Consider the following 134795-nt stretch of genomic DNA (forward strand, 5'->3'; position numbering starts at 1 on the left):
TTGTGATTTGTGATATTGGGCTATACAAATAAAATTGACTTGACAAGACAAGATATCGAAAAAACTACGTTCAACCACATTTTAACCTCAATTTACCCTCGCAAAAACACATTGTTCTGACTGCTTAGATTAAATTTAATCCCTTGTTAAAGTGGAAATCCAGACAGGGATGTGCTGTGTTGTCCAAAAGTGGCAGCTGGCAACATAAATATGTTTTATTACAATGAGTTTGATTGGATGGACTGATTTTCCCGGACACCATGACAACAGAGATCAAGAGTGGTCAACAAACCACTGTGTTTCACTCAGCTGCACACATTGAAGTGCATTTATTATATAGTAGTTAACTGTTTATTTCATACGTTTCCGTTATCCTCGTGTCATCAGGTTATTATGTGTCATGTAAGTTATGTTTCTCTGCACCAAAGCTACACAGACAAATTCCAGTATTATTTGTAACAGAGACAATAAACACTGGATGTGAAACTTATTCAGATGTTGATTGTTGTAGACAATGACACATAGTCAGCAGGTCTCTGGTGTGTGAGATGATTCATCATCAGATACAGATGTGTTTGCAGCGTTCAGCCATTTTCACATCAGTTGCTTTTAAGTTGTTAGCCTGAACTATGAACGTTTCTATTTATGTGTCAAGTGGAGGAGGAGTTGTGTTATGGAGATCAGGTTGATCACCAAGGAAACAGTGATGTTGCCAGATTCATCAGCATCATATTGATGGAAATGAAGAGTTTGTGTGCATCTTTCCTGAGACTGTATTCAGATCAAACAGCCACTTAATACTCTTACCATTTAACAAGACTTCAAATAATTAAATGCTGAGATTATATCAGCTCAGATCCATGCAGCCACACACACACCTTGACATTGTCTCTCCATGAACATCTCTACAGGTGGGTTTCCTGTTGCATATCCCCGTTTGATGTGGCAGAGCTGAGCTTTCCTGCTCTTCTCTCCACAGGTAGGCATCAGTGGGCTGCTCCAGCTGCTGCATGCGCTTTGTTATGATCTCCACCCATTTTAAAATGCCAACCAGAATCCACAGGCAGGAAGGGATAGGACAGCAGGTAGAGGTCTCATCTGTAGGCGGAGAGTTTGTGACTGGTACCGTCTGAAAGGGCACAAAGAGGGAACAAAGACGAAATACTGACCGTATCGTCTAAATGCCATTTCAACAGCTTGTTATGACTCTGAAGGTCTGCTGGAATTTCACAGCTAGGTATGCATTATTCAGAGGCCACCAAGTCTGAGGGGGAACTGAAACAGCATTGACTTAATATAATATAAATATATGTAGGGAGTCAGTATGAAACATATTACTTTGATCTGAAACACTTTATCCAATATATGTGACAACTTTCCCACAGGTAGAAGACAGAGACGAATGCTGATGTGTCAGGAGCACATTCACTGAACTTGTTTGAGTATTTTGATTTCAATTTTCTTTAGTTTTGCCACACTGGACGTATGAAAATAGAGAAATGTGTCAGTGGAAGTCAGATCTCCTGTTGGTGTCCATCAACAGATACTTTATTTGGTTGCTTTGCGCCCCATCTAGTGGTTGTTTGTCCACAATGCAACACAGGAGCAAATAAAATATCTATAAACTGCGTACTTTTTATTTTTTACTTTTAGTACATACTGCAGCTGCCCTTACTGTTGCATGCAGTAATTATGTCATTGTATGCATAATAAAATTAGGACGTACTACTTTGAAATAACATAGTGCCTTGAACTTTGACCCTCTTGCTCACATATCTGCTGCTCAGAGGATTGTGGGTCAGAATAGACAGAAAAGCAATGTGACCGGATGTACTGGGACATCCTGCTATTTTTGGCATACTGCATTTGACATACTGTGTATTGGGACTTACTAAATAGTATAGTAGTATGGGTATTGGAACGCACATATGATGATTTCCACTGGTTCTTCTATAATTCTGTTGACATTCAGGGTCTATATCCTATAAGATCATGAGGGTTGGTGGTGTATGTCTTTAGTTTCTGTGCAAAATTTCTTCTTTTTGCATTTTTTTCTCTCAAGCAAATAGTGGAAGATAAAACAAAAATCCAACAAAAACATTTTTTAATTAAAAAACATCCCTAGAGTAAAATAAAGAAGACAAACTTGAACCTTAATTAAGACTAAAGATAATTAATGACTTGCAACAAAGAAAACGTTGATGGCTTTGGAGGAAGTTTTCAAGCTTGTCCCACCAGGGGGCATGTTGGGTATTAACACCATTAGAGAGATTAACCTGAGTGGTGCTGCCCTTCATCATCAAGTTAGACCACATACTGAGTGTTACCCTGCAAAAACTGACAATAAATGTTCTGCATATATTTCTCTGAATTATCCAACTATCATTTATTTTTTTGTCCAATAAAGATTTTAAACACGTGGGCTAATAATGTTGATGGAATATTAATTTGCCTCCATCTACTGAAAATGGAGTATATTATATTGTTTGTCAGGGAGAGGTAATTGAACTGTTTTAGGTGTTGTAGTGTTTAATATGACATTAAAAAAGAAATACTCCTTGGAAAGTCACTAAGTACATTTCAATTATCTGCTTCTTCATACTTCTACTCTACAACATCTCAGAGGCAAATATTGTACTTTTACTTCACTAAATTTTTTGATAACTTTAGTTACTTTACAGATTCAGATTGAAAAAACTAAATATAAATCAACTGATAAATGATTATGTATTATTATAGATTAAACTACCCAGCAGTATATAAAATCATTAAAATGAGCTCCAGCTTTACCAGCCCTAACATTAAAGAGATGAACACATTAAATCATCAATAATTATAATACAATAATAGAATATAGAATATTCTGCAGAATGAGTACTTTTGCTTTTGGTACTTTAAGTATATTTTGATGCGGATACTGTTGTACTTTTACTTAAGTGAAGATTTGAGTACTTCTTTCATAATTGGCAGTTATACACAGTTCATGTCTTCATAATCCTGTCTGGTTCATTAAATTCAATTTTCAATTAAATTTATTTATATAGCGTCAAATCATAACAGAATTTATCTGGAGACACTTTTCATATAGTGAATGTGAGTCTGGTTTAGATTGACGGTGCTCACTGACAGATTAGATCCTGTTTCTTCCTGTTAAAGGGGAGTTTTTTCTTGCAACTGTCGTTGTAGTACTTGCGTTTCGTGTTGGTTTCTGTAAATTACATATATGTGGTCTCGACTTGCTCTATATGAAAAGTGTCTCGACATAACTGCTGTTATGATTTATAAAAATAAATTGAATTGAATTACAAACTGTGCATAATCCAGCAGCTCGCTGCACTCATCGACACAAAACTTCAGAAAGTTACATCATACAGCAGCTGAAACACTTCTCAGGTCTTGCGTCATGGTCTACTTGGCAGCTGCTCTGCTTCCTTCAGTGGAGTCTTTGTGTCCAACATTTCCTCAGTGCAGGGCGACTCTAGGATCAGACCTTTAGGGGGGCTCAGCCCCTAATGACAATATGACGTGTACAGACAAGGGCGTAGGTTTTGTTTCAACACTGGGGGGGGGACACACATTAAGTGGGGTCCGGGGGTCTGCCCTTAGGACATTTTGGGCATCAAACACTTAATTTCTTGCATTCTTTATGTCTTGAGGTCAGAGGTCAAGGGACCAAAATTTAGCCAAACTTTGGAGCGTTATTTACCCTCCTTCCCGACAAGCTAACATGACCTGGTTGGTACCAATGGATTCCTTATTTAGGTGTGCTTGAGCACCCCTAAAAAGAGTCCAGTTGTGATTGTGGAAGTTTGTTACAAAATGGCAAGCTACAAGCAACCAACAAAGACAGATATATAACATATATATAATCTATAAAACTGTTAGAAACCTTTTGTCTTTTGGAAACTTTGAATGAAACTTTTCCACCTCAAGGTTAATACATTTTCTAAGAGAATACTTCAGACTGTCTCCTTGACATCTGGGGAGAGTCTAGCATTGGAATCAGTAAACAACAACATTGCAGCCCATCTGGAAAGTATATCAGAGAGGAAACCAAACACCAATCCGTCTGGAAGAGATGAGCAGAAAGAAAGGTGTTTAGAAACCCCCTAAAGAGTTGCAACGGGCTGCCAAAATCCTGTTTGTCTTTTTGTTTGAAGGACTAACACAGATGGTAAAACAGGAGAGTGACTTTGTTTGTTCACAACCCCCAAATACGACTGTCGTCTTCTACAGAAGCCACATTAACTACAATGCTGTATGACAACTGTTTGAATATGACTTCTTTCCATTCCTTATCTACTTTATAACTTGATAGATAGCAAAGAGGTACAACTTATAAAAATAATAATGATTACCTAACTTTCCTCAGTATGATCCTGTTTGTAAAAGTGTTGGTATTCTGTCAACCATACACATTATTTATCATTAAAATGCAAATGTATGGACTGGAAGTTAAAACCCGCAAGCAAAAACCTTATTGATAGATTGTCTTTTAGCAACACTAGGATGCAGCTGACGTAGACTGGAGGTTGGTGTAACGATATCCAGATGTTGAATCTGGTCCTTAAATAGCAATTTGTTGCTGCAGTTGTGTGAGAATCGCTCCGCCCTCTGAGGCCTCTTATTCCTGCTGTTGCATCAGATTCAGCCTGTCAAAAAAAATAAAAACAGGCTTTACATACTGTCATTTAAAGCAGTCTTCTCGCTATCTTGGTTGACGGTGAAATATTGCATCATTTAGTGTTGTGCCTATAGCTTTTAAATCCTTCTCTTTCCACATGTTAAAGGTAAAAGTCTCACAGCATTTAAAATGTTTGCATGTGGTGGTTCAGAAAAGTGCTGAAAGCTTATTTTTTGCTCACACAGAGCCTTCCAGGTCGTTGCCACTCAAGGGAGACAATGACAGGATTGCTATTTTAATGGGGATTATGTGTATTAGGAGATTTGACCAGACTTGCTTGACCCAGAAGTCACCCTCATCACTCTGCAGCACGCTGCTGAGGAATTTCAGTGTAAACTGTTGCTCCAGGATGACAAACACCCCCTGAGGGGAGGAAAGAGCCGGCAATCATGCTCTGGTGTCAAACCTTTCAAAGGAGGAATTGTTGGGTGGGTTCACTATCCCCCAACATGTGAATAAATTGGGATTTGGGGGACTTTATTTTCATAGAAGTTTCTGGATGCCTGCCCCAACAAGTCACTCAAATACAAAGAATACAAACCACTCAACATGTCAGGGCAATTAGAAGAGAGCTGCAGAAGAGGAGGAGTTTGAGGGATTAAGAGATTGATGGAATTCCTCTGGTTGGAAAGTAGTTTGTGCAACAGACACCATGATCAATATTTAAACTGTATGTAATGCAGAGTGATCACAAATCTATAAAATGTCTTGCTCTGTCCTTCTATAGTGGAGTTGATTGGGGCAAATGTGTCATTGATTTCTGTAGATTGTTTACTCAGATTATACAGGAAAGAAGTGGGGTTGTATGAGGTACTTATCCATAGTCAGCGTATTACCTCCAGTAGATGACGGTCAGCACGCCCCTAGTTTGGAGAAACAGACAGGAGTTACCGGTGTTACATCAAAATCTGTGACCACAGAGAGCCGGCAACACCTGAGGTCACCATTTCTGACGGCTGTCGTCAGAAAATGTGAACCCACTGTACCTATCTTTTGCTTTTCTTTTAGAGTTTGGTGAATATATCTTTAAAATAAATATATTAAAATACATTTTAACAATTTAGTTTTGTGTGTTTTCTGTCACATATTCTGATCTATTGTTTGGTGTTTGCCTCATTTATTACACAGGTAAAGTGGAGTCACTCATTTTCTGACGACAGCCATCAGAAACTGACCTCGAAACATGTTGCTCATGTGTTGCTGATTCGACACATTAAAACCTTTGTGTAAATAAATGTGAGGCGCTCTGCAGTCCCAGATTTTGGTGTAACACCGGTACCCTGGGGGTGTGCCGACCATCATCTACTGTAGGTAATACACTGACTATGGATAAGTACCTCATAAAACCTCACTTCAAAACACCCAAACTATCCCTTTATCATTATGACTAACATTGTTCAGCTTTGATATGATAATGCAGACATTAAAGACTGAGCAGGTTCACACAAGTATTTATAACTGTTTTGTTTGTTCTGGTCAGGACACGGCAGTTTTTACGACAGTGTTTCTCCTTAACACCCACATCCGTCTGTCCTTCCAGCACCCTGCAATCAGCAGCTGAGACAGACGTGGCACTGTCTGGGTGGGGGCAGGGCTGGAGGTCTACTGTGGAGCAGGAACACCACCGAGTTAAGCTTTTACAGTTCTGGAGTGAGACATCTGTGTAACAAGGTTAGCAAGAGTAAAAATGACTGCTTTTCTTCTGGGAACATTTGCAAACGATGAGCCCATTCACTGATGTCTTTGTGCCCCAAAGAGGCTGAAACAAAAGAGGCTGCAAAAACAGTGTTTACATCCCACATACTTTCATGCATAAGAATCATTCAGTATATATTGAAACATATATTTTACATGTGATGAAACCAGTGTTGGAGATTGAGTCAGAACCTAGAGGCTGAGGAGGTATTTCTGTTCATAAGACTGACCCAGAATCAGATGTTCTCTGTGTTTCTGTCTGCAGCCACAGGAAAGGAAAGTTTCCAATCTGAGCCCAGACCAGCCTGTGGCTTCAAGGGGGGGACGTCCCAGCTCCCAGCCTCCTGAGGAAATACATACACCCTCATTTGAATATCCCATTCCCACTTCTAGAAAGTTCTCTCTCAAGGATATAAAGAGCAGGAGAGTCTATAACACTACACAGGACACAACTCAGAAGAGAAACCCTGCGAATCTACGCTAGGTAAGGATTAGAAACTGTCTTTATTTTCAGGAAAGGAATGCAGAGGCTGAATGGGGTGCTTTGTTTTTATGGTTTAAAGTTACAGTGCAGCATTTTAACTCTTCAAATCTCTTCTATCTCTCTGGCTGTTTGTCCTACACACAGAATATTATAGTTCATCGAAAGATCAAATCTTTGGCACTGCTTAAAGTGTTCATACGGCATGATGATACTGAAGCTTTTTGCCTCTTGCATGTCACTTCTTTGCAGTCTATTTAATGCATTAGTGCTGTGTATGCACCCAATCTGTCTTTTTCACATGAATCCATCACTTTTTTGATGAAGAGAGGTTCAAGTTTGTCCTCTAGAAATTAGTGCTGCTCGTTTGTGGCACAGCTGACAGGATGAAAGTTTTTATCTGGGTCACAAACAGACCGAACAGACTGAAAACATGATTGCGAATGAGTGATGACTAACTTGTATAATAAACTTAAATGTTTATAGTCTGAAAGTTGGAAACTAGGATAGAAAATTATCCAACGCAGCATATGCCTCCACCAGAGCCTGTATAATGTGTAACTGTCTGCTCTATGGAGATTATTACGTACACTTCTTGTCTTTCAGAATGAAAATCACAGATATGAAAACATCTCAAGGTATCCGAATACGATGCAAAGTTATTTCTACTGTAACACAAATATACAAATACAGATAGGCGGACAAAACATTATCTCTGCACTCAGAATGGTTGATGAGGATCAGAAACGTGTTGGATTAAACTCAGCCGAATGTATTTGGTCCTTTGTTTGAACAAGTTATGGGACGAGTTAGATGTAGCCTGCAGGCACACGCCCTGTCTCTGAGACAAAAGATGGCTCAGAGAGCATGTGGAAGTAGGCCTGCTGCAGGTCTACACAGTTAAACGCCGTGATTTCTGCTCTGCTGGCTCAAGAAGAAGTCAATAAAGTGCAGACGTGCAACAGTTTGAATCAATTAGAATAAATGTAGGGAACAGTGAGGCATCGTATTTCAGTGTCTGAGTGGACGGCAGCTCCAGCTGTACAGCTAAGCCTCAGTTGCTGCTGACGTGGCGAGGAACATGTCTGTCTGAAACTGGAGGCGTTTCCAAGCTTCGTTGTGGGCTGAGCCAACCCTGCCCCGCCACTAACAGCTCCACATCCCAGCCATAGTCCTGGCATTTTGTTTCTGACGTATATAATTTTATGAAATCAAAATCATTAAACAACTCACTCTGCGGAGATATTCTGACTTGTGCCTTCTTCCATCTCAAACTCAGTACACATTTATTAGATTTTAGGAAACCGACCCCGGTTAAAGAGATGTTAACCCCGTCTTTGTCTTCTTTTTGCACAGGCTGCTACAGCTGCTTTTGGAGACAGACAGGATGTGGATGACAAACGTCGTAGTTCTTTGTCTGCTGGCCCTCGTGGTCTCTGCAGAGGAAAAGAAATTGAGCAGCCACGCCACCACTCTGGCTGATAACAGCGCCAATCTGGCGTTCAGGTCTGACTTTTATGCATTATAATGAAGTGTATAATGGTGCACTTGGTTTTGCTTAAGCAACTAATGTTTCTTGTGATCTTGATTCAGCCTCTACCACAACATAGCGAAGGAGAAAGACACAGAGAACATCCTCATCTCTCCCGTGGTAGTGGCCTCCTCCCTGGGGATGGTGGCTCTCGGTGGCAAGGCCGCCACCGCCTCCCAGGTCAAAACCGTCCTCAGCGCTGACAAACTGAAGGATGAGCATCTGCATGCAGGCCTGTCCGAGCTGCTCTCTGAGGTAAGAATAACGATATAAAACACTGTATATGAGACCGTATTCTTATAAGAAGACGCAGCCTCAAACTACGTTGCTCCTTCGTAGGTGAGCGATGCCAAAACGCGCAACACCACCTGGAAGATCAACAACCGCCTCTACGGCCCCAGCTCCGTCTCCTTCGCTGATGAGTTTGTGAAAAGCAGCAAGAAGCACTACAACTACGACCACTCGAAGATAAACTTCAGAGACAAGAGGAGTGCGGTGAACTCCATCAACGAGTGGGCAGCCAAGTCCACAGATGGCAAGCTGGCGGAGGTCACCAAGGATGTTCAGAACCCAGATGGAGCCATGATCGTGAACGCCATGTTCTTCAAGCGTGAGTATAAATAGTGTCTTTTAATCAAATGGAGATGGCGGAGGATTGTGCAGATGTGTAACTGAGTTTGATATGTTTTGTCCATCAGCTCACTGGGATGAGACATTCAATGATAAAATGGTGGACGACCGTGTTTTCCTGGTCACCCGCTCATTAACCGTTGCAGTTCCCATGATGCATCGCACAGGTGAGTTTCTCCATCGTCTCTACTTCTGATCTCATTATGTCTTCAAACCTGATTCTGCCAACAAGAATGCAAGCAAGTCAAGATAATTGGTTTGTCTGCAGGTCTGTATGACTTCTACGAGGACAAAGAGAACAATGTCCTTGTGCTGAACATGCCTCTGGGCCAGAAGCAGGCCTCTATGATCTATATCATGCCCCGCTACCTGGAGCCCCTGAAGCGCCTGGAGAAACTCCTGACCAGGAAGCAGGTGGACACCTGGATCAGCAAGTTGGAAAACAAGGCTGTGGCCATTTCCATCCCCAGAATCGCAGTGGAAGTCAGCCACAACCTGCAGGTAAATACAGGGCCGGCTTAAGACATAGGCCATATAGGCGGTCGCCTAGGGCGCCACCTTCTGGAGTTGGTTCAGCTGGTTTAAAAAAACTCAATGTTAACTGAAATTTGTTTTAACGCCACTAATTTCTTTAATGTATTAACGCAATTGATCTTTCGGAGGTTGTAGCGGGCTCCGTTTTAAAGCTAGAGTGAACATACTGGTGGCATCATATGAAACTAGAAAACCCCAAAAATGCATTGGTACCAATTCCAAGACCATGTCATACTAGTTTGTTGGGAAGGAGGTTAAATAGCGCTCCAAACTTACACTATATTTTGGCGAGGAAAAACTGTCATGGTCATTTTCAAAGGGGTCCCTTGACCTCTGACCTCAAGATATGTGGATGAAAATGGGTTCTATGGGTACCCACGAGTCTCCCCTTTACAGACATGCCCACTTTATGATAATCACACGGAGTTTGGGGCAAGTCATAGTCAAGTCAGCACACTGACAGCTGCTCCAAATCCGAATTTCGCCTAGGGCACCAAAAGGGCTAGAGCTGACCCTGGGGTAAATAAGATGGTTGTAACAATTGAAAGTTAAAGTATAGTCATCTAAAAATCTTTGAATTGAATTGAGCATTTCTCCATCTTTTTCAGAAACATCTGGCAGATCTTGGCCTGACCGATGCTGTGGACAAAGCCAAGGCCGACTTGTCCAACATCTCCGGAAAGAAGGACCTCTACCTGTCCAACTTCTTCCACGCGTCAGCCCTGGAGATGGACGTGAAAGGAAACCCGTTCAACGCCAGCATCTATGGCTCCGGCAAGCTGAGCGACCCAAGACTATTCTACGTAGATCACCCCTTCATTTTCCTGGTGAAGGACAACAAGACCAACTCCATCCTGTACATCGGCCGAGTGGTTAGACCTAAAGGAGACAAGATGCGTGACGAGCTGTGATGTCGGTGTTGTGAATTGTGTCGGGTAGCTTTGTTATTTCTGAAACGATGGCAGGAAACTGTGTGTGTTTTTGGTTTGACTGTTACCTCATGAGCACATTCCAATAGGCAACCTGTGGACCGGAGCTGACACTAAACTTTCCCAGGGAACAATTCTGTCATGTCTCAGCCTTATTAAGCCCCCTTTGCAGTGAATATGTTGTCAGTTACAAATATTATGTGCCTCATTTGAGATCTCCACAAACAAACGGCAGACAACATGCTTATATTAAGTAAGTTTTCTTTACACCCTGTTTTTGCCAGTGCAGTATCGCTTCGGCTATGTGTGTTTTCTTGCATCATCTTTAATGTTTAAAGACAAAAAGATCTTTGCAACAATCTCTTTCCTGTCACGCACCTCCCTCCAGTCTGCACTGAATTGTTCCCCTGCACGAGCTGAGCCTGCAGAGGAAAGCTGGCAAAAGTCTGGTGTTTTTAATTCATGTTCACTTGCCAACTGTGTCATTGTGTTGCTGTAGCAGGTATATCCCACAAAAAAAGCTGTTGGAATTGTGTGATTAAACAAAAATGTGTTGATTTTTCAATAAAAATAACAAAGTAGATCTTTGTGTCATGTCTGAATATTTCTGCAGCGTTGAACAGAGGAATGTGAGCTCGAAGGAAAAGGATAACAATCTTTCCAGTCGGCTGGAGGTCTAACAATCCTCCCAGGTCTGGAATGTAGGGGCTATTGCTAGTCTGCTGTAGACAACTATCGGGAGAATTTTGTGGTTAATTTCCCTTCGTACCACTGGCCTAAATAATAAAGTCAGTGGGATCTTTGTTTGGACGTCCCAAACAGAGGAAAAGCAGACTTGCAAAAACTGGAGTGCAGGGTTCTCATGGTGAGTGGGAATCTCCTGCAATTAATTTGATCTATATAGCCTAGCACATTTCAAGAAACCCAAAGGCACTGTTAAAATTATCATAAATAATTAAATAATTTATTATTAATAATAATAATAATAATAATAATAATAATAATAATATATTTTATTTATATAGCACTTTTGAAGAAACTCAAAGACACTTTACATTGTTAAAATGATCATAAATAATTAAATATATATATATATTTTTTATTATTATTATTATTATTATTATTAGTAATAACAATAATACATTTTATTTATATAGCACTTTTAAAGAAACTCAAAGACACTTCACACAATTAAAATGATCATAAATAATAATAATAATAATAATAATAAGTCAAAGAATGCAAAAACAATTAAAGTCTTGAATACTTCTCTCTTACAAAATGATAAAAAAATAAATAAAAAAAACCTTTGTGAGAAATAAATGCCTCATGGTTTTGTGTGTAAGAGCTGTAGCGCCCTCCTCTGATGGCAGAGAGGAAAAGTACTGGTTCAGAGGTGGAAGAAGCACTCAGTTCTCCAGAGATGATATTAGCATCACTCTGGGTTCCCTCAACAAAAAGCCAATGGGATTTTTCCATTGAGTTTTGAATTATTGCAGAAAATGAACTGTGTCAAAATTGTAGTACTTGAGTAAATGTACTTAGTTACATTTTACCACTGGACTGGTTACACTAGTAAGGAAGGCCAAACAATGAAGGTGTTACAAATTAATGATTTAATTACTTATTGACGTCTTATTTACACGCACTTTATACTTTGCATTGCAGTTATAATATACATGACAAATTACACCATATAAATTACACAATATACATGTTTCTGACTGACTCTGCTGTTTTTTTGCGCACCAAGCATGAAATAAGCTGCTCCTATAGTCAACATTCAGATGATGAGATTCAGGGGATTATTTCCAAATGTTATTAAAAAATATATATTTAAAAAATTCATATTTGGAGTTAAAACAATTCTTTCACAAATACACGTCTATCAAGTAGAATATTTCAATATTATTATCTATTTAGTTTCATATTATCTTTAGTGTGTGCTCTCAGGTATTCCCTTATGCCTTCATACATTGTTTAATAAATTGCAGATGTTGATTATAATTTTGTTTACGATTTTTTCGATGTTCTTTAGAAAATATCTTAATTTGAACACTAGATGTGCCTCTTCAGCTCTCAGACACATCTGTCTTTAAATGCACCATAGTGGAACATTAATAGTGCAACATCAGCTGTAACACTTCCACATGTGATTAACATTGTACACGCAGTTTGCTATCCTGAACAAAGAAATACATCTTTATGGATTTGTGCACTACAGCTACAAAGTGACATTTAATTTAGAGGACATTTTGGTTGGTGTAATGAATAAAACTGCTGTTTGAGCATCAATGCAGAGTCTCACAAATCATTTTCCTGATGAACAGTGGAATAAATGCATCACTGAGCTCTTTGGAAACTGCAACACGTTTCACTAACTCAGTGGTTCCCAACCTTTTTCCATAAGGGACCCCTTTTCTATCATTGAGCAAACTGACGATCCCTGACTAAGTGACATATTTTATGAATATTTCACATTATATTCATCGCATAAGAATGACAGTATAGAACAACTGATAAACTGTACAATTAACCCAAATAGTGAACACAATAACTGCAGGAAGTTTGTGTAAAACAAGCGATTTGGAGGCATTTCGAGCAGATTATTTCCTATTGTAACAGTTTTCCTGTTATTTTTAGGAACTTTTAATGGAGTTCTATTGTTTTGTTAATTTTAACAATCATACATACTTAATAGGCTTCTTTTTTTGACAAATTTAGAGTTTTCTTCTCCCTGACGCTTGTTAATTGTTCTATTAGCTCTTGAAGAAATGTTGCGGTGGCTTTCATGACCCCTAATGGGGGTCGTAACCTCCAGGTTGGGAACCAGTGCACTAAAGGACTTTAAAGCTCTATTGACTTGTCATGACTCTCCAAGTGCTGTCACCCTTTCATTTGTGTATATAAAAAAGTGACAGCTCAAAAAACATGTAATAATTTGTAGGACCAGCTCTTCCTTGTCGTTCTGCCCTTATAGAGTAGAAATAAAAGTGGCAAATGTCTCTTTCTCTCTCTGTTGATAATTATATACAATAGCAGCCTTTGCCCCAGACTTCAGAAGCTCATAATATATAATATTCAGCCATAGCTAAGTAACATCCTTGCCCCCTCAACTCTATCATCAGCTCTCAAGGCAAACTAAAAAACAGACACCAGAAATATGTAACATTTCATTTTGAAATAGGCGTTTGGGGCGTTCAATCGTCCGATTGGTGAACCTCTGGTTGCCCTGAAATAGGTGACCACTCAGTGGCCGGTGAGCGCAGAGAGGAGTGAATGAATGCATCCTTGGTTAAAGGAGCGGTACACCTTCCCTGCTGCGTTGCTGGCTGCAGGTTCGCAGGCAGGTACGTAGGCAGGTAACTCTCATTACATTAGCACCGTCGTGTTCTGCTGCGCTGGCTGCAGGCAGATTAGCCAGTCGATGGACAATCCTCTTAAACAAGTCTGCATTAAGCCACAGTGAGAGGCTGGGTGGGGCTCTCTGTCCTCTGCCTGCTCCCCCACCCCAGCTCTTTGTCTCTCTGGATGTGTCCTCCTCTCTTCCTCTCCTCTGGTTTTACTTCTTTCCTCCTCTTCCTCTCATTCAGTTGTTTTTGTCCACCTGTCTGTTGGCTTTGCGAAAATGCATCTTGATCTCCTCTGTCACCATCAGCTGCCAGTTGTCCCTATAAACACAGAGGGTAGAGTTACCATGGTGACAAGTGATAATAACCATCATTTATAAATAGTACATTGATAGTTAATTAAACTAAGTTAATAGTTATTTTACCATTAATAAACAATGAAATAATAATTAATAATGTTTACTAGTTGTTAGTAATGATATAATTTCTGTTATTTTATCATTAGTTTGTGTAATATGAAACAATTAGTTTAACAATAAGTATTTATTAACCATTTAACAAGGTATTATAATCATCAGTTGCAACTTTATAAAAGCCATCCAAATAATGTTTATAGACGGTTATATATATTTATATGTATATATTTAACGCAATAATTCGTGAAATTACAACAATTAAATACAATTAAATTTGTTTTCATGCCACCAATTTCTTTAATGCCTTAATGCAATGCAATGGGATTTTTAAGTTGTAGTGGGCTCAGTTTTAAAGCTAGAGTGAAGATATTGGTGGACTGAATTGGTACCAACCATGTCATAATACACTCCAAACTTGCGCTAAATTTTGGCAAGGAAAAACTAGCATGGCCATTTTCAAAGGGGTCCCTTGACCTCTGACCTCAAGATATGTGAATGAAAATGGGATCTATGGGTACCCACGAGTATCCCCTTTACAGACATGCCCACTTTATGATAATCACATGCAGTTTGGGGCAAGTCATAGTCAAGTCAGCACACTGACACACTGACAGCTGTTGTTGCCTGTTGGGCTTCAGTTTGCCATGTTATGATTTGAGCATTTATTTTTATGCTAAGTGCAGTACCTGTGAGGGTTTCTGGACAATACTTATAATTTCTGTGTTGGTAATTGATTTCCAATAATAAATATATACATACATTTGCAAAAAGCAGCATATTTGACCACTCCCATGTTGATAAGAGTATTAAATACTTGACAAATCTCCCTTTAAGGTACATTTTGAACTGATGACAAATGTGATTAATTTGAGATTAATCGCAATTAACTATGAACAATCATGCAATTAATCGCAGCCCCCCCCGCGACCCGGAATAGGATAAGCGGTTACAGATAATGGATGGATACATATAATGTTATAATGTGTGCAACAATAAACTGTTAAAATAACATAAATTATAGCATTACTAATAATTAGTAACTCTGGGATTCAAAAGCAAGAAAATACCACGAAAGCAAGCCACAAAGCAGACAGAAAGCACAACAAATGCTGCTAAAAACACAACAAAATAAATGAGAGTTAAATATGAAAATGTGCCACAATAAAAGGGAACTAAACAAAGAGGGGCTTTCCCCAATCTGCTTAAGAAGATGTAGAAAGTGATAAGATCAAGAGATTAATGAAACCATAGATTCAGGAATCACTCAGAGGTCATTCGGTCACATCGAGCTGACAGCCACAGTAACATTTCCACAACACAACACCAGCTGGCATGCAGGTCTCTACCTCCTGTGTTTGGACTAAGAGGGTCAAGCCTTTTTCTCAGCTTTCTTTCTCCTGTACGCAGCTATATCCTCCGGGTTCAGCCCATGATTGTCTCCCCTGAAGTAACATGCACATAGTTGTGATATGCATGAATCGAGAGTGAATCAGTGGCAGCAGGAGGGAGTTACATGTTGTAATTTACATGTAACTTACACGTCATTTATATTCCAACTCCAACCAAGAGAGATTTTTTAATCACTATATATCAAACAATATGAACACATTTAGTAAGGGCCCTCCATTTAGTTATTCTTTTAAGATTCAGCCATACAAAAGGTGCAGATTGGAGCTCTTACCCTGGTTTGATCTCTGGCGGTTTTGGCAAAGGCTTTGAAAAGTCTGATTTCCCGACAAGCCAGTATGTCTCTTCAATACCTTTACCCTGGAAAACAAAACAAGGCATGGATTAATACAACCTGAGACTGTCTCAATACCAAATACTGATGTTAAGTGACAGCAGTCTGTTATGTTACCTTCAGCTCTGTCTTGCCTCTGACATCTATTTTATAACCCTCATTAAGAGAACGGAGGATCTTCACAGTGGTCATATTTACATGGATTCTATAAGCTGAGAGACAAAGAGGACAGAAGAAGACATCAGACCAAACATGAAACAACAACAAAATGTGGCGGGTATGTGTGCAGGAAACTCACGCAGCCCTGTGGATTCCATACGAGAGGCCGTGTTGACGGTGTCTCCAAAAAGGCAGTACCGAGGCATCGTCAAACCCACCACCCCAGCAACACAGGGCCCTGAAGACACAGCAGAAAGAATCTGATATACGGGGACTGCATCAGACAAATATAGACTTCACCGTCTGCTGTGTTGTAGCTATGCACAGGTGTAAACAAGACCACCTAAACAAGTCAAGCCCAAAGCCAGAGTTTATCCAGTTTAATGGTGGATTCAACAGTAAGACTCTGACTGAGAACATTACAAAGTCCAATTTAACCAATGCTATAACTGTGATGTTTTGTCATCAATGTCTATTGGTTCCTGTAGTGCAATATACTTAGCGTTATCACTGAGCTTAGTCGCCTCAGCAATGACTCCCAGCCAGGGTTATTTGAGTAAACTAAACTGAAACTAAAACAAATATAAGCAGTGAAAAATAGTGTTAGTAAACAGAAACTAACTAAGAAACATATCTTTTCTGAAAAACTAAACAGAAAAAATATTGCCTGGCTAAAAAAATCACAATATCACTACTGAAAGGAGACCGCATGAATTTCTTTCAACTCACGTGACATTGAACCACAGAAACTGAATGGACTTGATGTTCCAGGAGACGGCGCTAGGCCACAATTGCTTAACTACTTAATTAAACATTAAGGCCATTCCTACACAGTTCTCCAACCATATTTTCTGTATATGTATAAATTATGTAGCTACATACTTCTGAGATATACTTATACCTGGCCCTAACAAAAACAAACTATTGTAAAACTAAAAAAAATAAATATATAAAAACTGAAACTAAACTAAAACTAACAAATACACTCTGAAAACGAACTAAAACTAAACTAAAATGAAATCGAAAAGTCAAAACACTACATCAGTACAATCTCAACATGTACAAGCTAAAAGTCACTTCTGGTTACATTAAAAACACCAGAAAAATAGGAGTGACCACCTGTTCCAGACAGCTGGTGCAGCCTCACAACACTGTCTTTGTTCTGTTTGTCTGATATATGGGACAGAATGTCTCCTCTGTGGTGGACCATTATAAGCCAAAACATGCAGTCGAAATAAGCCCCACAGTCCCTCAAGAGCTGTGCACCTGCTCAACTGGAGTTAAAATAATGTAATCAGTGTGATGGGGAGACTTTGTCCCGTCTCACCTGAGTGGATTCCTATGCGTATCCTGACGGGCACGTCTGGCATGTGCCGCATATGGAAGGTTCCTACTGAGCTGAGGATGTTCAGAGACATGTTGGCGATCTCAGCGGCGTGCTTGTTGCCGTTTCTCTTTGGCAGACCCGACGCTACCATATAGGCATCACCAATAGTCTCCACCTATAGATAATGTCCACACAAGTATTCAGTTATGTTTGAATGACATCTTAAAATATTGATGACACTTATAAATATTGAGCATGTTCTCTGACCTTGTAGACATCGTGGTTACTGAGCACGGCGTCAAACAGAGTGTAGAGGTCATTGAGGAGGTCGACCACCTCGATGGGATCACTAAGTGAGGAGATGGTAGTGAAACCTACGATGTCGCTGAAGTAGATCGTCACCTGGTCAAAGTACTCCGGCTCCACTGTGGCACCAGTCTTCAGGGCATCGGCCACAGAGCTGAAGACGGAGAGGCAGAAACGTTACAAGAACCAGACGGTCAGGCTTTTTATCAGGTAAACGTAACTGAATGGTAACTCACGGTGGTAGCATCTCTGACAGCAGCTTTTCTGTCCTCTGTTTCTCCACCTCCAGCTCCTCTGTTCTCTCTCTGATGAGGTCCTCCAGGTTGGAGCTGTACTGCTCCAGCATCCTCAGCATGGAGTCAATGATGTTAGTCTTCTTACCCTTGTTGATTATCTTGAACTACTCATAAAAAACAAACAAAATGACGTTAAACAATATGTATAATATTCTTTAAAGTGGTTTATGTGGGTGTCTCCAAAAACATACCCTGTCAAAGATCTCATCAAATGAAGGTCTGCGGTCAGGCAGCTCGCTCCAGCACTGCTTCATCAACTGGATACACTCCAGAGGAGCCTGGTCCGGCGCCACGGTGGGGCGGCACATCGGAGGAGGCTTCTTCACCTTACGGATGATCTCTGAAGAGGAGGCGGAGAACATGGAACAATCAAGTTTCAAATCAAAATGTTGTAAATATGTTCCTGAAATCGACACCTCGGTTGTCTCAAACTTTTAATGAAATCCATCTCAAATTTGTCTGCTACTCTTTATCTCCTCTTCCATGACGGATACGCACCCTCGGGCGGTATACCCAGCATGCAGTACGGCGGCCCTCTGACCACCACCTCTTGAAGGATGATAGAAAAGCTGTACACGTCTCCCTTGTAGGTGCCTTTACGTGAGCTTGCAAGGTCCCTCAAGAACTCTGGAGCTGTCCAAAATAAATCTGAGGGAAAAAGAGAAAAGATTAATTATTTCTGAGAATAAATGTATGGCTTTGCATACGTTAAAACCTTCAACCTCATCTTAAGTCAAGAATAGTAATGAGGCATGTTTTACCTTCAGGTGCAGGTTCTTCTATAACAGCTTTCTGAGACTCCAGCAGCTCATTGAAGCCGTGGTCGGTAATCTTGAGGACAAAACGCCCGTCTACCACACAGTTACGAGATTTTAGTCTGCCGTGAGGGAAATCTCTGTGGTGGAGGTATTTAATACCCTGAAAGCAGTTTAACAGTGTAGTTAATCATAAAGGAAATATCAACAAGCCAACGGGGATAATGGTAACAGTATTCAGTATGTCAGAGTTTACCTTGATGAGGTCGAGCAATAGCGAAGATTTGAACATCCAGTCTAATTTGACGTCCTCGTTCCTCAGCAGGTCCTGCAGGCTGCCCCGAGAGCAGTGCTCCGTCACCACCGCAAACATGGAGCAGTCCAAGAAGAAGCCGAGGAACGGATTCACGTTCTCGTTTCTCAGGTCTTTCATCTGAGGAAGCAGGGATACGTATGTTTAGATAATCATAATACCGTATTAAGCTACAGTATTTATTAATACTGGAACTCCAGGTGCAGTTTTTTGTTTTTTAACTGTCTTTCTACAGGTGGAAGATATGTTGCTCTACCTTTGTGAAAATCTTGGTGGTGCTCTGCTTTACTTCTTTGAACTGTCCCTCCTCAAATTTCTTCAGCCAAACCCAGTCGCCCTGGAAGAGAAGCCATGTTGTTACAGTGGGATCAACCTTTGTTTTCCACTTGCAGTTTTTGGACATATGGTTTTACTTCCTTAAAGAAGGTATTACTATTATAGATCAATCAATCAAACTGTATTTGTACTGAATAGCACCTTTCATACAGGTTAGTGCAGTTCAAAGTGCTTCACACTTGACTGACAAGCCAAAAATGAGACAGAACACAACAACAGAAAAGACAAAAAACAATTCAGCAATTTAACGATTTGACAATTGGAGACCAATTCGAGACAATAAAATGATAAAAATTAAATGTAATAGAATTAAAAGCTATAATAACAGTAATAGTAGTAAAACAGCATTGAATAAAAACTAAATTAATAAAATAACAATAAAATAAAATAAAAGTGTACAACTTAAATACAATAAAATAAGGGACTAATAAAACAAACAATAAAATATAATACAATTTTAAATCTTAAATACAATAAAATAAGTGATTAAAATAACGTAAAATTGTTAATTGTTTGTAAAAGTTATTAAAGTCATTATTGAATTAGGGATAAAAAAGTTTTGGCCCACATAGAATCAATGGATATTGGAGAATACAAAACATATATAAAACCTCACTTTAACTTTAGCCGAATAAACTGAACACTACCCTTAAACAAAAGGTTTAACCTTAACCGCCAGAAAAACTGAATTTAAACACAACCATGCAAATAACACATTTAAACCAGTGTGGACACTTTGTGGAAGATATGACAAGAATATGTACAATTAGAGTAGCTAAGGGCCCAGACGTAATTAAGGACACCCTTCCCTGCATTTGTAAATATTGCGTTCACATACAGACTGAAGCAACAATGCAATGCCTGTTTCAGAGTAACGTACCTCGTACACAGCTACATTGGTGGTCTCATGAGTTGCCGTTTGCATGCTGGAGTGGTCTCCAGATTTCTCCTCTAGAGCGCTCTTGGACTCGCTCAGATCCTCTAAAGTAATTTTCTGTAGGTCATAAAAACACCAGGGGTAAGATTCGATTTAGTAAATGTGCACAATTTCTCATATTCTGAACTAATATTCAAAGTGTTGTGTCCAAGGAATGAGGAAAAGACATGGACAATAGATTAATGTGCTCATGTTTTTCATGTTGATGACTGAGACAGCGACGCTGCTTACCTTTTTGCTAAGCTGAGGATTGATAAAAGTGAGATCCTCTAAGGTCAGGAGGATCCGATTGGGACCTTTGACCAGCTGGATTTGTTGGAGTCTCCTCCTGCCAACGAGATTCAGATAAAGATAAGTTCAACCAATGGAAGTGGGTTTCCTAAAACTAACTCGGAGATCATCGTTGGACCAAAGACAGATGATGAACAAGAAAGGCCTGTCCTTATAAGGTAGTCAAATGGGAAGATATTAAATAAGGGTGAGGATTTTTGATTTCAGTAATCAAGTCTCTGCTTTTGGAAGATACATTCATATGTACTTGCTTAAAGTACTTTTAAATTAAAGGTTACTTTGACTTATTGCTTTCCTTTGTTTAATGCTCTTTACTCCAGATATGATGTCTGTGCTAACTCATGCTTTGGAGGACTATTCACTCAATCTTCCTTTCTCATTCTGTATTTACACAAAACATCCATTATTACATCAAACCTTAGAGATACAAAAATCTGTCTGCTTAAAATTGGTTGGAAAGACAGAGAAGGGGGGGGGGGGGAGCACACGAGAGAAACACAATTTGTTTGACTGAAAAGATGAATCTGTTTGTATTTACAGGCTGTACCTGATATAAAGACTTATAAGGAGCCCTCCTACAGCCAGAACGAAGATGACAGCAATCGCCACTATGATGTAGGTGATCTCCACACCTGAGGATGACAACAGGTAACATGATGTTGTGGGAAATGTATGGAGAGCATGCCATAAAACTGTGAGGAAACACATCCATATATATCCATGTGCACCGATATTCACACACAAGCATGAATATACCAGCCATTTAGCCTGTTGTCAGGCTATTAAATAGACGTTATCAGTTGCTATAAGCACTATAGATGTGCGTCAATAGGGGCCTACTACACCCATTAGTGGGGTTTATCATCTATTCACATGGTAGATCAATGAAAGAAGGTATAAAAGAACACGACAGCAACCTCTAGCATCAGTTATAATTATGACAGTCGCGGAAGCGGAAGTCAGGCGTTGTAGTATAGACAGTGTGAAAGTTGATACAACTTGACAAAACACAGTATTTTCACACAGGAGGCTGGGGTTTACATCCTGTGTGAAACACATATGAAACAGTGTGTAGTTGTCTTTGTGTTCACAAGCGTAAAGTTTCGTTTTCACTTTTGAAACTTAGTTATTTTAAGCCAAAACATGATGTTTTCCCCTAAACTTAACTAACCCTAACCCGAACTGTTTTTGTTGCCTAAACCTAAAGAAGCCTTTTTATTTGTGTTCAAAATATAACATTTGATTCAGTTTTACGTTGCTTTTAAGTTTCACTTTCACTTTTACAGCATAATAGGCGTAGTAGGGCCCTACTGACCCACATCTATGGGGCTTATAGTGACCGATAACGTCTATTTAATGGCCTGATAACAGTCAAATACACACATGCCAAAGCGAAGCCTCTTACCTCCGGTGCAGATGGCATTCTTGTCAAACCAGCAGCTGGAATCAGACGGCGGAGGAGATCCTCCTGGAAAGTTAATGGACCTCCCAGCAAAACGAAGCACTCCGGACGTCAGGTCCACCAGATAGGTCTGGTAGAGCTGGCTCCCCCTGCTGTCAGAGTCCAGGACGACAAAGGTGGTCTTAACGTCCCCACCAGTGTCCACTCTGACATTCTGGTTGAAGCCAGTGAAGGTCGTGTTCTTTGTGAAATACGCCAGGTTTGAGCCTGACAGCCGCATGCCTGCTCTCCTGACGTTGTGGATGGACTTAGCCAGCAGGTAGATGCTGTTGTAGATGGTCCCAAATAGTGGGTTAACCTGCAAGGGCGACAAGAAAAGATGGGTTGGTATAATATTTCAAGTACTTTAAATCATCATCTCCAGAAATGTTGAGCAACAAATCGTCACAAAGGTCACTTTTTGGTAATTACATTTGAATAAACTCTTTGTATTTTCTCTTTCCTTGTGGAGCCGTGGTGGAAGGATAGAAACAGAATGAGTGAATCTTATTGTAATAATGACTGTACATGGATCTTATTACACCGGACATTGGAGTCACGATAGGATATAATCACTTACAGCAATGTACATATGGACATGTGAGTTTTAAGTCAGACTTGGTTTCTACCTCCTCTGGCTGCACGGCTAGCGTAATTTCCTCACTCCTCTTGGCGGCAGCGAACGCCTCGTTGAAGGACAGAATCTCAGAGGCCATAGTGATGGTGAGCACGGCGTCGTAGGCCTCCCTCAGCCTGCTGTTGTTCTGCAGGGGGAAGTAGGAGACGTTGGCGTAGGGCATGCTGTAGTGGAGGGTGTCGTAGGGCATGAACACGTACTTCCCCGACGTCAGGCCCATTTTCTGTGCTTTGAGAAGAAACGTAGCCTGCTGCTCCCCTCCGACCAGGACTGAGTGCATGCACATGATGATAACTGAAATAGACAAGGACAAACAAACAGGGGTTTTGCTCAAATATTTGTTTTATGGACATATGTACAGTGATAACATGACTGAACTAAGTATCAATGATTAATGTGTCAGTAGGTGCAGCATTGGAAAGAGTGCTCTAAAGTCTTCCTCAAGTGGAGTGACTGTAATGTACTCCAAAATGTAACAACAGTTTAGAGGAATAATTGTATTTAGTTGCAGTTCTTTAATCATTGGACAGATGCTTCTGATGTGACAAAGCATTACCGTCCATCACGCGGTCACAAAGTCTGATTTCATATCTTGGTGGTTATAAATCAGTTCAATGGAAACTGTCTGAATGTCTGAAACTAAACCACTGATTAAGAATTAGTCAAGCATGAGAAGTCAAGGTGCCCTGTAATTTAACCTTTCCCACTCTCTACGCTCTAGTAAAGGCACAAAAATGACTAACAAAAATGCCAGTAAATGTAATTGATTACTGTTTAAAACAAACAAATTAAGTTGCTGCCCCAGTTCACTTCAACCACAAGGTGACATCTGCAATGTCAAAATGGCTTCCAGGTCAGACGGAGGAGTAATAAGCTTATGAGGAGGATATGTACAGCTCATGGTTTGATATTTTGCAGCTCTGCAAGTTGTTCACCTTTGATGTCATATCAGCTCGACATGTTGTTGTTTTTATCACAGACTGTATATAAAGACAGACAACGCGTCTCCACTTCCTCCCACTGTAAAAAAGTGAAGCCAAAATATGACATAATTTGGAGTCAGTCTGCGCAGTCGTGATCGGAGGGTTGGAGCCGCGATATCGAGGTCCCGCCCACACACACACACCCAAGCCAATCACAAGCCGAGCACACTCACAGCTTGCTAGCGTGAGCAACCTAGCTGGTACGTTAACGTTTGGCTAAAAAGACACAACAACTAACCTTAATATCTCTCTAAATACATTTATGATCAAATTGACACATGTTCTATTACACAGACTTGTGATTTTATGGAAAGCTAAAGTTACATCTCCTCTCTTGTACAATTCCCGCCTCAGGCTCCGCGACTACTTCACTCAAGAGCAGCTGACAATCACAGCTGTCAATCATGACGTCTCACATCGTTTTTATAGCATCAAATAACTCATTAAAACCAAACTTATAAGAAAAGTGAACACTTGAACAAACATCCGCTTTATAAGAACTACCTAAAATGACAGAAACCATCTTTGGGAAAATTTTATTTGACGTGTACTTTGACTTTTTAGTTTGGTCCATATCGCATCCGCTAACATGGAGAGGGTGGGATTTAATGACTTATACTACAGCCAGCCACCAGGGGGCGATCCAGATGTTTTGGCTTCACTTATGGGGAGCTGTCATGTCGTCCATCTTTATATACACTATGATTTTTATATTAGGTGTTATATCATCTATACTTATAATAATATAATAAATGATCTTATTCTACTTTGTGATTATCTCCTCTAATGTACATATAATAATCTTACATTTTATCACTGTAATGTAGCTCCTGTATTAATATCAGCACAGACTCACCCCTGACGTCTCCTGCATCCTGGATTTTCCTCAGCGTGCTCTCCACCTCCGTCTCATTCAAACCAATAGATGCAACCAGCCCAACAGGAAGCCCCTCATGCCTGAGAGCAGTAGCAACTCTCCCAGCTGTATCTCTCCACATATCCTCATTGGATGAGACCACCACGACACTGGCCCACCTGAAGTGCTTCAACACGGTGAACAACACCTCAGTGGGAAACGGCACTGTCCTGGCAAAGGTCGGGTATCCTATGGCCCGGTCCAGCTCATAGTTAACACAGCCGTAGGAGAAGATGGCCTTGTCCCAGTTCTTGGCAAGCAGAGAAGCTGCCACACAGTAGCCCGGGTTGGTGGGGCCCACAAACGCGTCCGCCATCTTCTCATAGTAAATAAACGCAGTGAGGGCTCTGGAGGTTTCACAAGGCTCCTGGAGGATGATGAAGTCCATTTTCAGGCCCAGATCCAGATTCAGGTCTCCGTTTATCCTGCTCACAGCGAGCCTGGCGGCCGCAGCTGGCAGGGCCCGGTAGTGTACCGGGTCGCAGTTCCAAGGCCCCAGGACCCCCACTTTGAATATTAGACAGCGGACACAACAAGGGAACGTCAACACTCCGAGGAGGACCCATAACAGAAAGTTATAAAAGGGCAGGGTCGTTAAAGTTCTGCTTTTATTAATTATAGGCACACATGGATGGTTGGACTCCCACAGCGCCCCTCTGAAATTAGGATAGATATGTTGCATTGTCCTTTCAGGGTTTCCAAGATAGTGAATCTCTGTGTTCACTATTGGATTATCAATTAGACCAGTGACACCTGTAAAAAAAAATAGAAGTATTAGTTTATATATTAAAGTTAATTTATTTATTTTTTTAAGTAAATGAGGCATAATGAATTTAAACAAATGAAGCACCTACCTTGTATTTGGTGCCATCAGGACAGCTCCAGGGTCCGATAAGACACTCTTACAGTCTCAGATCTGCTTTATCCAAACAAACCGACACCTAACCATCCCCAGTCCTTACCTAATCACCCGGAGGATCCAAGGTGAAGACGCAGCCAAGTCATTGTGTTTGGATTATGGGCTGAAAGTGACAGGCAGGGAGCTCTAGGGCGCTGCGTCTGTCGCGTTTGGAGACAACTTCAGCACCCTGGAGAGCTACTTACATCCCGCAGCCAGCGCCTCTGAAGGCTCCTGTGCGTTTGCACAAACACCTCTGATCACAAGAAGCATGTGTGAAGAAAGGACAAAAAAAAAAAATCACATCTGGTCCCCGGGGTTCCTTTCTTTCATAATGTATCCGAAATACAAAATAGATCACATAATTCAAAATTAAAATAGCAAATCCGGTCCAAAAATGAGCAACTGTGTCCAAAAAATATATAATATTTGAAATTGGAAGAGCTGTTTAATGTATTATTATAGGAGGTCAGTGTCAGCTACAGGCCCATTCAATCAAATCCCTCCAAAGTGACCCGGGGCCAAACGTAGGTGTTACCTTCTAATCCATTTTCAGTGAGGCACAATGTAAGAGGATTGACAGCAGGCCTGAGCCTACTCTAAAAGCCTTGTTATCATGTAGACATCTCCCCACCAGCTCCTCTGGAGGTGCAGTTACACATTTTATTATTGAATTTCCAATAATAAACAAATGTTCCCACAGCCTAGACCTCCACATGCATATTTAGTAAACAAACATTTCATGATGTGCAGAGTCATTTTTCTCGCCATGGAGACACCTCACAGCCATGTTGCACGAAGACACCTGCACCGTGCTTTATAATTGGTCTAATATGCCCTCAGTACAGCAGGTTCCACAGGTTAAATGAATCTGAACCCTGGTGGAGTGGTAGTAATTAAAGATAACGAAGGGCTCTCCCTGTGGGTCCCCTGCTGCCTGTTTCGCCTGCGTCAGTCTTTTCAGCTCTTTTTCAAAAGACTCCACACAGGTGAAGCAAATGAGTACAAGAACAGCTGGTTGCCACAACATCAACCAGTGGATGACAGTGCTAAATGCCAAATATGGGCTGAATGGATGATTTAACAGAACCATATCATCATAACCATGCAGTGGTAGTGATCCAATGCAAAGGTGGAAGAAGTATTCAGATCCTTTACTATAAAGTAAAAGTACTAATAGGGTATCACACTGTCTAATACTCCACTACAAGTAAAAGTCCTGCATTCAAAACTTACAATCAGCTAAATGTAGTAAAAGTACTTAAAGTAACTGTATTGATAGAGCAGTAAAATGTTCCCTGGACAGGAAGGGGTTGAAAAACTGTAATCTGAAAAGTAACTACAGCTTTCAGATAAATGTAGTGGAGTAAAAAGTACAGTATTCACCTCTGAGATGTAGTGGAGTAGAAGTAGAAAGTAGCAGAAAATGGAAATACTCAAGTAAAGTACAAGTACCTCGACTTTGTACTTAAGTACAGTACTTGAATAAAAGTACTTAGTTACTTTCCACCACTGTTAAACTGCAGCTCATATCAGTGATCATTGTAAAGCAAAAACAGTTGTTTATTATAGGAAAGCAATCATTTATCTGACAAATACTTTTATGTATTTAGGAACACAATGGTGCTGGAGCCTGTGGCCTGCTGATGAAATTATTGCAATAATTATATATTTGCAGTATTACAAATAAGTCTGTGGTGACATTACTGGGAAAAAAATGCTGTAATATTGCAGTTTTTCTCCATTTAATACACAAAAAATGGAACAATGTACACAATTCTGAAAACTTGAAAGACATGTATGAACAAATAGACATGTTTTGTGTGTATACAATGTAAAAAAATGTTATACAGACACTCATTTCTTAAAACTGCAAATGCATATAAATATTGCAATACATTCATCAGTGAGATTGCCGCTTTAAGAACACTGCAAAGAGTTATAGCTTTTAGCCTAAACCAGTAATGTTGCATGTTTATTGGCTGTTAAAAAGCTTTTAAGTAACCAAGGTGAATACTTTAGCTAACATCAGGCTGCAGCAACCTGAGAGTGAGTGTGAGAGAGAGAGACTCATCCACCCCCTTGTGTTTGCCTATCTCATCCTCTAACTGTGTGTTTGGAGGACATGGCAATGTCACAAACATCCCTTCAATCTGACTCCTGACTAGTAAATACAACTATCCAGTAAATAAACATGATGGAAATGTTGCAGGAATATTATATTATATTGTGCACGTGGGGCTGGAGAATGATTCCACCTTTGTTGACCCATATCCCACATAAGCTGATGAGCCTCTTAAACGTAACACCTTTGACACCGCTGTCCTGCATCCAGGAATAGAGGACAGAAATGACGACTCAGCGCTAGATGTCCACCCAGTGAGCAGTGAACAGAACACGTCTGACACGGCTACTGAGACCAGCTCTGTGCTCTGTGTCCGACTCTGAAGGATGAAACATAAGACTGCACAAGCACTAATAATAATACAAATAAAAAAGTAGAATAAGGAGGTTAATATGACCAAGCAAAGTGTATCAGACTCCACTTAGCTGAGACTCATCTCTCTCATTATACAGTATGGAGCAAGGAGGATGCTGCAGTGGGGGTAAAAAAAGATGTCCTTGGACTAATAAAATAGGATGAATGAGGATATGGGTGGAGGAAAAATGCAAGTGAAAGGTCAATGGAGACACCAGGGAACAAAAGGTCTTTACATTCATATTTAAAAGTCATTCACACTTTGCATATTAATATTAAGCGTGGGTTTTCTCCGGGTTCTCCGGTTTCCTCCCACAGTCCAAAGACACGCAGGTTCATTGTTGACTCTAAATGTCCCGTAGGTGTGAAGGTGAGTGTGAATGGTTGTCTGTCTATATGTGTCAGCCCTGTGACAGTCTGGCGTCCTGTCCAGGGTGTACTGTACCCCGCCTTCGCCCAGTGTCAGCTGGGATCGGCTCCAGCCCCCTCCATGACCCTGAATAGGATAATGTTAATGAATGAATGAATGAAGTCTAGGCCATCCTTGAATGTTGCTATACTACAAAAGTATACTACACTATTAAAGACTGAGATGAAAATTGACAGTTGACTTGTATATAGAAATTTTATTGTATTTTAGTATTTTATTCTTATTTTATTGTAAGTCATTGGTGCTTTTAATATATATTTATATCATATTTATATATACACCTAGTGTTTTTCTAATTGTGTATACAACAGTCCTGTCTATTCCTTACCCATTTGCCAGCTTTGTTGTCCTTGTTATTTCTATCTCTGTAAGCACATTGAGAGAGATGCATAAAACTGGAGTCAAATTCCTTGTTTGTATGTACTTGGCAAAATAAATCTGATTCTGATTCTGATAACATTTCCTAATACTAGAAATATAGCTCAAAATGAGTTTTGCCAGCTATTTTTGATATCTCTTTTTTTTTGAAAAGCCTAAATATTACATCTTATTTCAAGAAAACTTACCAAGCGAATTTTCACTTGGTCCATTGGCAGATTTTTTTTACTTATTACAATAAAAACACCTTGTATTCATTGTAGTTTTCTGTCTGTGTCCATTCTTATGTTTGAAGTGGCCTTTTTCCCCAGTGAATATACAATAACTTGCTTGGTAGTGATGTTATTAACTAATAATATAGCACTATTAACTGTAATATGGAACCTGCAATGACCTCTTGTGCCTGCCAACAGTTTTTATCTTCTGTAACTTTCAGTGGAAGCTCTCATGTGTTTAAAAGTGATTTGGTTTCTCTCAGCTGCTTCCTGAGCCGTCTTCACTGTACAGACAGTGTATTTATTAGAGGATGTCTGTAACTCTGGTGCCATCTAGTGGAAAAGACTAACTGTATTCTGCACTGGGATAAAGAGAGTGGAACTCTATTAGGTCTGGGTGATATAGCCAAAATCCTCTATCACAATATAGGTTATTTCATATCTCGATAACGATATAAAGTATATCACAATATAACATGTTTTCTGGTAATTCAATAAAAAATAGTCTATATGAAATAATCACATGGTAAAGCCTATTTTTGTATATTCCTGTGTGAATTAAATACTTGACAAATAAAAAGCACTAAGTATTTTGTCATTTTAAGAACTTGAGTGCAAACTGAACATTTTAAAGTGAAATTATAGAGAAAAAAGATGTAAATATAGGCCTAGCCTAGATCACAATAGAAACGATTTAGAAAAATGTATAAGATAGACATTTTTATATCGTTTTGACGATATTGTTATATTGCCCATCCCTAACCTCTATATATTTAATCTATATCTAAACCTCTATGGATGCTAAAAAAATGGAATAACTTTTGCTTTCAACCGAGATTAAACAGGAATATTTTCCATAACACTCTTCCTATAAGAAGAGCTGAGACGTTCTGTGTAATAGGCACATTTATTGTAAGTTTCTTAAGCACAAAACATCCATTATATGGTCATCATTAAAAAAATAAAAAAATAAAAAAATATCTGCAAAACTGTACTTCCACTATTAAAACTCTTTAGTCCCTATTCTCTGTACATAAAACAACATAGGATAGGTTGTACACTCTAGTAGGCCCTTGGTGCAGGATTAACAGTAACTTTTACTTTCGGTTTAATCAACACGTGGCGTCAGTGTGCTGTGAATGATTGTGGCTAAAGTGACAATAAAAACTATACATAAAGAATAAAAATACAGTTCAATCTACGTTCTGGAAGAATTTAATGCAAGTGATAAAGTGTTGCAATGTAATATATGAAGATACATGTCCACTTTGGTCATGTTTAAGACACTTATCATATATTGTGTTTTTCTTTCACCGGTTCCTTTGTCAGACTCATACTGTGCTCTGCTTTGTGTTATGTCTGCCTGACTGTGTCCCTATCTTATCTTTACAGCCTTGAAGAATCCCAGACCCTACAACATGCAAGAGGCGTGTGTGCGCGTGTGTGTGTGTGTGCGCGCGGGTGTGTGTGTGCGCGCGTGTGTGTGTATACAAGTAGCTACATGCGTAACACCAAAATGACATGTCAAAATAGGTTCCCCTTTCCATCACAGCTTGATGTATGACATGACAATTTTGATAAAAACTATGCATGTACCCCTGAGAGTTCAAGTGTGAGGGAGTTTGGATGAAGTGCTGGGTGTGTGCTGTGATGCTGTCATGCTCTCATGAGGAAAGCAGTGGCCGAGGGAGATGAAGAGCAGAGCCCCCTCAGTGTTGTGTGAGCAGCAACAGATGTTCACCATAATTCATCATACTTGACCTCTGGCCTTTCTGCTGGAGAACTTGTTACAATACCTCATGTAACAGGATGCAGCCTCATGTCTCCACAGATTCATGCATTCCTGTTAGGAAATATTTTTTATCAAATAAGTGTCACTGTAAAAAAAAAAGTGTAAAATAACGGAAATTTTCCGGCAGCAGGGGCGTCAGAAAATGTCTGTTAAAAAACGGAAAAATACTGTCCGTTAATTAACATAAATAAACTGTAAAAAAATAAATAATAATAATTATCTTTATATAATTAGCCTTTATTACTGTAATTTTACAAGAAATATTTTACTTTTAACATATATTTATTGTTAGAATAGAATAATACACCGTAAATCTAAGACCATTTACATATAAATCACAAATGAAACATGTAATTTTACGTTGCAAAAGCCCAAATTTACATTACCTCTCAGAAGTTTTGCAATATTTTTAGAATTTCATGAAGTCCTTTTCTTCTAACATAAATTTATTATTAAAATAGAGTCATAAACCTCTAAAAAACCCCCAGAATAATTATCTTTAAAAATGATAAAGAAAAGCTTCAGATAATTATGATTGTGATTACAAAAAATACTGTAAATCTAAGTCATGTAATTTTTACTTTTTTTCTGTAATTTTGAAATACAGACAAAAAATGTAAAATTTCTTGAAAAAAAACTGTAAAAAAACTGTTTTTTATTTACAGTGTAAACCTGTTCTCCTCCTACATTAAAAAGGCTCATCTTTCTAGGCCAGATATGCTGCGTGGGTTGCAAACAGGAAAAGTCTGGCTTTCCGTTCACACACTTTATCATTTTAATCAGTTTCATCAAGATGTGTTCAGGCCAAATTAAACAAACCGCCGCCTTGTTGCGCAACGCTGTAGTTCAGCTTTCTTTTTCATGTGGGTTTGTTTTGCGGCGTCTCCACCAGAGTGCGTCAAAACTAACCTAAACAGTAGTCACAGACCGGAAGTTACACGTGTGGGCCTTCAAAAATAAAAGCATAACATTGGTCAAGCTAGCAAATCGTAATATTTAGAGAAGTCATAACTACGAGAAAAAAAAGAAAATAACACGTAAAATTACTACTTTATAATAATATGACTTTATTCTCATAATATTACAACTTTTTTCCAATAAACCTATGACTTTATTCTCGTAATATTATGATTTTATTCTCATAATATTATGACTTTATTCTCGTAATTTTATGACTTTATTCTCGTAATATTATGACTTTATTCTCGTAATTTTATGACTTTATTCTCGTAATATTATGATTTTATTCTCATAATATTATGACTTTATTCTCGTAATATTATGACTTTATTCTCGTTATATTATGATTTTATTCTCATAATATTATGACTTTATTCTCGTAATTTTATGACTTTATTCTCATAATATTATGACTTTATTCTCATAATATTACAACTTTTTCTCATAAACCTATGACTTTATTCTCGTAATATTATGATTTTATTCTCAAAATCTCTGATTTATTTTTTTTGCCTCAATGTGGCCCCTAATACTCCGTTGTACATTAGACCTACAACAATGATAAATAAAAATGAAAATGTAAACAAAAAAACAGTTATTCATTTCCATTTTTATAAATCCACAGGGAGCCACTGGAGAGGAGCTAAAGAGCACCATGTGGCTCCACAGCTGCAGGTTGCTGACCCCTGGTATATGTAGTCAAGAAAATTGCCTTTTTGAGACTATATTTGTTGAGACAGTTTCAGTCCTTGTTCTTTCAAATTCTGAGTGTGTTGTGTGTAAAATTAAAAAAGAAAAAAAGAGGAAAAACCTGAACCATGTGTGGTAAAAATGCAAGTTTGTGATGTAAAGTTGTAATTTAGCTAGCTAGGCTACTTACCAGTTAAATGCTTCTTTCGAAATCCCTAACTGTGCATTACATACCCAATATGTGTACTATTGTTCAACATACTTTTGTGTGAATAAACAGTAGTGTAGTTATATCTTTTCGGACGCACTGAGCAGTAATTGATGTAATCACTTCCTGAGAGCCTCCATGCTGATTGATTTGTTGCTTGGAGACGTGTAACCATGGTAACCCGTGCCAACCTCATTATGTGACCAAAACGAACATTTTTTGTGAGAATCAAAGTCTGAATTAATTCAAAATATATATTAAGCCCCAGCAAAGTGAAATTTTATACTTACTTAAAGTTAAATTGAAGCGTTATAGAAGCATTACAGAGCTGTCAGTCAACGTCTGTTATGAACTTTTTTGTCACTACCGCATTGCATTGTGGGGTATGTATGCCGCCGTAGTGTCTAGTTCAGGGGTCAGCAACCTTTACTATCAAAAGAGACATTTAGGCAAACAAAAAATTAAAAAGAATCTGTCTGGAACCGCAAAACATATGATCAATGTCATGAAGGTAACACAGTTTATAGTGTAAGTATATAGTATATAAGTCTAATGCAGTGAGGGCCCAAGTGCAAATGTACTACGGAGTATTAGGGAATAAAGTCATAACTTTACGAGAAAAAAAGTCGTAATATTACGAGAATAAAGTCATAAATTTACAAGAAAAAAAGTCGTAATATTATGAAAATAAAGTCATAATATTATGAGAAAAAAGTCTTAATATTACGAGAATAGTCATAACTTTACGAGAAAAAAGTCTTAATATTACAAGAATAAAGTCATAACTTTATGAGAATAAAGTTGTAATATTACGAGAATAAAGTCATAACTTTACGAGAAAAAAGAAAATAATATGTAAAATTACTATTTTATAATATTATGACTTTATTCTGATTCTGATTTATTGGATTTTGTACAGAATACCAATAAAAAAAGACAGCAAAAAAAAAAAAAAAAAATGGCATTTGAAGCATTTTATTTTGGAAAGTAGCAACAGGAAGTGCTCTTATTGTGGCCGTTGGTCGTCTTGACGGTTGGTAAAACGAGCCGAAGAATCCAGGCAGGACTTTATGGGGATGAGGAGCAGACGAAGTGTCCCACAGTGTTTCCACAGCTCCTGGTTAGTGTACTGTGGGGCGGAGGACGCAGACAGAAACACGGAGAGGGACCCGCAGATGTAGACCACCGGGCAGACTAAACTATAACCTACCGGGGACAACCGGAGCGCTGCGGGGGTCTGGTGGGAACATGGGAGCGGTGAAGTGAAGAAAAACGGCCGAGAAACGGCTGACTTGTCCGGATGAAAGACACCAAAGTAAGTTCCTCGGTCCGCTGTGGTCAGATCAGGTTTCACCTCTCTGTGTTTAAGAAACCGCCCCGTCTGGACTGACTGACCAGACTCTCTCTAGTGAGGCTTTACCGCAAATTAATCACTAACTTTATGGAGTTTGTTGAATGATGCTTACAGAGGTGACATGCGGAGCTGTGATTGACAGCTGTAAAAGGGGGCGGGGTTTGTCATCCTGAACGCGACACACATGTGATAGATAGACAACTTTTTTTGGGGGGGGGGGTGTTGGGTTTTTTTATCCCGAAAAAAGTCTCCAGTGGTGGAGTCCTCATCTCTCTCCGTAGGTCTGCTGCCACGTACAGCTGCAAGAAATCTGATCTGCGGAGGTGCCCATGCAGTGTGAGTGTATATATACCGCCTCCTCCTCCTGTGTTAACTAACTAACCCAGTGGCATGATGGCTGTGGTTCACTGAGGTAATGCACAGAGTTGCACACAAGTTGGTCAGACTTTTATGGGAGAAAAAAACTTAGACTGCAAAACTGGCATTAAAAAGCCAAAAAGAAGAGCCCAATAATTGCTTGGTATAGGATAAGTGCTGGTTGTATGAAAGAAACAGAGGTGGAAGAGGTGTTTTAATGAAGACAGAGGAGGTTTTATTTTGTTAAATAAAAATGAGGCCAATATAAGGCGGTAGAATTAATTCAAAGTAAATTTCTGTACGTTTGTGTTGTGTTTTTCTGTCATTTATGGGAGTCAAACTACTATATTTCTATTTCTTTTTACCATTAGGTCAGTTTCTAACAGTGTTTGGTTACAGTATCAAATGTCTTTCAACTTGATTGTCTGTGTTGACTTCAAAGCAAACATCTTGTGTCATTTTACAGTAGCTCCTCATGTTTTCATCTGATTTAATGACCTATTTTAATGAGGTCATACTGTAAGTCCAGCTTCAGGGGGAAAGGATAGTGTCTACAGTCTATTTTTCCATACTGCAAAATGTTATTTATCAAAGTTTTGCTAAATATGAACAGCAAAATGTGCTCTTTTTGCAGATTATTTGATTATATTATATTTTATATTATTGAATTATTATTATTATGTTGTAACTATTTTCATTGTTGATTATTTTCTTGATTAATCGAGTAGTTGTTTGGTCTACAAAATGTCAGAAAATGGTGAGTGTATACCGCCTCCTCCTGTGTTAACTAACCCAGTGGCATGATGGCAGTGGTTCACTGAGGTAATGCAACAGAGGAGACAGTTGGTCAGACTTTTATAGGAAAAAAAAACTTGTGGAAACAGGGTCAGTGAGTTTTGTATAAAAGAAGACATTTGAGGACGTCATCTTGGGCTCTGATTGACATTTTTCTCCATTTTCTGACATTTTATAGACCAAACAACTTATCAATTAATCGATTGGTTGTCAACTATTAAATTAATCGGCAACTATTTTGATAATCAATTTTTTTTTTTTTTTCTTTCTGATTCCAGCTTCTTAAATGTGAATATTTTCTGGTTTCTTTTCTCCTCTATTACAGTAAACTGAATATCTTTTGAGTTGTGGACAAAACAAGACATTTGAGGACGTCATCTTGGGCTCCGATTGACATTTTTCTCCATTTTCTGACATTTTATTGACAAAACAACTTATCGATTAATCGAGAAAATAATCAACAATGAAAATAATCGTTAGTTGCAGCCTTACTAGTTACAACATAATAATAATAATTCAATAATATAAAATATAATGATACATAACCCAGACACAGAGCCTTTCTGCAAATAATCTGCAAAAAGAGCACTTATACTTTTGAAACTTAAGAAGGCCTACATTTTGCTGTTCATATTTAGCAATACTTTGATAAATAATATTTGCAGTATTGCTTTTACTTCATTAAAATACTTCTTCCACCTCTGTTTATATCATACAACCAGCACCTATCCTACCAAGCCATTATTGGGCTCTTCTTTTTGGCTTATATGCCAGTTTTGCAGTCTGTTTGGTCAGTGTATCTTTTGGTCATTCGATTTTCCTTTCACAAACGGATATTAAAAAAAACAAAAAAATTGTATATTTAAACTTTAAAAATAAAAAGTAAAATTTTTGTATTTTAAAACAAAAATCAAATAACCACTTTTCTTTTGTTTTTAATATACTGTTGGGTAGTTTAATCTATAACAATGCATCTTATTCTATAAACTGATCACCGGTTTTATTATTTAAAATCTAAATCCCCCCTAACTTACTTGAACTAAAGCTGTCAGATAAATGTAGTGGGGTAAAAAGTAGAAGAATAAAATAGCATAAAATGGAAATACTCAAGTAAAGTAGCACTACCTCAAATTGTACTGAAGTACAGTATAGTACTAGAGTAAACATATAGACTAGATTGACTGATAGTGGATTTTTAAAGGCCGATATAATAACGATAGTTTGGAGAAGGAAAAAGCCGATAGCCGAATAATTTACCGATATCTCCTTTACTTCTGCATTAGCCTAGTCGGCTACTTTTGCATATACTTCCTCATTGGAAAATGTTCTATTTATTTGTAATGGCAGTGGCTTACAGTATAACTATAAGAGAATATCCTGAAGTGTCATTTGGTAGATTGCATCATTGGAAAATGTTCTATTTATTTGTAATAGGCGATGCGCCCTTCTGTGGCTTACAGTATGACTGACCAGAATAACTTCTGTTGGGCGTCTCGTACATTTTAAATGCCACTCTTGCATTAATGTTCTTGCATATTCCCGGGGTAAGGAGAATCCTTAAGTGTGTGATTATATTTCATGAATGGATGGTTAAGTGGCCGGCGTATTTGGAAAAGAGAACGCCAAATTGGTACAGTAAGCAAGTGAAAGTGACAGTGAATGATTTCTTTCAGCGTTTTGTTGTGTCAAATAATAGAAACATACATACATACACACCAGTATGTTGACATAACTGATAAATATGGAAAATATCGAGACAACCAAAAAGTCACAGGCCTATCTTAAACACACAGCATAACAAAATTCATGCACCTTTTTTGCCAAAGAAAGCCCAGCCTACAGTAAAGTTAACTATTACGTTAGACTGCCTCATCATTGACAGAAGTGGTCGTTATATTCATGCAGTTAGCTACACCTCCAGTGAATCGTTCAGCACTTTTGTCTGTAATACTGTCTCTTCTAGCTTTGCTAAACTGCACTCTGATGAATTTGATCAGTCTCCTCGCTTGTGAGTTTATTTATTCACTGTTACTGTAAGCGTTCCCAGTGCCGCTTAATTGTTTTAAACCACTTAAGCACCATCAATTTAATTTAAAACTCACTGCCTCCTCCTCGGTGTCGTGCATTCATTTGGCTTAAAAGGATTAGCGTGGCATCCATCTTCTAATTACACAGTTTTCAGCCTTCAACTTGAAGATTAAATTAGGACAGAGCGGTCTCAATGACATGAGGAGTACATCAGAAACACTGGAGGATAGTGAAAAAATTTATGTTTGACATAGATGCAAATGAATGTGTTGAATGGGAGAACTAAGTAGATATTATGTTTGGTAAGTTCACTCTGTATTCTGCTTAAATGTGAACTTTTTTGCATGAATTTAGATAACAAAAAACTATAAAAGCTAAAAAAAAAAACATCTTGAAAAGACTTTAGATAAGTATATTGCTTGTGGGCAATAAAAGTGGTGCTTTTGACACATTGAATGATTGTGTTTACACTGATAACACACTATGGTAATTGGATTATCACAGTAAGAGAGTTTGGCAAAAGTCTGCATGTAGTTTCGAGGCTGTAGGACGGTAAATAAATAAACAACTAATGGCTGATGGTCCTCAGAGGACAGCAGGTTCCCAGGATATAACGCTGTGAAAAGTCCTCTGAAAGTGAGAAGGTGTTGGGGCGTGATTTCACAGGCCTTTGCCAATTGTCCACTCAGGGGGTTCGCCGCTCTAACTGCCGCTGCCTTTTGAGTAATTGCAGTAGTTAGAATGTGTCTGATTTGAAGGCAGCGCCGGCAGCAGTTTGCCGTTAGCCGAGATTTATTGGTGAGAGGTCGAGATGAACACCTGGTGCAGAAAGTTCACAGTCCTCTTCTGAAGCAACAGATGGAGCAGAGGATGCAGGAAAGGAAGGAGGGACTAATAGATGTGGCCACAAAACCACACAGAGGTGACGAGCTGCTGAAGACCAGTGAAAACATCTTGGTTTTACTGGCAGTTTCCCATGTTTAGTCTGCTGTATGGCTTCTCTGTGGTTTCCCAATAAGGCTGATCTCTTTGAGGCACTTGAGGTGAAACTTGTAATTGCAGAAAGGCTGGAGAAGGACCATATTATTATTTTTTATGACAGCTAATGATGTGATATACACAAAAAATAAACGGTTAGGCAGTTGCTGTAGAAACATCTTGTTACGAAGTTTTCCACCCTGTCCTTAACAGTACGTGCGGTTTGTTCCATGGGCGGACTATTAAGCTTCTGAAGAGCTCAACCAGAAAAAAGATTTGTGTATTCAGCTCAATTTGACAGTCGTAAAAACCTGCCCGTTCCTGTTTGGTCAAAACGTGTTTCCACCCTGCACGGCAAATTGGCTCATTAACGTTACAGTTCTCTTATAGCATTGGGTTTAAATCTGAAATATTGCCAAATAGGTGCTTTTGCTCCCCCCCTCCCCCAGGTAAACACGTATCTCTGTCCGCACTTTTGCCATTGTTTGCACTGTTAGCTCTGTTAGCTGCGTGCTGCTGGCTCGCCGTCGCCATGTTGAGAGGCAATAGAAATGCTCACAATCCCGTATTTAGCACCTTTAGAAGAAGAAAATAGTAATCATATATTCATAAAGATTAAAACAATACATGGCATTAAACATAAAACCATGTGAAATTGTGTTCTCAACGCAGGTAACAGAGTTCAGGTGATTACATTATACAACTCATTCACAGTCAGCATTACGAGCAGCCAGTAGTAGTCGGAGAGTTCAGGGGTCAAAACAAAAGAAACGCTGCACAGAGGTGATCCGCTCTGTCCAAGTAGACTTTGAGCCACGATAATCAGCCTGCCTACGTTGACCCACGAGTACTTGTATGCAGCTATGTAACCTCATCCTCTTACATAAGTCAAGATAAATAAGCATAACTCCTGTTAGATATACCTGATAACAGCCGTAACCCGAGTCCCTTATTTCACATAATTTAAAACAGGTGAGGATCAGAGAGCATTATTATTTGACTTTTTCTTGCAAGAACATACACAGCAAAATCGACAGTGTTAATCCAACACTTAAAGAGTCAATTTTAACACTAAGTCAGTGAACATATGGTCCCTATCTACAGAGTGTTAAAATAACACTGGACATAGTGTTGAATTTTCAGAGTCAATTCAACTCTAGAAAGAGTTAATATTTTACACTACACTACACTGAGAAGTGTTACTCAAGTTTTACACTATGACGAAAATAACACTCATAGTGTTATTTATAGTTGACACTGAATTTGTAAGTGTTAATCAGAATTAACTCTTATTAATTTACTCTTCATGAGTGTTAAACCAACTTAACACTAAGTGTTGATTAAGAAATTACTCCAAACAGTGTTGATTTTTGAATGACTCCTGCCAGTGTTAAAACATATTTACTCGTGTACTTACTCCCTTTAAGTGTTATTCTTACCCAACACCAAGTATTACTTGTTCTTTCACAATAAGAGTCCTGATTTTACAAAATACTGGCATCTCATCAGCTACCTCAACACATACAATAAGCTCTTTTCTAATAAAATGCATTCTTCAACAGAATTAGTTTTGAGTGTTTTGCATTTTCTACTTTACCATGTCCACCTGATACTTAAAACAGGTAAAACTAAAAATGTTTGCAGGGGGGAAACAATAAACACCATTATATCCATGTCTTAATACAAATTTATTAAAAATAAAGACATTAATCCTCAGGTCAAATGTAGTTTGAGACGTGCTCACACCAACACGAGCTACATAACAATAAAACTTCACTTTCAGTTTAAGAGATGAAAAGAAAAACAGGGTTCTTAGAAGACATGGTATATTTCAAATTGTAAAATCTTAACTATTTTCTCTTAACAATGAAAAATATTGTTTAAAGTGCATTTCAGAGGATACACATAGAGGATAATTCCAGCTATTTTCAACCCAGAACAAACTTCACTATCATCTGGAATCTACCAACCGATTCATACCAAAATATTATCGAATTGACCACTGAATGAGTTGTGATGTGAGAGTGCACCTGCCTTCATGTGTGTTTGTGTTGATTTTAGTAATTGGCCAAATTCAGAATTTTTTTTTCCAGTGGTGAGACATATTTGGCTTTAGAAGATTTGACTATATGTTCATACATTATACTGCTGCTGCCAACTCAAGTGCCAAAAAATAAATACATTTTTCATTTGAAACACTATTCAAACATGCTAAAATGGCTTTAAAATATTCCATCTATAACACTATGTGGAGTGCAGTTAGATTTACTATTGGACTTTCAACTTCCCAGAGATTAGTGGGTTTTCTATTCCAGCAGGTGTTCAAATTAAATTTTTAAAAGGAGAGATTTGCCGATTTACAACCTTATCTCAATCTATCCGCATATAGTGTGAAAAACGCCAAACGATGTCGCTGTGCCCCAGAGAATGTCTACAACAAATGCGGGCATTTTTCATACTATATGCAGATAGACTGAGATAGGTTAAAAATTAGCAAATCTCTCAATGACGTGCATCATCAAGGGTGTGACTGATGGCTTACCAGCATTCAAGAATTCCTCCAAGCTCGGTTCACTGATCCTGACATATTTCTGTTCGTTATTGATTTTGTTTTTAATCAACATGATGGTATCTGTAAAAGCAAAACTGAATTTGTGTTATGATCTACAACACAAAGTTACTCTGACAGTAGCATCAGCTCCTGTTGGCATAATCGTATTGTTCGATTTGGGCTTTAAAAATCACAATCAGAATTTGTCTAATTTCAAATTCAAAGTAAGTGTCTGGACTGAGTGGAGTCTCTGAGACGTGCAAGCAGAAACCATTTTGACATGTGTGTAAACATAGACTAATGTTAATATTAACTTATCTAAAATGATACTTACCATCACTGGACCACAGCACATAACGGGGATATCTGAAAAAACAAGTAGAACAATTTCATGTAACATTAAAAGGAATACAGGGGAAATAAAGTCAGTTAGCTTATATCAGGGAATTACAGAAGACTTTTTGACAATTAAGAACTAGCACAATGCGTTGCCATCAGCCTCACAGCAATCTGCCATTCTACCTCTTCTACAGTTCTGCTGTGCGAGACATGATGATATAGCAGGGTTTTTCCAGCATGGAAGATGTTTTAGTGGTGATCAAAGACAAACCAGGAACACCAAAATGTGTAAAAACAGCCATTTCAATTCTTGATAAACAGTCTCTCAATTCTGATCACAAAATATTGCGTTAATATTAATATCATGCTCCTAAGTAGCAATAAGTAAAGTTCTTTTTAAATGACATTCTTTGCTTGTGTTCTCTTATATTATGATGAAATCAATCAGCAATCACAACTTTGTGTTTCCCCGCCACGTGTTAGCTGTTAGCCCCGGATAGCTTGTTAGCTAGTTAGCTAGTTCAGCCAACTCCCTACACATGCAGTCTTTGTGTTTTACTGTAATCTATGGACATTAATAAGAACACAACTGTCACTGCTCCACATTGCGACTTGCCGACATTACAAGTATAGTTTGACATTAGCTGGTCAGTGTTAATTGGCTTAATGTTGCTGACACATTTTAGCTAGCCTTCCACATGGTCACGTTAGCTCTGTGTAACTCAGTATTTTAAGACACAAAACCAGCTGGAGTGTTGAACAACAATATAAAGTTATCCTTAAATGCTGCTTCTGCTGAAATGCTCAAATTTGGTTTAATAAGTGATTAAGAGAAACTTACCTCAGTCTTTCAAGTGTCTTTGAGAATATTATAAAGCGCTATATAAATCTAATATTATTATTATATTATTATTATTTCAAGGAGTGCTAAATGGCGCTGAGAACATCTTGGTCCGTTTTGAAATGAGGAGGAGGAGAGGAGCTCTCCAGAGTACAGAGCACTCTGTACTCTGGAGAGTACAGAGCGCTCTGTACTCTGGAGAGTACAAAGTGCTCTGTACTCTGTACTCTGGAGAGCACTCTGTACTCTGGAGAGCACTCTGTACTCTCCAGAGTACAGAGTGCTCTCCAGAGTACAGAGTGCAGAGCGCTCTGTACTCTGGAGAGTACTCTCCAGAATACACCAGTCTTGTAACTCTGAACACTTTCACCAACACTGGGGTGTATCTTACTCTAGCTGTTGTTGTAATAACTCTGAAAGAGTCCATGGACTTTGACAATGTATATTTTACACCGAACATTTTTAACTCTGAATATTTTCACCTACACTGGAGGGTATGTTACTCCGGCTGTTGTTGTAATGACTCTTGCTGTTGTTGTAATAACTCTGAGGGAGTTAATATACTTTGACAAGGCATATTTAACTCTGGAGAATTTGCAGTGTACCAGCATGTATTTCTTTGAGAGGCTGGATTTGCTCATGAAAAACTTACCCTCCCTTTCCTTTAAGTTTTGAGCATTTTGGGGGAATTTTGAACAAACATTACCCACAGTAATGTCCAGTTTATTGCATTCAAGGACATAATGCTGTAAAACTCTGGGTTGTATCTTTAACGCACGCTATGCTGTGTCATGCCAGGGCCACTTGACTGTGACTGTTCTTTTCTACCTGTTACGCAACTCTTAACCTCTGTCCAATAGTTCTCATACTTACTCTGGTGTTATGGGTGTATGTGTGTATGTGTGTGTGTGTACACGTTACTTAAGTTGAACTGGGCGAGCTCTATTCAGCTCTCATTTACACACAGAGGAACAACAGCAACAGTCACGGCAAAACCTGAAGAAAGGTATGATAGGTTTTTCTCTGGTTTGAAATGAGTTGGCTTTTTTTTAATGATTATTTTAATTATTTTATATTGTTTTATTTTACTGTTTCTCACATGTAGCTCTTTTACTCAATGTTGCATATCTTTTAAACTATTTAAAAAAAATGTCTTTATCATTGTTTGTCTGCCATTTCTATCATGCAAAGCACTTTGTTTTGAAAAGTACTGTAAAAATAAAGATTATTATTATTATTGTGGATTTTACAATTATTTTTATTCACTTATTATATATGCACATACTGCATGTTACTCACTACTTTATGGATTTTTAATTCATTTTATACTTTGAATTATTAATCCATATTTTTTTGAATGGGCAGGCTTTGTTTCCTTTTGTTTCTTTTGTTATATTTTTTCATTTTGAGGCTTGGTTGCTGTTATTTCAGATGCAGTATAATTATCACAATGAGGCTCAGAGGATGTGCTCAGAAAGTGTGCACATCTCATTTTTTCCTAATTTTAAGACAGGACAGAGATATTTTAAGGGCCTTGATTTACAGTCCTTCATTTTTACAACCATGCACACTCATTCTAGTGCCTAAACTAAGAAAGTGTAAATGAACTCTTTGATCAAAGAAATTAGGTCACACCCGTTGGGAAGCCAAGAGGGAGGCAAATTGGGGCTACTCAAGTTGCACGAATAAAAGCTTAAAGTCTTATCACAAAGCTTAACAAATACCTTGAAGATGGCTTGATTTGAGCAGGAACAGCTCCTCCAATTTCTAAAATCACAAACAAGGTGTTCTGGGAGGGAGTTTTGGACGAGGTGTACTGGCCTGATCTGGTAATTGAGGTCGTGCATTTTTCTCAAACCATTGATTTGCACGTGATAAAGAGAAACTTTTCTAACATTAATGGGTATGGCACGTTAAAAATGTTTGAAATGTAAATGATTAATTTTTTGTTCTCTCTCCAGAGCATAATGGCGCTCCTCCTGTGGCTCGGCCTGTCGCTGCTGGTCTCTGTCCATTCCGGCGGCGTCAAGAACTGCCACCATGGTTGCCACTGTGAGGTGGAAAGCTTTGGCCTGTTCGACAGCTTCAGCCTGACCAGGGTGGACTGCCGAGGGTTGGGACCCGGCACCAGCATGCCCATCCCCATCCCACTGGACACGGCTCACCTGGACCTGTCCTCCAACGCCATGGGCCCGCTCACCGACGCCATGTTAGCTGGTCCAGGCTACACCACCCTCGTTAGCTTGGACCTCAGCAGCAATCTTATAACAAAGGTCAGTGGTTAGAGGAGCTCAAGTGTTGACCTTTTGGTCTGTAATGAGGTTATGTAACCTTTGAACGTAGAACTGCAAAGATTAATTGATTAGTTGTCAACTATTAAATAATTTAGCAACTATTTTGATGATTGGTTTGAGTCATTTTTAAGAAAACAAGTAAAAATTCTCTGATTCCAGCTTCTTAAATGTCAATATTTTCTGGTTTCTTTACTCCTCTGTGGCAGTAAACAGAATATCTTTGATTGTGGACAAAACAAGACATTAGAGGACGTCATCTTGGGCTTTGGGAAACATTGATCGACATTTTTTGCCATTTTCGGAATTTTTTTTGACCAAACAACTAATCGATTAGTCGAGAAAATAATCAACAGATTAATCAACAATGAAAATAATCGTTAGTTGCAGCCCTATTTGAATGAAAAAGTTACACATTCTTCATACAAATGAAAAGAAATACAATTTATAATCAATAAAATGTGTCCACCCTTAATTCAATAAACTCAGGGGGGTTTTGGTGCTACAGTGTTACATATATGCACATCATTTGTAGCCAATGTTAGCTAACTTTAGATAGATATTGTGTAACCAGCTTTACTGGAAAACATTTTTTTTTTGTTTTAGTTCCCTCTAACCGCTCATGTTTACAGTGTTTTTAGATGTAGAAAGCAGCTGTTTTCAGGAGAAAAAGCTGTACAACACCATGTGATATAACTCCCCCGCACCAAATGGCAGAAAGACAAAGCTAGCAGCTCCATAGTGGAGGATATGGCAGCCAAAGAGAGACATTTCGTCAGCAGTTGGTGGAGACCAAAACAGAGCTAAAAAAGAATGAATATTAGATTCACATTTTCAAAGATTTACAGACATACATACTTAAAAGATTGTTTTAAATATATTTGACATTTATTGAGAGACATATGTAAAAAGTCACTGTATAGTTATATTTCACTGTATCTTCAACTCTGAAAATATTATCATGCCACTGCTTAACTCTGAAAATGTTTTCCTTCTCTCTTTATCTCTCCCTTGCCTTCACATTTCCAGGTAACACCCAATGCTTTGTCCAAGCTGCGTTACCTGGAGACTCTGGATCTGAGCCACAACAACCTGGAGAGCCTCTCCCCGAGCTGCTTCTCCGGCCTCCCTCTGGCTGAAGTTGACCTCAGCCACAACGGCTTCCAAGAGTTCGACATGGACGTGTTCGCTACTAAAGTTAACGGCGAACCTGTCAGCGTGGATCTGTCTCATAACAAGCTCGTGTCAGTCTCCACGACTCTGCGAGGGAGAGTGTTACACATTCAGAGCTTAAATCTGTTAGCGAACCGGCTGTCGAGCGTACCGAGGCTGGCGGGACTCCCGCTGAGGTACCTCAATCTGGATGGTAACCCCATCACACGGATCAAGGAGGGAGCTTTTGCTCAGCTGAAAGATCTGGTTTATTTATCCATCAGTGGCCTCCACGAGCTTCAGGAGATCGAGCCGCATAGCTTCAAGGGCCTCCAGAGCCTGCAAGTTCTTGATCTCTCCAAAAACCCTGAGCTCAAGACTCTGAACCCTGTGGTCTTCAGCGGACTAGACTCCCTGCAAGAGCTTAATTTATCTGGCTCTGGTGTGGCGTCCTTGCCAAATAACATGCTGACCCACCTGCCCAGTATTAAGAGTATCACACTGGGACGAAGCGTCAACTGCTGGAGGACCCAGAAACAGGGACAGTTCCACCGGCAGCTGGGTCAGGTCCAGCACAACGAGGTGCTGACCTGTAATGTGGAGGGCATCGTGTTGTGAAACAGTGCCTGTGGAAATGGACCACACCTTAAGGGGCCATTATACTGCCTCCACCCAAACCTTCGCAGCGTTGGATACAACTATAAACACTTTTGATTTCCAACACGTTGTACAGCCACGTTCTGAGTATTCCCCGGCCTTTACAGTCCTGATGCCAGAGCTGTGCCTTATCTGATTTGATATGCAAAACACTTTTTTGTGTGTTACTTTCACTCAATTACCTCTGTTCTAAGGTGAGCCTTTGGAATATGTCTTAAAGGTTTAAAGTAGCCTTCATCAACTCTTGACAGAAGTATCATAAATGATGTACCTTTCAGAAAATGAATGTACAGCATTCTACATCTTAACACGTAGCTTAAACTGGTGGAAAACCTTTCATGAATCCAAAACTTTAAGTAATGTTCGTACATTATGTACTTCATTTAAAGTGGGACCATATTAAGAGCTATTTGCACTTATTCCAGTTGCGACTTTTTTTTTTTTAAATAATGCACTTACACATGGCCTAAGTGTCATCCAGTGTAATACAAAACCTGTGCATTTCTCATAATATCCACACTGAAAAATATTTTTACGACTGTTGACCACTAAGATTTTTTATTTGACTTTGAATGTGATGCTTTATTGAAATGATTATAAGGGATAGTTAGACATTTTGGGAAATGCGCTTATTTGTTTTCTAGCTGCGAGTCAGATGAGAAGATTCTCATATTTGTTTGTTAGCTTAGCTTAGCACAAAGACTGGAAACAGGGGGAAACAGCTAGCCTGACTCTGTCCAAACACAAGTCATAGTCCGTTTGGCAAGTCCGTATCAGAGTGAAATTTATACTTTTGGTTCGTTTTCTATTTAGTCTGGTTTGGTTTCACAATGCACAGATGAAAGCAGACCAAATAAACAAACGCTGGCGCAGGCAGCCCGTAATCCCCTGCGGTTTAGTTCACTTCCTGCAATATGGTCGGATTAGGTTCTCACTGCAATCGAACCGCACTAGAGTTTGCTTGGAAACGGTTCGAGACCACCTCTCGCAAACGGTCTCGGACCGGTTGTTTTGGTCCGCGCCAAAGTACGATTACTGCGTACGCAACTGCCCAAACGAACCACACCAGAGTAAGATGAAAACAGACTAAATGTTGGCTTGTGAAAGAGGGAAAGCTCACTAATAACTTGTTGTATCTGGTTTGTTAAATCCGTACAAAAAACGAAATGTAAAAACAACGGTTGTGGTTGTACGGGGGGGACTATTTCTCAGCCTTGCAGTGACTTCCTGGAGTCTTATCGTTGTCCCCATATAACCACAACCTGTTGTTTTCACACTTCAGTTTTTGTACAGATAAAATAAATGAGATATAAGCTTTTTATTAAGTGGATGTTTTTACTTCCAGACAGAACCAGGTCAGCCAGTCTTAATGCTAAATTAAGCTACTGGCTGTAGCTTTACCATACAGACATTAGAATATCAATCTTCTTATCTAACTCTTGCCAAGAAAGCTAACGTGCGTATTATATATTATTGTATTATATATATATATATATATATACTGTATGTATCCCATAAATGTCGATCTGTACAATCCAAGAACCAGAATTATTTAGCGCGGTCTGGGTGAGAAACTTACAGTAAAGTCTGTAAGATCTTTTCTCGTTAAACCCACAAAACGACCATTTCATTACTTGAATGTTTTTTCTATGACCACCAGCCCAAACCTGACACCTTGTTCATTATGTTCGGATAAGTTATCTTCATAATGACACTAAGTTTGGTGTCCAGCCTTTTTCAAATTAAGTCGATGCAGACAGTCTTTGACATGTTGTTCACTGATCTGTTTGTTTTTGACATTTCACAACAGGAGTCAACGCGTCCTGAACACGTTGATCTGGAGTTTATTTTGACCTGCTGTCAAATCAATCTCCAGTTGGAACAACTTTCATATAATAGTTAATGAAGTGAAGCCGGTATCTGTTGATGTTTAAACACGGAGCTGCACTGTGCTGTCATGTGTAACTTCACCTTCCTGTGGTATTTCTAAGAGGACGATCAGCCTCAAGACTGCATGTATTAAGAGGATTTTGAATGTGAGCAATCTGTGAAGGCTTGGGGCCTTTTTGGTTTAGAGATTTTAAAGGAAATCCACCTTTTTTTCAGTTGGTTAATTGAAAGTCAGATGAGCCCAGTCTTGATGTAGAAGTTTATATTTGTATGTATGTAACTATATTGTATATAACTTTATATATATATGAATCAAATGTGTAATAAATTGACCCTTCTGACACTTGTGGTTTAAATGACGTCTGTTCATCCTAAAAGCAGCGATGATTATTAGGTGAGTCAGCGAAGGAGCGCATTAAAAACGAAGCCTACATGAGGAAAGATTGTGTCAGACTCGACACTGTATATTTAACATTTTGTTAGAGATCCTGTTTTTCAAAGCAGCGTGTGATTCGTCTCCGTGCACGCAACTGACTCATGGCAGGGTGTGTCGCTCTGCAGGACAAGAGGAGCGCTTTAGATCTCAGTGGTTTACTCTCACAGCACTTTCTCCACTGTGTATAAAACTTTATTTACTTGGTAGTGTCTGGATACACAAACACATACACACACTTGTGGTCTTAAATGGTCCTTTAAAACACACTGAAGTGGACAGACGCGCCAGGGTTTGGCTGGATACCGTGCTACACTGGGCTGGTAACCTGCCAAGGAGGTGACTGGGAAGAGAAAGAGGGAGAGAGAGCCGGGCTTCAGTCATGGCAGCTTACAGATCTCTTGTGTGTCGTCTGGCAATGAGTGTTTTTATCCTGTGAGACAGAGGAGACATTATGCCCTCCTTTCTGTGACACATCTTTTAAACTCTGAGACACCAGGAACAGCCCAAAATAAGGCTGACTAAACCAAGGGGGTTTCACAGATTGCACCATACTGTACACGTACAGTTCAGTTCAGTATTTTAGCCTATTTATGCTGATGTGTGTGTGAATGCAACTCTATTCTCTTCATGTTGGTAGCTGCGTGAGAGCCCTCAGCAGATTGACCCCATTGCAGAAAACACTTCCAGATGTTTGTGCATTTTTGTCCATCTCCTGAAGCGCTGGCATGTTGACACCCCAGCAACCATCCATCCATCAGAAACTGTCCCGGATACATTCAGTAGCGAAGACATAAACGCTCACTGACAACACTGTGAAATCGCAAAGACATTCGGGGAATGCAGCAGCACAACAAATCAGGTTACAGATCAAAGGATCAAGGGATTTTTTTTTTCACTTTGGTGCCGCTATTGTAGCTCTTCATGTCTGAACATATGGAACGTAATCACAAAGCTACACCGAATGAAGATCATAGGTCACACATTTACCTTCCAGTTTGCTCCTAACAGTGTCCCTCTGTCTAGTCTGGGACATTTCCAGATGTGTTGTAAAGCAGCACAAATGTGTTCACATGAAAACTGCGTGTTTAGAGAAAGCACCACTAGATGATGAAACACAATTTGTAAGAGTACCTCTAACGATGTTTTACAGCTGAGAGGAGGTGAAAAAGTTTCTCTCAGAGCTGGAATGCTGCGACTGACATCTACGGTGCTTATAGCGACTGATAACACCTATTTAATAGTCTGACAACAGTCCAATCGGCTAAATCAATAAAGATCTCGACAGTAATGTTGACATTTCTGTTTGACACTGAAAAACAAACGCTGCAGAGATATTTAATTGGAATATGCTCATCTAACTGTTGACTCTGACAGAAAGTTAATTTCCCATGAAAGTAAAGAAACAGACGTGTTCAAATACAACCGCAGAGCACTGACAACATGGAAACTTTGTGTGTTATCTCCTCATGAAATCTTACTTTCGTGGTGTGAAGTAATGTCATCACCTAAATACAGTACAGTCACAGGAAGAGGGGCGGTGATAAGGAGAACAAGAGGCCCTTTTCAGGTGGCTAACGTTCAATAGAGACCTTGCCAGCTGACGTCTAAAAAAATAATTTGCATGTTCATCTTATGCGCACATATTTGTGTGGTGTAATCGCTACAAACAAACAGCAGTTCACTTTTATGCAAGTTAGAACAAGCTTTGACAAGATGCATTTCTTGCCTCAGCTTTTACTGAATAAAAACTGACCTTTTCCTCCTGTTTTTCTTGTTCTTGTGTTGTTTTCCAACAGCGGAAAGTGGATTTTAAACATCATAATTAGTTTCATTCTCCAAAAAAACAACTTAATTTGGCCGTGCTGTTGGTGTTACGGCAGTGTGGGACATGTGAGTAAAGAAATCAAAAGGTAATCTCTGCAGTGGTCTGGCTCTGAGATGTGATTACTTCAAAGCAGTCGGGAAGCTTTGAACTGTGTATAATTAATTCAGGCAAGCCGAACCAGGGTGTCTTTATTAAGTGCTCTGTTCTTGCATGAACAACTATCAAACAAATGTAATTTGACCTTCCCCGGGTAGATCCTCTGGAGGATCAAGCTATCCAAGCAGCTAATTCACTTTGCTTCAACAATGCTGCTCCGAACACTGCAAGGTTTTACTTTTCAGTCCCGCAGGAGGCCGAAACCCAAGAATACTTTTTACAAGCAAGTTTCAAAAGCGTCTGTTTGGAAAGAGTGAATAATTATTTCTTAACTTGATGTTAACCTGATTTTCGTATCTTTCCAGAGGCACTGAAGCACATTTTTTTCATTTGACAGCAGTGATATTGACGTATTGATGCTCCGAACGCCCTCTGGCTCGTCGTGCTGCCGTGACAACAGACACCAAGGCACTGTGTCAGCGCGCTGCAGCTCAGCACAGAGGTTTTGTTTTTCAGACAAACAAAAGATCAGCTCAACTTGTCACAGGCCACAAAGATTTGCTTGTTTTTCTAGAGAGCCACGAAAGCTGTTGAGGTTTGTACCACTGTGTGGCATTACTGTGCATTAAGTAAATCCTAAAGACAAAGGTTAATGTAGGTTTTACACCATACTGTATTTCTTTGAGTTCGGTCCTCGACATCTGCAACGGTTCATGCACATGACTGAATTTGATGACCATGTTAAAAAAGCCTTGATGCCACATTGTAGTTAAAAGCAGTAGTTCCCAACTTAGGCGGGCCTCACAAGGGGTCGCGAGATGATCAAAGTGGACCTCTTAAGCGTATTTCCAGGTGCATACTTGTACCCCCGAAAAGACCAGTCTGTTCTCTTTGGTCAGCTGGCCCATACTGTTCTGATTGGTCAACCGAGCCTAACTTTTCAGACTCCGCTCCAGCTCCGCTCTGACCAGCTTTGTTTGAGAGCGTACCAAACGAGCCGCTTGGGTGGTATTATGCAAATGTGTTACATGGTGACATCACCACGTTACAGAAGAAAAGGCGGGATTAAATCAAGACGTTTCAGTCAGTTCAGGAGCAGTGTTTCTGTGGGGGAGAGTAACTCCCTTTGGCGTGGACTTTGGGCTTTGTAACTTTGCAGACCTTTTACAAACACAGAGTACTATATAACATACTAAAGGAAAGAGAAAAAGAACAAAAAATAATAAATCCTCTTTGAAAGCGAAGGAAAGCCAAAAAAGATAATTTGCTACACAAAAACATAATTCTTTTTCCAGACTTAACTCTGTAAGATTAAATGAAAATAGGTTGAAAATCACTCTTTGTCACAACCTGAAGACATATGTAACCTGTAACAGCAGGTCAAACACTTTTGTTTTAAGGGTTCATGATTTTAGGAACCATTGATTTGCAAAAATGCTGCTGTGGCTTAAAAATCTGCAAAAAAGTCAAACTTTTCAGGAAGAATAAACCTCTCTTTAGAGGAAGTCCATGATGTTGTTTGGCAGTCTGAAAAGCATCCGAGGCTCTGATTGCAAGTTTAAAATCTTTTATTAAAGCCTCCGAACACCGACAGGTGTTTTCAGTTATTCTGGGTGAGTAGACCTCTGCTCAGGTTGAAGCTTTGATGGGAATTTATGAGGTCACAAATCTTCATCTACCAATAAAAAATGATCGAGGTGTAGTTTGTCCCGCCCCTAACAAGTTCAACAAAGCTAACAGGAGAACTCAGGAAGATATCACTCAGCCTGTACACATCTACACAGTCCTGAGAAGAGGTCTAATCAGACAGATTAACTGAAAAGCCTCTGCCATCAGTGTATGAATGTGTGTGTGAATGGGTGAATGCTGACATGTAGTGTAAAGCACTTTGAGTGGCTGGAAGATTAGAAAGGCTCTATATAAATGCAAGTCCATTTACAATAATAAATAAATAAACAAAGGACCATCTAGCAATGAGATACAATAGTGTGAATAGAGAGCAACCTCATAGGGCCCTAAAATGTCAACATAAAAATGTCACCCTTTTTATTATCATTTTTTTATTATTTAACCTTTATTTAACCAGGCAAGTCCATTAAGAACAGACCAAGGAGTGTTTTGTAGATAAGCATGAGCCAATAAATATATCCTCACTAATAGAACTTGTCCAAAGGCATGCCAACACCAATAAAATACTTTGAGGAAGGTATAATGATATACAGAGACACACAGTTGAAAACTGTATAGTGTAACCATCACAATATAACATGTATAACAGCTCAGTGCTCCTCAATGAAGAAAAATCCCATAAATACTCTCATCACATCATGAAAGAGTTATAGAGTTAAAGGGGAAGAAGTCAATTTCCTCGTAGAGAAAATACACCAGAGTCAGATCCTCAGACAGAAAGCAGAGCGTTCGACATCTGCTGGAAATTGAGGTCATGTTTTGTGAAGTAGAGAAAGCACAATTGTTTGCAGGTATATACACATTACAAATTATGCCGACTTCCATGTTGAGCCAAAGTCAACTTCAGGTATTTTCATACATGTATTTTTGTGTCACAGATGGTGGCAAATTCACCCGAGATCAAAGCATTTCTATAATGTGGCCGACCTGCTACACATCAAAATGCTCATGTGAATCTTACTCAGAAAAACTGTTAAAAATAATGCTTTATTTTTACAAATCTCTCTAAATATCAGAGACAGTGGGATTCTTCCACATGTCAGTAGCTCAGGTTTATGCTGCAAATGAGCATTATTTTCCTCAATGTAGCTCTGTTGTTATACCACCAGATATAACACTAACTACACCTTGTTCCTTTAAGGAGGTCTTGAAACAGTTTCAGGTGCTCTGTTATGTATCTGCAGCATGTGACATGAGGTATGTGAGAGAAACACATGACTTTACTTGACAGGGAACATTTCCATTTTCTACTTAAACTGTGTTTTCTTCATTGACACAATTGATTTCAAGCATTCCAGGTGCAATTTTTTAATGTTGAATAAACCAGATTTAAATGAACCAGCACTTATTTTACACTAATCTGACTCAATCCTTTAGGATATGCAAAAGATTTTGCTTTTTACACTATATAAATCTAGATGTTTAACCATGGGGTCTGAGGTCCTTGCATTGCCTTGCCTTGTCTGTTAACCAACTGATCTTTTCCTAACTTGTGTATATTAAAGTGGCAATCGAAGATTTTAATTTAAATAAATGTCTGTTAAGTCACTATCTATAGCTAAATGAGTTAAATTTAGTTACATTTAGGTACAAACATGAAATTTGACCTCTGCATTTAACCCATCCTAAGTATTTTAGGAGCAGTGGGTTGCTGTAAAGCAGCCTGGGGAGCAACTTGGGATTCAGTATCTCGCTCAAGGACACTTTGACATCTCGCTTAAGGACACTTGGACATGCAGACAGGAGCCAGGGATTGAACCGCCAGCCTTGGAAGACTCTACGCACTGAGCTACAGGCGCCGCATAGATTTTTACAGTATTACAAACTGCGAGTCTGTGGCGACATTCCCGGAAAAAAATTGCTGTATTACAGACTTTCTTCTTGGTATAAACACACAGATTGAAACTATGCACACAAAACTGAAAACTTGAAGCTCATATATCAACAAAAAGACTCCAGGCTGCTCAACTATGAGCACATTTCCATTGTTTTCACTCAAATACAAATGTGACCACGACTGAAATCTGAAGGATTGCCAGAAAGACTTAAGTGTTCTCGGCTTCTTCACAAAATACCAATATTGTTAATCTTGTGCAATGAACGCCTTGACTTGCAGCTTTTTCTTTTTTTTTTAACATTACAGCAACTAATCCTAAAAGCCTGCTGCGAGGTCTGCTGTCGCACCAGAGAGTTTCAAACACTTTTCCTGGATTTACTGGTCACTTTTACAACACAGCTGTATCTGCCCCGGGGTCATATCTGGTCAGAATTACCTTGTTAATGGGTCAACACAGAGCAGAGACTGAACTTTCTCCACATTCCTGCCTCTACGTAGGAGGAAGAAACACAGACGGCTCCCTTTTCAGTGAAGAACTGGCTGCTTTACAAACACTTTTTTCTATTCTATTCAGGGAAAAGGAAGAATAACAACATGCAGACGAGACAAGAAGGCCAACAGTACACAGGAGGCAACAGAAAATAAACAGATACACCCAGAAGAATAATATCAGCTGCAATTAACACTAAAAACCACATTCATCAGCAAGGTTGACCTGTACTCCCTTACCAAAAAGAAGTTTATTCAAGTATACTTCTTTTAAACTTAAGAGAGTATGCTTTCAGTTTATTCTTTACGTACTTATACTGACAATTATACAGAAAAAGTCTCAGTATACTTGGCTTATGCTTACTTTTTGATAGTGTTGCCTATCAGAGTGTGTAAGAGTTTGTAAACGTATGTTTTGTTATGAATTTACTTCAATTCATTAAGAATTTTCTACTTTGTCGCATTTTTTGTTCAACGTGGAGGCATGCGAGAAAAACTATTATTATTATTATTATTATTTTTTTTTTTTATTTTTATTTTTTTTATGTCATCACAAAACATCAAGTCAAATGGCAAAGGGAGAAAATATCTTATGTAATACATAAATATAAGGCTAATTACTATAAGTTAAAGAAAACTTGCAAGTATAGTTGCAGTAAAAACGAATAAACTAGTACGGAGAGTATACTTTAAAGTGTACTTTATAAACTAAAAAGTGGGCTACAAGTATATAACAGTATACCTATAAGTTCACTTGTAGTATAGTTCACTTCATAGTGTAGTTGCTTTAAAAATAACACTTAGATTTAAACTAGTTGTGTACTCAAAGATTGATATTCTTACGCTCAAAGTACACTTAAAAGTATACTTTTATAAACTAAAAGTGGGCCAATTTAGTCCCAATAAGTTTGAAGTAATACACTTATATTACCAGTAGTACATTGAGACTACATAAAGTTTGTCAATTCCTAGGTTTTGAAAAAAAGTTGCTGTAATAAAAGTCAGATTTCTGTCTCTTAAACCGCATTGCTTGTTCAGATTAATCCTCTCAGTGTGGAGCAGCAGGAGTCGTCTCATATTGGTGGTCTGAGGAGGGAGTTCCCAGAGGAAAAGGGATATATCCTGAGACTGCTGCCCTCCTCGTCATTCTCCTCCATCTGGTTTCCATCAGGAGCTGCTGGGCTCCACTCAGTTTTCTCAAAGGATAATCTACAACCTTTTTTTTTCTTTTTAACATCCACTGCCATTATTCATTGACCTCTTTCAACTTCTCTCTATCCTTGTTCTACATTTTTATCACGGAGTGTCTATTATTTGCACCTGGATGAGAATACTCACACAGCAGCTATTCAGCTATTCACACCTGGACAAGTTGAATATGCTACTATATTAACAACAGTTAGCTAACTGAAGGGTTTTCTGCCAGAAAGCCCTTTCTAACAGTACAATTTAGTAATACTACTAGTAGTAGTAGTAGTAGTAGTACTAGTAGTAGTAATATAAAGAGTGACAAAGACACCTTGGTGCTAATAGCATCTGCCTTCCCTAACAAAAATAGTATAAGTATAAAAGTATACTTTTACAAAGTAAAATTAAGTATAATTCAAGTATATTCCCAAGTATACTTTATGTAATAAGTATATTAATATGTAAGTATACTACTTCAATACATCTTGGAACTAAGTTGGCCCACTTTTTAGTTTATAAAAGTATACTTTTAAGTATACTTTGAATGTAAGAGTAGTACACTTTGAGTACACAACTGGTCTACATCCAAGTTGTATTTTATACTGCAACTATAATATGAACTATATAAGTATACTGTTAGTTATATACTTGTAGCCCACTTTTTTAGTTTATGAAAGTCCACTTTAAAGTATACTCTCAGCAAACTACTAGTTTAATAGTTTTTTTGTAAGTTTTCTTTAAGTTAACTTCAAATATAAGCCAAGTATACTTGGACTCTTCTGTATACTTGTCGGTATAAGCCAAGAATACTTGATTTTGTTGAGTATATCTCTGATAAGTACATGAAAAGTAAACTGAAAGCATACTCTCAAAATTGACCAGTGCATGACCAAACCAAACATCATTTCACCACCTAACTTGTAACCAATGGATAAAGAGAAATTAAAATTCAGGGTTTATGATCTTTTTAAATCCTCAATGCTGCATTTTCAAAGAGTCAGATATGGTAATGACTTGGAAAAAAAAGGAGACTTACATGACCTCTACATCCACACGGGGCTAAAAGTGACTTAATTTGTGATGTTTCTCAGTTGCACTGCTCTATAAAAGCCCAAAAGTCAACACCGAAAGTTGCTCAATTTCTGCAAACCACCAAGGAGCGAGAAGCTTGCCAGTAGTAAATATTTAGAGACAAGAGACGGTCTTGTTCACTTTCCCAGAGGAGTGAAAACACATCCAAGTATAGAAGACAAAGTGATCCTCTCACTGAAATAAACCTACATTAGAGAGAGCTTTAAATGTTGAATCAGCTGTATTTTACTGAGTGCTTCTTCTATCTTTGCAAAACTGGATCTGCTTCCTCCCAGACCACAAACATGCATCTCTAAACATCATAAACATCAAGGTAAAGCTGCAGGAAAAGGGAGGATTTTAGTCCATGGAGACAGCTGTAGCAGTGGTTACTGAGCTTCCCCTTGGCCCAAACACAAACACAATGAGCTCTCTTGTTTAAATATTTCCTTTGTCATGTCTCTCCTCTGCAAAAATTACAATTTCTAATCCAAACACATGAACTCTTAAGTGGCGAACTGAAGGGGAAGTATCATTTCTGGCACATGTTGATTGAAAAAAGGCTTAATTTGAAAGACTTTCAGATCTTAGACTCTCAAAGCCAAACGTCGGCGATGAACACACGGGATTTGTGAAGCGGTGACGCAGCCTGCACTCCACGCAATACCTCGGATATGAGCAAATGAGGTGACTGCTTCACTGCACTGTAATTACATCCACATGATTGGGCCTGTGGATTACGCTGCTTATTGGCTCAAGCTTCACTGTTTCCTAAACTTCAGCTGGAAGATACTGACCTTTCAAAACTACACAAATGTTTAATATTCATAAAGCATGTTCCTTCAGTTGATTGGCTTTAGGTTGTTATAGCATGCTGGAGGGTAGAGATACGGTGTGTAATAGTCCTTTATTAATACGATTAGAGCCCAGTCTGTTTGAATCGAGGTATGTTCACATCTAATGTGGCCAGAGACAAAGATTTTCCCCAACATTTGTTGCAGCTAATGAAGCATAAATTGATTTTATTTTATTTCTCCAGACTGGTGAAGGAATCAAGACGCTTTGTGGTGTAGAAACCTGACGCCTCAGTCAGTAGTGGCACATTGTCATGATGTTGCATATGTCTTGTGTTCTACTTCATTTATCTCACTTAACCTGTCCCAGAGCTGTCAGGACTCTGGTATTAGCAGGACCTTTACACACTCAGACTGTTGATAGGAGCGCTCTCTAGTGGAGAGAGGTGGAGTACTACATGTACAAGACCCAGAGTGTCTTCGCAGTATATGTAACTCACATATTAATACTACAGTGCATTCTCACTGAGTTGAGGTATATGTGGTGTTTATTGATTACGTTTTGCAAAGCTATAAATTCAACTCTTGTGTGAGGAGCTTGTTGAGTAATGATACAATAAATAAATAAATAATCATGTGCTCACTACAAAGCTGGTCTATAATATCATGTATTTTTCATGCCATTCTAAGCCCAAAACTCCCTTTGCAAGGTTACATCATCAGTCTGACGTTTGTTACATCAGTGTGTTTTATGCAACTAGGTGTTTTTATAACTGTTTTAATTATGTCTTAATGTTCTTTTGCACTTTGACACAATGTTCTTGAATGTTTATGTAAAGCACTTTGAATTGCCCTGTTGCTGAAATGTGCTCTACAAATAAAGCTGCCTTACCTTGCCTAGGTGTGTCCTGTACTGTAATTAATGGGCCTTCAATATTAATGTTATTAACCACACCCCTGTTTACCTGTCTGCATATTTGTTCCACCCAAACAGATTCAACAAAGCTAACAGGAGACTCAAGGCCTATTGAAGAAGGCTAGGACATGGTGTCTTGGAGTGTGGGGTATAACACATGCGTTGTACAACTGGAGCTGCGGTTGTGCGTTGCGATTGGCTCAATTTCGGCGAGTGCAGAACAGATTTTACTGCACATGTTGTACCCTAACGATATGACGCGTTAATGACACATGACCTATTTTCACCTTCCTTGAGGAGACTCAAGAAGTTGTCACTCAACACTGTACGCCCACACAGCCCTGACAAGAGGTTTAATCAGCCAGATTAAACTAAAAACACCTGTGTGGGTATTCAGAGGCTTTAAGAAATCAGCCTGGTTTGATCCTTCAGACACCGTCCCATTCATGTCAAGTGTTAAATTAGGATCTTTGGCGATATGCATTGTTGAGGATAATACTTTAAATGCAATCTTTTATGTTGGAACTCCCTCAAAATGTCACACAATGGGACATTACTTCATGTTCAGCTCTTCAACACAAGATCGTTAATCCAACTTTATTATATTATTATTCATTATTCCACTTTTATTGTCATGAAGAGTGGAACAGAAACCAAAGAGACAACAGGCAACAGGAAGTAGGATAAATAACTTTAATTTAAGGTTTGGTGCAGGTGAGACAGAACTGAACATAACAAAACCAAGGATCCAACAAAGACTGAAAAAATACAAACTGGTCTGACAAGAGGATGAAGAGCAGGTGGAGAGATGGGGGAGAAGCTCAGGTGAGGAGGGGAAACAGGTGATTATGGGCAGGAGAACGAGCTGGGAGCTGATTGGCTGGGAGGAGCTAACGAGGCTGATTCAGAGCAGATGTGTAGAAGGACAACAGAGGTACAGAAAACCCAAAACACAGAAAACATCTCAGTACAGAAAGTCCGAGGGCGTCTGGACACAGTGCCAGACTGTGACAGTGATTCACAATAATCTAAAAACAAACACAGAATATATTAAACTGCTAAGCTCTTTGTTGAAATACAGATGTTAGTGGAACATGTAGTCAAATAATGAGCTAACAAAGACAAGAAACTTAACCTGCTAAGGATCTTGCTGTCCATAGTGAAACTTGTAGTACAAATATAGACATGTAAAAATAAATAAAACGGAAATATATTTCTGAGGAACTTTCCAGCATTCTGTGTCTGACAAATTATGACCTAACAGGTGTCCAGCACTAATAAAAATAAACTTTGTTATCTTAACTTTAACTGCAGGTCAACCCTGCATGTCTCCATTTCCTATGTCTCTCTTTTTAACATGTATGCTTGTGTATATTGTTGTTTATTGTGAAGGTGTGTTGTGCAGCCACATGTATATTTAAGTCATTGCTGATGTTTGCAGATCAGCAGTTGAGAATGGAGTTGGTCCTCATGATGCGAATGACCTTCCTCGAGTTGTAACTGTACTCGTACTGCGTGTGTTCATGGTAGAAATACAAGTATCCTGAAAGACAACAGAGAAGGATACCAGTTAGGGGAAGCAGTATAGTGGTAGTGCTGGAGAAAAAAATCATACTTTTGTATGCTTTAAAGGGATAGTTTGGGTGTTTTGAAGTGCGCTATATTTAAAATATTTTACCCGGTTTACCTTGCTGTGAGACAGCTATGCAGTCTGGGGAACTGAAGCTGTTATCTATGCTGTCTCACGGCAAGGTAAAGGTTGATTTTTTTAAGTGGGTCTGTCTTTTAGGTGGCTAAAATCAGTTTTGCTGCCGGCCCCGTCCACAGCAGCTTTGCTCCCGTGCGGTAACTCCTGTCTGTTTATCCAAACTGGCGGCGTGCCGACCGTCATCTACTGTAGGTAATACACTGACTATGGATAAGTACCTCTTACAACCCCACTTCAAAACACCTCAAACTATCCCTTTAACTATACCGAAAATGTGATAATTGAGGCTTCATAATACCATAGTGATAAGCAGCAGCGTCAAACTCGTCATCCATCCCAGGAAAATCTTCCTCAATGGTTCGTGGGTAGCCGCTGTCCATGGTTTCTGTTGCTTCATCATAGCTGTGAGTGACAAATAAAAGCAAAACAATGTTGATGAAATTACATACTTTAATGTCCCACTCGACCGTTTGGTAGAGCACATTTTTAGTCACTATATCTTATTGAAAATGTGTTTCACTTAACCTGATTGAGCATCTCTACCACTCAGTTTAGGTATGTTATAATAAAAATATCCACAAGATGTCGCTGCATCTTTAAATAGCTTTTCAGTCCGCCTCCTTACAGGAAGTTAGCAACAAAACTCCAGACATGAGGACTCTGTTTGGTGTGGTTTTCAAAGGTAGGCATATTTTTTGACATTTCAGAGGTTTTACTGAACAGAAATATAACGTAACATACATAATATAACATATGTAACTTGATACTAAAATAAAAAATCCAATAAGGATCAAATCATTTTCTAAAAACATGTTCTACCATACGGAGTCCCTTTATGGTACAGGTAGTAAAGTAAATTGAGTATTTTCTACTGAATAAAAAACTTTTGATCATTCATTGTTGTTAATGTTACATTTAATGTTATTCCATTATAAATATGTTGAAATAATTTAATAAGCATGATTTTTTTACTGTCTAAAAACATGCTCTACCAAACAGGAAAAGTACTGATTTTAAGATGAACATTCACTATTGTTAATATCATTTGTTAATGTCATATATTTAATATTATTCCATTATAAATTTGATGAAAGAAATTATATCAGTATGATTTTTCACCATTTCTGAGATGTTTTCAAAGTAGCCTTCTGTAAATATGGTAAATATCTAGAATAAATACATGGAACTAATACTAGTACCGGTAATACTACTAATTTCATGGTATACATATGACTAGCATAATAACAGTACATGGTTTATATTTTTCTTTAGAGGCCTATATTAATTGATTGTTGTGATTATTGCCCTAAGGACATAAAAAATGCATAGAGATTTTTTTCCATTGCGTTTTTCTTAGTGAGGACATTAAAGGGTTAAACTTTACTGAAACTGAGAGGTGAGATACTCATCACCACATACCTCCAGTAGTCTTCCTCAGTGAAGAGCAGAGTTTTCCCGGTGTCTGCGATGTGCACGGCCGCATCTATTTCCCTGACTTTCTTGGGAAGACCAAGTTTGTGTATGTACTTTGGGTAACCGTCCACAAGGTTGTATCCATTCAAAGCCCACATCCGGATCCCTGTTGAAACATGGACAGTTTTGGTCCATACATACATAATCTAATATCTGATGAAAACATATAATAGCAATAAATACGTATAACCCACCATTAAATATGATGACTTGATCTTTCTCGGGGTTCTCGTATGCTGCGTCCACCTTGTTGGGGAGGGTGGGCCACGTGGACTTGATCAGTGTCTGCTCCGGCTCCGGCATCTGAGGATGGAGACGCCAGTAGAACCTGCAACAGAGTATAAAATACGTCAGTAAATACCCCACTTGTGAATTTTTAAGCCTTTATGTGTCTTAATGTGTCTAAAAAAGACGGTTGCTAACATGTGGCTAAATAAGACTACAAGACGCCGACTCGTCCGCCATTACAGCCTCAATATCAGAAAAATGGCGTTGATTTGTGGAGATTATCTTGCTGAACAAAACGTGTAAGTATCATAATAATAACAATCTGCAATAACCCAAAACCCAATGGAAAAATCCCATTTGCTTTTTTGAGGGAACCCAGGGCGATGCTAACTTCCTGGTTGTCCTGAAAAAATACCTCATCCCTAATAAAAAAAAAAAAATACCCAAAATGTCATTGTATTATGTATTAGGATCTTTGTATATAGGCCTTCCATCATGAAACATTGTGTTTTGTACTGTTCTGTTTTCCATTGTTTTGTGAGTGTTTGTTTGGGACCCCCTCGAAAGATGCAGAGCTGATGCATCTCAAGGGGTTTATCCTGATCAATTTCATTCACTGGTTCTTACTGTACCTGTCTTTGAAGATGATGGTTTCCCCTCTGAGCTCAGTGACAGCGTCAAAACTCAACATGGGGTCACATTTGTTTGGTGCGTCAGGCTTTGGCTTCACTTTCCTCGGGTTTGGGTTCGGGCCTGTGATTGAACATCTGGCATTAATGCACAGCTCATAATATTTTCACTAAAATAATAAGAATCTCATACTATAAAAAAACATGATATCAATTATGATTTGACTTGTTAACTTAAGTTTTAAATCTAAACACAGATGATGTGTTTTCCCACCGTAGAGAGCTTGGATGCCTTCGATGTCGTCCTCAGCCAGCGGGAAGCCTGTACCGTAGGAGTAGACGGGGTACATCAGGGCGCCAGCGTCTGTGGAGTGGGACATACCGAGGGCGTGGCCCAGCTCATGGGTCGCCACTATAAACAGGTTGTAAGCTGTGGAGAGAACAGATGTCCAGTGTTAATCATCAATATACAGTTTAGTGATGATTATGTTGAACATTTATGCGCAACTCTGACCTGATGAGTCTTTGGTCCAGGTTTCATCCTCATCAAAGTGAGTGTCTCCTCCGATGCCTTGGCCCGGTGGGTAGGCATGAGCGAGCAACCCGTCAGGCCCGTCAAAAGGGTTATAGTCACCGTGTTCTACAGAACAAAGCACAGATAGTTTTATAGATAAATGTGCACTATTATAATGTCTATTTTTTATATGATTAGCAGATGGAGTGTAGAATTACCTTTTCGTCCAAAGCTGATCATAATGTCAGCGTTGCCGGTGTGCAGCTTCTTAAAGATCAGAGGGGTGACATCAGACCAAATGTTCAGCGCCCTGCGGATGGCTCTGTCTACATCAGACTTCATCAGGTCTGGTGTATAGTTCAGTATCCTGGAACATCAGGGGATAGACGACGAGAGAAATGAGTGAATACAATCTTACTTTCTGAATAGTTCTTTCTCTTCTTTGAGAAAATATCTGAATGCATACCTGAATGTGATGTTGTTGTTTTTCCATTTGAGGTGTCCAGGGAAGTGGTTGTACTCCCCGATGTCAGGGACGCCACATCTGGCCTGCTTCATCAGCTCCAGAGTGTTGTCGTCCAGATTCCCCGTTACCTTCAGAGGCGGAAAGAAAATATGTGACATAAGTATATGTGTTCCTAAAGTACTGCAGAAATTGTCACCTTAAAACTGTTTAAGCACTGAATGTTTTAGGGCCAAAATACATGTCAGATCTTCTCCTACATGATGAACCACCCAGACCTCTCAGATTTGCTTTATGTCCCCAGACTCAGAACTAAACTGACTGTTTTTATGCTCCACATATCTGGAGCAAACTCCCAGAGACTCACTTCTTTTAAATCAAGGCTGAAGACTGCTTTTCTGCTTTTTAAGTCATTTCTTACACTGCACTGTAACTTATATTCTCATATTTTATGCCTGTCTTATTCTATTTAGCTTTTAAAAAATACAGTTTCAATGTAAACCGAAATTTAACATTACACACCCACACTTGCACAAGAGGACCTCACCAATGAGGTGCAGGTGAAAGATCACACCTCAAGCGAAAATCACATTAAACGATTTTCAACACACATCAGGGTGCACCACCAGCAATATGATAATGTTCCATCTCTCTTTCAGATATCAATAAAACCTATGCAAACTAAATCAAATCAAAAATATTTACAAAACAGCTGCCCATTTACCTTGAGTTTGAAGAATTTCTGCATCTCCATGATCTTGGTCTGAAGAGGGCCCGATGACCCCTGTCGACCTTGGAGACCAGCTGGGAGCCCATAGAACCGACGGAGGTACTTCTGTTTGTTTGAAGAGAACAGAAGCTGAATGTCATTCATAACAAATAGGCGTGGATTACTCCACTCTAACACACTTCTTTCTTTGATTATGACAGAAAAAAATCAAGTTGAGTCCAGCTCACAGGACTAAACGCTGAGTGAATTAGAGAGCTCAGGTCTTACCTCAGCTAACAGCTGGTTGTCTTTGTCCTCAGATGGCAGAGGCAGAGCGAAGGAGTGAGCGACCAGCGCCAGCAGCAGTAAAGCTATCATTGTTGTTGTCTCTGTGTCGTCCAAACTAGTCATTGGGGTCAAGAAGTTGTGAAGGGTATTTATAGTGTTTTAGGTCCACCTTTTTTTCTTTTTCAAAGGATCTCTGTGATTCATGTAAAAGCACCTAGCCACTTCCTCCTTTGTTGAGAATGTGCTTGTATGTGTAAAACTGCAGTCACTGTGGTCTGACTCCTTTGAACCCACTTAAAATGTTTTGATAAAGCGTTTCCTATTTCTCAAATTGCCATGACTTAAGGAGTTTCCCAATTGTGGAATTGTCAATGAGGCAAAATGATGCACTTTTAATTCTTTCTTTTTTAAAAAAAAACCAAGAATAACAAGACAGTCTTTAGATATATATTTTTTTGGCAGATATGCTCTGCGACTTTCCCTTAATAAGGATATAACATCATTAGTTATTATCTGTACATCTTCTTCAGTTAAAAATAAATAAATAAATGACGTACTATAAAAAAACAATAGGGGGTTTTGTGAATTGTTTCATGCTCCTGCTGGTCTCATGATAGTCATTCTTTGTCTTGTTATTTTAGGGTGAAGACGTTTTAGGATACGTGACTAACAAACACACGTCAACATAAAGAAATAGATGTTGAAAATATTCATTTTAAAGGAGAACACCAACTAAATTAAGAATTCAAATATGTTATTTCCATGGCCGAGGAAAGTTCAATCAATATTTGTGAACATGAGCTGCTCTCTCTCAAAGCCAGAAACCAGAGAAGAAGACTCAAACTTGTGATGTCATAGTGTATAAAGTCTGGAGCTGCTCCATAGACAATGAATGGGAGACTGATTTTATGGACCCGCACGATGTTTGTTATCTTTTTTATACCCAAATGAGCTTTATTCTATTTTAGTATTCTCCAAAATATTTCCATATACTTAGAACGTTCCTCTGGGCGCTCTCAGTCTCATCTATAACATCTCTCCCTATTCATTGTCTATGGAGCAGCTCCAGACTTTATACACTATGACATCACAAATTTGAGTTTTTAGCGCTCTAGTTTTGGGATTTGGAAGAAAGTTGTTCATGTTTATTAATATTTTTGGACTGTAGGAATAGCATGCATAAATTTTGGAAATGGGAGTTCCCCTTAAAGGTTACACGTCCCTCATGATATTATGTTTTAATGTCAATGAGTGCATTCGACATCATGTGAGCTCTCTCACACTACTTTGTTTTGAAATCAGCTCTTCCTGATTTAAGTGTTTTTCCGTGTTGCCCTTTGCATGTGACTCAGAGTCATTAGGATTACACAGAGCATGACAAATTTAATACGTAAATTATCCTAGTTTCCCCAGTAATAGGGAAATGTCGTCTGTAAGAGGTTTAATTACAGCGTAGAAAATTTGCTGACCTTTAAGAAACACAATGACATATAAAATTCGGAATAATTGCTTCTTACAAATTACAGTTTACATCTATAGAAGCACAAAGAACACCACATACAAGATAAGAGAGACATTTGATCATCATAGCGCCAGCTAGTGTCATGGCTCTAGGGATGGCAAAGTCGGCTGTTGGTCCACCACTTTGGTCCAGATCAAAGCTTCTTTCAGAAACTATCAGATGGATGTCGTGAACTTTAGTATAGATGTTCATGGTGCCCAGATGATGAATCCTAGTGACTGTGGTGATCCCAAAATACTTGTTAAACATCAGCATGTTAGCGTTGCCATGTGAGCGTTGCCATGTGAGCGTGCTGCATGTTAGCGTGCTGCATGTTAGCAAGTCTATAGTACAGTATATGACTATAGACTTAAGCTACATGTCCATCAGGTAGGACGAGAGGACGCGCTGCTCCACTCAACTGGCCACTCAAGCGGTGATTATCGTGGAATGCACCTGATTGGTCCCTGGTTCTCTCCTCGCCGTTTCAAACAGTAAACTTTCTGTTATTCCATCTAAACAATCCACCAAATCTATTTCTGAAAACATTTGAGGCGAGAAACAGGCTATATATGCCACTGCTGAATATCGTTTCATTTTATCACCTAGTTTGACAGCTTGGTCCAAGTTTCGTGATCCGGACGCGTTGCGCTGAACGGGCTCATTTGCATAAAGTTGCGATTTTTTAATTTTATGCAAATACAGACCTCTCCAACTTGCTGCAACACTCCCACCATGCACTGGGTGACTGCTACTCCTGCTTTCCATAGGAAATAATGGTAAGCCCTCCTTCACCGAACACTTCAACTGATATTGATTACTTTTAGGTGGCTAGAATATGTTTTGCTGCCGGCCCCGTCCACATCTACTGTAGGTAATACACTGACTATATGGATATCCTCATACAACCCCACTTCAAAACACCAGAACTATCCCTTTAATGCTCTGGATATTGTATAGAGCACCTTTATGTCACTCTTCTGTTTGGCGTTGCAGTAGGGATGATGTTCAAAATTATGTTTTGCCATAAAAGACCTTGAGAGTAGCTTATTGTTCCAGAGTCTGGTATCCAGACAATAGGTAGCCTATACCTGCAGGTCTCTGGAGTCAAGGCAGGTAAAGACATGCTGCCTATTAGTGCGTCTGCCACATAAGTGTCTGACAACAAAGGTATATAATTATTTTCTCCTGTTACAACAATGGAATTCCTTATTCCTATTACTTCTACATAGTACAAAAAAAGGTTAGTAACGACGACTAGAATTGGAAATATTGAAGTAGTCTACACTTTTCTGAATCAAATCATTCACATAATGACATTGTCTTCTATGTGATCAAGTTATATTTGGATACAAAAGCACTCTTTTGTAGAGTTAAATTGCTGCATAAGGACATGTCAAACATTTGACAAGGATTTGACACTGTTATAATTCCAGTTATTATCAACATACTTTTGGGAAATGTCTCATAATGACAATGTTTTGCAAAGTATGAGACTGTTCGTGACGTGTTGCAGTCGAGGTTGGTATGAAGCTGCTGCGCTGGCAGAGAAAACCAAACCTCATTGCGTTGCATTAGGAAGTACAGATTACAAACAGTTGTTGTCGTGGTGATCGGCCATTGTTGCTCATCTGCATCCCATTAGTGATAACGTGTGTAACGTATGACAAACACTATGCCCTTCAGCATCCTGCGGAGACAAATATTTTTGGAGTAACATCATTGCTTAGACGGTGGTTAACACGGTGCTCCTGACTCATGCCAGGGGAAGTTAGCTCTCTAGGGGGATTTTTGCCGTTATTTTAAAATGTCACCGACAAACACACATACAAACATATGGAAACAGGCTGATCTGTGTTGTGACCCACTGGCTGTATTCAAAAGAATAAAAAATCATGTTGTGTATGACCTATATTGTAGCGGCAGGTCTGAAGACTCACACCTGAAGTCTTTCAGGTTGCTGAAGTATAAGCACCATTGTCACTCTGTAATAGATGTGTTTTTCCCCACTAAATATGAGATCTTACTTGTTTCAGGGGAACCGTCTATTTTTCAGCATGCATGAATTGCGTGCTCAAACCTGAATGATTGAAATATCTGCTGTTGTGTCAGCTGTTGAATATCATATCCTATACTCTTTGGTCTGGGTCAGGGGTCAGCAACCTGCGGCTCCGGAGCCACATTTAGCCCCTCTCCAGTGGCTCCCTGTGGATTTTTAAAAAAATTAGTGGAAATGAATAACTGTTTTTTGTTTACATTTTCAATTTTATTTATCATTGTTGTAGGTCTATGGTACGACGGAGTATTAGGGCCACATTGAGGACAAAAAATAAATCTGAGATTATGAGAACAAAGTCATAATATTACCAGAATAAAGTCATAGGTTTACAAGAAAAAAAATCGTGGTATTATGAGAATAAAGCCATAATATTATAAAGTAGTAATTTTACGTGTTATTTTCTTTTTTTCTCGTAAAGTTATGACTTTGTTCTCACATTACAACTTTTTTCTCATAAAGTTCTGACTTTACTCTCGTTCTGACTTTTTTTATCGTAATATTACGACTTTATTCCTGAAATCTCAGATTTTTTTCCCTCAATATGGCCCTAATACTCTGTCGTACATTTACACTTTGGCCCTCACTGCATTAGACTTATATACTATATACTTAGACTATAAACTGTGTTACCTTCATCACAATGCTCAAATGTTTTGCGGCTCCAGACAGATATCTTTTTATTTATTTTTTTGCCTAAAATGGCTCTTTTGATGGTAAAGGTTGCTGACCCCTGGTCTAGGTGAATACTCGATTCTGATTGGCTGCAGGGTGTTCATTAATTCCTGATAATGGACACCTACTAAGTAGTTCCAGTGAAACTGTCTGTTCACCATTCTAAATGAATGCGCTGGCTACAACACTATAGTCCCTCAGTGCCTCATCCTCTGAACACCACAGGATGGCGACTGTAACACACAAGCTGCAAGAAGTAAGTTTACATGACACTGTCCCTCTCAAATTACCCATGTGTTGTATCAGATAACGTTAAGTTCAAGTTCATTATTCAACTAGCTACGGCTGCGGCCGACAGTACACATAGCTAGCTAGTCTTGTTGTTAAACTGTCAAATCATATTTACTGTTTGTTAACCGCACGCAATGTTATTGACTTTCAATCTAGCCACCATAACGTTAGCTTTATGGTAACCCCATTGCAAAGTCGGAGCTAAGGTCCGTCCTATTTACTGGAGCACTGAACAAAGTTTCCATTGTATATGAACCTTATGACATGGTAATGATTTTTTTCCAGGTATTAACAAACCCTCATGGTTACCAGGGATATGGAGTGACTGGATTGTGAAAAACTTTAGATTTTGGTTGCAAAACGCATTAAAATATAATTTAATTGTCTTAATTTTCTTATTCTTTGGCAAGTGTCCATGGTATAAGCAGGATAATGCCCTTCGAGGTGTCCATAATCAGGAATTAATGGATGACACGCGCAATCATCGGGCATTGTCTCTTACATATTTGGTAATGTATTGCTAACGTGCTCGTTTTACATTGGATATGCTAGACCTGTGTGTGTGCCTTTATTTGTAGATATTACAGCAAGTCACTCTCAGGTCATGTTTTTTTTGCATGTGTTGACATCAGCTGTACTGTCATTATGAGCTGTTCTTCCATGGCAAGTTGGCAACAGAGAATTATGAAAGATAAGAGAGTTGCTACATGAAATATAAAGTTCATCTTCTCCCCGCTCTCTCATCTGGTCCCTCATCATACTGCATTATCACAACGATGAAGTGGTCGAAGCCACTATCTTGTCATTGCACAAGCTTTGGTTTCATGACTGTGTTACTTGGTGGCCTTCATTCCCTTTTGAGACCATCTTTGCTCCTTCTCAGGATAGATCAGCACTTTGCTAACTTCCAACCCAAAGCCTTTAAGGTTTTGTTATTGTTTATTCCAGTGCCTGGAATTGGTCTGACGGACGAGCCAACTGCTTCTGAGACTTAGCAGGAATTCACCTCAACATGTCAGTGAAATCCACTGTTGTTCTACTTGGTCATAGTATTTTGGCACGGAAGATGCAAAAGGGTTTTCCAGGGATGACGGGAGGTCTGATGAAATCAACCACTTCCCAGCTGTTTCAGAGGAAAGCTGATGCACGTACTCCAATGGACTGTGATAAACAGAGATGATTTGCGTCCTTACTTGTCTTGATGTGTTAGAAAATCATTGTCATAGCAGTTTTTACAGTATGTCTTTGCCCATGCAAGGGTTAATGAATCAGTTGCCTCCACTTTGTTCAGAACGTGAGTCATCAACCTTAAGCTGCATTTACATTTTGCTGATTCTACACTCGGCCCTGTACAGTTTAAAGAAACCCACCTATACAAGATCACCATAAATGTGCAAATCTACATTTTAATAGTATTAGTATGCATTTACTGACTAACTAACTGAATGTTTTATGTGTGCCTGTAGCTGTTTCAAACAAGCTTCACAATACAACGACTACAGGAGAAGCACTTTAGGGATCTGCGTGTTTTTTTTTTTGCTTTTTTCTTTCAACAATTTGCTCATTTTGTGAACTAATTACATCAATTTGCTTGAGAGAGTAACACATTCAGTTGATTCAGAGGTCGGCTTCAATAATTTCCCGTGCAAAGAAAGGCCAGGCTTAAACATTCAACTGTTGTGTGGTCAGAAAGTTTAGACATAAATGTAAACATGCTTCTTTTGTAACAATTATATCTGTTTCTCCTCAATGCGTATTTGCTAACATGCCAATCTTTAACTTAAAATGTAAACTTGAAGACTCTAATGCGGCTCAATGTTCCTGCGATGACTCAGAATACACACAGACCTTTTAAACCATTAAAAACAGCTTATTGGCAACAGACTGAGGAAAAATAATTTATTTTTATTTTAAGTGTCTTTGGACAAAAAGCTTCTGCCAAATAAATGCAATATAATATAATGAAAATGAGCATCATGGTCAGTGAGCCACAATATGAATCAGCTACAGTTTACAGTAAAGAGATGACTTAGATTACAGAGATGCTAAAGCTGTATCAGAAATCACACAGTACGCTATTGAAGCTGTAATTTAATCTTCACACATTGCAAGTCCACACATGAAACTCCAAAAAAGGGCTTAAATTTAAATGCTGAGCAACTGCAGAGATTCAAACCACAGTGACGGCTGTGGTGTAAAGTCAGGCCCACTCAGCAAAATGTAGAAATTACACATGCTGAAGAGAAACCACAGGAGGGCAGCAGAGACTGTTTTGAAGTGGGATAACACAAACTATCTGATCCCTTCATGTGTCTTATCATGCCCCAGTGTTACCACAACCTCATGCTGAAGTGCCAAATTTAAATAAATACAGCACAAACAACTTTGATGTCAGATTTGCTCCATCATCTAAAGAGACTGTAAAAACACATTTTATACGTTTTCCTGAATCAAACCACAAATATTAGAATCGCAAATGATTTGCTATCTAGTCTTATCTGTTACTTTTGGGTCTATTTGTATTGATGATAAGCACATTAAGTTGCAATGAGGTGCATGTACGATAACGCAATCTTTTATGCTCTCTCTGGCTCACTCGGCCTCCAGCTACAGATGTTGAACGCTCTTATGGTGCCTTCAAATGGGGTCGTGTTTACCAGGTTCACAAGAAGAGTCCATATGAACGCCCCCCTCATGTGGTTTTCACGACCTCGTAAGTGGAAAGTTTCTGAAAGCTCAGAGTTCACGAGTTGTGCTGTGTTTGTTGACGTTGTCAGAAATGACGGAGGCCATGGAAGTTCATTTTTCGGTGCATAATAAGTTAATATATTATAATTTTAGTTGTATATATTGTTTTTCTTTGTAATTTTATAATATGTCTGAGGAAAAGGTTGATATTCCCAACGGCCTCATCTTTTTCCTCTGTCGTAATGCCTTTGCATTTACTGCATTATATTACCCACTTGATAGCTTGCCTAATGTTTTGCCTCTGTGGCTTCTAGACGGCGACAGTAACGTTAATATTGACGTTAGCAGTCGTGTTCTCACGACGTAACCACTTGAACGACAAGCATATTGTGTACACGACCTCCCATGTTGTAAACACAAGCTCACGAGTTTCATTGGAAGGCACCGTTTGAGGAACCAAACATTAGTCATCACTGAGTGTGTACTTATGTTACTGTTGTTAAAGTGTATTGCTACATTCAAATTCTAAAGCCAAATTTTTTTTGCAGAAAATAATCCCAGTTGAAATGAGTGCAGTCTGAGTATTGATTTCACCCATTCATCTCGGTTTGGATGTGTAGGGAGGTTGCACCGTGCCACAGTGGCATTTGTTATACTAGCCTACCACTAGAGGGAGCCAAAGTCTGATATTTTCAAATGCTACACAGCAGTTTTAAAGGTTGCATCATTTGTTTCAGTTTTGTTTAATTAAGAGTGTCTATTTCTCATAGGGAACATGCCGTTGTAGCAGTCCCTCATTCTTTGGTACTTGCTGTCATTTTAGCTGAATGTCACAATTCCCCTGAGTTGATTGGAGGGTTATTCCGATCACCTGTTGTGCAGGATGTGGGGACTGACTCTTAATTAACAATTGAGAGCAGCTTGGTGCATTTCTCCTCTTGACCAATCAGATGTGACGATGCCCTTTCTTTAGGGCATTCTTGATCCTTCCTCAACTTAATGCAGATTGCAGACCTCTTTTTTTTTTTTTTTTTGCAGATTCAGCCAGAAACTCTGGTTTTTAGGCCCCTTTTGAGACTTCTTTGCTGTCTTAACTTTTCTGATTGAGGGTGATTTTGAGCATTCGGAAACATAGTTTGAGTAAATATTAAAGAACAGCTTTCCACTAAGTTACCTGCATTAGGGCAGGTCTTTGTGCTATTCGTGCATCCCTAATGATAACGATAACGCCCGATACGGCAGGCTTTATTTTGTTATTTTATTTATTGGTTCATTTTCATTGAAACCCCTTTATACACCTTTCCTTATTATCAATAGGGATGCATCGAGACCGGTTTGATGGGAGTCGGGATTGACTTTTTCTGAGTAAAGGAAAATGAACTGAAGTGAAGTGATGTGGATACTATATGTATTACTGATTAAGTTGAATATTGTTTAAAAAACTGCGTTTGTTGGTGTTTGCTATATTTATAAACTAATTTGTCAGGTCCTTTTTGTACTTTGAGGATATACAGTGTCTCTTGAAGTACTGCATAAAGTAGTACTTATCATTACAGACTAAGAAAAGATGCTTTCCAAGCCAGGTATTTCTCATCTCAGCTACTTGTCCTGATGTTTAACATCTCTGGCACCTCGTCACACTGAAAGTGTATGCTTCGGGCAAAACAGAGATGTTTCATCTGGTTTAATTACCACAGTGGTCTCTCCCAGCTTGTATCCTTGCAGCTCCAAAGTACACTCTCAGTCATCACTCCTGCCTAAAATGACTTCATTACCTCGTCTGTACTCAGACCATGAAACCAGAGCGACACAGTTTCTTCAGGTCTTTCTGTGAAAGAGCACGGCGTACTCTGGAAAGCTTGTTGCCCCGCAGAGGAATGCTGTCGGACCCATAAAGCTCCACAATGACCAATCAACCATAATTGTAGCCTGAATGCACCGCGGCACCACCCTTGCCAGTCTAGGCGAACTGGCTGGTGGCCATTTTCTTTTTCGAAGGCCTTAAATCCACCCCTGCAATTTCAGCACCCGTCTCAGCGAACTCTCTCATTGAAAGGTCTTAGCATGCTTTTTGCTGGTAAAACCAGACACAAATGGGCTTTGAAGGGGCTATTTTGGGAGCGCTTGCTGAATGCGTGGGTGTGACTGTGCAGCGCGTCTGGAGGGAGTTTAGTTGAGGTTCCCCTACAGGAGCTCCACTCAGGAAGTCATTTACTTAATATCAGAGCGGCTTGGTTTTTGATGGTAGAAATACCAACTTGTTTATGACGAACATACTCATAGTTCAACGTATTCTCATACAACGGTTCCTATGATATCTTAAGAAAAAGTTATTCCTCCTTTTTCGTTCGTTTTCCTACGAATGTCCAGCAACACGTGTCCATTTCTGCTCGTTACATAAATACAGACTTTTCAAAATAAACTTACAAGATCTTTCACCAGGATGAATTTTGTCACGAAAGCCCATGCGACAAATACACGATAAATGATACCATACGCGAGAGACACATTGCTGATGTTGTTGTTGGCACGTGTTCACAAAACAGCCTTTTTCGACATGTCTTTTTATACTATTTATTCCTCTAGGTGCAACAACAACTTTGCTCCGTGTTGCAAATGCAACACATAAAGTAAGTTCCTATTGTTACAGGTTGTCTGGTTACACACGGGACATGAACGCTGGTGTCCTGGGCGAAAGTCAACCTGTCCATCCACCCTAACCTCCTCCCTACGCAGCCTTTTTGTTATTACATGGCTTTGTTGAATACTCGATTCTGATTGGTCAATCACCGCATTCTACAATCTGTTATTTCCTTATAACAGACCGTTGCTATGTATAACAGACCGTTGCTATGGGCGCAGTTCTAGCGGACCATTTTCGTGTCAAATTATTGATTTCTTAAGTAAGTAGCCGTGTAATAAGCGGGATAATGGAACGGCTATCGGGTCATTGCTGTTAAATAAACCCCTTCAGGGCGGTGCAAGAGGGCCGCGCTGTTGGGGTTTATTTCACAACAATGACCGGCTCACTGTACATTATCCCTTACTTGGTATAGCTACGATCAGTGTATGAGACCAGCCTGCATAGTTTAGTAATTGTTAAATAAAAAACAGTAAAGATAAAATAAAACAAGTAAAGAATCCTTTTCTGTGCTGTGTGTTGCCTCATGTTGTAATTTCACCTCTTGTTTGGGATTATCTGTCAATCAGCACACTACACCTTTAAACTCCCAGTGTCAATTTCATCACTTTAATCATTTAGTGAAACAATTTCAGTCCTAAATGTGCAATGAATCTGAATAAGATGTTGAAATTGAAACTACCCACCAAATACGTTATCCATATAGATCACCATTGGAGCAAATGTGTCACATGATCAAAACTGTCCAAATGTCATCTCTTTCTTTTCTCGTTTTGCGGTCCTTGGCTCTCTGCTAACCCCTCCCTAATTCCATAGTGCTGTCTGAGGCTTCTCTTGGATTTTGCAAGTGGCATGAGTCACAATGACCATTTAAAAGGCTTTCTCATTAACCAGGACTTGTGTTTAAACTAGGCCACTACAATTCATGTAGTGTTAAGTCTGTGAAATGCATGTCATGCTGCTTTCCTGCTGTGTCTTGGTCTTGCTTCTGTCCGGTCCGTGTTTTACGGCGCCCACATTTATACCGGCGGCCGACATCTCTCCTTCCGCAGAACCACAGGTTGACTTGTTGCTGGCCACAGTAAGTGCATAATTGCATGAGCTGCATTACAAAAGTTTGAGATTGAACTGCATGTAGGTGAATCTGTTGGATAATGCCAAAAACGTGTAAATGTGAAGGTGTTTCTATTGAAGGAAGGGAATAGCAAGGATCTGTTCTCGCCTGTGTGTGGGATGTTGGTGTTATGATATTACATGTTTTTATTTCTTGTGTTTTTGTGTGGGTGGGGGGCGGAGGTAAGTTACTGCACTGCCCTCGGAGTCCTTGTAGCTGTTAAATTGCATGCTTTAGCAGATTTTTTCAGCATCCTCATTTTTCTCTCTCCCTAATTTCCTTCCATGAATGCATTTTTCTGTGGAAGGAGTTGTTGGGAAAGAAAATCTGCACGGGAATTGATTACCAATGTTGCTTTAATTCAGTTTACTGTTGTGAAGGATTTTAGTTGTAAATAGAAACGGTGTAATTGACAGGTGATGCTGTAAATCTGATCACCCGAGGGTGCAGATACGTTTATGTAGAAGTTATGGATGTGCGATTGGATGGATGCTACAAAGTATGACGATAATATGTAATCTACTTTAATGCATGCTGCAAAAAAAAGGATCCACAAAGAGAATACAGTTGTCCAGGACCAGTTAATTTACCTGTTTCTTCAGTGCAACATGATATCTGAGTTGGACCTCGAATCTACTCGTAGGAATACCTGCAGCAGTACTACAACCTGCAGCAAGAGCCTTTGGGGCGCATGAAGCGGAGCGGGCCCTCCTTCACCTCCAAGGTGAAAGACATGCAGATATTCTTTGGGCTCAATGCAACAGGTGTGCTGGACTCCAACACCCTAGAGACGATGAGGAGCCCTCGATGTGGCGTTCCAGATGTGGAGGAGTACAGCCACATCGGGGGGACACGATGGAACAAGAATGTCATCACCTACAGGTATCTATGTGGTCTTTATGCGTTTCTTTTTACTGTTAAGGTGCAGTAGAATTACAGTCTGAGATATATCTGTAAGTGACGGATATAGGCACGTCTGACCCAGACTGAACTTGCTTAAAATATAACTAGTCTGGTTGTCCCTAAAATGCAAATCCTGCCAATACATGGGAAACATTTTTGAGGCAGCAGGCAATAAAAATGTTGACAGAAATCGGGAATAGCAGCTGTCACAAATCATTATGGTTAACAGATTGTATGGTTTGGGACTCCTGCCTCTGAGAGTTTTAATGGGCTTGTTAGAGAGCCAAGTTCACCATACATGCTTGAACTTATGTAACACTGTCTGGAACGTCCTTATCCGTTTCATTGTTAGTTATGTTTGAGGCGCGCCTGCTGGATTAAATACAGAATAGATGCATAATTAAAGGTACAGTGTGTAACATTTCGGGGTATCTGTTAAGAGAAATGTAATATAATATTCATAACTACGTTTTCATTAGTGTGTAATCACCTGTAACTAAGAATAGTTGTGTTTTCGTTAGCTTAGAATGAGCCCTTCATATCTACATAGGGAGCCGGTCGTCTTCACGGAGTCCTCCATATTTCTACAGTAGCCCAGAATGGACAAACTAAACACTGATTCTACAGAGAGCCTTTCACGTTTTAACGTCACCTGACGGCCACCGTAGTTCTCCGACACGCTTGTGAAACTGCGGTAACAACCCGTTCTCACTCCCAACTCGTCAAGTACCGCCGTTTGGTCAGTGCCCCTCGGCATTGGAGACCAACGCGCAGAGGCACCCTTTAGCAACATTATGTGACGAACCGGGCTTTCAACTAACTCCAATGTAAACCCAAATACCCGAGGCGTTATTCGATGGTCGTAGCAAGTGACGTAGTATTAATAGTGTGAGAGTCCGCTCAGGGCGGGCAGAAGGGTTGGTGGATGGGTCAAACAAACACAAGACTTTCAACCAGGAGACTGGCGTTCATGTCTCGTGTGAAACTAAAAGTAACGTTGACTTATTTTGTCACATCAGTCTTTAGTCACGTGACTCGTTACTATTGTCAGTCCCAACAGTCATGTGAGTCGCTAGTCAGTGAAGTTAACGTTAACCACGACCGTTTCCTAACCCTAACTATGTGGTTGTGATGCCTAAACCTAACTTAATGGTCTGGTTAACTTAATTTTGAAAGGACACAATGCATATAACAAGCGTATATTGACACGCCGTCCATGGTCCGTTATGAGATTGATATTTATATTTAGGGGAACACTGTGTCTTGATCCTTGTGTTCATCAACAACATGACGTGTACTTGTTGCTGTTGCAGCATTGGCAGGTACACCAGAGATTTGCCTCGCAACACTGTGGACTCTCTGGTTGAGTCAGCTTTCAGCGTTTGGGCCAGAGCCAGCGGTCTGACGTTTGTCCGGTCGCACACCCGCAGCGCTGACATCACCGTGGAGTTTGTGACCTATGGTGGGTTTGTCTCTTTGCTTCACACAGGACAGGTAGACTATTGATGATATTAGGAAGTGCACTGAACAGTCACAGATTGAAAAATGCACATTTCGGTTATATAACAAGTATTATGTAAAACACAGTCACATGGATACACACACGGGGAGCTTCAGTAGTAATTTAAGTCAGCGTCATCATGCACCGACTGCTGAACCCGACAGACTCATTTAGACAATGCGAACGGAGACCTGTAATTTTCTTTTGGCTTGAAAGAAAATTGTGTTCTCTGTGGGTTTCTATTTCATGTTTGGTCTGGATTATATTGTGAAGAACATGGTGACTTGTATCCATTTGACGGACCCGGAGGAACACTGGCTCACGCTTTCGGTCCAGGGCCAGGCATGGGAGGCGACACACACTTTGATGATGACGAGCACTGGACAGCGGGAGAGACAGGTGCTGAACTGAATGACACTGGCACTCCACAATGATACTGAAGGAATTTAAAGACAATGTCACTTCATTTGGATGCATTTTCTTTGTGCTGTTGCAGGTTTTAGTCTGTTCGTTGTAGCTGCACATGAATTTGGTCATGCGTTGGGCCTGAAGCACTCCAGAGACCCTGAGTCACTGATGTACCCGACCTACAAATCCTCCCGTTCTGACAACCTCTTATCAGGAGAGGATGTAGCAAACATCAACGCACTTTACAGTAAACTATTTCTATCTATTTATTGCACTTGAAGTACAGTAACATTGATGAAGTATATGAATTCTGAGTGTTTATATTCAAATCTGATGTGTACTGTAGGTCCAGTCAGAGGACCTCCAAATTACTTTCCGGAGTTCGGCTCGTCGCTGTTCCCTCAACGCATGCAGAACAAATGTGCTTCAGACCTGACCTTTGACGCCGTGTCCACTCTTGGGGACGCCACCTTCTTCTTCAGAGAAAGGTAGGTTGATGATTTTTCTCTTTCTTTAACACATCTGTTATTCATAAGAAGATATATTTCCTCTTCAGAAAAAGCTAAAGCGTCAAAGGTCATATTTTTCTATCTCTAAATGATTCTCATAGGGTATGATCTTAGAGGATCTGATGGATGAAAGTTATCTTCTTTTTGTCATCTAATAGTATCAATCAGAGGTGTAGACTTGAATCACATGACCAAAGATCAAAGTTTAGGACATGGGACTTCAGTGCAAAAACTTGAGACTTACTTGTGACTTGCAAAACAATGACTTTGTCCCACCTTTGGTACAAACTGTATCAATACATTTATAAGATTTTGCTTTCTTCCAACGGAAGGACATGACAAGTATAATCCTTAATATTTTTCTCCAACCGACAATGTTTGTCCCACTAGATACCTCTGGATTAAACATAATGCGCAATATGACATCAAAGAAGGCCCCATCACCAACTTTATGCCCAAGATTGAAACCAGCATCGATGCAGCCTTCTGGGTGCCTCGCAGATCCACTGCTTACCTCATTCACGGTAACTGTCCTTAATGGTTCAGTACCTGAAAGTAAACACCTTTCATTTGTGCAAAAAAAACTCCACTGATGGTTTTTATTTTCTTTGTTTGGACAGAAGCCATGTTCTGGACGGTGAAAGGCTCTCAAGTGAGGGGAAAGCCTCGAGCACTCAGCCACTTTGGGTTTCCAGCCTGGATCCAGGACGTTGACGCAGCAGTGCACATAGTGAAAACAGGACGCACCCTCTTCTTTATGCAGGATATCTACTGGAGGTAAGGCAACAACATGAATCTATTGGTTAAAAATATCTCTATTCTCTACTGATATTATATATCAGTTATGGCAGTTTTATAGACTTGTGTTCAGTGGCTGTCTGAGGAGCAGGGGTGAAAAATATGAAAAGGACACTAGCTGTAACTTAGCAGTAAAAACCTCACTGACTAAACTAAACAAAGTCAAAACAAAGATAAATGGATTTCCAGCACCGTAAATCCCTCGCAGTAGCTTTACTGCTTGATTTCTCTGTCAATTTGGCTGACCTTTCAACTTGTGACATCCTCGGACAGAAAGGGCGATGCAAGTGAAATAGTCTCTGGGATAGATGGTAAAGCTCTGGGTAGTCCTGCACGACAATAATTAACTTCTCCTCAATATATTTACCGTTGACTGATATTTACGGAGGAAAGGTTAAGATATCTGCAGCGTTCCAAAAGTTGAGCTATTTTTATCCCGGAGTGCAGCTGTTGCACCCTGAAAAATAGGCGCTTGGGAACACTTGCACGTCACAACGGTGTTGCTCCTGCATTTGAGTGTACGTCTTCCATACGTCTACATTTTCAACAAAGGATTTGAGCGCGTAAATAAATGGCCCCTAAACCGTGCACTTCAGGTACGAGAATACTCGTGTTTGGCATTGTAGGATATCTTTTTTTTCCCATCATGAGGACAGAAAATTGTCCAATGTCCTGCATCAGCAAAATGACATAAATTCATGTACTGTATGTGTGCACAACAGACTGAATTAAATAAAATTATACTGTAGGCCTACTATTTTTAGCTTAAATTAACTACTTTTTAAAAAAAATTGCATAATATTAAAGTGTTGTGGCCGAACCGAGGCAAATCACAAAGCAGCGGTAGCTAGGGACTCGCACATTAAAAAAGTTGACTCAGATGTAACTGAAAGATTTCGTTTGTAGTTAGCAGTTAAAATCGGACCTCACACAGAGAGCAAAGGGCTCCATTTGGATTTTGGTGATGTGACTATTTACTGTACCAGCAGCAGCCATGAACAAATGTTTTGTCTCAGCTTTGAAAAGAGGAACAGATCATCATGAGTCATGACTTTTGATGAACGTTGTTTGTATCGTGTCCTCTCCAGTTACAATGAAAACCGAAGGGTTATGGATTTTGGTTACCCAAAGTACATCAGCGAGGACTTTCCAGGAGTCAACACAACAATAAATGCAGCTGTTCATAAAGAGGGTGAGCCAGTTTACTTATTATTACCCGCTGTGCTGTAAGCTTGAAAATTGTTTGTTCACTTATCTAAAAATGTTCCACGACAAGCCACATAAATACACATACATATTCTGATTGGAATGTGCAGTAACGTCGTCTAGCATTGGAGCTAGTTCACTTCTGTCTGTAGCTTGAGGGGGATTTTGCAGGTTGTATTGTTATTAGCAGCACAAGAATGCTAATTTACATTCAACAGCTGGGTGTAGTGAAGATTTTACAGAGCATGTGGTTCCCCTCTATGATTTTTAACGGTATAATTTACCCACTTTACCACTCAAAGGCCGTCATTTCATATACTGTCAGAGCAAAAGTAAAGATATTTAAGTTGAGAAAGATGCTCATTATCATCGTAAACATCATCAACAACAAACAGCACATTCCAGACAACACAACATGATAAAGGTTAAATATGTGAATCACGTCTTGAATATCTTTTTTTTTTGTCCTCATCTCAGGTTTCATCTACTTCTTTGTCGGGCCACAAGTCTACAAATACGACTACACCCAGAAACACGTTGTCGGAGTTGAGAAAGCTAATTCCTGGCTCGGATGTTGAAATACTGTAAATCCCTGAACATGCAGCAAGGACATTACCTGAAAACCTTGATTAAATTAAAACAACGAGAAGAAAGAAAACACTGTGCTGCTTCACTTTCGAGTGGAGTTTTATTTATCATCATCATATTTTGTCAAAATAAAAGAATTACAATCCAAACCTGATAATGCATGTTTGTGGTTTTTATATGTATCCCACAGTAAAATGCTATACTTTAAATATTTTTATCAAATATGCACATCACTGGTGGAGACTAATATACAGATATAATGAGTTTAAATCAGGTTAGCCTCTCTACTTCCTGCATGTTTTGACTTGGCTGAACCTACAGAATCCCTAAATAACACTTGTGGTTTCTATACGACAAAACACACCGTACACACACATTACAGACGGAAAGCCCTGCAGACATATTATGTAGACGTTTCATTGGGAGGTTTTAACCACAAAGCCTCCAGTAAATTGTGGCAGGTATACCCGGCTGTAACGACCAGGATCCTGTGCTTTTTGTGCCATGTGATTGCTCAACAACCCCGAGAATACTCCCATATATATATAAAAGTGAAGCCTGGTGGGAATGTGCATTTAAAACATGGAGCTGTTCTGGCTGTGGATACCTGTTCTGGGCTCGCTGATGTTAGCGGAGCTCTTGTGGACTCTACCCATCGATCAGGATCAGGGGCCGAGGCCTGAGGATGAGGAGCAGGCTGAGGTTTGTATAGTTTATATTAGACATCCCATTAGAATACATATTAACTCGCATGATTATGAATGTGACTTTGGTTGTGCAGAAACATTTACTGCAAACTGTAACTAAGCAATGTTTTGTTCTTGTGCTTTAATTTTAAAAAGGTAATATTGTGTGTATTTGATTTGTTTAGATCTGTTACATTACAATGTATGCAGCTAGTGTTACTTCCAAATGCAACACTATATTTTATTTATTAACTATTTATTATTTACAAATGCTTATTGAAGTGTAATGATTTTTTTTTTTTTTTAAGAATGAAGTAGCACATAGTGTTTTTACCCACATGGACCCAGGACGCACACTCATACAATGTCTTTCAAACTATAGATTAATCTCAACATTACCCATGTGGACAGAGAAAACTAAATACGGGGCATCCCTCTGCTTCTAAATTTCAGCTCCATCTGCTAATCCACTTCTTAATTATCTCAGAAAACCCTCATCTCCTTCTTTGTAATTGATATACTGTTCACTTAATAAGTAGGGTCAATGAGGGATAATCCGTAATTTTACCAGGATTCACCTCATCTGTGTCCTTCATAAAACAGGTCAGAAAAAAATAATATCACTGAGAAATTTCCTCTGATTGCAACACAATTTTGAAGTTGTACTTTAGGGGGAAAGAATTTGTATAAATAATTAACAATCATGTGCATCTAACAAAAAACACCTTTAACCTCACATCAAACATTGACCACATCATATTCCAATAACATACTAGAAAAAAAAAATTTAAAACACCTTTTGCAGTTACATTTAAAGGGTAACTTAAGTATTTTTCAACCTGGACCCTATCTTCCCATGTTTTTGTGTCTGTAACTAATGTGGACGACAATTTCTGAAATTGGTCCAGTATTGAGGGAGTACACTGTAACCAGCAACCGTGAAACGAGCTGTGAGGGCAAGTGAGCGGCATCAATGTAACGACAGACTCAGATTGTTATTATAAGTGCCTGACAACATTATGGAAAGGACTATAGAAAGATATAAAACGTTTTTCTTACCTTTCACTTGATCCGGTCTGTTTGTCGCTCAAGGTGAAGTCTTGTTGTGAAATCTGAATATCCGTATACTGTGGCTCAAATAAATACGGGCGGCCATTGAATTCAAAGACCTCATCCAGATTGTGGAAATCATCTAAATATTCAGCCATGACATTGAAAGTATTTTACATAACACCAATTCTGTTTTCACACTACGAGCGACACAGCAACAGGCTACAAGTCATTTTCAATGGAAGCCAGCGACATGAAGTTACAAATTAACGATGCGCTACAAAGAAAGTTGAGCTGGTCTCAACTTTTTTCAGCGCTCCAATGATGCAGTGAAGCGTCAACCAATCATATGTTTTAGTCTCACCTTGTTCTGTTCTGTCTACAAAAATGTCATTAGCTAGTTCCCAGTGTTATTTAACGACACAACTACTTCAACGATCTTTGAGCAACACTTCAGCAATTACTCGCCAGCAATGTAGCTGGCCACGTTTGGCTGTTTTGCTGCTTTTTTCGCTCATAATATGAACAAAGCTACATTTTGTGTACTCCAACACAACAAACTCTGCTCGACTGATACTGGCAGTGTTTCCACCGTTGCCTTCCAGCAACACGTCACCTCGCCAGATTTCAGAACAAGACTTCTCCTTGAGCGAGACTCTTTCCATAATGTTGTCAGACACTTATAATAACAATCAGAGCCTGTCATGGCAAAAACAAGCACTTTCAGTGGACGTAAATGACGGTGCCAGCTTGCCCCAATAGCACCGTATTAAAGCCTGAGAGCAGCTGCCGTCTACAGCGCTCTCCCTCAATACTGGACCAATTTACCCTTTAAGTTATCTTTTTTAAGTTATTTTTTTGGGGTCATTTTTCCATTTTTATTGAGGACAGTGAATAGAGTCTTGAAAGGGGGGAGAGAGAGAGAGTGGATGCGGAAAGGGCCACAGGCCGGATTCGAACCCGGGCCGCCGCGGTCAGGACCAAGCCTTGATACATGGACGCCCGCTCTACCAACTGAGCTAACCCAGGCGCCCTAAATTATCTTTTAAGACATCTCGTCATAATAACTGAGACCTGAACTCCTCTCAACAACAGGACTACCTCAGGAGGTTTTACAACCTGAGTCCCAGAGGCAGAGAGTCGGGGAGAGGCATCAGGTCCACGTCGGCGGCCATGGAGGAGAAGATCAGAGAAATGCAGAACTTCTTTGGTCTGAGAGAGACCGGTGGTCTGGACTCTACCACCCTGGATGTGATGAGGGAGCCCAGGTGTGGCGTTCCAGATGTGGAAAACTTCAGCTTTTACCGAGAAAGGCCTAAATGGAAGAACCACACCATCACATACATGTGAGATGTTTTGTTTTTTACTGTAATATTGTTAAATCTGCATTTTCTTTTTAGATTTCATTTAGTCAACAGAGGACATGTTACTGTAGCTCCTTCTGTCTCATGTTTGTGCATCTGTCTTTGGCGCTGCAGGATTGCCAGATTCACTCCAGACATGACGAGAGAGGATGTGGAAAAGTCCTTTCGTTCAGCCCTGAAGATGTGGAGTGATGCTGCACCACTGAGGTTCATCAGAGTCAACCATGGCAAAGCTGATATCGTCTTCACCTTCGCCCGCAGAAGTAAATCTCAAAATCACTTCTGAAGAATTATTATGTTGGTTAAGATCAAAACAGAGTTCACAATTATGGTTAATAATATTGTCACAAAAGAAAGATATAAACACAGCACAAGTCCAGTCTAATTCAAGTGTCCTTTCTGTTGCAGCTCATGGAGACTTCTTTCCCTTCGATGGACCCAGCGGTGTGCTGGCTCATGCCTTCCAGCCAGGAGAGGGGATCGGAGGAGACGTGCATTTTGATGAAGATGAAACATGGACGGCGGGGAGGCAAGGTTTGTCAAGTTAAACACGAAAGATTGTCCTATAGATTCTATATCTATATTCTTAGCTTCTATTGTACAGAAGCTAAGAATCAGAAACCTTTTGCAGACTGTCAGTGCTTTGTCCTTTATACTTCTTGTTGAGCATAATCAATATTTTCTTGTATACCTCCATTTTTTAAGGTACTTGATAATTTATTTTAATATTTCCAGTTATGCTACTTTATACTTCTACTCCACTACTTTTTTAGAGGGACTTATTGTACTTTTTACTCCACTATATTTATTTCACTGTCAACTGACCAGTTAAATGTGTTAACAGTAACTGTCTGTATGTCGTATTTCAGGTTACAGCCTGTTCGCTGTTGCAGCTCGAGCTCGGACACTCACTGGGTCTGACTCACTCAAAAGACCCCTCTGCTATCATGTACCCCAACTACAGGTATCACAGCCGCACACAGTACTCTCTATCCAAAGATGATGTGCTGGGGATCCAAACGCTGTATGGTGAGGAGGATTGCACAAAATGGAAATAAAATGATCAGCACTGTAATGAATAATACCATATTTAATGCATTCTGCTCCAATGTTTCTTAGGAAAACCCTCAAGAAAAGAGGAAACACAAGCAGCCCCCAAAAAGTGTAACCCCAACTTTACTTTTGATGCAGCAGTTATGATCGGAAATGAGATTGTTTTCTTTAAGAACAGGTACACAATATGTAAAATATGTTTTATATTATGATAACAAAAGACCAACAGCTGCAGCTGAGTCTGCTTATTGTTTGAACGCAGGTATATGTGGATGAGAACAACAAAGACAACGTATTGGAATCGCCTGAGAGAGAGCCACAGCAGCACGTATCTACCCAGCATCAGCTCTCACTTGGACGCCGCTTATGACATCCCGGCCAAAGGCGTGGCATACATATTCACTGGTAGAGTAATGGACAGTCTGCAAAGCATCACTTAAGGCCTTGTCAGCATGACAATGCCGGATTTCCAGCAGGGGGGGGAGAACACAATGTTGCGCCAAAATTACAGCCTTGTGCAACTTAAGTGTTGCAGTTCATGCAAGAGGCTAATTGAGTTTGACGGCGCTTGTGGTATGTAGCTGTTTTTCATGGCGTCCCAAAATGCAGTGACACGGCTGTGTTTTTCCAGGTCATAAGTATTGGGTGGTTCAGCAGCTTAAGATGAAAAGTCATGCTGGCTCCATCTACGAGTACGGCTTCTCCTCCAGGGTCAGGCAGGTTGACGCTGCCGTGCATATCAGTGAATACGGGAAAACAGTCTTCTTCATAGGAGACGTTTATTACAGGTAACTGTTTATGATGCCAACTTGCTTTACATTGAACATGATTTTCTGTTTTAATCATATATTTTTACATGAAAAGTCAACAGGAAACCTTACCCATCGAAATTAATTGATCCCTACGTATAACGGCCATATAAAGGCAGTAAATCAGTTTGTATGACTATTAATATTTTGGATGTTTTGAAGTGGGGGTTGTGGGAGGTACTTATTCATAATCAAAGATGCTCTATTACAAAGATGACGCATTACAAGCTCGTCCAATGGTTTGAAATGGTATACACTTCCTGTCTCCTAAGTGGGCGTGGTCATGGCGTGTTTGCCTCTCCACCCACATGACACAGATACAGGAAACTGACTGTTAGTGTGCACCGTCTCCTTTCGGAACTGTCCAAAATATCTCGGACACGGGAGCTTCCATCTTTAGATTTTGATGTCATTTGGAGTCAGAGTCTGCACAGTATTGATCGAGGGGCTGGAGCCGCGGTATCGAGGTCACGTCCACACACCCACCTGAGCCAATCACAGGCCGAGCAAGACCGCAGCTTGTTAGCGTGAGCCACCTAGCTGCTACATTAGCACCACGGTAGCTGTTTGGCAATAAGGACAACTAATCATACTATCTCTATAACTACATTTATGATCAAACTGACACGTTCTATTACACAGACTTGTGACGGTTATGGAAAGTTAAAGTTACATCTCCTCTCTCGTACAATTCCCGAGCCTCCGACTACGCAACTACTTTACCCAGAGCAGCTGTCAATTATGACATCTCACCCCCTTTTTATAGCATCAAATAACTAATTAAAACCAAACTCATCAGAAAAATTAACACTTGAACATACATCAGCGAGATAAGAACTACCTAAAATGATAGAAACCATCTTCGGGAAAAATGTATTTGACATGTACTTTGAACTTTTAGTTTGGGTGGGATTTATGATCTATACTGCAGCCAGCCACCAGGGGGCGATCGAGATGTTTTGGAATCACTTTAGGGGAGTTGTCATGTCGTCCATCTTTATATACAGTCTATGGTACCGACGTATAAAGCCCAGTCGAAGGCAGTAAACCAGTTTTGTATGTCTATTAACATACTAGCCATTTGACCAGAAGGAAGTTTACATTATAACTGAACATCTAAAATTGTAATCAGCAAACACATTATTTAGAAAATTGAGCTGGATGAGCAGCATTATACATGAACATATTGACATTCCCACACAACAGTCCATGTATTTGAATGATTCAACCTCAGGTATGACGAGCGCAGCAGGAGGATGGACCCGGGCTTCCCCAGACACATCCAAACAGACTGGCCTGGAATCCCGAGACGGGTCGACGCCGCCTTTAAGTTGGATGGTAAACAAAAAGAGTTCACAGTTTATGGTCATGAACTTTGTATAATGTGGACCTAAGCAGCAGGATACAAATAGAACTCAGCTGAAATAGAAGTTGTAATTTCTTGTTTTTACCGTGTTTAGGTGGCAGACGGGTGGGGTTCACCGCACTGGTGGACACACTTTTACACTGAAAACACCATTTGACCCAGTTTTAGAACGACGTGTTGCTCAAGTAGAAATCCTGTTTACAGCTAAACTTTGTTGTTCACTTTTCATCGTGTTTGTTTGTTTTGAAACAACATGAGGAGATAACACATGTTTTGTATGATTTTCTGTTGACAGGTAGCATCTTCCTCTTCAGTGGGACTAAATCCTACCAGTATGACTTCAGACGAAACAAGGTGGTGAATACAATTTCAGGAAATTCTTGGCTGGTATGTTGATACAGTCGATACAGTTACTGAGAATACGTCCTTTACATAGTTCAGAAAAACTGTTATGGTTGTGAAACTGAGATAATAAGTATGTTTCGATTTTTGGGGCATGTGTGTACCTGTATATAAATTACATCTCTGACCTTCCTCTTGGGTATAATAGCATTTATACATCCAATGTGCAAGAGTGTACAGTACTGAGAACTTATAATGTGAATATCAAATGCAAAGTATATACATTTTTGAAATATTGTGGACTTTTCTTGTATGTTTGTCCTCAGATGTACATTTAATAATGATAAAAACCTCATGACTACACAATGTTAGTGTGTTAGTGTAACAAGACTTTGACAATGTTGTAAATCTGTATATGTGTTAACAGGATTTGTGTTATTAAACTGAACTCAAAATGTGTTCATAAATCTCAGGTGTTGTTTCATCTTTGCTCTTCAAGGCATAATAACGTGTTCAGATTCTTTACTTAAAGGAACAGTGTGTAGCATTTAGGGGGATGTATTGGCAGATATGCAATATAATAATTTATTAATAAGTATGTTTTCTTTAGTGTATAATCACCTAAATCGTTGTGTTATCGTTAGCTTAGAATGAGCTGTTTATATCTACATACGAAGCGGGTCCTCCTCGTGGAGCCGGCCGCCATGTTTCTACAGTAGCCCAGAACGGACAAACCAAACACTGGCTCTAGAGAGGGCCTTTCATGTTTTCGCGTTGGCCACCATAGTTCTCCTACATGCTTGAGAATACCTGCAGCCAATCAGTAAACAGATCCTGTGACTCCTGTGACATGTTGACTGATAGTCAAATACCTCAGAGTTGTGTTACAGTAAGTACAATGTTTAGGTAAACCACTTACCTTCCACCACTGCTCCGGGGTCATACTCATACTGTTTTTCTCTTGCAAAAAATAAGGCTTGCATTTTTCATTAGACAAACATATGAGTAGACCGGTAGATCCAAATAAACAGTTTCTGTTGTTGAAGTCTGTGCAAGGCAACTTTAGCAACATTGGCGTCCCCAGATGGCGGTGAGAGGAAGTTTCAGCCTCAATCAGTGGACTTCAGTGCCTTGAAAAAAAAGTCATGTGACGTGAGTTAACTGTACACATCTGGCATTCCTGTTTACCCACCAGACTGGACTGTGGTCGCTGTACATCAGAGGTTATCAACAAGAACATGAGGACACTAAAAACAACAAAATATTGGATAAAGCCAGGTTCAAAATGATTGTTTCATTTTGTTGACATATTAGAGTCAAAGGTTTTTACAGAGGGAATTTCCCTTTTTATCACTCCATAAATCAGAAAATACTGTCAACAGTTTCGCCATGTTTTTAGGAATAAAATGTTCGATAAATCAGGCTATGAATGATATATGAACAAATCACTCGCTAAAAACCTTCAGAATATAGATAGGAATGAAACTGGAAAGTTTAGTGTATGTAAGTGCTACTGAAGTGGAGAGTCTGAGAAAAACCTCATTTTGAGAAAACGGCCTTTAAAGACATTTTACAAGACACTACAGGTGAATAGGGTAAAAAAAACGTTACCTAATAAACATCACTACGAAACTTACTCGGTAGATTACTTACATTAAGACAATTCTTTTTTGTATTACAAGTTTTCTGAAATTTTATGTTTTAATGTGCAAATGAGGCATTATCTTATGCTAACTTTTGTTAAATTTAGAAATCTACAGATGCAAATAGAAAAGTGCAGTAAAATAAACACCTAAATGTGCATTTTGGATGTTTTCTTTCCACTAGTCTGAAAGAAGACATGTGAAAGAGCCAAAATTTCAAAATTGATCAGTGCATGAAAACACTGTTTTTGCCTGTAGTGCCTTGATTTTTCCTGATAAAACACATGCAGATGAGCACATGTGACAAATGATGCAAACACATCAGAGGGTAAATCATAAAGGTGGGATAGAAGAGGCGCATGAAGGCATCTCATTACAAGACAACACTATGGTGACAGTAGAAGATAAACAGATTTTTCATGAGTGAAGTTAAAACCATCATCTCCTCCCACTGTGTTATCAGAGAGGTCACTGTTTACTCCCTCCCTCCCCCCTCTGGTGAGGGGCTTATCCAACATTTACTGGAGTACACAGGGGGACACTGACTACTCTCATTCAGCTTATATCAGAACAACCTCAGGCTGCCTTTATGAGGGGAGAGTGGATGGAGAGAAGACAAATTTCTAACAAGATGTCTTTTGCTGGTTTTTGGATAGTGTTGCTGGGTTGTTCGGCCCTGTGTCATGCAGCACCGACCGTTGCTCCAACAGTTTCACCAGAGGAAGAAAACCTGGCACAGGTAATGCACTATATATATTCTGCATAAATATTATCAACTAGGAACTGTCTGAGTGATTATGCAGGAACATCTTTAAAGACACTCTAATGACTCTTCTAGGGAAGTCAGAGGTGAGGCAAGTTGCAGAAAGTTTTTAAATTTAGATTAGACAGGAATTAATGAAATATGAATCACTTGCATTAAAATCATCTTCCTTCTCCTGCTGTCAGGGATACCTTTCTCAGTTCTATGCTGATGTTGGGGTGACAAACACCTCAGTGAGAAGAATGGCTACATCCTTCAGCCTGGATCTACAGGCCATGCAGGCTTTCTTTGGCCTGGAGGTAATCACAATGAATGAAAGCTTTGACTTTTTATAGGTCTGCTTTATGACTGCTAATAACTGTCTAATGATTCATACTAGAAATCATGTGTTTTTCAAACTTCACTTTACAAAATCTCTGTTCCCTCATATCATCATCTGACCATCAGGTGACTGGTGTCTTGAACAACGAGACTGTGGAGGTGATGAAGGCGCCCAGGTGTGGCGTGTCAGACATCAGCCGATACGGACACTTCGCTGGGAGACCCAAATGGGAGAAAAGGCTGATTACCTACAGGTAACTGGAACTGTAGGAAGGAACATATTATTATAACAGAATTATCTATAAAAGACAACTTCTAAAGTACATTTCACTTTTTAATATTTGATCATTATGGTAGGTCATGACATTACATTAGCAGAATAAAACCACATCTGGGTAGAATAAGACCACATCTGGAAGAATAAGACCACATCTGGGTAGAATAGGACCACATCTGAAAGAATAAGACCACATCTAGGTAGAATAAGACCCGATCTGGGTAGAATAAGACCCGATCTGAGTAGAATAGGACCACATCTGGGTAGAATAGGACCACATCTGGGTAGAATAGGACCAGATCTGAAAGAATAAGACCAGATCTGGGTAGAATAAGACTAGATCTGGGTAGAATAGGACCATATCTGGAAGAATAAGACCACTTCTGGGTAGAATAAGACCACATCTGGGTAGAATACGACTAGATCTTAGTAGAATAAGACCACATCTGGGTAGAATAAGACCACTTCTGGGTAGAATAAGACCACTTCTGGGTAGAATAGGACCACATCTGGGTAGAATACGACTAGATCTTAGTAGAATAAGACCACATCTGGGTAGAATAAGACCACATCTGGGTGGAATAAAACCAGATTTTAGTAGAATACGGCCACATCTGAGAAGAATAAGACCAGATCTGGGTAGAATAAGACCAGATTTTAGTAAAATAAGACCACATCTGGGTAGAATAGGACCACATCTGGAAGAATAAGACCCGATCAGGGTAGAATAAGACTACATCTGGGTAGAATCAGGCAATATTTTAGTCACTTAATTGTATTGTTGGTGGTTGAATAAATAAATAAAGACATGCTGTATAATCTAATCTGAACAGGATCACTCAGTACACTCCGGATCTGACCCAGAGTCACGTGGATGCAACCATCGCTCAGGCCTTCAAGCTCTACAGCGATGTCATCCCTCTGGACTTCAAAAAGATCTCCAGTGGTGCTGCAGACATCATGATCCTCTTCAAGGGCGGATGTGAGTCTGGATTCTTAAACACCCAGCTCATCTTCATGGGAATCCTTTTCTCTGCATGCAACTCTGAAACGGTAGATAACATTATGTCTTCTTTGTCCCGGTGCAGATCACGGGGACTTTTACCCTTTCGACGGGGCGGGGGGAGTCCTGGCTCATGCTAACTCTCCTGGACGGGGTCAGGGAGGGGACACACACTTTGATGATGATGAAACCTGGACTCTTACCCAAAGAGGTAAATACATACTAAGCATATTAGTAAACCTGAAGCTGTCCTGTCCACTGGGGAAGAAGTGAATAATCTGTGTAGTTCCCACAGAAGTATATAATCTGTCTCTATATAATCTATTCTGTATATAAAATAATGTCTGACTTGCTTCATTGTTGTGTTGAGGTGTGAATCTGATGCTGGTGGCGGCCCACGAGTTTGGCCACGCTCTGGGTCTGGATCACTCCAGGGACAGACGTGCACTCATGTACCCAACTTATCAATACGTCAACACAAACGGATACAGGCTGCCAGACGATGACAGGCGAGGGGTTCAAGCCCTTTATGGTGAGCAAGAACATCAGATTCACATTCATGTTGGATTAAATTAAGTTAAAACAATGAGATGAGAATGAACAGCATGGGATTTAAACTGAATTCATTTTATATTCATTGTGGTTTGTGTGCTTGACAGTCAAACTGATTTTAAGGGAAAGACACTCCAGGTGAATAGGGTAAAACATTTTAGCACATGAAAATCAATGTTTTTGCCAGCACCTTAAACATTATGGAGGACGGAAGCTGCCAAAATCAGAAATAAATACAAAATAAATGACTCAATAAATAAATAAATATGTCATTAAATGTAGCAAAAATAATATTAGAAATAAATGTAGCCATTAATGAATTGATAAAATGTGACCTAAATTAATATTTCTGTTTTAATTTGCCTCTTTATTTATTTATAGTTGTATTAATTCCCTTATTTATTTACTCTTCTGTTTAATTTTCCATTTTATTTAGTTATTGTTAATATTATTAATATTTCTATCAATTTCTAAATGTATTTATTTATGCATTTATTGTATTTATTTTTTTATTTTTACATTTATTTTTTATTTATTTATTTGATTTTGCATTAATTTTTTATTTATTTTTAAATGTGTGTATTTATCTATGTATTTATTTATTTATTTATGCACAATTTCCCATTTGCATTTCACAACTTATTTATTTCCCAAACTTAAAAGAGTAAATAAATAAGGGAATTAATACAAAGATAAATAAATAAAGAAGCAAATTAAAACTGAAATATCAATTTGTCACATTTTATTAATTAATTAATGTCTACACTTATTTTTGATATTATTTTTGCTAAATTTAATTTATTTATTAATTTATTTAGATTTTGGCAGGTTTCGTCCTCCATAAATCATGAGCTGAAGGCCCAAGCATAAATAAATGGTTCTAAAAGTGCATCTTTTACTTATTTATGTTGATGGTTGTTTGCTTTATGATGACTGAAGCTCATAGCTTAGTTAATTTTGATTTTGCTGCATCATTCAGGCAGCCGTACACCAGTGCCCACAACAAAACCTAAACCCCCTCCTCGCCCGGACCCTGAACCAGAGCCAGAGGAACCAACAGAGGATCCAAACCCAGACCCTCTGCCCAACCCTGGAAACGAGCAGTGCAGCCGCGATCTGGTGTTCGACGCTGCCACTTCCATCAGGGGAGAGCTGTACTTCTTCAAAAACGGGTACATTTTTAATAAGTGACGATCATCTTGTTTGTGTTCGACATACGAAAATACATATTTTTACAATTTAAAATCCTCCCTAGATACTACTGGAGGAAGAGTACCAGAGGAATCCGTTTAACGAAAGTGAGCACGAAATGGTCACGAATCAGCTCTGTCGATGCTGCCTTTGAAGTCCCATCCAAGGATGTGGTGGTTCTTTTTGAAGGTAATGTACATTTTTAGGTTTGAATGTTGAATATACTCACAGATTACTACATGATGTAATAACCTCTGACTGTTTCTCTATAGGTCGTCAATACTGGGGCATTAGGGCTTATGCAAAGACAATCATGTCCGGCTATCCAAAGTCTCTCACCAGCCTCGGCCTCCCTTCTTCAGTCAATAAGGTGGATGCAGCCGTCTATGTGGCAACTACTGGAAAAACACTCATTTTTGTGAACAACCAGTATTGGAGGTGAGTGTTGGTGATGATAAAGTCTTTAGTTTGTTGTTAACATGGCATGTCTACAAATCCTTTCTAATCGTCTCTCTGTTCTCGGTTGCAGCTATGATGAGCGCAGGAACCAAATGGACGTTGGATATCCACGATACATCACTCAGGATTTCCCTGGCATCGGCTCCAGAGTAGACGCAGCCTTTGAGAATTATGGTGAGAAATGTCATTCGCTAAATCATTTAACACATTTCATACTCAAGTCAAGAGCCACCTTTGGTTAGAATGGCAGAAAATGATCACCATCAAAATCAGTATTGTTATATTAAATGAATAATTTGACTGTTTCGCTTATTTGCTTTCTTGTTGAGAGTTACATGAGACGATCATTACCACTCTGTGATGTTTGTCCAGCTTAGCTTAGCTTAGTTTAGCGTAGCATAGAGACTAGAAACAGCTAGGCTGGCTCTGTCCAAGTCATAAGGGAGTTATGTGGTGGACCGACCCGTTCTCATCCCAACTCATCACATACGCTCTGTCAGAGCCCTCTGCATTACTTTTCGCAGCAAACATGTGCTTAATGTGAAGTAAACAACAACAGTTGCTTAGGTTTAGGAAAAAAACAACATGCTTGTGAAAATGAGACTTTAACGTTGCGAACATGGGACACGAATGAACATCTGATTGTAACGTAACGCATTGGACACGGACAGCATCTCCAGGATGAAAGCCTTGTGTTTGTTGAATCCATCCACCTCCCCTCCCGCCTGCCCAATGTGTGTCTTTTCGCTCTTAAAGCTATGTCACCACACTCCCGGCACACTTTCTCTGAGCGTTTACTGTTGTTGCGGATGGGTTTACATTGTAGTTAATGGAAATGCGTCTCAGACCGGTGCCTTGTGCGGCGGTATGACACGCTGATGGGTGTGACAAAGCGTCTGTAATATACACTCTGGGAATGAGGGTGGGGGGACTATTACTTTGCCGGGCATCAAACTATTCCTTTAACAATTGATCAAATGACTATGTGTAGTAGTCTCATAGTGAAAAACCCACAGAGAATTTCACCACTCAGATCATTTTCTCAGGACTTGATGGAGACCAAAACAGAGCAAAAAATGTTCTGATGTTACTCCGTATCTGCTGGATGTGTTAGGTAGCTGTTTCAGTGCACGTTCACCTAAACAACTTTATAAGGTGACTCTTTCTGTAATATAATATGCCATTGTGTGTTTACAGCTTGTTTTGTTGCGCCAAAAATCAATTGCTGCTGCCTTAAGTTCAATATTTGCATATAAACTGAATCTTCCCTCCCACAGGATATCTGTATTTCTCAGACGGCCCCAGACAGAGTGAATACTACCTGGCGTACAGGAGAGTGGAGCGTGTGCTGCTCAACTACGGCTGGCTCAACTGTTACTGAAAACTCACAACAACTCAACTGTCCATGTCAAAGATGTGACCGCAGTTAGCATATCATGAAAAACAATCACATGAACAACAGTATTGTATATTTTTATTGTGTTGGGAACAGTTCTCAGAGACAGTCTAACTCCTGCTTGGCTGTTAGCAAATAACAGGATCAAAGTGAGGCAAAGGTCAGTGAGTGATAATCATTCGATCAATTCTGTAGATAATCTTTGAACTGCTTTGAAAGGTTCATTTTTTTCTGTGTGGAAATAGCAAAGGAATGCACTGATGGTGAATGTATTTGCTCGGAGATGTTTACTCATTTCAGTGATGCTAAATTGCACAATTTTTGGTTGTAAAATAAGGGATTTAAATGTATCCTCTGAACTGATCTCAGGGTTGCAAATAAAGAGCTCTGACTGCAATCACACGGTCCCCTCCAGCCATAACAGGGCCCAACTTGCATCTCAGTATTCATACCAACTTGGGTTACACAGCAACACAATTAGCAAACAATTTAAGTCATTAGTTGTTCTTGATTATGTCTAAACTGTTACGTTGTGAAATCCTCCTGTCTTGCCTGCATCCTGCAATTTTAGAATTAGGACCACAGGGCTTGTTTAGTGCAACTTTAGCCACATGAGAGGCAATCCAATATAGAAAGAGAGCTGAGTCACCGGTTTTCTCATGAACACGGATACATTAAGGATTTTATAGTTTAGTATTATGAAACAAACCGAAGGGGTAATCAAGTGCAGAAGGTGCAATCAGCAAGAATATGGGTTATATTTTTTCTTTACCTCTAATGCTACCCAGACATGAAGATTGTTTTGGTTTTATTTTCCCAGGTTTTTAGATATCCATCAGTGAACTCTCTGCTTCTCATCCATTATAATGAATGAAATCATATTTGTGTCATCTTCACAGCACATTTGTTATTTCGACTATCACCCCAGTAGAAAGCAGGTCCAACAGGACATTGGGCGGCTGTGGCTCAGAGAGTAGAGCAGGTTGTCCACCACTCGGAAGGTCGGTGGTTCGGTGGTCGATGTATCCTTGAGCAAGACACTTAACCCCAAATTGCTCCCGAAGGCATAGCCATCAGTGTGTGAATGAGTATTTAGATCCTGATGGGCAAAGTTGGCACCTTAGTAGCCTCTGCCATCAGTGTATGAATGTGTGTGTGAATGGGTGAATGCTGACATGTAGTGTAAAGTGCTTTGAGTGGTCGGAAGACTAGAAAAGCGCTGTATAAATACAAGTCCATTTACCATTGTTTCTCAAAAAAAGAAATGTTGCTGATGAAATTTTCAAATTTAATTTTACAAGTAACTTACATTAATCTCCGTTGTACTGGGGAAGAGGTATACATCTCAGAAACCTCAGCAGATAATATCAGTTTATCTACATGTCTGTTTACAATTTAGTTTGGAGATGTTGATTTCTCAGCTCACAGCCAAATGAGCTCAGTTTGTCCTCATTTCTAACAGTCAGCATGAATTTAAAAGACTTTTTAGTTGGTTGTAGGTCTGGCATATACAGTATATGCTCTGTGAGAATTCCCTGTAATCTGTTCTTTGTTCTCTGCACATAAAACAACCACACATATATTTAAGTCTGCACCGCATAGGCTACTGTAGGTCATGATGAAGGATGTATTTGGAAACACTGAAGGTGCCAGAAAGAGGAAAAACTGAAACTCAATTTTGAGAGAATGTGTTTTTGGGAGTTATCTTGACCATAAGGAGAGTTTTTCAGATCACAAAGTTCTCAGTTAACAGCTGCCGGAGCAATAGCATAATGTCCTTCGACTATTGATGGTGTCTGGAGGTCAGCTATGACAGGACTCTACAAACAAAACGCCGAATGGAGAAACATGATCCTTTAGTACTTATAGATATCCTGTGACCTGAACGATAATTTGACTGGGTTTAGTTACATTTTACTTCAATAACAGAGTAATTATAGAGAAAAATACACCCAATTTAGATATTTTTTGGTACTTTAATATGTTGTAACACAGACGACTGCTTCTCTAAAGTGAAGTTTATAGATTAAATCTTGCACTGATGACATCATCCTGAGCCATTTTTTCACTGATCTGAATTTTGGTTTTGATTTGTACGTTACACTCAGATATTAATCAGAAAATGACACAAATTCTTAGTCAAATCGCCAGAGTTTTCAATGTCCAAGGAGTTATCTCGTTATCCAAAATAGCCTAATGGTCAAATTTTAGCTTGAATGATGTTCAGAAATGATGTAAAGATTTGCAGTTGAGAAACGATTGAATATGTCTATCTAAATATAATTATAGCCTATCAACAGTAAGGTAAAACTGAGAAAAAATAGCTTTTGTAAACCAGTGGTGGAAGAAGTACTCACATCTTTTACTTGAGTTAAAGTAGCAATTCCACAGTGTAAAAATACGCTGTTACAAGTAAAAGTCCTGCATTCAAAATGTTACTTAAGTAAAAGTACAAAAGTATTAGCTTCAAAATATACTTAAATTACCAAAAGTAAAAGTACCTATTGCAGAATAATTATATTATTGGATTATAATTATTGATGCATTATTGTGTTCATCACTTTAATGTTGCAGCTGGTAAATGTGGGGCTAATTTTAATTACTTTATATACTGCCAGGTATCTTAATCCATAACAATATATCATTATTTATTAGATGATTTATATTTTGTATTAATAATCAGAATCTGCAAAGTATCTACTCAAATAAATGACAAAAGTAGAAATTTTTTCATCCATGCATCCAAATGGAGGAAAATGAAAACCCTATTTTCCGTTTTCAAAAGGGACCTTGTGGACAATCATCTCAGTGCTTTAAGACTAATAAAAGGACAACATGCAAAGTGTCTCAGAGCTTATGAAGAACTGAACATATATGATGATGACCCCTAGAGCTACTATGTAAGAATGCAGTCTTATTATTATTTATTCATTTATGCATTTCTTTTTTTGTTCCTTTAATTATTTTCTACCCTCTTTTATTTTTGTTATTATATTACTTTAGATTATTAATGTTATTTTAGAAGTCTTGAGTTTAGATTAAAATGCCTTAATGTTTGTGAATGAATAATAGAAAAATAGAAGGAAAAAAAAACGGATATCCGGTAAATGCTCCCACGAAAAAATGTCCGACGCGATCAACTGACTTTAGTTCCTCTATCTACTTACATATTTCCCGTCCATATACTCTCGTTTTTTAACATTTTACAACAATATTTGTTTCCATACAAAGATCTCGTTTTTTATCACGACTGAAGCTCCTGCTAAGTGGTTATCTTTTATCCACTCCGTGTGTAAACAATGAGACGACTGAAGGTTCCGGGTTAACACACGACGGAAACAAACAAACCGGAGCACGAACTGAAAGAAGTGGGTTTGCTGCACTGAGGTGAGTTTGTTTACTTCTATCTGAACCTTAAACTCTTGTATTTATAACATGTTATTAGCAGCTGTGAGCAATCAGCAGCTTCTCTAATGTTACACTGAATATGCAGGCTTCTGTGTTGCTGATGTTGTTATTCTAGTTGTATGCATGAGGAACATGTGAGTTAGATGAGACAGACAGAAAGAGGTAATACATGTGTGTTAATGTTTCTCCTCTGCAGGTCCCTGTCTCTTATGGATTCACTCAACACTTTTGAATCTGAGATGGAGGCTGATGGACAGGGCAACTACTCTCTGTTTCCTGCTCTGGACAGCATTGCAAGTCTATCTGGGACCACAGAGACTCTGGAGAGGTTGTTCAACATATATACACTGGAAAAACAAAGTTTGGAAACTTGTGTTTGATGGATTATTTCTCTGTTGTTGCAATGTTAATTGTCATTGTATTTTACATGGTTGGAAAGCCTGTTTATTTACCTTCACAATGATGTCCAACTTGTAAGGATCATGCATTTGTGGGATGAGCAGCACAGCTGATTATGTGGGTGGCACCCAAGAAAAATTTGCCAAAATGCTCTGCCAATGGTAAACAGTGTATTCTCCTGTTGGTGTTGACTCTTGTTTTGAGTTGTTTGGTGGATTGGATGATTGAACTCTCTATCAGTAACAAGGAACAAACAAGACATATTGGCTATTTTACACTTTATTCATTTAATACACCGTCAGGAGCCTCAGTAGCGGTGGAAGATCCATACGCAGCCACAACAGCCTGGCACCTCCTCCTCATGCTGGTCACCAACCTGGTCACACGTTGCTGTGGGATGGCGTTCCATTCCTCAACCAGGATTCGTTGCAGGTCAGCCAGGGTTGTTGTGTTGGTCACTCTAACACGTACAGCACCCGCAAGCTGATCCCACAAGTGTTGAATTGGGTTGAGGTTTGGACTCTTGGCAGGTCGTTCCATTCTCTCTACTCCCACATTGTGGAGGTAGTCTGTGATAACCCTGGCTCTGTGGGGACGAGCGTTGTCATCTTGGAGGATGAAGTTAGGCCACTGGCTGCAGAATCTCATCCCGATATCTCACTGCGTTCTGGGTGGCTGTGGTCCTTTATGATGTTGTGTGCCTTCTGCAGGCATCGCTGATGAAAGATGTCCTGAATGGCTGGGAGATCGTTGCCAGTGAAGTGCTGTGCCGCCTGCACCACTCTCTGTAGTAATTTGCGGCTGTGGTTAGAACGGTTCCTGTATCAGACTGGGATGCAGCCTGTCAGCAGGCTCTCGATGGTACACCTGTAAAAGTTCGTGAGGATGCTGGCGTTCATGCCAAACTTCCTCAATCTTCTCAGGAAGTAGAGCTACTAGCCAGCTTTCTTGGTCACTGTGTCCGTGTGTAGTGTCCATGAGAGCTCCTCGCTGATGTGCACACTGAGGAATTTGAAGCTGCTGCTGTTGTTGTCCTGGCACCAGCTGTGTAGTGTCTTCACCTCCTCTCTGTAAGCCGCAAACTGAAGAGATTCCAAGGTGTCGGGAAGAGAGGAGCAGATGTGGGTTTTGAGTAGTCGCTCCAAGCACTTTGTGATGACTGATGTCAGTGCGACAGGGCGGTAGTTGTTTAAACAAGAGGCGACTGGTTTCTTGGGACAGGAACAATTGTGGATGTCTTGAAGGTGGTAGGGACCACAGACTGATGGTGAACACCTCTGCCAGAACAGTGTCAGAACAATGTCTCTGTTTTTCTCTTTGTAGTCTGTGATGCAGTATAATCCACTCAACATGCGTCTGGGGTCAGAGGAGCTGCGGTAGTTGAATTTCAAACTGTGCCAAAATGAGAGTCTATCGTCAATAGGTGTAGTTTTGTGCTCACAGGGAATCACATTATAATACAAATCAGATTTGATTCAATGATTTAATACCAAACTGTCTCCTAAACAACACTGGAGAAGTGCTTTGCAATTCTGAACTGTCTTTTTTTGGCTGAGTCACATCATTTGGTATCAAGCGATCACACACAATATTCAAAATATATACACAGTACCTCCTACGGCGCAATCGCAGTTGACATTATTAATTTTCTGTTGCAGTTTTACTATTTATTCAAATATGGATCGATATCTGCCCTAAAATTTTTATTTCACAAGTAATGATTTCCAAAGTGCCAATAAATCAAGTAATAATGCTACACTGGATGATGCCAAACTTTTTTCTATTTGCAGCGAACCACCAAGTGAAATAGCAGAGAAGCCAAACCTCACATGGCTCGATGCTGCACAGGTATCTGCTATTTATTCATCATATTTCACTTTGATGTTATTAATAACATTTAACACAATCAACTGCTGTGATAGTGTTTTTTTGTTCCTCCTTTTTTCTCATGTAGATTGTCTTGGAAGAAGCTGGACGCCCCATGCACATAAAGGAGATTAAACAGAGAATCATCGACAGGGGGCTTGTTCAATCCAAGTACAGCAATTCTCTCAATTTACCACACATATTATTGCCCATTGCGCTCATATGTTCAGCCAAATCATGAATTTCTTGAGTAAACTTGTTCCTCAGTCTACATTTAGACTCTGCTTATCTTGTTGTTCTCTCCTTGGCAGTGCAAAATCCAGCCTGGAGGCCGTCATGTACCGGGAGGTAAGGAGGACGTTCAAGACGCAGTCTGACAGCAACCTCTGCTGTTGAGTTTAATAACCTGCACCTCCATTTAACATTTGTGTTGATACAGTACATGCATCATCTGTATTTCTGTTGCTGTTTATTTTTCTTTCTCCATGTTTTTCCATCCTGCTTCTTTGACTTTATTTCACTTCAACTTTAAAAAAGAGGCAGACATCTCTGCGCTGTCGTCAGAACAAAGGATGCTCTGTGCTCAGACGCCTTGAACCTGCTGTATCTAATAATAATGGTGGAATTCATCTAAAATGACCCCCAGCTTTTGGGGAATCAAATTTCCAGCCGCGTGCATTGGCCTCAGTCTCACATTATGTTTCAGACACAAAAAGGCAGCAGGAGATTCAAGAGGATTGAGAACAGAAACGGAGTCTTTGCACTGCTGGTGAGTTAAATGGGACACTAATGCCTATTCCACACAAAACCCAAATATGTAAAGGGATACTGAAAATGCATTTGACCTTTTATGCCAGACTATTGGTCATGGAGAAATACTGAGGCGTTGCTGTTCACACAAGACCTGGGTCCAGAACTGTAGTTATATAATATACAACTGTATTCATTAAAAGTGGTAGGTGCAGGGTTTTTGCAGTGGAGATTCAATGCTACATGCAGGGTTCAACATTAATGTTGATCGGGCAAGTGGGTCAGAAATCTACTTGCTCAAAGTCAGTCTTTACTTGCTCCTTTACAACTTGATGTATTTATTAGCAGTTATCAAATAACACCAAAGACTAAAGTTAATTGTCATGTTTAATCTTTATAGAAGTAAATAAATCCGGGAATGCCACCCCATATAATCCTGTTTCCAGGATAATAGTAATGCTCGGTTGCGCTTCAGCTCATAAACTTTGTATTTAACCGCCGTCATTTTCTCTCAGTGTTGTGCAACTCTCAACAGAGATGAGAAGGAAGCGAGAAGGCTCACTCCTTAGCTACTTTCATTATCAGCTCCAGTTGTGAGTTGCTGGATTTATTAGCACGAAGTGGCATTTTACTTGCCCCAGGCAAGCGGGCAATCCTTATTGTTAAGCCCTGTATACGGCACTCTGATAAGCTGGTATAATGTCATATCTGCTATTTATCTCCTTACCTTATTAAAATTTGATTAAAGGACATGAGGGGTAATGCATCTGCATGATCCAGAAGAGACGCTAGAAGTCACTCCTAATATCTAATTATAGCTACAGTAAGCATTACATAATCCCTTAATACTCCTTTAACTACTATAGTAGCCATATTTACATCCTTGAAGCTGAGCTGCAGAGTTGACAGACTGTTTCAGAGTGAAAAGGGATATAACTGTAAAAGGAGAATCCTCTCGGAGGAGTTCTGAGATAAATTCAGAGTATAAATAAAATCTGTATTTGAATTTCTTCAGTTTCGAAGCGCTCGTGCACATTTTGTTTTCAGTAACTTTCATTGTTTGTCATGCAGCAGTTTAAGTGTGAGCTCCATCAGTGTTGTTTTATCGTTTACATTTGAGTCTGTATTTTCATCTGTCATCCTGAAGGCTACACACACAGAGGACGGAAACTACCAAAAAAATAAATAAATAAATAAATAAATGACTCGATAAATAAATAGATATGCCATTAAATGTACCAAAAATAATATAAAAAATAGATGTAGGCACTAATTAATTGATAAAATGTGACATGAATTGATTTTTCTGTTTTAATTTTTCTTCTTTATTTACCTTTGTATTAATTCCCCTATCTACTCTTCTATTTAATTTTTCATTTATTTATTTATTTTTATTAACTTTTAAATAAATAATATATAATAATTTTCTATTTATTTTAAATTTCTTTTTAATTATTCATTATTAAATTATTTATTTATTTATGCATGATTTACCTTTGCATTTTTCCCCCTATTTATTTCCCCAAACTTATTTATTTCTGTATTCTTTTCTTTATAAATTTGTTTATGCATTTCTGCCTCATTATGCAAATGAGTTGGCTGTCATTCAACGTGTATCATGGGGACAGAGTAAAAAAGAAATATCAATTTATGTCACATTTTATGAATTAATTAATGCCTATATCTGTTTTTAATATTATTTTTGATCCATTTTATGGCATATTTATTTATTTATCGAGTAAATTAATTTATTTATTCAGTCAATGTTTTTATTTTGGCAGGTTCTGTCCTCCGTACACACAAGCATTATCTGCCTCGGGTCCTGCTGGTGCACATGAGCAGATCTCTGTCTTCCTCTGTTTCCTCACAGACGGATGAGGAGAGGCAGCAGGCCCTGCAGGCCTTCACCACCCAGTCTTTCCTCGGCTCTCCGCAGCACAATACCATCTCCAGTTCTGGCTCAGGAGCCTCGGCGCCCGCCTTCCCATCGCCCACCAGTTCCTCAGAGCACAGGACCAAGATGAAGAGAGGTCCTCGGAAGAAACAAAATGAAAAGTACCACCTCAAGTACCTCAGACTGCGCAAAGCTGCCCGCGCCATGATATTTGTGAGTAAACTATTGACTCTTAAAAAGCTATGACTAGTCATATATATTTTAAGTTTTCTTTCACATCATGCACATATGGTATGGTGTTGTCAAATTGTTATTGGTGAGAACATTTACCCGTTTAGATGCACGCCTCTTTAATTATCTGTGTTGTAATACTGTTACAGGAGAATGCAGCTCTCTGTGATGAAGTTGCCCACTTGGAGGAGAAGTTTCTGAGAGCTAAGGAGGAGCGGAGGTGAGTGGACATCTTTCAGCTATGCTTATGCTCCCTATAATGTTCTAGAAATGTATGTGTTCAGCAAGGACCTTCTTATTAATCTCAATTAATCCAGGTTTTTACTCTTGTACATGATGGATGTGCTGTTGTGATTCTAAAAAGTGGGGCTTCGTGATAGTCAAGTGCCACTTTGTGCACCTTTGTCATGTCATGTCACCTTTAACCTCTTCCATTCCTTGAGGGCTGAAGTGGAAAAGGTTAAAAAAGAAACATGAATCATTGATATTCATATTAATTCTCATTTCCAGGTTTTTACTGAAGTCGTTGTTGCAGTATCAGTCTTTGTCAGAGGGAGAGATGCTGCCAACACCCAGCTCAAGCTCTCATCCACCGGTGCCGCCTGCAGCATTAACCTCAGGCCCTGCGGGGGCTTCTGGCCTTTCTGGGGGTCACAACCTGGCATCAGTGGTGTCAACAGGGGAAGAGGGACTTCTTAAAAAACCCAAGAAGGAAAGGAAAGAGCGAGGCAGGGAAAATGGGAAGGAGGAACGTGAGTTCTACGGTCAAGTATATTTGTGATTTGAATGGCTTACATTCACCTTACAAGACTCATTATTTTATCCTCTCATGTTTCTTCAGTTCCAAAGAAGATGTCGAAGAAGAGAAAGCTCGCAGACGGGTCTCGGAAACTGGTGCAGCCCATCCCTCTGGACTCGTCCGGTCGTCCCGTCTTCCCCATTGTACTGGGAGGTTTAACCGTCTACAGCCTGGGAGAGGTCAGTGTCCGGTTTGACTCACATGTCATAGCTTAAATAATGTATAAATACAAAATAACAGTATTGTGTGAGTCTGTTCTTTCTTACATGATAATCCCTATGTTTCTTAAAATCAGGCTCTATTTTTCACTTCTCTGCTATGATAGCGAGCTAGACAGCTCTTTTGAGTCCCTTGTGAGGATATTAACAATTATCCTTATAATGAAAATTGCGATCCGCAAAATCCTGTATCGTCCCATCCCTACTGTCCATCAGATGGGAGTTCACTAAATAAATAATGTCTATAACAGCCTCTCTAAAGTGTGTTTTACCTAATGTAAACTTGTGGCTGCTCTTCAGATCATCACAGACAGGATGTTGTTCCATGATGAGTGTGCCATCTACCCGGTTGGCTTCTGCAGCACTCGAGTCTTTGCCAGCATGAAAAACCCCGAACAGCAGTGCCTCTACACCTGCCAGATCAAGGACGGGGGAGCAGGTCCACAGGTACGCACACAGTCGTTACCCAAGTCCATCATCATTCTTTTGACCCTTGTTTTCAGATGTAAATAGTATATTAAAGAAAATAAAGATGATTTTGACACATGCAATCCAATATTGTCCCCTCAGTTTGAGATTGTGCCTGAAGAAGATCCTCAGAACGCCATCGTGGCCTCATCGGCCCTGACGTGCCACTCAAATCTGCTGAAGGCCATCGCGTCTGTCAGGTACCAAAGTTCACCACAAAGGCTTGTGATGATTGTGATGATTGGTGTTAGTCTAGAAAAAGTCCACTATATGTCCAAGATAAATATTTTCAGAAAGCCAAGTCAACTTTATTTTATAACTTTTTAACTTTTCTTAGTTCCAGGTCGGTGGCGCCCATCGTGCCGTCAGGAGCCGACTTCTTTGGCTTCTCTCACCCGACCATCCAGAACCTCATCCAGAGTTGTCCTGGAGCTCGCAAATGTAGCAAGTAAATTCAACACACAACACGCACTTAGCACGCAGAGAATCTCATTTAAAGATATGAATGAGATTTGTTTTCATCTTAGACTTCAACTGTAAAGCAGAAGACTTGTTGTACTCAGTAATGTTTTCATTACTGAAACAAGAACTTATTGTAGGTTGTGTGGTAACTTTAGGAAAACCAGTCCACCGGGACTAAAAGAGGATTTTACAGATGGGCCATTTAATTACAATAATTATTATAAACTGTAACATATTTTCCAACCTGTTTTCCCAGATGCAAAGCATTAATATGATGATCTTTCAAGACGTTGAATAATTTTAAACTTTCCTTAGAAAGTAAACATTGACAAGTCAGGAGTAACATTTAAGGAAACATGTGGACTTAGTTATGCAGAGTGAATTTACATTTTGTTGCAACCTGATTTATCTAGTATTTATTTAACCATAAACCTTCTAACTGAAGATGAAAGATATAAAGAAAATATTCTATTATATTAAACATTGAATGATATAATATATTCCAATCATGTTGGTATATTTTACACACCTTTACCGTACCTTTAACACTCTGCAAGGTGCTCTTAAAGACCTAAGACTTATACTAAATGCTGATAAAACAAAGTTTTTTTCAGAGCCAGAGCTATAGACCAGAGGTTCTCAATCTTATTTCAGCCACGGACCCCTTACAAAATAGAGAATCCCTTGGAATAGTTTTAATAGCCTGTTGTTTTACACTTCTATAATCTTAGTTATGTGAAAGAACAAAACCAGAGAATGTACTTGAAAGATATTAGACATTAAACACATTTACAAATTTTTCAAGAGCTATAGATTTGTTAGATCAGAATGTAATTTATGAACTATTATACTGTACATTTAAACATTTAAATATTATTTGTTGAACTATGAAGCCTTTTGTAAAAAAAAACCCATATCATGATGATTTAACTGAATGAATCTGACAACCCCCTGGCAGACTGCCATGGACTCCACTTTGAGAATCACTACTATAGACTATACCGGTCTAAATATTTCTACTGCGAACGGACTTCTGATTGAGAGTCAGAGAATAAAAATATCTCTCGTTCAAATTTCACATTCATAATCTTGTTTGCCAACTCAAAAAGTTGTCTATTTCTACAGGAATAAAACTATCTTTCACACATTTTGTAGAAAAAGTGTTGTTGAGGACGTTTTCGTGTCAGTTTTGTACCACGGTGATTTATAGGAACGCATCCTCTTCAGCTCTTAAACTTCTGGACTCGGTCTATGATTCTGCCTTGAGATTTATCACCGGTGATATCTGTGGTACACATCATTGTATTTTATATGACAAGGTCTGGTGGTCCTCTCTCCAAGAGAGACGTGATACTCACCGGTATCTTTTTATCTATAAAGCCCTTACCGGTAAATTACCATATAACCTCTCAGAACTGCCGTCACTCAGAAAGGTTTTATCAGACACGCTCTACTGGCGGTCTCCTGCGAACTATGTCTGAACTTGGAAAAACTGCTTTTAATGTTAGTGCTTGTGACTCCTGGAACTAAATACAGCAACTCCTTAAAATCAATTCACTCACACCTTTTGGACATTTTAGAAATTTTAATTTCCCAACTTCTGCTTATCTTAAATATCCGAATGTATCTATCAAATTACTTTTCCTAATCCAAAAGTTTTAAAGGCTTTTATTATTTTTATAATGATACTGCATCTTCTCTGTTTGTATATCTCGTTGTTGTTCTGTTTTCCTTTTCTTTGTTTTGTAATCGACTCAATGTAAACGAGGGTCGCCCCTCAATGATCTCTCGAGTATAAATAAAGGTTGAATGAATGAATGAACACACAAAGGTTCAACCAGCTTATATTCACTATGAATTTAGATTTCTGAATGAATACATGTTTTTCTTTGTTTTTATTTAGCTACCGATGGATACGTTTTGAGGTGTGTCGCAGCAGTGACGGCCAGGTTCCTCACAGCCTATCAGAGGACGACGCCTCGGTCAACTTTGAGGCCTACCAGAGACACCAGGGCTTTGAAGACAACATCAAGACGGAGCACATAACAGGTTGCTATATATATATATCAGTTTTCCATATTGCCGATGTGTTTATCTTGGCTGTAGTGTAGATTACCTCATGTTTTGTTAAGCAGTACAGACTGGTTCCTATGTGTCCATTAATCATGTATGAACCTGGGTAGCCTTCAGGTTTAACAGCTGGGTTTGTGGCTAGGATGTCACAGGTTAGAATCCCTTGGTGGGGAAACAAATAAAAACTGTGTCTTCTTGCTGTCAAAATGTCTGAGCGGAGCAGTGAAGCTGCTCAGTTATACGTTGCTTTGCTGGAGTGTGTGTGTGTGTGTGTGTGTGTGTGTGTGTGTGTGTGTGTGTGTGTGTGTGTGTGTGTGTGTGTGTGTGTGTGTGTGTGTGTGTGTGTGTGTGTGTGTGTGTGTGTGTGTGTGAATAACCCTCCTTAACCAACTGCACCTCCAGGCCTCTACTGTAAATAATATATCATAAATGTGGCTAGGTTAGCTGAAAAATAAAAGTGCACTCTTACAGGAGTCACAGTGTGTAAGTATTAGGATTTCAAAATAAAAGCATGGCCAAAATGCCAAATATTTCAAAGTACTTTTAGTTTTGTTATCTCTTGTATTTTCTAATGCTGACATGACGATCGCTCAGCACTGACAGTGACTCTTCTATTTATTTTATCCATCTGTCTTTCCTCAGGACAGGCACCGCCGTCCCCTAGCTCCTCTCATCAGCACCACCTGACCTCCCCGACCATGAAGCCCTCCACCTCATATTTCAGCTCCTGATTCGACAAGTGCGAGGTCATATGTGACCTCAATCCTCCTGAACTTTCACTCTTACTTTCAAAGCCGACAATGTTTGTCCACCTTTTCCATCCTGGTTCGGTACTTCAGGAAACAGAAGTGTACAGTGACTCAAACCTTTGATATTCATCCCAGACCAAAGAACGTATATTGCTAAGTGAAAGTCAATTGGTCGTTCCATTGCAACGTCAGCGCCCAGCAGCAAAGCTCCGCCTCCGCCTTTTTGGACTGAAAGCGACTACGTCTGCTACAAAGTGCCGTACAAAAGTAAAACAAAATGAATTCTATTCTATTGTCATCATTTTAATGTCTCTACCAAAATGGTCTGTGTTGAACAAAAAAATAAAAATAAATATGCATACTATTATAACTATTTACTTTCTTACTAATTTATTTATTAAACTTTTTTGCCCAGTCGCTTCCCAGAGGAGCATAAAGTGAACGATCGACATAAATGGAAGTTAGAAAAATCCAGCACACAGATTTTGAGAGCAATCTCAAACTTTTTCATGTCAAGGACCTCCAAAATAGATGTCCAATAGACCACAGACCATGGATGTATAAGAGGTTCTGCCCTGCGTGTTAGTAAATAGCCTACAACTACATTAAATTCTGTTTATGTCATGCTACTAGCACTACTAGCTACTGGCCGATAGCTGGTTGTTTGGGAACAGAGACGTTAATACATCCACTACGGTACAAGTTTACAGCATACAGCCCATGGGTGTATTATAAGATCAGAAAAGTGTTGAATTACAGCCAATATATCCATTATTACAGCCGTAGACAGCTAGCAGGAAGCTGGCAGAACCGGATATGTCATAAGAGCGTGCAGGGCGGTGCAGTCCCGTAGGTCTGATGCACGTTTATGATGGAAAATAACTCTGGATTCAGCCATTAGTTAATTTTACAACGTTTTAAGACATAACAATTTAAATGAGGACTATTTAAGTGTTCGTACTGGGAAGTTGATTTACCTCAAAGAAAATGATCCTCTGATTTACAGACGTCTCTTTATACATCCATGGGTATGGACTCATTGGCGTTTTCAGTCCAAAATGGCGGCATCTAGCGTCTCTTTGCTTCTATACTCTTTGCCCAGACAGCATTACTGGGGATGTGTGCTAGCATGGTTGATGCTAATATACCAGATGTGGCTGGTGAGTTAGCTTTATGCTTAAGGTGCTAATAGCAACGTAAACCCAACACCTCTGTATTGACAGTTGCATTTTTGTATGTATATAAACACGTGTTGGGTTTTAAAAAGAGTCACAGTTGACATCAACCTTTTTTAACTAATTTGGAATTCCATAGAAAAAGTGAAAAACAGGTTTATTATGCTTTCCTTCCCATATATAATAAGTTTTGGTGCATGACACTGTTGCATTGGTATTTAACTGTTGACTTAAAGTTGCAGTTTAAAAAATAATTCCAGTTTAAACAACAGATCATGTTTGAATAATCAATAATTTCATTGCATTTCCATCTGTTTTACTTTGAAGCAAAAGCATTGGCTTTGAATGTAACACACCCACACACACTTAGTTGATTTGTCATTTATTTGTGTAGATTATGTTGTATCATAAAGTGCCATTTGTGTTGTAAATCCAGAGTTTTGTTCAAATAAAACATTTGTCATGCTTTTCTACATGCAGTTCAGCTGTTATTGGCAGTGGTTGTCAGTGCATAGATTGTAAACAGTGTAATCAAAATTATAAATACCCTTCTGTCATGAGGGTTTCTAAGGCATAGGCATTTTAAAAAAACAAGAATAATCTATAAAAAAAATTAAAACAACCAAAGACATTACATTATTCATGTACCGTTATTCTGATGAGATGAGGCACTTAAGTGTGGATGATGAAGGAAAACTGACCACACAATAAGTGTTAAGGTAATCTTGGAATCCAGATGCCATGAACTACAGGCGGTTTCGTAGGATCTGGCACTGCCCCTGAGACGATTTACTTACTAACACAAATTGACTGTCTAGAGTTAAACTGACCCAAACCAATCTAAACAAGGAAGAAATAAAAACAAACTGATAGTCAAGTAAAAAATCCCTCCCTTTAAAAAAGCTTTATGTCTGAAAAACAAAAATATTTGCTAAGTTTAGCTAATTTCAGCTAATTTCTCACAATAACAATCCACTGTCTTATCACTTTCAGTGTCAATAATCTTGTTGAACGATCTGGTAAATCCGGCTCCATATTTTGATCTAAAGAAACAAAAAGGGACGTCTTTCATCACTTTGTCTTCTCACAGCTCCAGGTTTCCGTTGGTTGAACGGCGGTTGGCGATAAAAGGAGGCGCAGGTAAAATCCTGCTGGCGCTGTAGATTGGACAGGCTTTAAAGTCACAGGGCCAGTCTCTCCATGCGTATCGGAGGGCAGCTACTTCATCAGTGAGCGGACACAAACTGGTAGATAACTGGACAGTGGTCGGACCCCAATGCATGATGGGAGCTGGAACCCAGCGAGACTTAGGACCACATGGAGTCTGAATCTCTGAGCAACAGATCTTGATATAAGAAAAAAATTAAAATATTATTCATTTAGCAAGAATTTAGTTAGTTTATTTTGTTCAAGGAATTATCAGACCAAACATCAACTATAGCCAGCAGAGGTCTGTACTATGAAGCGAGTACCCAGGGTATCTTCTCCTTATCTGGTTTAACTAACCCTAACAACAGCGATCCCGCTAAGCGGTCCTACGGCGGTGGTTATTAACTCGGTAAATCAACCCAGGGTTTCTCAATCTGGCTCTGTGTTTGCAACATATAAGCAATCACAAACATGGACAAGTCTACTGTCAGCAGAGCGGCACATTTTATAAACCAAGAGCAAACTATGATATTAGACAAATACGAAGAAGTTAAACACATAATCCAGACTAAAAGGAACAGTCGAAGCTGCCAAATGCAGGAAGGACAGCTGGCAAAAGAAAAAATTGTCAATGTGTGAATGCGTAATTAACAGATTTATTAAGTTAACGGAACACTCAAAAGTCAGATGTATTCGTCTAGATGGGGCAGTGAAGTATAAATGGCTTTCAAAATATAATGGATGAATAGATTACACTTCATTACGCTCTTTGACAACAATGTGGCATGTGTGACTATTTCAGCCTTCTCTCAGCTGTGTCCTCTTCTCCGGCAGTGTGAAACAGACTTAAGAGCAAGTGAAAAAATAAATATAAAAACATATTTCAAAGCGATAAGCATACAGCCAGCTGTCCTTCCTGCATTTGTCAATTCAAACTGTTTTATTTTTAGCCTGGATTATGACTGTAATTTATTTGTATTTGTGTAATATTATCACATGATCTGTGCACCGAGCTCTGATTGGTCAGTAGGCGGTGCTTTTATACGAGTTGATCTCGTTTCTGGAACATAACCTGCTCTGGAGCAGGTTAGGTGTTCAGCATAAGTTACCATGGCGATCTGCCCCGGTGAGAAGTGATCCAGCTTCGTAGTACGTAAAACCCAGAGTTAACTCTGAAGATACCTCGCTAACCCTATATCCTGCTTCATAGTACAGGCCTCAGGTGACTCACACCGACCGTACTGCTGCCAGCCTTACCTCAAAGATGCCTTTAGACTGTGTGATGGAGATTTTCTGGTCGTAGGTAATGTTGACGTACGTCTGAGTGGGCTGGATTAAGGTGGGGAACGGTCCACTGAAAGACACGTCCTTCTCATTATAAGCCACTGCCCTTGCTCCCAGTGTCAGTCTGTAGGCTACATCCTGCTTGTCTCGAGGATGGATCCTAAAAACAAAAAACAAATATTTTTTACATGTAAAAAAAATACAAACGTACTGGTCAGATATCTTACACATAATAGAACAGATATATGGGAAAGCAGGGTAGCTAAAAAAACACAATATACTCCTGGGTAAATATCCCAAAAGCCTACAAAAGAAGGAATTTAGGGCTGTCAACCGATTAAATCGCAGTTATCTGTTCAAAATGTATTTAATACTCTTATCAACATGGGAGTGGGCAAATATGCTTGCTTTATGCAAATTTAAGTATACATTTATTACTGGAAATAAATTAACAACACAAAACAATGACAAATAATGTCCAGAAACCCTCACAGGTACTGTATTTAGTATAAAGAAATATGTTAAAATCATAACATGTCAAACTGCAGCCCAACAGGCAACAACAGCTGTCAGTGTGTCAGTGTGCTGACTTGACTATGACCTGCCCCGAACTACATGTGATTATCATAAAGTGGGCATGTCTGTAAAGGGGAGACTCGGTCAAGGGACCACTTTGAAAATGGCCTTGCCAGCCGTCAAAATTTAGCGCACGTTTGGAGCGTTATTTCATATGAGTATCTTCACTCTAGCTTTAAAACTGAGCTCGCTACAACCTGAAAATCTGAAGTTGCGTTAATGCGTTAAAGAAATTGGTGGCGTTCAAACAAATTTGTGTTATCGCGTTAACTTTGACAGCCGTTTTCTTTTTCTGGATCCTGAGAATTACAGCAGTCAAACAAGACAAAGCTGGAAATAAAATTGGACCCTCCCATGATAAACAAGTGTCTGGAAACAGTAGAAGACATATTTAGTATGGAAAAGGTCATTTATAAAATCAATAAGAACGAAAAGTTGTCGGAAAACAAATGGGCCGTTTTTTAAATTAAGTAACGAAGCAGAAGAAACACCAAATGAAACTGTTTTACACTGGGTCTTTTTTGTGAAATGTATGAACGATATGAACATAGGACACAAAGTATAAAAAAAGAAACAAAAAACAAATCACTCTTATAATTTTAACAAACATCATGGATTGAATCCTTACGTGCCAAGGGGTGATTTTTCATCTGGTAAATCCAAAGCCACTGCCATGAAGGTTTTCTGCATCCGGCGATTCGGGGCGAAGCCGACGTCTGCGGTCTGGTGCCAGCGGATGTTCGGAAAGGCGTCACTAGTGGTGCCTTTTTCGTAGGTGCTCAGCTGCAAATACAAAGAAAATCCTGGAATAGATCTACAATACTCCAAAATGATGTTTGCAAAAGCTTTCTATGGTTTATTTTACCTACATAGTGGCAAAATAGCAGCACGTATTGCTGACTGCCACAATCTCTTCTTTGATACAACCACGGGGGGGCTTTAATTATCTAATTCTACATATAGTGTTCTTATTATCTGTACTTGTTTCTATTGTGCAAATTTAAACTAAAAGTAACATACCTGGACAAATCCAAAGGGGAAGTCTTGAGCCGTCTCCCCTCCGGAGCCCTGGTGAAACGCCATCCTCCAGTCATCAATCATAGCAGGGAACGAACAGTTGTACTTCTCTTGATGATACATGGAATTTGCTTCACCTGAAAGCGACACAAGGTTTATAGATGCATGACATACATGTGGCTTTCAGTGGGCAACATCCGGGTCTGAAAAGTGAAGCCAATGCAGAAGTGCCTTAAACTTGCATTCTTTCTAACAGCCAGCAGGGGGCGACTCCTCTGGTTGCAAAAAGAAGTCTGATTGTATAGAAGTCTATGAGAAAATGAGCCTACTTATTTATTACCTCAGTAAAGTGATGACGTCTTGATGGATTCGCGAAGCAAATGCAGATGCATAATATAATCTTTTTTGTAATGTAAGAGCCAAAATAGATTTTGTTAATGTGTTAAATAAATGTAATTTATGGTGCTGTTAGACCGCCCCGTTAATAAAGGTGTGTGCCTCCCTTTGTTTGCAGCCAGCAAGAGATAAATACGTTTTTGACGGCAGTGAAAATGTTGTTTTTGAAAGGCTAAATGCCAAGAAATATGGATTGAAACAGAATATTTCATTAGATTAAAAACATGAATTTTGGAAATGATCTATCCTCCTTCAGTAAATGTTGACTTTTGGACTTTACAATGCTCTGTAGTTATTGGAAATGTTTGGATCACACGAGTCGGAAACAATCCTACCAGCAGCAGCCACTGGAATCTAATATTAATAATATTAGTGCAGCCTAAAAATCTTTCTAGCCTTTATCTGCAACTGTGCATAAATACCAGGTTTAAACACAATGTGGTCTACTAAGTAGCAAAAAAAATATATCTTTTTAAATAGTGTGTTATTATGATTTTAGTTATACATGTGCAAATCTAATTTTGATAACCTCAGATTAGACAAATCCTGGTGCACCCCCTGTGATCTTTGGCGCCTGGACCCCAGGTTGGGAACAACTGCTTTAGGGCGTGGCTACCTTGTGGTTGACAGGTCGCTACCATGCCGTTGTCCGGTCTGGGAGTTGTCTGTGTTTTCATCTTACAACTTTGAGTTCATGAAAAGTTAATTGTAACATTTTGATTGCCTAAAATGTCTAATTCAGCGTTCGGTTGTATTTAGCTCCACCCTCTCGTGTCACTTCTGGTTGCAAAAAAAACAAGATGGCGACGGCCAAAATGCCGAACTTGAGGCTTCAAAACTGCAGTCCACAAACCAATGTGTGACGTCACGGCGACTACAGCCGCTTCTTATATGAAGTCTATAGTGGCTATACTGAACTGATACCTGTGCAGGTAGTCTTACCTTGGTACCAGATGGCTCCTTTGATGGTCATGTTGAGCAGCGGATGGATCATTGCGTTCCACAAGACCGAATTGTTTTTAGGACTGAGAGATTTCAATGTGCAAACAGTGCAGTTAGTGCAAGCAAATTGTTTTGGGTTCTTACAAAAGAGCTCTCCATTGAGAGCAAAACAAAGAAAAGGACAAGACAAAAAGACAAGACAAAGAAAATAAATATGTAAGCATCCTAAATCAGTTACCATACACATCAGGTGGTAGGTTAGCTGAATTGTGTTTGTTTTCATATCTTTACCCGCTGTTAGTTTCCAGGAGTCCACACTTCTGCAGTGCTCTTGAAGATGACCAGACTTCAACGGGTGTGCCTCCCCAACAGGACTCCACCAGTCCTATGGGGTACTGCAGCACCTTATACAGGTAACGTCCAAAGAGCCAGCACACTGCAGAGAACTCGGGCAGATCTGGAAATACAAATGTGATTATATTATACAGTACTATACTGTCCTGTGCTGTAACCATAACAAAACACTAGCTTGGATTTAGGAACATATACAATATATGCATTTTTCTATTACACAGCATTTAGACCTGGCTCAGTTGCAGTTTAATAACCCAAACCTTTAGCTACAAACGCATCTTTAAACAATTCCATGAATAAATAAATATACTTGCTTACTTGTTGGCGGCACAGACCAGGGAAGTGCCACTTCAATCAAATCAGTCTGCTCAGTTTTACTCAACTTCATGGCTGCCATAAACGTCCTCACATGAGGATACTTCGCTGCGAGGGCCAGCTCCTCTGACGCATTGAAAATCTATATAATAAATAAGAGTTCATTAAACACTGAAATATGAATAAATACATACATACATATGAAATAGGAAGTTCTTTACATCTGGAATGCTTCAACCTTTCGGACTTTACATCAGACCGGCACATACGCAACAAGTCAAGGTCGTGCCCCCTTTTAGAGGAAAGAAAACCGAAGAGCCCATAGATATCAATGCAATTTGACCTGTTTGTATGCGTTCGTCTCTTGTTAAACAAACATTTGTTTTATACACATGTCTAATAATTATTTTGCGATCTTGCCTGAACGTGAGCATTTGCGATACCTTAATAAATTAAGATTGATTGCCGTCATGTCCCTTCAGTCTTCCCCCGTCTAACACAGTGGCCGGATATTGCTTATCCAGACATCTCTACATATATAATTGAATAACGTTGGGCTAATTTTTGTCTGTAAATAACTAACCTGTTCATAGCCAACTGTTTGATCTATAGGCTCAGATTTAGTAGGAGACAACAGATGCTGCTATAACATTAATGTATGACTGTATTACTGCAGCAGCCTCCCACTCAAGCTAACGTTAACTGCCATCATTTAGCCATTTTCCACACTGACAGCGAATCTTAAAGTGTCGTATGTGCCTCAAATCTCAGTGAGAAAGCCTCCGTTAACCCGCTACACAACAGCTTTTTGTCATTTTCTCTCCTGTGACAGCGAGTTTCTTTCCTCGGCAATGAAGCAATGCTGGTCTGATCTGTAGCTCGGAGCCATAAAGCCCCTCTATTATATCTTTTTTAGGACACAGCCGGAGATCAGCATTTTTTTATTTATTGTTGGGGCAACCAACTACACGGCAACTCATGGGCATAGCGTTATTACCATGTTGTTTAAAGTAGAAATTTGAAGACATGTTACAAGTTCTTCTGTTTACTTTGTTCACCATCTATGAGGGATTGTTTTCCCCCAAAAGGGGGCGTGGTCATGCGAGCCTACTGAGGATGATATATTGCCGGTCTGATGCATTATAGCAATTCTGTTGCAGAAATGAAAAAAATAAAAAAGCCAATTTAATTGATACTAACTTCCTCATTTTCTTTCAAGACTCGGCCCTACAGACAGACTTTTACTGCACATTTTTGTTACCATGAATGGGCTGATCGGAGAGACGCCTACCTGAGAGGTTTGAAAGAGCATGTTGCTCTGCCCTCCACACACCCAAATATCTCCAAACAGCACATCAGTCAGAGTGGATGTGCTGTTCTCAATGGCTGCTATCACGGTGTAGGGACCACCAGCTTCAACAGGGTCAAGGGTGACACGCCAGATACCTGTAAAAAAACAGTCATACAGATACAGCGACTGTAAACGCCCCTCCCATTGTCTTGTCTGAGATGGGAGGGTCGTCAGCTGATAAGGCTCACCGGGGCCCTTTGGCTGTATAAGCTGGTCCTTCTGCATTCTGTCTCTCCCTCCACACGCAGCCGACAATCTCGCTCAGTAGATTCTATTAGATCCTTAAGAAGATCTTCTATGCTAGATTGTACTGTACCATTTTGCGGCACTGCATTAGGGCAATCAGCTTTTTCCTGTTAAGGCCATAAATCAGTGGAACAGCCTGCCTGACGATGTGAGGAGCTGCAGCTCTATCAGCACTTTCAAAACCAACTAAAAACGTCTGTTGAAAGCTGCTCAGCTCTGTACTCACTGATCTCTATTCCGACTCCAACATCCGTCTTCAGGACTTGCTTTTACTTGACAAGCATAATTACTTTGTGATGTGCTATTGTGTGTAGCTGTGTATTGTGCGTTTTGTATGTTCTTTCTTGTGTGACTGTAGTATGTTTCTTTGTTTTGACCTGCCAAGGGACTACAGATGTGAATTAGCTTAAAGCTATAATCTGGTACGGTGCATCAAATGGTGACATTTATGTTTTAAACTGTACATGATCCCTTTTAAATGAAATAATAAATAATAAAAATTATAATTAAAAGCGGTCTCCAGGCTGATAGAGGAAAAGTCGTGGAAGGTCTCACTTTCTAGGTTAGGTTACAACCTGTTCACACATTGGCAATAAAAAATTATTAGAAACGTTTATACGTGTAAAAACTTACATAAAGTCCATTTAACCTCATCTCTTGTGTGTGGACTCCCTCCTTGTCACATTCCCTGAGCCGGTTGGTGACAGTACAGTGACCAAATGAACAAGTGAAAGCTGTTAACCTTTGACCCTTTGCAGAGGGTCTAAGAACGGAGGGGTGTGCAGATTCTGATGCATCTTGATGAATAAAATTGACCTGACTTGACTTTTAATTGATTAATTTTACTCAAAGGGCCGTAAGTGGATCGAGGAGTGGAGAGTCAGTATAGAGAGAGCAATCCTGATTTATTGAATTAAAAACGGTAACATGATCTGATGTAAACAGGAAACAGGCTGACTCAATCTTCCAAGCTTCCTCTTTTTTTCAGGTCACACCATAACTGTCCTGACAGTTGTTAGGTTACACAACAAAAGCTATGACTAGGACTTAAAATGGTAAATGGACTTGGATTTATATAGCGCTTTTCTAGTCTTCCGACCACTCAAAGCGCTTTACACTACATGTCAGTATTCACCCATTCACACACACATTCATACACTGATGGCAGAGGCTACTAAGGTGCCAACTTTGCCCATCAGGATTTAATCTAAATACTCATTCACACACCGATGGCTATGCCTCCGGGAGCAATTTGGGGTTAAGTGTCTTGCTCAAGGACACATCGACATGTGACCCGGAGCAGCCGGGGATCGAACCACCGACCTTCCGATTGGTGGACAACCTGCTCTACCCTCTGAGCCACAGCCGCCCTTAAAGTCTAATCAATTCATCCTTGAGTCCAAATCAAGCCCCCGGGCTTTCAAGCTAATTTTTGTAGGGGCCAAACGGTGATACAACAACTTCCATGTCTGTCACGTGATGTCATTGGGCCCAAAAAGGCTTTTTCCCATAGACTTACACTGGGAAAGAGACGTCTGTAACTTGGAGGATAGTTTTTTTTTTAGGTAAATCAACCTCCCAGAACGAACACTTGAATAGCCCTTATTTAAATCATTAGGTCCTAAAAGTTGTAAAATGCACTAATAGCCAAATCCAGAGTTATTTTCCTTCCTCTGCTCATGTGAATGAGCGCGAGACAGAGAGCGGGGAGGCGAAGTTGAAGGAAACGCTACTGCGCCTGCTCTATGGGCCCAATGGACGTGGAAGATTGCCGGATGATCTTGGTACTTTCACTCGACAGTCGAGCCAGTTTGGCTTCATTCGCCACTGAGCATCTCTCATAGGAATGAATGTTAACCCGCCGCCAACGCTGTATCCAGTTCTCTTTATACATCCACGAGTACGTGCCAAATTTGAAGAAATTCAGTCACGGCGTTCCTGAGATATCACGAGAATGGAACAGACGTGAGGTCACAGTGACCTTGATTTTTGACCACCTAAATCAAATCAGTTCATCCTTGAGTCCAAGTGGACGTTTGTACCAAATTAGAAGAAATTCCCTCCTGGCGTTCCTGAGATATCGCATTCACAAAAATGAACAGGATGGACATACGTACAGACGGACGAAAACATAATGCAGTCGCTGTCAGGATCACTCAGTTTGACCTCTTCAGTATAAACTTACCACCTGACAATAACTGGCTGCACTCACCTTCTGTCACAGTGACAGGTGAGGTTTTCTGTGTTGTTGGTCCTGTTACAGAGAGGGTCACGTTAGCACCCTCAGGGCCGTAACCCCACACCACAGCGCTCTCTGGAGACTTCTGCAGCACCATGTGGTCTCCATAGTAGGAGGCAAAGCGCAGGTCCCCCTCTACAAACACACAAAAAAACTATTTTATTATTTCCTTAGTGCTTTTATAAAAAACAAGTATCAAACTAATAATTTAATGAAGCAAAAAAAAACTTGACATGGCCAAGGTAGCAGCCATACAAAATCACAGCACAATAAAAATACAACATGATATACAATAATTCACATAAAACAGAAGAACACAAGAAAAACAACCATATGCCTCTTATAGAGGATGGAACCTGCCAAAATCAAAAATAAATAAATAAATGACTCGATAAATACATAAATGTTATTAAATGTAGCAAAAATATTAAAAAAATAAATGTAACCATTAGTTAATTGATAAAATGTGAAACATTTTTTAAAATTAATTTTGAAATGTATTTATTTATTTTTATGTATTTATTTTTGCATTTACTTAATTTTTTAATGTATGTATTTATTTATTTATGCACAATTTTCCCTTTGCATTCCACCCCTTATTTATTTCCCCAAACTTATTTATTTAATATTTTCCCTTTTATTTATTATGTATTTATTTGTATTCATTTATTATTATTATTATTTATTTTTAAAATGTATTTATTTATTTATGCATTCATTTATTTATGCGCGATTTTCCCCTTTGCATTCCACCCCTTATTTATTTCCCCAAACTTATTTATTCAATATTTCCCTTTTATTTATTATGTATTTATTAGTATTCATTTTTAATTTTATTTATTATAATTATTTATTTTATATTTTTTAAATAAATGTCATTAAATGTTGCAAAATTATTAAAAATAAATGTAACCATTAGTTAATTGATCAAATGTGACAAAATATATATTTTATTAAATTCGAAATGTATTTATCTATTTATTTTTATGTATTTATTTATTTATTTATTTATTTATTTATGTGCAATTTTCCCCTTTGCATTTCATCCCTTATTCATTTCCCCAAACATATTTATTTAATAGTTTCACTTTTATTTATTTGTATTTATTTACCATTATTATTTATTTTATATTTCTTTTTTAATGTATTTATTTATGCATTAATTTATTTATGCACGATTTTCCCCTTTGCATTTCACCCCTTATTCATTTCCTCAAACCTATTGAATTTATGTATGGTTTTCTTTACACATGTCTTTCCGTTTTGTCCTCCACATAGCCTCCATCACCACATTCACTATGAGTTCATCAGGTGTGCAGGATCAGTAGATGAGAGGGCAGAGACACAACTGTGTTTTGATTTCCTGTTTAAATATTTAGGAAGTGTTACCTAATATTTAACCTTAGCTTTGACATGGGCAGAAAATCCAGTACACTGCAGTTTAATGACAAACATGTTGGCAGAAGGTTAGAGTTACTCACCACAGTCGTAAAGAGAAGCTACAAGTATGAACACAGCACACAGAGTTATCGCCATGACTAGAAAACAACACACGTTATTAGAAAACTGATTCACCCTGAAGGACTGTCCCATTTCCGACTTTATGCAGCTCAGTTTCTCTCCTCGACTCCGCCCTCATGTCTCAGTCCCGCCCGGATTGTGGTCAAACCAGTCTTCAATTTCGAAAACAGCAGTCAAGCCAGCAACCACGTTGTTCTGCGGTGTGTGTATATTTTAGGCTTTACGGTAAGAGCGAGTAGGAACTGACTTCAAAATAAAAGCACCAATCTGATGAACGTGAAAAGCCATTTCATTTTTTTTTCAATAGGTCAGTCAGTCTGTCAATAAAAAATAAATTAATAAATAATTAAACAAATAAACATATAAATGAATAAAAAAGAAATACATGAAACAAAAAGAATACATATGAAATACTAAATGCATCTCTTCTGTCATATGGACTGTTTGTAACTTCTTACACGTATAAATCAATCCGGGTCGGTGTCCCATACGCGCTCGCGTGTGGCTACGCTGTTCAGACTCAGACTCCAACACAAACTACACGGAAGCACCAAAACCGCAAAGTTATATCTAGTGAAGCCCGTCTTGCAAAACAGTGTTGGCCGCGGTCGGAGGACGTGGAGGAGCTTTGGTCTCCAGGGCCAGTCTCTGCTGTACTCTGACTGCTTGCCTTCACTCACAGCTCGCTCCAGCTCACGTGCATGCGCGCACACTATACACTACACACTGCAGGACAGTTAGTAGCTCTGAGAATATCTAGTGAATGTACAGCGGACGTTTGTGCAGAAATAAATGCTGCAGCTCCTCCAGACCAACAGAGGTTTTCTATGTCTTGTGAAGTGACGGGGCTCAGCAGCAAGAAACATTATTGTCTCCGACCAAAACTCCGGTGTCTCCCCTGTTCTCTCCGGCCGCAGTCGGGAGGCTGAGGCAGGAGAAGCCAACACTAGGATCAGCAGTGATTCATGAAGAGACCTTCGTATGGTCAGCTAACATTACTGCCAAGCAGGTGAAATATAGAGTGATATTGTGGTTTTAGCTGACGTGTGTCGCCTCACTGTTTTGTCTATTTAGAGCGAGCACAAGCGCGAGCCTGACGCTGACTTTCGTTGACTTAACGGCCACAGGTGTTGCCGTTAACAAGCATTTCGGATTCTTACAAACAGTCATTTAAATATAATTTGAATCATGTAGAATTTCATATATATATTTTTTATTCATTTATGTATTTATGTGTTTAGTTATTAATTAATTAATTTATTATTGACAGACTGATTGACCTATTGAATAAACGTGAAATGGCTTTTCACGTTAAATCAGAACGGTGCTTTTATTTTGAAGGCCTATCACATTCATCATAACGGTGCTTTTATTTTGAAGTCAGTTCCTACACACTTACCGTAATGCCTAAAGATATACACGTAACCGCAAAACAACGTGGGGGGCTGGCTTGATTGTGTTTTTCTAAGTGGAGGGTGGTATCACCGCAGTGCGGAACTGGTGAGGTAAGAGATGCGAGGAGAGAGGAAGGGCGGAGATGTGTTTTTATAGACATGAGAAGTCTTTTCCTCTGAAGCGTCACGTGAAGCGACGTCCGTTTGTGATGTCAGCTGTTGGGGGTGACGTCACCAGCTGACTGGGGATCTTCAAAATAAAAGATAGATAGATAGATAGATAGTAACTTTATTGATCCAGAGGGAAATTCAAGTTTCTAGCATCACAGTTCCATAGTGCAAAACATGTTAGTAAAAAAGGCAGTAAAAAAGTTAGTAGTGCAAAGTACAAAAAAATATACCAGATATAAAATTACAAGGAGATGAAGAAAACTGTTAAAACTGAATATAGTGCAGGACACCACTATTAAAAAATAGTGAATATAGTGCAGAAGAGACTGTTAAAAATGAGTATAGTGCATTATTATCTGTCCTGCAGAGCACGAAAGCTCAAAAGTGCTAACATGATATAAATCGTATGTGTGTGTGTGTTTGTTTGTTTTTTAGCATAGGATGTGCATGAGGTGTGTTAGATAGATAGATAGATAGATAGTTACAGCACCTTGCAGGTTAACCTGCAACTTAACCAGGCAATACACCCAAACAGTAAATAAAATGCACATATCAACACTAGAGAAATATATCCATAGAATACAAAATATAAAGAATATTGGAAAACACTATAGATATACCCGACTAACTGGCATAAAAAATAAAATATAAAATATGAACATAGAATAACATACTTTGTATTTGTGTGCCTATCTTTTAATTGTTTGAGTCATCTTCTCAAACATTGACAGCTTCAGATGTTAACACACTTTCTGAAATATTTTTTTTAAATAAATAAAATTAATATAGACCAGAGCATCATGCTGTCAGTTACATAATAAATCAAACTTGGGGACCAAGATAAACAGAAATAAATGGTCTAGTAAATTTTATTTCTACAACCTCAAATGACAAATGACAAATGATCTTTAAAGGGCTTTACAATCTATACAGCACACTACCACATCCTTTCCTCTATTCTTTATGTACCCTCAGCTAACTACAGTGAGTACCTGTGAAACTTTAAAACTGTCTTTCTCAAGTGAATCCTTATGAAGGCCAGAGTAATTAACATCTATAGACTAAAACAACAGCATGAAAAATGAGAAGCAGGTGTGGCATTCATTATCCAACAGTTAGGTGTTTATTTACCGAAGCCTTTTACGAGTTTGCCTGTAGTAAAGATAAATGAACAGGCCGTGTTCTGTTGGCATACTATTTAACACTTTACTTCAACACTTACACAGAGATAATTGATGGATTTAGGCGGGAGAATGGGAAAGCTGTTGGTTGGAGCACAAAGTAGTGAGAGAACTGTAAAGTGAGGAACAGAAATGTGTTCATGGAGTGTATTATAGTGAGATGTAGGGTAACTACACTGTAAAAAAAAACATTTTTTTTCAAGAAATTTTACATTTTTGTCTGTATTTCAAAATGACAGAAAAAAAATTACATGTTTCATTTGTGATTTATATGTAAATGGTACATACATGAGTGAGACGTGAAATGATTTCATCTTACCCTGCAGTTCTCAGTGTGCACCTAACATGTCAATTACAAACCCCTTCAAAGGCCAGTGATAGCATTTTACATTTCCTGCCAATATACTGCTCCACCCTCCTGTCCAGTAGGTGGCGGTAATACCTCAAAGCTAAAGAAGAAGAAGAAGGAGAAGAAGAAGTGGTGGTCAATATTATTATTATTATTATTATTATTATTATTATTATTATTATTATTATTATTATTAGTCATTAATTAACATTTAAAAAAAATAAATCTTTTTTTTGTAATTTTGTTTTTTTTGTATTTTTTTTGTATTTATTGTAATTTTTTTAATTTAAATTTTTTCCTGCCAATCTACTGCTCCACATTCCTGTCCAGTAGGTGGCGGTAATACCTCAAAGCTAAAGAAGAAGAAGAAGAAGAAGGAGAAGAAGTGGTGGTCATTATTATCATTATTATTATTATTATTATTATTATTGTTATTATTATTAGTTATTAATTTAAATTTTTTTTTTAATTCTTTTAAATTTAATTTAAAATTTTTTTTTTTTTTTTTTTCTGCCAATCTACTGCTCCACACTCCTGTCCAGTAGGTGGCGGTGATACCTCAAAGCTAAAGAAGAAGAAGAAGAAGAAGAAAAGGATAAGAAGAATAATAATAATAAGAAGAAGAAGTGGTGGTCAATATTATTATTAGTTATTAATTTATTATTTTCTTTTAATATTTTGTATTTTTGTATTTTTTTAAATTTTATTTTTTTAAATATTTTTTTTTTAAATTTTAAAATTTAAATTTAAATTAAAATTTTTCCTATTAGTTAAAGTTAGCTAATAGCTAATGTCAGCTAATAGCTAATGCTAGTTAAAGTTAGCTAGTTAGTAGCTAAAGTTAGCTAACTAATTGCTTGCAGTTTTGCGTTTTGACCAAAGATGGATGTTGGGATCATCAAACGGTAAGTTATTTAAGATTTAATAGGCCAGCTTTCCAACTGATTTTTACCCCTGTTTTGTGTTGTATTTGTTTATGACCGTTTCCCCCAAACTAAACCATTATATATGTATTTAATAGTGTGAATCTAATAATATGTATTGCTTGTTTGTGGTGGTGGGTCCCATAATGCTATGACTGCGGTTCACTGTCCATGGTCCTGAAGTATCTGTCTAATGCAGAGGTCTGCAACCTGTGGCTCTTTAGCTCCTCTCCAGTGGCTCCCTGTGGATTTATAAAAATAAATTAGTGGAAATGAATAACTGTCTTTTGTTTACATTTTCATTTTTATTTATCATTGTTATAGGTATCATTTACGACGTACTATGTAGAGTATTAAGGCCACATTTGAGTAAAAAGATTTCGAGAATAAAGTCATAATATTATAAAGTAGTAATTTTACGTGTTATTTTCTTTTTTTCTCGTAAAGTTATGACTTTATTCTTGTATGACCTTTCTGTGGGGGTGAAGCGAAAAAAATGTAATTGAAAAAAATACAAGTCATGCTGAAGCAATTTGTAAATGAACAAAGGCATCATTTTTTTCACAGTAAATAGTAACTTTCTGCATAATATTGTAGTTGTGTCCCATGTGCTCCTTATGTGCAATATAATTGCTATCATAATTAAGTTAATTTCACGTAAAATGTCAAATACATGTCTGTTTTCATCAGTGGGCAACTTATATGTGAAGCCAATGTGGAAGTGCCTTAAACTTGCATTCTCTCTAATAGCCAGCAGGGGGCGACTCCTCTGGTTGCAAAAATAAGTCTGATTGTATAGAAGTCTATGAGAAAATGAGCCTACTTCTCACTTGATTTATTACCTCAGTAAACATTGTAAACATGAGTTTATGGTCTCAATCGTTTCAAGTCTTCTTCAATACAGCATGATGTTCATTCAGTAAATTATTATCCCATTTAGAGTCAAATAGACTATAAAGCATCATATGCTTTAGGGCGTGGCTACCTTGTGATTGACAGGTCGCTACCACGGTGTTATCCAGTCAGGGAGTTGTCCGTGTTTTCATCTTACAACTTTAACCCTTTCACAGTGTGTTTTCAGTTTATAAAAGTTAATTGTAACATTTTGGTCGGCCTTATTCAGCGTTCGGCTGTACTTAGCTCCAACCTCTTGTGTCACTTCTGGTTGAAAAAAAACAAGATGGTGACAGCCAAAAACCAAGGTGTTGACAGCCAAAATACTGAACTTAAGGCTTCAAAACTGTTGTCCACAAAACAATGGATGATGCCACGGTGACTATGTCCACTTCTTATACAGTATACAGTCTATGATTTTCATATGAAAACAAACACACAATCAACAACAAACAAACAAAAATTTCACGTCGACACGGAACAATACCAATACCACAACAATATGGTTGCAAAGCAATATCACACATCAATAAGACAAATAGCATTAGGAATACAGTAAACAGTGTTTTCTCCATATATAGCTGCTACCTGTATTTACTGACGGAGAGAGAACAATACCTTGCCAAGCACTTCACCAATTACAGCAGCCTGCACACTTCCCTCAGGCTACCAATGAACTAATTGCACACTACACACACACACACACACACACACACAGCAAAGATCAATAGAGATACACACTTTTCTGAGTCTCTCTGAAATGAAAAAAAAAGTGTCATCATCAGCACCTCCAGATCTGTAATTTACTTATCACGTTTCCGTACGTGCAGTCAGACCAAGACAGCATCAGAGTGATGTGACAGCGCATTTCCGAATGAGTAATGCTTCAATATTACCACTCCACTTCAGAGTCCAAGCCAGTGCTCAAATTAGATTGCAGAAATTGGGTTGAAAATGGCCCTCCCTCCTCTAGTGATCCGTGGAATGGGCTACGGTCTGTTCCATCACATTTTACAGCTAATTTCATGTGGTGAAATGAGAGATGCAAATATGTTTGTGGTTTCATGCATGAACCAAGATTTATGACTGCTGTCTAGGGCCCTCATAGGTCTCTTAACACATCAGCTCCCATCCATCATGTGATAAATCCCTCGAATTAGCGCCTCCCTTTAAGTCACTCGGCAGCTATTTGGTGCCTGAGAGGAGGCAGAGCATCATCTCCTGTAGCCTACATTGCATCACGCTTTTACACTTTCATACCCGCTGCCATGCACCTAAATCAGTTTACACATGAGACTGCCTTGGACCATTTATGCCAAAACAAGCTGCTGAAGAATAGATGTTCAGGCTACTGTAAGTTTACTTACAGTGCACTCAATTGAGGCCGGAATTCAATTTGAAATTAAGGCATATAATTAGTGTCATTTCGGGGAAAATACGCTAATTTGCTTTCTCACAGAGAATTAGATTAGAAGATTGATACCACTCCCATGTTTGTACATAAATATGAATCTTCCACTTTGACTGTATATAAGAAGTGGACGTAGTCACTGTGATGTCACCCATTGGTTTGTGGACTGCCGTTTTGAAGCCTCGTGTTTGGCGTTTTGGCCGTCGCCATCTTGTTTTTTTGCAACCAGACAACACATTCTCACTCCCAATTCGTCAAATACCGCCGTTTTGTCAGTGCCCCTCGGTATCGGAGACCAAAGCACGGGGCACCCCTCTTGCATTACTTTTGGACGGACCCGGGACGCCGTGTCAATATACGCTTGTTACATGCATAGTGTCCTTTCAAAATAAACTTTCGTTTTCACAGGAATCTACCACCAGCAGCTGGTTAGACTGGAATCAGACTAATTAACGCATTTTATCTTATTGAGGCATTATTTTTTTAGCTGATCGCAGTAACTTCCTGGAGTCTTGTGTTGTTATTGTGAGGTTGCCAGGCAATCAGACAAGACCACTGTATAGTATAGATATTTTAATTTAATCATGGCGTGGGAAAAGTAAGTGTGCATAGTTTTTTTAGCCTTTGACTCGCAAATCTGCACTGGTGACCAATGGCAAGCCGTCTTGACCTCTTGACAGTACTGACTGACCTTTGAGGGAACAGATAAATGGACAGTCCAAAATAGCTAGCTTATTAGCTGTGAACACTTTATTATGGTTTATTTTTAGAGTCTCCGATGTTCCAGCCCTGCACTATAATGTATCTAGCACAGTGATTCCCAACCTTTTTCCTTAAGGGACACCTTTTCTATCATTGAGTAAACTGACGACCCCTGACTCATATATCCATATATTATGGATATTTCAATAATAGTACAGAACAACTGATAAACTGTACAATTAACCCAAATAGTGAACACAATAACTGCAGGAAGTTTGTGCAAAACAAGTGATTTTATTTAATTTTGATTAGATTATTTCCTGTGATTATTGCATCAGAGATGAGTTTTCCTGTTATTTTTAGGAACTTTTAATGGAATTCTCTTTCTTTTTATTATTTTTAACAATCATACATACTTGATAGGCTAATTTTTTTTGACAAATTCAGTGTTTTCTTCTCCCTGATGCTTGGCCATTGTTCTATTAGCTCTCTGGTTGTTTAAATTGCATACTTTTCTAATGCAGGACGAGGCTGTTTAGCAGAGAGGCAAGGCTCTGTGGATATAACTTGTGTTCAGGTCTTCACCGTTATCGCCTTGATCCTGTTTATATCTTAACCCCTTAAAATGAAGAAGGCCTCGCGACCCTCCGTGAAGCTTTGGTGACCCCTAGTGGGGGTCAGGACCCCCAGGTTGGGAACCAGTGATCTAGAAAATGAAATAACTCATACAAATGTCACAGAACTTAATTATTGCCGTATGAGTTGTACTCTTATGTGAAACAGAAAAGTAACAAAACAAATATTATATATATTATATATAGTCACATCCAGCTTCACATAACGCTCCAGCTCTCAGCCTCCTACACAGATCTAAATTGGTTCCCGGCTTCATGATGTTATGGTTAAGGTGTTGCAGTATTGCTTAATAGTGCTGTTGATGCAGGAGGAAATGCTGCTTACTGATTAGGAGATAAGTGCACAGGTATGTTTGAGACTATTTTTGGTATTTGACGCAAAGTGAGTGTTAGCTGCTGTCTTACATTCAATATAGCTTAATGAGAAACAGCTGGAGGTAGATGGTGATGGCATACAATGTAACACAGCATCAGTGGAAAGAGCTCTTCACCCTTGCGTCATGATTTCTAATCATATTGCAAACAGGAATTTCCATTCACAGAAGTGGACTCCTTAGTAACATAAACAGAGGGAATAACCAGAGGGGCAATGTGAAAATGACAGCAAAGCAAAATGCAAATGCTACAACATTATTAATGACCTTTTCTATTTCAGTGACAAGCCATTAGATCATAATCCAAAGCCCACATTGATACAAGCCTGGGAGGAACAATCCTGGCTGAGTGTCACTTTAATAAATGGGAGTATCTGGTTCATCAGCTATTGTGATTTCATTCTTTGAAGCAAATAGCATAAGTCAATATACCATTCTCATTTTTCAAGTAGTAGTGAAAGGTGCAATTTGACAGCATTGTTATATCTACATGTTTATTACTGTCATACCTTTTAACCATCTGAGACCCACAATAGACTTGTTTTTGTCTTTTTTAGGAAGGGGACAGTGGGTCTTTAGAGGGAGATAGCAGGTCAACAGTAGATGTCACATAGAATTGGTGTACATCATCTGAAAGCTGGAACCTGAAGATCAATTTGAGTGAATGAATGAGTTTAAATCAATTGTGAAAGTGTGTAATGGTGTAGAACATTATGATCAAAGTATATGATGGCCATTCCCATGCTCTATTATGTCTCATAAGTTGTTGCAGCAATTTTGGGTTGATACCATTTGTTACACAGATTTGGTGCTTTTACCACTCGAGAATTGAGGAAAATGATCAATAATCCCTCCAAAATACCACATTAAGACACCAAGACTTTGAGGAACACCATAGAAAAAGCCATGCCGTGATTTGGTATGAAAAACTTTTTACATTTGGAGATTTCTGCAAGAATTGCATTTTTCGGCGATTGGATGGCGACCGCTTCTATTGTGTAAACTGCTCAGAAACCCCCTTATTGTCAATAATAGCTAAGGAAGCCATCCATCCTCTGAATGCTCTAGGTCTCTAGTTTTTGGTTGTTAGGTTTCATGAGGCTGTGAATATCCTAGAGGACACCACAGGTAATTTTATACAGTGAGGTCAAGTTTCAAAAAATGGTCTCACTACAATGAAATGGCTACTATGGGGACTAATATGATCACACATGAATACAATTGGGCTCATTGGATCCACAAGAGTCAATTTATGTAATTCCAAGACTGTTTAGGGGCCCCAGTATTCAGAAATACATACAAAATACATAATTTTATTATAGGTGAAAGTAACATATTTATACTGCATTCATAAAACTGCATGTTTTTTTTGCCCAAAACTGTATGTGATTATCATAAACAGGGCATATCTGTAAAGGGGAGACTCGTTGGTACCCATAGAACCCATTTTCATTCACATGTCTTGAGGTTAGAGGTCAAGGGACCCCTTTGAAAATGGTGTCTCAGGTGAGCCTCAGGGGGTTAATGCTGATATCAAATATAATATTGTATTACTTGATATATATGTGTAATAGATTAAAATAACTTAATGAAGTGACATGAAAACTTTCCAATTTCTGCACATTTTATGATTCGTACGATGGTAGGAAAAAAATCACTGAAATTGATTGAATGAATGATGAAAATGTTTATTATTATTATTATTATTATTATTATTATTATTATTATTGATTTATTTTGCTTGTTAACTTTGTTGGCATGCTGTGTTGCCAAGCAACCAGCCCTCCTCTCCCTATGAAAACAAAAGACTATAGCTCTTTTATATTACCAGTAGGAGTAGAAAATAACATACACAGGGACAGACAGTACACACAACTACAATTATTTAATCACACCCCATGCAATTAGCAGCACAATGACATTCACTGTAAATCATTATTTTATCTTAAATACCTGCTGTTCCAAGCTATGTGGGCGAGAATATGAGGATGGGTATTGAGCGATAATTTTAAAGAGGTGCATCATAAAAATGCACATAAAAGTGTGTTTCTTGAGGAGGATACAGACATTAAGAACGTTTATTATGTTATGAGTGTCAAGATTTACAAGATTATCAAAGCATCCTGAGTTGCCTGTGGTGTGAAATATGTCCTGTATCCAGATAAACATTGAATAGAAACAACTGCTTTACCACTTTACCAATGGGAATAATTATTTGTCGCTCCCTGAAAAGCAACATTATAAGTGTATATGTTTGAAATAGGGCTGTCAAATTTAACGCGTTAACGCAAATTCCTTTTAACGCCACTAATTTCTTTAAAACAACTTGCGATTTTTAATTAACCTCTTAAAAATCCGACAGGCCACCAATATTTTGGAGGTTGTAACAGGCTCAGTTTTAAAGCAAGAGTGAAGATACTGGTATCATATGAAACCAGAAAAAACCTAATGAATCCATCGGTACCAACCACGTCATACTAGTTTGTCGCAAAGGAGGCTAAATAACGCTCCAAACGTATGATACATTTTAGCGATGAAAAACTGGCATGGCCATTTTCAAAGGGGTCCCTTGATCTCTGACCTCAAGATATGTGAATGCAAATGGGTTCTATGGGTACCCACGAGTCTCCCCTTTACAGACATGCCCACTTTATGATAATCACATGCAGTTTGGGGCAAGTCATAGTCAAGTCAGCACACTGACAGCTGTTGTTGCCTGTTGGGCTTGAGTTTCAATCAATCGAGATTAACTATGGACAATTATGCGATTAACCGTGATTAAATATTCTAATCGATTGACAGCCCTAGTTTGAAAGAGAGGCTATTTTCTCCCAGTGTCTTCCTCTTCTGGATATGTGTTCCCAAGTTTATTCATGGCTGCTGCTAGCCCTACATTCATGTTTCCTGTACCCCATTTCCGTATAAAATGGAACATCTCCTCAGCACCTTCATCATAAACAGGCTGCATGAAAGACACTTGCAATTACACACTCGGTGCATTCAGTGCCTTTCGCCTCTAATATCACCGTTACCCCTTCCCCAGAGAGCTTTAAAATAAACAGTGAGCATTAGCATAATAAATTGTTGCAAAACCAGCTGAAGCTGCTGTTTACCCATAAAAAGATTGGCTGTGTTTTCATTTTGCCACACAGGGGCCATTACAGTAGAGATGTCAGATGGATGCTGGTCATGCTTCAGATCAGTAGGTGGCACTCTCATGTCAGTAAAATAGGCACGGCCTTGTGTATATTTGATAAGACGTGAGAGGGAGCTGATGTGTTTGCCTTTTGGTTTATCTTAAGCCTTTCAGAGAGGACAACTCCAGTCATCTGGATTATAATAACAAAGATAAGCCACATCAGACCAATACAGAGGGATTTTATTTTCATTTTATAGACAAATTACACGTGAATATTGTTTGATACTCAATATGAGTAATAAAGGTGCATTTAATACTATATCCCACTTTTAATGGTTTTCATAAGCTCCCAGGCCGAACAGCGTGAAATCACTTTAACGTAGCATTAGATATGGCAGCGGGAGCTGAGATATTGATGCATTAAACACCTTTTATCTTTTATTTCCTTTCTGCTTGCACTCTCATTGGAATAAATGTACTAATTAAAAAATAACATTAACATTAAAACAAAATGAGGCAGTCTGATGTGTCATGAATGGAGGGATCAAAATATTTATTTTTCATAGTATAATATAATGAGGATGTCTATAAACACAGACACATATGCGGCTCGTATCTTAACATAAAAGTTGCATTTAATATAATTGTTGTTACATAACAATGGTATACTGTGTTTTTTAATATTTAAAACCTGCATTGTTAATCAACTTTGCATGTAAACACACTCACTGTTCATTACACAATCTGGTTTATGAAATTGCCTTGCAATTAAGTTAATATTTATTACAAAATTAAAGCTGCAATCTTGACAGTTACTTTTCTCTGCGTTTCCATGAATATTAAGAATGACATAATCAGCTTTGGTACACCTGAATGCATCACCAAAATCATGGACGGCTCATAGCAGAATGACAATTATTAAATCTATTTCACAAATTTTCATCTCTCTGTGTAGCACAGGTGAAGTCGGGAAGCTGTTGCAGCTTATCAGCAATAATCCCGTGTCTATCTGGGCTTATTGACCTGTCAGGTGAGCAGAGTTTACAATGAAAATAAAATGATGCTACAATTCCCGAAGCGCTGCTGTACGCCAGCAGAGAGCTCGGATCAGCAGGAATAATGGCCTCCAAATCAAACTCTTGATGAATTAAAGGCAATAAAGTCCCTGAATGGCAGAGGTCATGCGCTGGGTGAAATTAGCTGAGTATTTCCAATTTACCTCGGACCTAAACTCCCTCTGTTAAGGGTTGAGGTCATATATACTCCTGCCCCCTTTTGCAGTTTCCTTTTGGTTGAATGCTCAAGAGGCTAGTGCAGCAATTTCCTTCATATTCAATCGAACGTGACTGAGGTGTTAACAGTGTAGCAGAAAAAGAAAACACACTCCGACTGTCTCGCCCAGACACCTCTCAAGATTAATAGTCTGTGAACGTGTAGTTCTTTTATGAGCAAAATGCACTTCCTAAAATCTGGTCAAACTCTGTCAACCTCGCATGCTTATCAGTATGACAAAGTGCAAAACTACGTCTAGGAATGAACGCTTTCTAAAGTCATTCAAATTTAATAGTATGCAGCGTGGAGAGATGCACATTTTTAAGGCAGTCTAGTGAAAGCCTGTCTCCTTTAATTTACAAAGTGAAAGGTTCGCTCCCTGCACGCATTTTCTCACTGCATTTCTGGTGAGATGAGATGGAAGTACGATGCAGAGCAAGAGAGGAAGCAGGGATGCTAATAGCTTTATCCAAGAGACTGACTTTGAACTGCATCTCCTGTGAAAAGGCATCTCACCGCTCACGTACTGTAAGGCTATTTGGATTTTAATCAGCTCGGCTTCAATTTAAATGAAATTGTCAGAGAGGAGAGGACACTCACATAAATAAATAAATCTCGACATTTATGGATGGATGGCCATCATTGCATGTTTACATGTGGGTTCATAATCTGTTTGGCTGATGAAACGTGCAGCTTGTGGTTGATTAATGTTTATTTAGACGTCCTGTAGAGCAGCTTAAATACCACACAGGAAAAAAAATTTTTTTCTCCTATGCAAATGTGTGCAATCTTAATGTCATTTAGAGTTCAGTAAATATTGAAAAAAAAAATCAGAGAAGTGTGTCACTTAAATTAAATACAGATTCCCATCAGTCTCCGCCACATGATTGCTCATTTTAACTTAGAAATAGCAGGTAAATCTTGTGATGCACCACTCACTATGTTTTAACCACATGTGACATTTTCATTTAAACATTTCTTCCCCTAATC

At 39.0% G+C, this 134795-nt stretch overlaps 8 protein-coding genes across 13 annotated transcripts; 5 read left to right on the plus strand and 3 right to left on the minus strand.

Moving 5' to 3' along the window:
- The first annotated feature begins 6715 nt into the window (after window positions 1–6715).
- Window positions 6716–11063, plus strand: serpinh1b (serpin peptidase inhibitor, clade H (heat shock protein 47), member 1b). 2 transcript variants are annotated; one of them, XM_074641478.1, is made up of 8 exons: window positions 6747–6863; window positions 7467–7498; window positions 8217–8366; window positions 8454–8646; window positions 8731–9001; window positions 9090–9188; window positions 9290–9522; window positions 10164–11063. In XM_074641478.1, exons 3-8 carry the CDS (start codon window positions 8248–8250, stop codon window positions 10464–10466), a joined length of 1218 nt encoding a protein of 405 aa, XP_074497579.1. In that variant the 5' UTR covers window positions 6747–6863; window positions 7467–7498; window positions 8217–8247; the 3' UTR covers window positions 10467–11063. The 2 variants fall into 2 exon arrangements, with proteins under 2 accessions (XP_074497578.1, XP_074497579.1); XM_074641477.1 differs by lacking the exon at window positions 7467–7498 and having other exon boundaries at window positions 6716–6863.
- Window positions 11064–12508: 1445 nt separating this feature from the next.
- Window positions 12509–26119, minus strand: gucy2f (guanylate cyclase 2F, retinal). Its single transcript, XM_074641480.1, has 19 exons — window positions 25543–26119; window positions 24629–25441; window positions 22782–23083; window positions 22117–22471; window positions 21259–21343; window positions 20652–20748; window positions 20364–20477; window positions 19404–19484; window positions 19091–19267; window positions 18841–18997; window positions 18578–18727; window positions 18271–18419; window positions 18020–18183; window positions 17745–17937; window positions 17478–17652; window positions 16290–16388; window positions 16109–16203; window positions 15932–16017; window positions 12509–14155 (listed from the first exon to the last, which is right to left on the minus strand). Exons 2-19 carry the CDS (start codon window positions 25368–25370, stop codon window positions 14074–14076), a joined length of 3303 nt encoding a protein of 1100 aa, XP_074497581.1. The 5' UTR covers window positions 25371–25441; window positions 25543–26119; the 3' UTR covers window positions 12509–14073.
- A 7698-nt stretch (window positions 26120–33817) lies between these two features.
- tsku (tsukushi small leucine rich proteoglycan homolog (Xenopus laevis)) lies at window positions 33818–48314 on the plus strand. Of its 3 annotated transcripts, XM_074641484.1 has the most exons (4): window positions 33929–34053; window positions 34374–34428; window positions 43943–44254; window positions 45302–46190. In XM_074641484.1, the coding sequence occupies exons 3-4, from the start codon at window positions 43949–43951 to the stop codon at window positions 46040–46042; spliced, it is 1047 nt and encodes a 348-aa protein (XP_074497585.1). In that variant the 5' UTR covers window positions 33929–34053; window positions 34374–34428; window positions 43943–43948; the 3' UTR covers window positions 46043–46190. The 3 variants fall into 3 exon arrangements, with proteins under 3 accessions (XP_074497583.1, XP_074497585.1, XP_074497584.1); XM_074641482.1 differs by lacking the exon at window positions 34374–34428 and having other exon boundaries at window positions 33818–34053; window positions 45302–48314; XM_074641483.1 differs by lacking the exons at window positions 33929–34053; window positions 34374–34428 and adding an exon at window positions 42838–42987.
- A 10677-nt stretch (window positions 48315–58991) lies between these two features.
- On the minus strand, window positions 58992–64479 carry mmp13b (matrix metallopeptidase 13b). Its single transcript, XM_074641485.1, has 11 exons — window positions 64325–64479; window positions 64052–64162; window positions 63331–63458; window positions 63083–63231; window positions 62865–62990; window positions 62625–62780; window positions 62354–62474; window positions 61688–61821; window positions 61440–61599; window positions 60319–60422; window positions 58992–59855 (listed from the first exon to the last, which is right to left on the minus strand). Exons 1-11 carry the CDS (start codon window positions 64445–64447, stop codon window positions 59755–59757), a joined length of 1413 nt encoding a protein of 470 aa, XP_074497586.1. The 5' UTR covers window positions 64448–64479; the 3' UTR covers window positions 58992–59754.
- Window positions 64480–75116: 10637 nt separating this feature from the next.
- On the plus strand, window positions 75117–95875 carry LOC141770930 (uncharacterized). The gene is made up of 21 exons (XM_074640780.1): window positions 75117–75257; window positions 75934–76172; window positions 77507–77655; window positions 77968–78093; window positions 78191–78349; window positions 78449–78590; window positions 79002–79135; window positions 79232–79388; window positions 80498–80601; window positions 81093–81188; window positions 90020–90255; window positions 90465–90578; window positions 90727–90854; window positions 91711–91859; window positions 91966–92091; window positions 92251–92412; window positions 93412–93604; window positions 93688–93812; window positions 93896–94061; window positions 94153–94256; window positions 95360–95875. Exons 1-21 carry the CDS (start codon window positions 75123–75125, stop codon window positions 95461–95463), a joined length of 3048 nt encoding a protein of 1015 aa, XP_074496881.1. The 5' UTR covers window positions 75117–75122; the 3' UTR covers window positions 95464–95875.
- Window positions 84040–88331, plus strand: LOC141771348 (matrix metalloproteinase-20-like). Its single transcript, XM_074641490.1, is given in 10 exon segments — window positions 84040–84285; window positions 84418–84566; window positions 84712–84837; window positions 85173–85197; window positions 85199–85332; window positions 85423–85534; window positions 85619–85761; window positions 85988–86144; window positions 87400–87503; window positions 87827–88331. Coding segments are annotated over 10 exon segments (1224 nt in total). The 5' UTR covers window positions 84040–84112; the 3' UTR covers window positions 87928–88331.
- Window positions 95876–98722: 2847 nt separating the features above from the next.
- tbrg1 (transforming growth factor beta regulator 1) lies at window positions 98723–110443 on the plus strand. Of its 3 annotated transcripts, none has more exons than XM_074641488.1 (15): window positions 98723–98865; window positions 99083–99214; window positions 101076–101133; window positions 101240–101322; window positions 101463–101499; window positions 101858–101920; window positions 103772–104008; window positions 104176–104246; window positions 104537–104778; window positions 104868–105004; window positions 105344–105490; window positions 105614–105711; window positions 105849–105959; window positions 107877–108022; window positions 108689–110443. In XM_074641488.1, exons 2-15 carry the CDS (start codon window positions 99096–99098, stop codon window positions 108775–108777), a joined length of 1638 nt encoding a protein of 545 aa, XP_074497589.1. In that variant the 5' UTR covers window positions 98723–98865; window positions 99083–99095; the 3' UTR covers window positions 108778–110443. The 3 variants fall into 3 exon arrangements, with proteins under 3 accessions (XP_074497589.1, XP_074497588.1, XP_074497587.1); XM_074641487.1 differs by having other exon boundaries at window positions 98736–98865; window positions 108694–110443; XM_074641486.1 differs by lacking the exon at window positions 101858–101920 and having other exon boundaries at window positions 98736–98865.
- Window positions 110337–121575, minus strand: siae (sialic acid acetylesterase). The gene is made up of 10 exons (XM_074641489.1): window positions 121321–121575; window positions 119813–119974; window positions 117295–117449; window positions 116007–116145; window positions 115626–115791; window positions 115335–115417; window positions 114000–114133; window positions 113608–113762; window positions 112377–112563; window positions 110337–111315 (listed from the first exon to the last, which is right to left on the minus strand). Exons 1-10 carry the CDS (start codon window positions 121430–121432, stop codon window positions 111055–111057), a joined length of 1554 nt encoding a protein of 517 aa, XP_074497590.1. The 5' UTR covers window positions 121433–121575; the 3' UTR covers window positions 110337–111054.
- Window positions 121576–134795: the final 13220 nt, after the last annotated feature.

This window comes from Sebastes fasciatus, chromosome 7 (assembly GCF_043250625.1).
Source record: "Sebastes fasciatus isolate fSebFas1 chromosome 7, fSebFas1.pri, whole genome shotgun sequence".
NCBI lineage: Eukaryota > Metazoa > Chordata > Actinopteri > Perciformes > Sebastidae > Sebastes > Sebastes fasciatus.

Bases quoted from the DNA above. Each gene is read 5' to 3' on its own strand.
- serpinh1b (XM_074641477.1), top strand. From the start codon at position 8,248: ATGTGGATGACAAACGTCGTAGTTCTTTGTCTGCTGGCCCTCGTGGTC. The intron at 9,189-9,289 runs GTGAGTTTCTCC...GTTTGTCTGCAG, and splicing joins TCCCATGATGCATCGCACAG to GTCTGTATGACTTCTACGAG. The intron at 9,523-10,163 runs GTAAATACAGGG...CATCTTTTTCAG, and splicing joins AAGTCAGCCACAACCTGCAG to AAACATCTGGCAGATCTTGG.
- gucy2f (XM_074641480.1), bottom strand. From the start codon at position 25,370: ATGCAACATATCTATCCTAATTTCAGAGGGGCGCTGTGGGAGTCCAAC. The intron at 23,084-24,628 runs GTGAGTCTGTGC...TGTCTATTTCAG, and splicing joins GGATGCAGGAGACGTCAGGG to TTATCATCATGTGCATGCAC. The intron at 18,420-18,577 runs GTGCGTATCCGT...CCTCCTCTTCAG, and splicing joins GCTGGGTATACCGCCCGAGG to AGATCATCCGTAAGGTGAAG.
- tsku (XM_074641482.1), top strand. The intron at 44,255-45,301 runs GTCAGTGGTTAG...TCACATTTCCAG, and splicing joins GCAGCAATCTTATAACAAAG to GTAACACCCAATGCTTTGTC.
- mmp13b (XM_074641485.1), bottom strand. From the start codon at position 64,447: ATGACTAGTTTGGACGACACAGAGACAACAACAATGATAGCTTTACTG. The intron at 62,991-63,082 runs GTAATTCTACAC...TTTGTTCTGTAG, and splicing joins GATCAGCTTTGGACGAAAAG to AACACGGTGACTATAACCCT. The intron at 62,475-62,624 runs GTGGGAAAACAC...GTTCAATCACAG, and splicing joins AGGCATCCAAGCTCTCTACG to GCCCGAACCCAAACCCGAGG.
- LOC141770930 (XM_074640780.1), top strand. From the start codon at position 75,123: ATGCATGTCATGCTGCTTTCCTGCTGTGTCTTGGTCTTGCTTCTGTCC. The intron at 75,258-75,933 runs GTAAGTGCATAA...ATCTACTCGTAG, and splicing joins TTGACTTGTTGCTGGCCACA to GAATACCTGCAGCAGTACTA. The intron at 93,813-93,895 runs GTAATGTACATT...GTTTCTCTATAG, and splicing joins TGTGGTGGTTCTTTTTGAAG to GTCGTCAATACTGGGGCATT.
- tbrg1 (XM_074641488.1), top strand. From the start codon at position 99,096: ATGGATTCACTCAACACTTTTGAATCTGAGATGGAGGCTGATGGACAG. The intron at 101,323-101,462 runs GTACAGCAATTC...TCTCCTTGGCAG, and splicing joins AGGGGGCTTGTTCAATCCAA to TGCAAAATCCAGCCTGGAGG. The intron at 101,921-103,771 runs GTGAGTTAAATG...GTTTCCTCACAG, and splicing joins ACGGAGTCTTTGCACTGCTG to ACGGATGAGGAGAGGCAGCA.
- siae (XM_074641489.1), bottom strand. From the start codon at position 121,432: ATGGGACAGTCCTTCAGGGTGAATCAGTTTTCTAATAACGTGTGTTGT. The intron at 119,975-121,320 runs GTGAGTAACTCT...GTGTGTTTGTAG, and splicing joins AGCTTCTCTTTACGACTGTG to AGGGGGACCTGCGCTTTGCC. The intron at 112,564-113,607 runs GTAAGGATTCAA...TTTTGTTTTTAG, and splicing joins GAAAAATCACCCCTTGGCAC to GATCCATCCTCGAGACAAGC.